General features: G+C 44.4%; 4 protein-coding genes across 5 annotated transcripts; 2 read left to right on the top strand and 2 right to left on the bottom strand.

Annotated features, from left to right (window-relative positions):
- The first annotated feature begins 35,385 nt into the window (after window positions 1–35,385).
- Window positions 35,386–45,693, top strand: COMTD1 (catechol-O-methyltransferase domain containing 1). The gene is made up of 7 exons (XM_075257981.1): window positions 35,386–35,500; window positions 42,037–42,164; window positions 42,478–42,577; window positions 43,621–43,739; window positions 44,070–44,124; window positions 45,222–45,358; window positions 45,468–45,693. The coding sequence occupies exons 1-7, from the start codon at window positions 35,419–35,421 to the stop codon at window positions 45,618–45,620; spliced, it is 774 nt and encodes a 257-aa protein (XP_075114082.1). The 5' UTR covers window positions 35,386–35,418; the 3' UTR covers window positions 45,621–45,693.
- Window positions 45,694–49,837: 4,144 nt separating this feature from the next.
- Window positions 49,838–78,250, bottom strand: LOC142183052 (cytoplasmic polyadenylation element-binding protein 1-B-like). 2 transcript variants are annotated; one of them, XM_075257953.1, is made up of 12 exons: window positions 78,236–78,250; window positions 74,007–74,184; window positions 71,006–71,206; window positions 61,225–61,442; window positions 60,654–60,906; window positions 59,143–59,256; window positions 58,728–58,824; window positions 55,833–55,977; window positions 53,784–53,982; window positions 53,597–53,691; window positions 51,253–51,333; window positions 49,838–49,948 (listed from the first exon to the last, which is right to left on the bottom strand). In XM_075257953.1, exons 1-12 carry the CDS (start codon window positions 78,248–78,250, stop codon window positions 49,838–49,840), a joined length of 1,707 nt encoding a protein of 568 aa, XP_075114054.1. The 2 variants fall into 2 exon arrangements, with proteins under 2 accessions (XP_075114054.1, XP_075114055.1); XM_075257954.1 differs by having other exon boundaries at window positions 55,833–55,969; window positions 58,735–58,824.
- Window positions 78,251–83,680: 5,430 nt separating this feature from the next.
- Window positions 83,681–103,920, bottom strand: LOC142219188 (calcium-binding protein 39-like). Its single transcript, XM_075288140.1, has 8 exons — window positions 103,819–103,920; window positions 102,734–102,898; window positions 100,508–100,626; window positions 95,308–95,476; window positions 92,225–92,284; window positions 85,972–86,037; window positions 85,211–85,354; window positions 83,681–83,899 (listed from the first exon to the last, which is right to left on the bottom strand). Exons 1-8 carry the CDS (start codon window positions 103,918–103,920, stop codon window positions 83,681–83,683), a joined length of 1,044 nt encoding a protein of 347 aa, XP_075144241.1.
- Window positions 103,921–116,689: 12,769 nt separating this feature from the next.
- LOC142183086 (cyclin-dependent kinase 4-like) lies at window positions 116,690–140,036 on the top strand. The gene is made up of 7 exons (XM_075257997.1): window positions 116,690–116,922; window positions 123,442–123,577; window positions 127,089–127,256; window positions 131,316–131,425; window positions 132,188–132,238; window positions 137,066–137,198; window positions 139,851–140,036. The coding sequence occupies exons 1-7, from the start codon at window positions 116,705–116,707 to the stop codon at window positions 139,989–139,991; spliced, it is 957 nt and encodes a 318-aa protein (XP_075114098.1). The 5' UTR covers window positions 116,690–116,704; the 3' UTR covers window positions 139,992–140,036.
- Window positions 140,037–144,179: the final 4,143 nt, after the last annotated feature.

Raw genomic sequence — 144,179 nt, 5'->3', positions numbered from 1 at the left:
TCAGGACATAGTAATACTGTGAGGGCTGCTCTGTATTACTATTCATCCTATTACATCTCTTATCAGTGTCAGGACATAGTAATACTGTGAGGGCTGCTCTGTATTACTATTCATCCTATTACATCTCTTATCAGTGTCAGGTCATAGTAATACTGTGGGGGCCGCTCTGTATTACTATCCATCCTATTACATCTCTTATCAGTGTCAGGACATAGTAATACTGTGATGGCTGCTCTGTATTACTCTTCATCCTATTACATCTCTTATCAGTGTCAGGTCATAGTAATACTGTGAGGGCTGCTCTATTACTATTCATCCTATTACATCTATTATCAGTGTCAGGACATAGTAATACTGTGAGGGCTGCTCTGTATTACTATTCATCCTATTACATCTCTTATCAGTGTCAGGACATAGTAATACTGTGAGGGCCGCTCTGTATTACTATCCATCCTATTACATCTCTTATCAGTGTCAGGACATAGTAATACTGTGAGGGCGGCTCTGTATTACTCTTCATCCTATTACATCTCTTATCAGTGTCAGGACATAGTAATACTGTGAGGGCGGCTCTGTATTACTATTCATCCTATTACATCTCTTATCAGTGTCAGGACATAGTAATACTGTGAGGGCGGCTCTGTATTACTATTCATCCTATTACATCTGTTATCAGTGTCAGGACATAGTAATACTGTGTGAGGGCGGCTCTGTATTACTATTCATCCTATTACATCTCTTATCAGTGTCAGGTCATAGTAATACTGTGAGGGCCGCTCTGTATTACTATCCATCCTATTACATCTCTTATCAGTGTCAGGACATAGTAATACTGTGATGGCTGCTCTGTATTACTCTTCATCCTATTACATCTCTTATCAGTGTCAGGTCATAGTAATACTGTGAGGGCTGCTCTATTACTATTCATCCTATTACATCTATTATCAGTGTCAGGACATAGTAATACTGTGAGGGCTGCTCTGTATTACTATTCATCCTATTACATCTATTATCAGTGTCAGGACATAGTAATACTGTGATGGCTGCTCTGTATTACTCTTCATCCTATTAAATCTATTATCAGTGTCAGGTCATAGTAATACTGTGAGGGCTGCTCTATTACTATTCATCCTATTACATCTATTATCAGTGTCAGGACATAGTAATACTGTGAGGGCCGCTCTGTATTACTATTCATTCTATTACATCTCTTATCAGTGTCAGGACATAGTAATACTGTGAGGGCCGCTCTGTATTACTATTCATTCTATTACATCTCTTATCAGTGTCAGGTCATAGTAATACTGTGAGGGCTGCTCTATTACTATTCATCCTATTACATCTCTTATCAGTGTCAGGACATAGTAATACTGTGAGGGCTGCTCTGTATTACTATTCATCCTATTACATCTCTTATCAGTGTCAGGACATAGTAATACTGTGAGGGCTGCTCTGTATTACTATTCATCCTATTACATCTCTTATCAGTGTCAGGTCATAGTAATACTGTGAGGGCCGCTCTGTATTACTATCCATCCTATTACATCTCTTATCAGTGTCAGGACATAGTAATACTGTGATGGCTGCTCTGTATTACTCTTCATCCTATTACATCTCTTATCAGTGTCAGGTCATAGTAATACTGTGAGGGCTGCTCTATTACTATTCATCCTATTACATCTATTATCAGTGTCAGGACATAGTAATACTGTGAGGGCTGCTCTGTATTACTATTCATCCTATTACATCTCTTATCAGTGTCAGGACATAGTAATACTGTGAGGGCCGCTCTGTATTACTATCCATCCTATTACATCTCTTATCAGTGTCAGGACATAGTAATACTGTGATGGCTGCTCTGTATTACTCTTCTTCCTATTACATCTCTTATCAGTGTCAGGTCATAGTAATACTGTGAGGGCTGCTCTATTGCTATTCATCCTATTACATCTCTTATCAGTGTCAGGTCATAGTAATACTGTGAGGGCCGCTCTGTATTACTATCCATCCTATTACATCTCTTATCAGTGTCAGGACATAGTAATACTGTGATGGCTGCTCTGTATTACTCTTCATCCTGTTACATCTCTTATCAGTGTCAGGTCATAGTAATACTGTGATGGCTGCTCTATTACTATTCATCCTATTACATCTATTATCAGTGTCAGGACATAGTAATACTGTGAGGGCTGCTCTGTATTACTATTCATCCTATTACATCTCTTATCAGTGTCAGGACATAGTAATACTGTGATGGCTGCTCTGTATTACTCTTCATCCTATTAAATCTATTATCAGTGTCAGGTCATAGTAATACTGTGAGGGCTGCTCTATTACTATTCATCCTATTACATCTATTATCAGTGTCAGGACATAGTAATACTGTGAGGGCTGCTCTGTATTACTATTCATCCAATTACATCTCTTATCAGTGTCAGGACATAGTAATACTGTGAGGGCGGCTCTGTATTACTCTTCATCCTATTATATCTCTTATCAGTGTCAGGTCATAGTAATACTGTGAGGGCCGCTCTGTATTACTATTCATCCTATTACATCTCTTATCAGTGTCAGGACATAGTAATACTGTGATGGCTGCTCTGTATTACTCTTCATCCTATTACATCTCTTATCAGTGTCAGGTCATAGTAATACTGTGAGGGCCGCTCTGTATTACTATTCATCCTATTACATCTCTTATCAGTGTCAGGACATAGTAATACTGTGATGGCTGCTCTGTATTACTCTTCATCCTATTACATCTATTATCAATGTCAGGTCATAGTAATACTGTGTGAGGGCGGCTCTGTATTACTATTCATCCTATTACATCTCTTATCAGTGTCAGGTCATAGTAATACTGTGATGGCCACTCTGTATTACTCTTCATCCTATTACATCTCTTATCAGTGTCAGGACATAGTAATACTGTGAGGGCGGCTCTGTATTACTCTTCATCCTATTACATCTCTTATCAGTGTCAGGTCATAGTAATACTGTGAGGGCGGCTCTGTATTACTATTCATCCTATTACATCTCTTATCAGTGTCAGGACATAGTAATACTGTGAGGCCTGCTCTGTATTACTCTTCATCCTATTACATCTCTTATCAGTGTCAGGTCATAGTAATACTGTGAGGGCGGCTCTGTATTACTCTTCATCCTATTACATCTCTTATCAGAGTCAGGACATAGTAATACTGTGAGGGCGGCTCTGTATTACTATTCATCCTATTACATCTATTATCAGTGTCAGGTCATAGTAATACTGTGATGGCCGCTCTGTATTACTATTCATCCTATTACATCTCTTATCAGTGTCAGGTGAATACTAAAGGCTCAGAATACCAAGGACTGTTTTTTAAAATGCCGCCCAAAAAATGACCATCTATTGGGCAAGTTTATCCAAAAGCTAAGAGCGCAAAATTGTGTCAAAGAGCTGAGACAAGTGAACAAATTGACTCGCAGCTTGAAAAGAAACGGATGAGACAGGCTAAATGTAAGTGCCCGTTCCCACGGAGTAAACGCACGTTTATTTTGGCAAAATACACATGTAAAAATAAGACATTGACTTTAATGACATTTTACACGTGTATTTTGACGAGTATTTTGACATGTTTTTTTACACGTGTAAAAAAATGTCATTGAAGTCAATGGGAGTCTTATTTTTACATGTGTTTTTTGCCAAAATAAACGCACATTTACGCCGTGTGAACAGGCCCTAAGGCAGCTGAGACATCAGAGCAACGGGAATGTTGTCTTCAGAAGAACTGGATAAGGCAGGCTGAAGCAAAGGAATATGGAAACATCTGAACAAAAGGATGAACGGTCTGAAAATGACCGTATACGACATATGCAATGGGGCTGCCTGGTCTAGTAACCACATACATGTCCGTCGATTCACTCATGGAGAGTGAACAAGCCATAATGTATCCATTGGAGTTCCTGAATTCTTTGGAGCTTCCTAGAATGCCACCGCATACACTCACTTTATAAATAGGAGCCACAATAATTTTGCTTCGGAACCTTGACCAACCAAAAATATGTAACAGAAGGGGCAACACGGTGGCTCAGTGATTAGCATTGCAGCGCTGGAGTCCTGGGTTTGAATCCCCCACCAGGAACAACATCTGCAAGGAGTTTGTATGTTCTCCCCGTGTTTGTGTGTATTTCCTTCCATTCTACAAAGACATACCGATAGGAAAAAAAATGTACATTTTAATGGGCTCTATGGGGCTCACAATCTGCATAAAAAAAAAAAAAAAGTGTAACGGCACAAAATTGTGCATTAAGAATCTCCATGTCCAATGTTATTGATGCCACTATTCCTATGGGAAACTCTAAGGGTACATTTACACAGAGGGAAATGGCGCTGAATTGGGTGTGGAATCCGCGTCAGATTCAGCACTGAAAAAAAAGCCTTCCGTTGACTTTAATGTGTTCCATTTTTCTCCATGTGAATGCACCCTTAGGCTAAGACCCAATGGGTGTGAACGCATCACGGCTCTTCCCGCAGCGCTTTGAACAGAAAGTTCATGAAGTTTTCCTCTGCGGACTTTCTGTTTACAATTATATCTACGGTAAAGCCACCGGCGTCTCCGTAGATATAATTGACATGCTGCGATTTTCAAAACTGCGATGGTTTTGGAAATTGCAGCGTGTCCACGCTGCGATTTTTTCCGCAAGGTGGGCACGGGATTTGCATGAATCCCATCCACTGTGAAAGTACTGTAAAACGCTGCGATTTTTCCCATGGGGGAAAAATTACGGTGTTTCCAGTCCATGGGGCCCCAGCCCTAGGGAGCAAATGTTTTCATTCCACGTATTCCTTTGCTACCAAGCAACATGCCCTTCCCAATCCGACTTGCATTTACTATGACTATAAACAAAGCACAAGGTCAATCACTTAAAGTAACCGGCATTAATTTGGAGAGCCTGTGTTTCTCACATGGACAGTTGTACTTTGCTTGCTCTAGAGTGGGTAACCCCCAAAATCTTTTCATATACAGGTATGCAATTGAAGGTAAAACCAGAACCATTGTGTACCAAACAGCACCACAATAGATGGAGGGGGAAGGGCTGCACTATGTTGTTAAAATTGTTTGTGTAAGGGGCATAAATTTAAATTTTTGATTAAAAAAATAGTTCAAGAAAAAGATGTAATAGTTTATACTACATAATATGTATTGAACATTTAAAATCAATAAAAATGTCAAATTAGTAAAAAAAAAAAAAAAAAATAGTGAAATGCCAAAATAATAAAAATTTAAAGTGGAAAAAAAGATTTACTGTAGCTCTGAGAATGTCAATTTCAGTGTGACACTGAAAATTTTACTTTAGCATAACCAACAATTTAACATATTTTTCGCGAGCGAAGCTGCGGGTAATCTACTAGTTTGCTTATATAAACCCTGGTACCAATTTGCTAATAATTTCTAAAATCTTTGTAGTACCAGGTATTGGAATAGGATTTGTGTACACTATGATACTATATTCTGATCTTTTCACTCCTAGGCCAGTGACAGTAACAAGGGGACATCCTCTACACCTAGACCAGTGACAGTGACAAGGGGACATCCCCTACACCTAGGCCAGTGACAAGGGGACATCCTCTACACCTAGGCTGGTGACAGTGACAAGGGGACATCCTCTACACCTAGGCTGGTGACAGTGACAAGGGGACATCCTCTACACCTAGGCTGGTGACAGTGACAAAGGGACATCTCTACACCTAGGCCGGTGACAGTGACAAGGGGACATCTCTACACCTAGGCCAGTGACAAGGGGACATCCTCTACACCTAGGCTGGTGACAGTGACAAAGGGACATCTCTACACCTAGGCCGGTGACAGTGACAAGGGGACATCTCTACACCTAGGCCAGTGACAAGGGGACATCCTCTACACCTAGGCCAGTGACAGTAACAAGGGGACATCCCCTACACCTAGGCCAGTAACAAGGGGACATCCTCTACACCTAGGCCAGTGACAGTAACAAGGGGACATCCCCTACACCTAGACCAGTGACAGTGACAAGGGGACATCCCCTACACCTAGGTCAGTGACAAGGGGACATCCTCTACACCTAGGCCAGTGACAGTAACAAGGGGACATCCCCTACACCTAGGCCAGTGACAAGGGGACATCCCCTACACCTAGGCCAGTAACAAGGGGACATCCTCTACACCTAGGCCAGTGACAGTAACAAGGGGACATCCCCTACACCTAGACCAGTGACAGTGACAAGGGGACATCCCCTACACCTAGGCCAGTAACAAGGGGACATCCTCTACACCTAGGCCAGTGACAGTAACAAGGGGACATCCCCTACACCTAGACCAGTGACAGTAACAAGGGGACATCCCCTACACCTAGACCAGTGACAGTGACAAGGGGACATCCTCTACACCTAGGCCAGTAACAAGGGGACATCCTCTACACCTAGGCCAGTGACAGTAACAAGGGGACATCCCCTACACCTAGGCCAGTGACAGTAACAAGGGGACATCCCCTACACCTAGACCAGTGACAGTGACAAGGGGACATCCCCTACACCTAGGCCAGTGACAAGGGGACATCCTCTACACCTAGGCCAGTGACAGTGACAAGGGGACATCCTCTACACCTAGGCCAGTGACAGTGACAAGGGGACATCCTCTACACCTAGGCTGGTGACAGTGACAAAGGGACATCTCTACACCTAGGCCCCAGACAGTGACAAGGGGACAACTTCTACGTCTGGAGGAGAGAAAGTGTCATCGGCAACATAGAAGGGGATTCTTCACGGTAAGAACAGCGAGGCTCTGGAACTCTCTGCCCCAGGAAGTGGTGATGGCGGATTCCTAGAGCAAGTTCAAAGAGGGCCTGGATGACTTTCTCAAAGAGAATATTACGGGTTATCGACTCTAGATTTTAAGGACACGTTGATCCAGAGTTTTTATACTGACAGCCAGATTGGAGCCGAGTAGGAATTTTTCCCCTGAAATGGGGTAATTGGCATGAGCCTCATGGGGTTTGGATTTTTGCCTTCCTCTGGATCAACACTGTAGGGAATTGTAGGGTTATAGGTTGGACCTGATGGACTGATGTCTTCATCCAACCTCATCTACTATGTAACAATGCATCTTCTTCCAGCCCCCAATGGATAATTTCAACTGCCTAAATTTTCTCCATATTTATGAGGTCAATTGTAAATCATTTTTATATAAGAAAAGACAAGGCAGAAACTTTGCATGGAATATTTATGGAAAAAGCTACTTGTAATGTGTTTGTATGAATTCTGAGCACACAAAATAGTATACAAGCTACATATGTGATTCATCCATGCATTCAGTATGGTTAGGGTTTTTACGTTTTGTGGTTGCTAACCTCTATTTCTGGGTTTAAAAATTGCCAAGTAAATTCTGAAAATGACGATAGCGAGTGACAGTTAAAGAGATAATTTTGGCAATAACAGCGGAACATCACAAAACATGTCAAGCCTCCGAGTACAACACCCAATATTTTAGAAGTGAAAGTGTAAACTGCATTTCTAAATTACACAAAGTAAAAGTAACAAGGAAGACAAGTTCCCTCCAGCAATGACAGAGTTACAAAGGTACAAGTTCTCAAGGAACCAGCAGATAGTTTTAGCATGCACTAACCCCATTCATAAGATGTTTCCTTTGATCTGTTTATTAAACCCGCCATCCTTTTCTGGTTCATATTTGTCTACAGGGCCTTTGATGTTTTAGTCCAGGAGGGGCAACAAGAAAGAAGAGATTTCCTGAATTTAGTCCCAGAGACGAGTTGTTGAAGAGAGGTGAGAGGGCAAAGAAAGTGTAACAATGTAACATTTCCCGACACCTTCCTTGTGCTTGTTCTTTGGTCCCTGGAGTCTATGGTAATGTGTGCTGCCGAGATCCATACGCTACATTTAATTTCCTCTTTCTACAACTGCCTTAGAATTGGATGTATCAGCGATACAAAGGAGAAGTAAACCAAACTAACATTACACCCCCCATGGGAAAACTCATTATATTGTGCTGACTTTCCTTGCCAGATACAATGCATATGAGACATGGTAGGGAAATTCTACCTTGACAAAAGAAGTGACTGTGTTGTGAATACTGTACGTAATAGTATTTATTAAGATCAATTACAATGGTTTCGTGTGATCATTTATACGCTGTAAAAGTCAATAATCTCATCAGTATTTTCCTTACCAGAGAATATTAGAAGGCAAGTATCCTCTGTTCTCAAATTTAACACTATACACAGCTTCATAAGGCAATATCCAGTAGGAATGATGTCAGTCATAGGGAAGGGAAGCTGTCTAGAAATGTATTTAGGCTAAAGATCCACGTTGAGGAACACAGCTAAAAAACGCAGCAGAAACAAACGCTTCATTGATCCATTGCCATTGAAGACACCCAGGCTTGGCACTCATTTGTATGACAGCCTGTCATTCAATTGCTGGTATTTTGCAATGCATTAATATTGTTCTGCATTGTATTAGTGATTAGCTTCCCTGGAGTTCAAGAACCCTAGGGGGTCTAATAAATAAAGTATAAACAATAAATAATAAAATAAAAATTAATTATTATTCTTATTATTATTATTACGTTTTGGTGGTAATAAAAAAATAAAATAAAAATAAATAAAAAAATAAAAATTGAAAAATCACCTCCATTTCCCTAAAAGTCGAAAATTACATATCACATTAAGTATCCCTGTGTCCAAAAACACCCGGTCTACAAACCTTTAAAAATATTTTTCCTATACATGGCTGATGCATTAGCTACAGGAAGACATCAGCGTCTACAGGGTCCAGCCCCTGGCAAATACCATGACTGCCAGGCTGCAGGAGAGAAGCATCATAAGCGCTTATCGGGAAGGCAGGGACGGTAATAAACCATCCCTGCCTGTTCTAGAGGATGAAGTATGAAGTTGAGGCGCACACAGTTTTTTCAGAGGTCTTCTTGTGTATATATTAACATGCAGTAGAGATTTATGTAACTGAAAAACTATTTGCATATAAAAGTGCATTTCAATAAATTAGAATATCATCAAAAAGTTATCTTTTTTTTAGTAATTGAATTGAAAAAGACATATATATTATACTGAGTCATTACAAACAGAGGGAACTTTTTCAAGTGCTTCTTTCTGTTAAAGGGATCCTATCATTTGAATCCCATTTTTACTTCCTAACATGTAGGAATAGCCTTAAGAAAGGCTATTCTTCTCCTATCTTTAGATGTTTTCTCCGCGTCGCCATTCGGTAGATATTCCGTTTTCTGTATTTATGCAAATGAGTTCTCTCACAGCACTGGGGGCGGTCCCCAGCGCTCGTAAGCAGTCATAAAAAAAATGGCCGTGCTGGCAGAGCCAACTGCGCATGCGTAGAAGATTGAAAGCCAGGTCGGAAGACGACACATAGAGGCCGGTTCCTGAAGAAGATGGAGGTGGCACTGGAGAGTTCTCTCACAGCATTGAGGACACCCCCAGTGCTGTTTGAGCCCTGGGGACTGCCCCTAGTGCTATGAGAGAACTCATTTGCATAGACGGAAAACGGAATATCTACGGAACGGCAGTGCAGAGAAGATATCTAAAGGTAGGAGAAGAATAGCCTTTCTTAAGGCTATTCCTATGTGTTAGAAAAAAAGGAATTCTAATGATAGGATCCCTTTAATGTTGAGGATTATGGCTTACAGCCAGGGAAAACCCAAAAGTCATTATCTCAGAAATTAAATAAGAATATTATATAAGACCAATAGTAAAAAAAATATTTAATACAGAAATGTTGGCCAAATGAAGTATGTTCCGTAAATGCCCTCAATAGTTGGTCTGGGCTCCTTTTGCATGAATAACTGCATCAATGCCAATGTGGCCTGGAGGGATCGGTCTGTGGCCTGCAGAGCTCGAGTTATGAAAGCCCAGGGTGTATGATAGCAGCCTTCAGCTCGTCTGCATTGTTGGGTCTGGGGTCTCTCATCTTCTTCTTGGCAATACCCCATAGATTATCTAAGGGTTAAGGTCAGGCCAGTTTGCTTCGCCAATCAAGCCCAGTGATACTGTGGTTAGTAAACCAGGTCTTGGTACATTTGGCAGTGTGGACAGGGGCTTGTCCTGTTGGAAAATGAAAATTCCATCCCCAAAAAGTTTGTGGGCAGAGGGAAGCCTGAAGTGCTGGAGAGTCTCCTGGTAGACGCTGCACTGACTTTGGTCTTGATAAAACCCAGTGGACCTACACCAGCAGATGACATGGCTCCCAAACCATCAGTGATTGTGGGAACTTCACACCAGACCTCCAGCAGCTTGGATTGTGTACAGTGGCCTCTCTGCTCTTCTCCAGACTCTGAGACTGCAATTTCCAAATGAAATGCAAAACTTACTTTCATCTGAAAACACCTTTGACCACTGAGCAACAGTCCAGAACTTTTTGATGATATTCTAATTTATTAAGATGCAGAAGTATCTCTGTGTGGTTGTTTCTGCAAGCCCCACCGAAATACATGGGACAATGCCAAAAAAATTCTGCAACAAATTTCTACCACATGTGAACTTACTCTTAGATTTTTTTCTTACCTGGCAATGAAGCACACCATTGATAAATTCATTAAAGAAAAACGTGGAAAATTGTTGGCTGAGGTTTGACAAATAACAGGTTAACTCAGAGAATTATTACATTCATGCAGCACATGTGCAGCTGCTTTGTATCACCCTGTGTAACAGAAACCAGAGACGATTCATCTCAGCTATGGACAAATCCGGTGTTCTACTTTATTTCACTATTACATGGACTATGCTCTTAACCTTTTTTAAGCAGGCGCACATAAAGTATGGAGGGCTAAAATATGATGAAATTCTTTATCTATTCGGGTAGATAACACATTTATGTGCATTTTGTATGTTAACGCATTAAGATAGGCTTCATTTAAGCATATATTTTTGTTTTTGCAGCCAACCAATTTGAAAAGCACCTAGAAGTTTCACCACCGGAAGAAGACGCGTGAAGAGGCCATTCCTGGAGGCGGCGCTGGAGAGTTCTCTCACAGCATTGGGGACGCCCCCAGTGCTGTTTGAGCGCTGGGACCCGCCTCTAGTGCTGCAAGAGAACTCATTTGCATACCAATGAAAACGGGGATTTATACTGAATGGCAGTCGGCAGAAGACATCTAAAGGTAGGAGAAGAATAGCCTTTCTTAAGGCTATTCCAACGTTTTAATGGTAGAATCCCTTTAGGGTAGCTTTGACAGTGGCAACTGACCCCTGTGCGTGTTGGCGATGAACACTTGTATGGCAGCCAATAACTCCCCTACTCCACAACATTCCCTGTGCCCTAGGTCCCTTGGTGACAAACAGCGCATTACAAATGTTTGTCATTGTCATTATAGAGAGAGATTAGCGTGTTGTGAGTAGCTTCAGGCTCAAGATGCATCAAATGTGCCACCATGATGAGACTGTAACATATGCATGATTTGAAAAATCCTTAAGTCTGGGCGCCACATGGCAGAAATAACGCGGCAAAAACCACCCTGTAGAGATGAGCGAACAGCGTTCTATCGAGTACATGTCCTATCGAACATCACGCTGTTCGCAATGTTTGATTCGATACGAACACCACTTGGCAAATGCACTTAAAATTTGATTCCCCTCCCACCTTCCCTTGCGCTTTTTCTGCACCAATAACAGCGCAGGGGAGGAGGAAAAGGAACTATAACAACGGAGGCCTTGAAAAAACTAGGAAAAAGCCATTGGCTGCTGAGGACATGTGACCTCAGATTCAAATGAACAGGCGGCATCAGCTCCGATTCATTCTGTGCTTGCACTTAGTTAGAGACAGACATCTGCTGAGGGCTAGTTAGGTTTTAGATTCTGCTAGGCAGGAATAGCAAAGAAGAAGAACCACAACAGTTCTTTTAAGAGCTACACTAAAGGGAGAAGCTGAAACAAGCCACAGCGCATCCCGTGCCTACTCCTCAGGGGCAGCAAGCATTGCACTTCTCCACAGTCCCCGGCTTGCTGGCCACATTAAGTAGGGTGCATCCATCATTTTCGTGCCCACCAGTGTCAAGCACCCCAACATGAATTGTCATGTCTGCGCTCAACCTCTACAATTCCTCCTCATATTCCTCCACCATCTGCGTTGCACAATTCTGATCCTTCTAGGCTGAATTCACCCTGATTTCCCCAAACTCTGCTGGTTAGAGGCTCAATCCACCCTGATTTCTCCAAACTCTGCTGGTTTGAGGCTCCACAACAAAAAACAGTGCAAAAGACTAAGCTAGCCCTAGGCTCAACTCCATTGAAGGTGTAACGTTTAGATCGGTTCTTTCCAAACCAAGGGTGATACTTTTTGGAAAGATCTGATGCATCCCAAAACTAAGTGGGATACACTCAAATTGTCAGCCTATATACCCTATATACGCTTAATTCAGGTTTCACCAGTGTGTACCCACCCAAAACTAAGTGGGAGACACATTATTTGGCAGCCTATTGGCAGGCTTAATCCAGGTGTGGTTTAGAGAAGCCATGATTATTTAATTCTGGGAAGAATATGCAATTGTGTTGAGGCTGGGACTGGGTCACAAACTGGGCTGGTCAACCTCGTCTCCCCGCCTAAAATTCCTGGCAGGGGCTCTGAAACTACACCATCCTCCTCCTCCACCACCGCTGTTAAATCGACCACAACTACAAGCTGAAAACGTTACAGCACTGGCGTGGGTAGACGTCAGCAGGCCGTGCTGAAGCTCAGCCGCTTGGGGGAATGACAACACACTGCCTTTGAGGTGAGAGATGCTCACTAAGCTGGTGCAAGGCTCCACTCAAAGAAAGGGCCTAACAGTCTTCCAGTGCAAGGCTCCACTCAAAGAAAGGGCTTTATACTCTGCTGCTGCAAGGTTCCACTCACAGAAAGGGCCTAACACTCTGCCGGTGCAAGGCTCCACTCAAAGAAAGGTCCTACTACTCTGCTGGTGCAAGGCTCCACTCTCAAAAAGGTCCAAAACTCTGCTGCTGCAAGGCTTCACTCACAAAAGGACCTAATACTCTGCTGGTGCAAGGTTCCACTCAAAGAAAGGTGCAAAACTCTGATTATCCTGGTTGAACTTGTTCAGTAATGAGGCCAGCTCAGCATGAGGATCTTTTACGTTAGGTTGTCCACACACACACACACACACACACACACATTGTGAGTACTGTTGGATTTTCCGTTGCCTATTCCATCCGTGTTTGTCATGGGCAACGTGATTTAAAGGGGTGCTTGGTAATGTTTCTTTAGCTTAAAATGTGTGTTTCTGTCCACACAATTGGTGAAGAAAGAATGTTTCCAACAATTTTTCCACTGTCTGAGAGGTTGTATTGAGTGTGTAAAGTGTGTAGTTGTTAGGGCCCCTTCACACGGCGTATACGCTCACTGCTTTGGAGCGTGTAAACGTTCCGTAGCAGCGGCGTCTAAAAGCAGATCGCATTGTTTTCTATGGGAGCCGGCAGACGCGCGCTCGCCATAGAAATGAATGGGCTGCTTTTTCCATTCATTTCTATGGGGAGCGCACGTATGCCGGCTCCCATAGAAAACAATGGGAACTGCTTTAGACGCCGCTGCTACGGAACGTTTACACGCTCCAAAGCAGTGAGCGTATCCGCCGTGTGAAGGGGCCCTTAGGCTGTGATAGCGGGGTAATACAGGGACTTGGGCGTGTTAGATGCCCCCAGGCATGCTTCCCCTGCTGTCCCAGTTGCATTCCAGAGGTTTTGTCATCATTTGCTGAGGTGTCATAGTGGACTTGGTGACCCTCCTGAGTCGAATAGTGGTTTCCCCCTTAACGTGTATTTTGTCCCCATAGACTATAATGGGGTTCGATATTCGATCGAACAGTCGAGTATTGAGTGGCTACTCGATTCGAATTTCCAACTTCAAACATTTCACTGTTCGCTCATCTGTATCACCCTGTTTTATCGTCCCTGCAAAGTGGATGGGATTGTAGCCAAAAAAGGGACACGACTGGAAAGCCATTCTTCAGAGTAAATCTCTTACTACTCTGCGTGTGTAATTGTGACCATCGAAAGAGAATAGAAAGTAATTTTTTTCATCAGCCACATAAAAATAACCTTTTAATCTTTATGTTACTCCTTAAAGTTTTATAGGTTATAGGCAAAACCCCATTCCCACGAATATGTTCCTACATTTCCTGACTATTGTCTTATTGTGTGATGGAATGAATCATGCATAGGCAAATCTGTAAAGTGTCCAAAATCATTTCCATTTATTCCTCCTCTGCAGACAACAAAACCGTCTCAGACTTTAAAAAGAAAATGCGCCCTTGGTATCTTTATGGCTTACATAACTGATTTCTCTACACGTATTCCGATTTGAGAAAGCGAAATAATCCCTGAAAGCTAATGTAGCAAGTAATCTGATTATTAGAACGTTTTATGGGCAGTCGGATCATTCAGTGCAAGACACAGCTTTCCATGATTTTAAATCCTTAGAAAATGAAGGTAGTTCTTGGTGGAAATTAGAGTCATTATAACCGTCGTATCATTTATGCTTTCTAAGTCAGGTGTATTTATTTAAAGCTTAATAGTTTGTATTCTTCAATCCATTAGTCCTGGGCATGTGAAGCAGGGTCAGCTCCTTCACCATATACAGTATGGGAACAAGTCCTCTATGAGGTCATGTGATCAGCAGACTGGCCTGCCAGGGCTCACAGTGTGGGAAGTCTATTCTCCTATGAGCAACTGGATGTGAATCAGCAAGTCAATCAGCCTATCAGAAAACCTTACAGGGATCGGAAACCTTAGGCCGGTTCAGATGGGGTTTTTGGGTCCGGGATTTGACATGGAGGCCACCTCAGATTCCGGACCAAAAAACGGCTAGCCACGCCTGGATACCGGTGCAGTGCACCGGCATCCAGTCGCGTCATTCCGCTCCGGATTAGACCCAAATGAATGGGCCTAGTCGGGAGGGAGTGTCGCGACGCTGAATGAGCAGTGGAATCCGCCTGAAGAAAGGACATGTTGCTTCTTTTTTCCACGAGCGGGAACAAACCTCTTGTAGAAAAAGGAGATGACCAGCTCCCATTGATTTCATTGGGAGGCGTTTTTTTCAGCCGAATTCTGATGCGGATTCCGCATCAAAATCCAGCCCAAAAAACCCAGTGTGAACCCGGCCTTACAGGGATCAGAAACCTTACAGGGATCAGAAGAGTTTAACTCTCTAGGATTAAAGGGGTATTCCCATATTCCCATAACTCTTGTTCTGCAGCCTGAAGGCTCTGTACTCTCTTCACTTCCTGGATTTCTCGCACATTGGTGGGTGGGGTTTCACTTGCTCTGCTATCTGCTATGATCCACAATATGAAGCTGATGTAGAAGCTGATGTAGCAGATCTGGATTTGAGTCAGCTTGCATTACATACAGAGGTAACGGACTCCCTATCTCAGCCCTTATAAGCCAAATTCAAATAAACTGGCTGATAAGTGGAAAAGCTGAAGATAGACAGCACAGTAATCCCGGAGCTCTCACTTCCCCCTCCCTTATATGAGGTGCTCCGTTGCTTGTCAGCCCCCCCCCCCCCAAAGCAGGCAGCTACGTCACTTGACAAATGAGCAGATAATCCCAAGGGCAAGTGTCAGCAATGAAGTGAATAAATTAAAATAGCGGCCAAACAAAGCAGTTTTGATAAAGCAATGTATTTAGGAAAAGTCTTATATCCACATAACCTAGCAGTATAGATAGGATCCTTGTGATGGGACAACCCCTTTGAAGTAGAACTCCAAAAAAAAAAAAGTGAAAAAAAATATTATGACTTGTTAGAAAGGTACTGTACATGATATAAATAACGAACGTAATCTTCTTAGGGCGTGTTTACACTACCATTATTACACTCTGCTGCTATCATCTATCATAGGGTAAGAGCAATGGACATTTACATTTAGTAGAGTGAAAGGCACAGACTGAGCCCTCTCCACCTCTGTCTGTTCCCATTACATTACATTACAGTAAAAAACAAAAAAAATGTGATGGACACGTCATATTTGTTTACTTTTGTAACGGAAGAAAATGTATTTTATTGTTTGCTTATTGGGACAATAAAAAATACAACAGTAGAAAGGTTCAGTCAAACTTTAACATGGGGATGAAGGCAGATGGACACCAGACAAAGGGTACTCCACCTGCAACTGTGTCAGGACTTGAACCCAGTGTCCCAGGCTGAAGCTCTCCCAACTGAGCTATTCAGCCTCCTGGACAGCTCCTGTGCTGGTCTGAGCCTAGTTCCCAGTACCTCTAGTTTCAGTTCCTGCTCTCTGGTTTGCTCCACTCTGTGCTCTGATTGCACTTCCTATATAAACCCAGCCTTGCACTTCCTGCCTTGTGAGATTATTGTGCTCCCAGCCTGTAATCTAGCTGCTCTTGCCTGCAAACACTGATGCTCATCATGTGCATTGACCATTGGCTTCCTCCTGACTACATTACCAGCCTTGCAAGTAAGTCACCTTCCAAGTAGTAGCAACTTAAGACTCTGTACCAGACCCAGACTGTTACAATCTGTCATTTAATTGCTTTCATCTGTAATGTATGAGACAAATGGAAATAATGGTAGTGTGAACTCACCATTACTAGTACATATATTTGTGTTTTATCCACTTCCTTATGGTCCTCAGCTGTGTCATGTGACCAACCCACTGGCTTTCTGACTGATACATGGTCTTATGTAGTTCTCATATGAATAAGAGAGACCCTGCATCTACTTGTCTTTGAAAAAGTATTACAGGTTTTAGATTTTTGGTATTCAGGAAAAGCCTTCAAGCCTTTTATGAACTTGCACATCCACCATCACCACATTCTATGGCAGTGAGTTCTATGGCTTCAATGCTCTTATAGTACAGAATCTGTCCATGTTACTGGTCTCCTTGTCACTGTCAACAGCCTAAGTGTAACAAGATAATTCGTAAGGTCTGATTTGTGTTCTTGCCTTCATGTATATGTACATGTACTCCAATTCACCATTCTTCTAATTATTTTCTAATATTTCACTGGAGGGATGATGGACAAATCCACTCCTGGTATCCCCTATTCTTCAACAAAGAATTTTGGTAATCCTGATACTTTCCAGTCTTATCGGTTTCTCTTCTTTTGCCCAGTTGAAATAGAAAAATTACTGTAGTACTGCTAATGACCACAAGATGTCAGGAAAACTTTGATTCAGAATGTAAAGTATTCTTATATTTACGGAGTTCTACCTTACATTTCATAAAAATCTGAATAATAGCTTCACACAAACTGTGGTTCTCCATCTTGTCTAGAATAGGATTGGTCATTGGCGCAGAAGTTTAATGACATGTTCGTATAGCTGAGGGGCTGCTTTTCCTGAAGGCTACGCAAACTCATATCTTACCATACTGATATTGCTTCAAAACTTGATTTGTATAGAAATACCTGCTTATTCTTAGTTGGAAAGAATTTATTGTCTTTTATCTGCAAACGCAAAGACAATATATAACAGGCAGGTGAAAGAGATGCAACCTGTGGCATACACAACAGAATAGTTTTGTTTTCTATATTTCTAGATATTTTAGGAACATTATCTGAAATGCAAAGTAATTGACAGACTCAGACCCACCCAACACAATAGACACATGCCCCATATAGAATCACAACAGGACCTCCGAATACAGTAGCAGTCTTATGGATATTATTAACCTTACTATTTGGGTTCTATGTTGATGCTCGTTAGAGGACCACTACTAATAATTGGTTATTATTGACATGTATCAGAATCTGTTTGCAAGCAGCACTTATCTCTCCGCATGATTCGTGCGGAAAACACACGGACCCCATTTTAGTTTATGGGGTCAGTGTGGTTTCTTAGCAAACTACTTTTTAATGCATTCGATATTCTGTTCGGGGGTCCCCAGGCGGACTCCCCAAACAGAATACTGAACGCACATGTGAACCAGGCCTAAGTGCATAGTTTTGTGCATTTTATGTGAACATTTTCCCCTAGAGACATGGTGTACATGCTTTCAAAATCTTGCTAAAAACTAGTTAAAAAATAACTAAAATTTCCATCAGAGATGTGTATACAAAATAGGAAGCCGCATACCAACCATTTAAATGAGTGGTCCTTCTCACTCCATCACACTCAGGACTGACGGACCTGTCACACATGTTGTCCCCAATTTCTTTCCTATGCCTTGTGTGGCAATAACTTGACATGACCTTCTTGCCTTACCTCTCCCCTTTCACATTTGTTTGCATGGTCTACTTAGGTTTTGAAGAGGGCGCCCTGTTCCCCTTGCGGTGTCCCTATAGTTTGTACACCCTTAATAGTCTTCTAAAGGTATCACTACAGGAGCTCAATAACCTGGAAGATGGTGTCAAGATATGACAGCTGTTTGTATAATAAAATGTGTTAAAATTCCTAATAACCCTTTTAGGATCCTGGTAAAATCTCCCATTCAGTCGCTATCCAAGCCGTTGTGTTTCATTCCTTGTGCAGATGGCAGATGTAACTGGTTTATATCGCCCTTCATCCCCATTATTGTTTCTTCCACCTACTGGTTATTTGCAAATGTGTGAAGATCAATCCAGCCATGTCTTCTGTTTATCTCGTATAATCACTGTTACCTTGCAGACTAACGCTGTGGTGATGCAGAGACAAGGCATGAGACTGTCTTCATACATACAAGTAATATTTCATATGAAAAGAAAGGACTTTATACAGGGAAATAGAAGCTGCTTATATAGAAAGGATTCTCTGCAGTCTATGGACAACTGCTGGTATCTGCACAGTATTTTAACATGTCTCATCATATCATGTTCACATGATGCTCGCATGCCATAAAGAGTGTAATGGTGGTTTAGGCAGTGGTGCACATCGTAGAATGACATTGTTATTACCTATAGTCATGCTGTCTCGGTACAGCTGATCTGCAGGGGTCCTTGTGGTGGGCCCTAGACATCCCAGTCTGACACTGCTCCATATAGTACTTATATGGTACTCCATATAGTACTAAAGAAGCCTGTATAGACTTATAGCTCCATACTAAGGGCTATGTACAACCTACGTAATATTTAATACTTTGTTTCCATGCAAATGAAGGATTTGTCACAATTATAATATAGATAGATGCATCTTTATATATATATATATATATATATATATATATATATATATATACAGTATATATATTGAAATGTAGAGAGAAATTTCAAATTCAATAAATTTCTCAAGTTCAAATTGCAAAATTATCCTTTTACTCTACAACACTTACAGAAACCCACTTGGCAGAGTAAACTCCCCTAAAGCCCTTTTCAACTCAATAGCAGAATTATAAAACTCCAAAATTCTCAGCAACGGAGCAGCAGTCCATAATAACAGTCATATCCGGAAACCGTATCAGAAGACCCACAAGGTGCTGCGATTAGATGAACGCCATTTTTACTGCTGATAGACTTTAAGTTTCTGGAAATCCCCTATGACCCGTTCAATAAATCACCTTGTAATGTGAGTGTTAGTGTAGTGAAAGGATACAGGAATGCTCCTTTAACCCCTTCCCGCCTATGGCATTTTTTGAATTTTCGTTTTTTGACTCTAGTTGGGAGAGCTGGCAGCTTGCTGTTATGAGGGAGCTGACTTTTTTGTCATAGGAATGAATTGATTGGCCAGTGTACAGCATTCGGCCAATCAAAGCTGGTTCTGCCAGAGGCTCGTCTGTGAGGAGGCAGAGTCTAAGATCGGACCACAGCAGTCTCCATTGTAGTCTTATTTTAGACTCTGCCTCCTCACAGACGAGCCTCCGGCAGGACCAGCGTTGAATGGCCAAATGCTGTACACTGGCCAATTCACGCTGGTCAATTCATTCCTATGAGAAAAAGTAAGCTCCCTCATAACAGTAAGCTTACAGCTCTCCTGACTAGCAAGGACGAGCCTGCTGCAGAACCAGCATTGATTTGCCGAATGCTTTACACTGTATAGCATTCTGCCAATCAACGCTGGCTCTGAATCGACTATTTACTGCGAATAGCTAGTAGTATTCGATCGAATTCGAATATTTCAAATACCGTAGTATTCTATAGAATACCTACTCGATCGAATACTACTCGCTCATCTCTCTTCTCCAACTCTGTGTAATGTAATATACACTTACAGTGCATATTTGATCTGCATTTACATTAAATTTATAGTCATCATAATAAATAATCTCTCACGGCAAAGGCAAGATCTAGATCTAGTTCATAGTGTCCTGTCCGTCAAACTGTCAAAGCCTGCCCACCAGCATGTTGAAGAATACAGGAAGTGAGAAGAAAGCAGGGAAATTGTGAGAAAGGGAGATATTAAGACCCCTTTAAGAGATCATTTGACCAACATTTACATAACTTACACACTCAACTTTACACTAATGTCTGACACCGTATTATCAGTTTTGTACCAAAAGGACCGAGAAATCTTACTATAAAGTCTTCAGTACATTAAAATCCTGGTGCTGTAATTACATTTTTGGCAAGAAAATGTTAATATCCTAGTTTAATTTTAACGGATTCTATTTTTTTTTCCCTTTAAGCAGAGAAAGAGGAAAAAATATAGGAGAAGACCCGATCCAAGTGTTGATATTGATCTTCCAGCTTATTGCACTTGTGCGATTGTGACTTTTATGACTTTGCAATTATGTTTATCTGAGACATAAATATGCGGTGTGCACACGGTAACGGGAAGCTGATACATTGGGCTTATCTGCTCCACGAGGCTCCTCATTTGTCAACCTGCTTGTGCTAAAAGGATGGACTCATTAATGTATAAATAACACATCTTTTAGTCTAATTATTTTCTTGAAAAATATCTCAGGCATTTTGGTGATAAAATATGTTCCTCTTTTAATTGTTACCTCTCACAGCTGCTACACTGACGACAGGAATAATAAAATGCCATTGGGTTATGGTTTCCTTATTGCTCTAACCTGGCAATACATTGCAGCATCTAGCAGTCATGCATTTCAATTTAAGTGGTCCATTTCTACAAAATCTGACAAATTTTTATGTATCCAGGAAAGATGGCCATCATCTCCTGTGGATAGGTAATCAGTATGAAATCTCCATTTAGGACCAGAAATCCTCTATATGGCGCTGGTCTCCACTTTGCAGGTTTCCATTTCCCTCCCGAGAAACTGGACAGGAGACGGAAACCGGCAGGCAGTTTTCAAACCCATTCATTTGAATGGGTTTGCAAAGTGTGCGCCCATGAGCGTCTTCTGTTCTCTGCGGCGAAACCGGTTTTTTGTTTGTCTGGTTTTTTTTTAACCGGACGTAAAGTCAGACATGCAGGACTTTGTCAGGTTAAAAAACCCTGTTTCGCCGTGGAGACCAGAATGCCAGGGTCCTGTCTCCTATTGACAGAAGACAGAAACCCACAGGGGCCACACAGTGGCTCAGTGGTTAGCACTGCAGCCTTGCAGTGCTGGGGTCCTGGTGTTCAAATCCCGCAAGGAGTTTGTATGTTCTCCCCGTGTTTGCATGGATTTCCATCCCATATTCCAAGAAGATATACTGATAGGGAAAAATGTACATTGTGAGCTCTATGTGGGGCTCACAATCTACATAAATAAAAAATAAAAAAAAAGAAGACGGAAACCCACGAAGCAGAGACCGGGCGCATGTGTGAACCCGCCCTAACACAATTATAGTATAGTTAGTTGTATGTAATGTGTGGGGTTGAGCATAAGTGAATGTGAAACTCCAGTATCAGCAGTAAGCGATTTAATTCTACAGAAACATTGTAGTATGGTAAAGAAACTCAATATTTATTTTTTTTATATGCTACTTCCTAAAATACTAGGATAGACAGTGTGCAATCTCTGGTTAGTATTTGTATTCGCTGCATAGTTGGTGACTAGATTAGACTAGGTCCAGATCTCTTGTCAGCCTCCTGGACAGCTCCTGTGCTGATCTGAGCCTAGTTCCCGGTACATCTAGTTTCATTTCCCACCTCTCTGGTTTGCTTCAACCTGTTCTCTGATTGCACATCCTATATAAACCCAGCCTTGCGAGATTATTGTGCTCTGCTGTAATCTAGCTTCTCTCTCCTGCTCTGCTGCAAACACTGACGCTCATCTTGTGCATTGACCACTGGCTTCCTCCTGACTACATGACCAGCCTTGCAAGTAAGTCACTTTCTAAGTAGTAGCAACTCAAAGACTCCGAACCAGACCCAGGCCGTTACATCTCCATTGGATGCTCCGCCGCAGAACCCACAGAAAATAAATGGATAAAAGTGTCTTGCATGGATGACTTTTCTCTCCAGTGGTTTCACTGCAAAAACAGCAGAAACCTAAAGGACACCTGGTGGACCCCATTATAGTCTATGGGTCTGCAAGGTGACCACAGGTATCCGCTGTTTTATCAGTCCGGCTCTGTTTCATTCAGGTTCTCCCCAAACAACGGAGATCCCAGAGCAAGTGAGAACCTATCCTTATACTGTTAATTCCATACAGTCTTGAAGGTGTCATGGCATCCGTCAAGTTAAATGTACATCATGTGCAAAGCCTTGTCATAAAAAAAGTTCCATCTCCCACCTAGGTCACCAATGATAACGTTCATGTTATCCCTATATTCTAAATAACCATTTGTGTGTTGAATGCAGAAACTCCAAGATTTTGCAGCCCAAAGTCCATGTTTATTCTGTAAACTGAGACCGCAGGAAGTCATCTGTTAAAATGAAGCAATAACAGGCAAGGTATAAAAGGGCAGATTGCTGTCAGATCTGGATGGAAAGTCTCTTTTCTGTCTGTTGTTTTAGTTCCTTTGAAAAGCCAAATCAATTCGTCCGACCCAATTTATCATGAAAACAAAGCTGACATTAATTGGGCTGTGTTATTACAAGAGCAGGTCAGATGTGCTCTACTCTAATAGACTTTACAGATTCTTAGTTTTATAGATATTCCGAGAGGGCTCTAGTGCATTAGAGAAAGTTGAGGTCAACCCTGGAGTCACCCTGAAGAAATAAAAGGAGAAGGATTTATATCACTTGTGCAGAGAATGTGGTAGGGAAACAGGGGCCTTGGGCTTTGATTGTGCCAATAGAATCACAAATTGGAATGCAACAGCTAAAGTGCCAAAGGGCTCTCACCATACACGTCAGAATAATATACGCTGCCCATTTGTTGCTAAAGAATGGGTACAATGGTAAACTATAATATTAAAACCACCTGCCCAGTGTAGTGTAGTTGCCTCTTGTGCCGTCAAAACAAACCTGACGCATCATGGCATGGATTCCACAAGATTTCTGTAAGGGTTCTCTAGAATCTGGTGCATAGACTAAGCCGCGGAACCTATAAATGGTTATTTCCATTGTAGATGGGATTGACTTCTTCAAGGTCCCAACCACTACGGCTCAGCTATGCTGCACCATTTGCATAGCTCCTATTCCGAATTATGGGAACCACACAAGTGTGGGGCAGCATTGCTTGGCTGTTCCTGCAACTTCTGCTCAACAAGAACTCCAGTGTTGGACTGGGATTTCTGACTCCCACCAGTGGAGAGGATTCTTGGGGCTGTTCCTTCTGCTACTGGTGTACAAGCCAACAAAAAAACACTGCTGCAAATTGTACAGCAAGCAAGAAGCACAGATCCTGGAATTGTTAACTTTACTGGTAGCTGTAGTGTCCCAGAAAGGCTGATCTGCAGAGGTTCCAGCTGTCAGACCCCACCAGACGTAAAATAGGTGTATACTAAGACAGGTACCAATACTTACCTCTTGTGTCATGCAGCTTAAAGGCCACAGGCCTAATGTGACCTGCAGCCTACAAGTTGAAGACTGGTAAAGCAGAACCAGTAGCAGAAGTATGTTGGGGTGCCACTTCTGCCTGGTTCTGTCAATCCAGTTGTTAAAGATGCAACCGGATTGTAGAACTGGCTTACGGTAATTCAATTCACCAATTCTCATTCCTGCCCATGTCCTCCTCCACTTTCTTTTTACCTTTCATTCTTCAGGGTGCCTTGTGTTTTGAACATCTCATTCTGACACAATTACATATTGTGCACAGGAGGCTCCAGATGAATTATTATACTATGGGATCTCTACAAACCCCATGTCATAATAGTTGGAGGCCCAGAGGAGGTGACAAAAACCAAAACATTTATACTCTCCTTCCATTACCTCTTCTGGGCCTCTTCACAACATCCAGCTCTGTCTTCCAGCGTCTTGGTGCTCTTCTCTTCTCATGTGCCTGGGGTTGACATGGCCATGCTGAGCATCATGATGCCAAAATATGGAAAAGCAAGATTATTGCTACAAACCTTTACATAGGCCAAAGCCAAATGGCTCACTACAGCTTTGTTATATTACAGAGGGGTTCATAGGGTGGGACCACTCCTAGCCAAACTCAAACAACTGTTGTCTAAGAAAGGTCACATTCTGAACCTGCGAGACTTGGAAAGTGTATTTGAATATACGGATGAACACAAAATTGCCAACATATTCTACAATCCTCTACCTCCACAAGCTTCCTGATGAACTGTCCCTCCTTGAGGTGAATATCATGGAAGAGGAGGTCGATAAACCACCTGACCCTGACGGATTTATCAACAGATATTATAAGATGTTAACACCTGAAATTATACCACATTTGACGTTACTTTTTAACTAGGTCTATAAATCACAAAGCACCATAGCCTGATTCATGAACTCCTGCACATTTCTTATCCCCCAAATCAAACTAAATCAAAGATCCCCCTGCCACCCCTCTCATATCAACCCATCGCACTCTTAAATCATGACCAAGATGTTAGCGATAGCTGCCACAGTCTGAGCAACATATAAATATTGTTTGCCTTCCTTGCAACTAAGTATAGAAGCAAACAAGGGTTTTGACTTGGTCCTATCCTGGTCCTTCGTACCGAGCTGGTGTTGCGAGTGGTCAGGCTTAGAGAATTAATAGAAGGGCGAGCTAAAGCCAGACATAGGAAGAATAAACCCAGAAGAACAACTACATCTGAACAAGTTCTTACAGTATAAGAAATATTATTTCATAATGCCATACAAAACATTTAACAATACAAAAAGAGGGAGTAAGACAATAAGACATCTACAAAATACCATATATCCAACCAATAAGACACAACCCCTCCAGGTATAATGTATCAAAACTGGGGTTGAGCCACTCTTGAGATTTCAGGATTCCCCCCCCCCCCCCCTTCGAACCCGATCCCAATTCTGATCCTAATGTAAGTCAATGGGACTTTTTTAATGATCAAAGATAGGATTTTAAAAATTATCCCGTTCACTACACAGTAAGGGGTCCAAAAATTGAAGCCTCCACGCTGTGTAGTGATTAAAAAATCTGCCGGCTACTTAGTTCCCCCCCACACACACTTATCTGCACAGAACTGCTGCTGCCTCCTCTCCCAATGTGTACACTACCCCCGGAGCTCCAGGCCGGTCTCTCCTCTCTCTTTGCATGCCGGTAGAGTGCTGAGCATGCCCCCGCCTCCCTGGCTAGTGTGGCTGATGCTGGGAGAAGGCTAGGCTTGTTGTGGCTTAGAGTGTGGGTGGGTACATGACAGGGAGTCATGAGTGCATCACTCACGTGTCCACTCCCTGTGCCCACCCACACTCTCCTAAGCCACAAAAAGCCCTGCCTTTTCCTAGCAGTAACACAAGCCTAGGGAGGCGGGGGGGGGGGGGGGGGGCGCACAGCGCTCTGCCAGCATGCAAAGAGAGAGGAGAGACCGGCCCGGAGCTCCGGGGAGCTGCAGCGGTTCTGTGCAGCTAAGTCAGTTGAGTGACTGGGATTGGAATTCCGTTCCTGATCTTTTTAGGCGGAATCGGAACCCAATCGCCATCATGAAATTTACTCGATCGGGATCCGATCTTTTCCGATCCCGATCGCTCAACCCTAACCAAAACAGATTATAGTGAACAAGAAGCAGTACAAAAAGATTGAGTAATAGGGTGTTGAAACTCAAATAAATGTACCCTACATAAGGTATACCAAAAATAAAAGGAATTTAGTATATTTAGGGGTAGAAACAATACCCCAGTATAATAACATACCATCAAGGTACACCAAAACAGTGTGTCTTCCCAGCATTGATCCTGAGGTGCTTCTGCTGGCACCAGTCCACAAAATCCCAGTTTAAGTCTCTGTACTCCCTATCATCAGTGATGAGGTCTACTATTCGAGTCGTCGGAGTACTTCTGTAAGTAACAGCTGGATGAGTTGTACCTAAAGTCAGCAGGATGGGTTGTTCTTTGTCTCATAGAAGCCGCATCCTTGACAATAAAACCGATAGTCATATAGTAATGCAAATGAAACAGCTGTGCCCATGTCATAGTGTAAGCCAGGATAAGGAGCGTGCAGAATGCTACCATTTTTGTGAGGGGTATTAATTAAATAACATTTCTGTATTTATTGCTCCATTACGTTTCAACCCCTCACCCTGGAGGTTGTAAAATGGCATAATCAGATCTATCATTTTGCTACATTGTCCCCCATAATGATGTAACAAAAATTTGACAATAAAGGTGAAGTTAAGGGGCAGGAACTGCATTTAATAGCTGGAAGGAAACAATGCCTATCTTCTCATTTTAAAGGCTCAGTTATTCTCTGGCTTTGAAGCCTTGTCTCACCTGGCACTGACAGTATTGGCACCCTGCATAGATGGTGGTGTTGGAATGCCTAGAGAAGGTGGCAGATGGACAGCAGAGCGATCACAATGCACTTACTAGACACACAATCTTCAGGTGCCCTCTGCAAATACCTTTAAACAGGTAATGAGAGCACAAATGGGAATGAATGGAGCCATTTGCTGGTGCTAATGACATACAAGTTATGCACTATCACCTTTTTAATGAACTGGGATCAGAGACAGGAAATAAATGGCCTATTCTTACCAAATCCTCTGTCCATGACAATAAATGGCGTTTTACAGACAAAGCAGTTTTGCAGCTTTCCCAATATTCTCAGAACTTTTTTTAAATTATTTGGAAAATATCTAGATTTAGAGTATTATATTTTCAACATCATTAGACAGCCAATAATAAAAGATGAACCACAGGTTAGATAAGAGAAAATTATTTGTTCCCTGGACTGGGTCACAGTATACTCGTATAGTAAAAAAAAAATTGCTATGTTCATGGTCTCCACTAATCAAAGGTAAATTCTGTCCACATTGTAACTACTAGGTATCAGAACTGGACTTTATGTATAGAAGTTGCTTGCCCATGTGCCCATGTCCCTTGCCCAAATATTTCCCGGTACTGAAATAATCCAAGGATTTGCAGTGGGGCTGAACTGTTACCACTGGATTGTTAGTAATATGAAGCATGCAGGAAAATAGGTGGTGATAATAAATAGATGATCGCTCATACTGAGGGTAGTGGCCAGCTAATAGATGATGACATACAACTAGACCTTGACTTTCCCTTTACCTATTCCAGCACACTAACCCTAACCTCAGTCACTATCTCTCTTATTATCCCTCAAGATATCTCTATGAAAGTCTAATTTGCAACACTAACCCTAACCCAACAAGAGGGGGTATTAGTGCAGAATCCCAGTGGGCACCACCAAACTTTTTTTGTTTGTTTTTTGTCAATGTCCTACAGATATGTGTTCTTCAGCTTCCCATGTGTTATATTTCCCCTTGTTCTGAAGCTGCCCACTATGGATTGGTAGACCCTTCCTTCAGAGAGGACTGGGTAGTCTGGCCAATCATTGGTTGGAGAAGGCGAGAAGACTGGAGGTCTCCAGAAATATTAATTTGGTCTAGCTGAGTCCTCTGCACAGAGCAGACCACTATAGATCAGTGACCATTGCAGCCCCTGAATGAGATGAGGTTTCCTGGAGCCTCACATCATGGATCCTGCCATACACCAGTATACAGGGATCCTTGGGACTTGCTTATATCAGTCCCTATATACATACTATAAGAGGCATAGTTGAGTACTTAGTGCTCGAGTGGAAATAATAAGGCATTTTGTTGTCTTGTTTCCTCAATAAAGATACACCATTTGCTACAACTGTACAGCTGCCTCCTGAGCCATTCTTCTGCTTACCATCAGGGCCATTCTGACTACCATAATCTGGCTCAGAAGAAGAGTGGACCCTTCTCTAACTGGAAGCACCCCAGGGGAACTACCATCAAGTAAACCGCAGGCTTCAAACCTTTCCCCAATTTGGGAGGTGGGCTGGAGGAGTCAGTTGACTTTCCTTGACCCACCATTGACAACACTGCTACTACTACTCCCATCCTCCAGTACCCTCCGGTGAGTTGTTAACCCCTTCCCGCCGACGGCACTTTTTGACTTCCTGACCAAGCTCGATTTTTCAAAACTGACGTGTCACTTTATGTGGCAGTAACTTTAAAGAAAGCCAGCAGACTGTATGGCATTCAGCCAATCAATGCTGGTAAATGCATTCCTATGCCGAGATGTAGCAGTGCTGGCCATGCGCTCAGCACTGCTACATCGGAGATGAAGCAGAGCTGAGTGTGCGCTGAACGCTGCTGCACACTCAGCTCTGCTGAGATGCAGCAGAGCTGAGTGTGCAGCAGGGTTCACATCTCCGGTGTAGCAGTGCTGGCCATATGCTTAGCTCTACTGCATCTCCGGTGTAGCCAAGCTGAGCGCACGGCCAGCACTGCTACATCTCGGCAAAGGAATGCATTGACCAGTGTTGATTGACTGAATGCCATACAGAGTACAGCATTCGGCCAATCAACACTGGTTCTGCCAGAGGAGGCGGAGTCTAAGATCGGTCCACAACAGTCTCCATTCTGATGTGATCTTAGACTCCGCCTCCTCGCAGACGAGCCTCCGGCAGAACCAGCGTTGATTGGCCGAATGCTGTACTCTGTATGGCATTAGGCCAATCAATGCTGGTCAATGCATTCCTATGGGAAAAAGTCAGCTCGTGCATATCGCAAGCTGACAGGGATCCCGACGTAATACAGTGACTTGGGCATGTTAGATGCCCCTAGACATGCTTCCCCTGCTGTCCCAGTTGCATTCCAGGGTGTTGGCATCATTTCCTGGGGTGTCATAGTGGACTTGGTGACCCTCCTGAGTCGAATAGTGGTTCCCCCTAAACAAGTATTTATTCCCCATAGACTATAATGGGGTTCGATGTTCGATTGAACAGTCGAGTATTGAGCGGCTACTTGAATCGAACTTCGAACATTTCACTGTTCACTCATCTGTAGTCATTACGTGAGGTTACATGAAGTAGTTTGCTTACATTTTTACTATTGAACATTGCCTGTTAACACTACAAGCCTCCGTATACCTGCTGGGTATCTTCAGCCTCACTATAAGAAGTATTGGATAAAGATGCTCAAAATAATAAAGAATAAACCATGTCCTTTAAGGTTGTTAGACAATATAAGGTGCAGCAGTGTGAACGGGTTAAAACTCCCCCAGCTCCATCTGCCACAAACACATTGAGCGGACTCTGCCTATTACCGGGCCGCTCGGTTGCAGTTAGATGTGAATCACCTGCAGAGTGTGCCCAGGTGCTCAGATCGTAATTTGCAGCTGCTCTTATATTTGGAACCTACCTGGACTTGGCGATGTGAGTAACATCCCTGGACCAGGATGGATTTTGGTCTGATGTCAGCACAGCAGATGTGAGCTGGACATGGGGTCTGGCTTGGAGACACCGCAAGGTTAACATGAGCAAATGAGTGTTCAGAGTAGCTGCGCAGGCCAGGAATACAGATAATAAGAGATGGGTGTTGTTAATGAGCTTCTAACCACATTCCCTTTCCAGAATTGTCTCTTTTATAATATCTCCCTCTAATGAAATATCATGTCTATACGGATGGAGGTCAATGAAGGACAATGTGGGTGCAAAGAAGTGGGAATGCTCAGGAGCTGAATGCCTGCGACACACAAGGAGAGCTTTATGTATGGAGCAGAAATAAGATGAGGCATGATTGTTAACCATAAGAGTAATAGAAATGATCTTTTACAGATAATTGTGCTTTTTATATATTATTCAAAGCTGCCAAGCATTCGCTTCCACCGCACAATGATCTGCCTGGTCTCCATTTCCCTCTAATGTCCAGCTGGTAACTACCGGGATTAGATTGGTTAACCAAGGTAATAAAATATCGAGAATGGGAAATTATTAACTTAGTCCAGGTGCTTGAGAAAAAGGATGAACACACAAAAGTGACTGAAGGTATAAACCAGTGATTCTAAACTGGGGTGCTATGGAGACCCCCTAGGGGAGGGGGCATTATTATCTGCCTGGTGGCTACTGCTAAACATTATCACTTGCCTGGGGGCCACTGGGTGATATAATTGCCTGCCTGGGGCACCTGGGGAGCATTACTACTTAACCAGGGGGCAACTGAAGAGTATTATTGTTAGGGAAGTGCAGACAGCAGTTCCCCAGTGCTGTAGATGAACCCTGGAAGAAGCGGCACAAGAGACAGTGAGCCCTGGACTGAAACCCCCCACTGTCCCATCCTGCTTGCCGCGTCCTATTCTATGTAATAGGCGATAACTGGAAAACAGGCCCTTCCTAAATACGTGACACACAGAACACGGACAAGACAAACCACAACAAGGGAGGTCAGCTAGCCATGGGTCAGTAACAGTCGAGCAATGCAGTGTCAAAATCGATATCCAAAAGAGTAGTCAATAGGGAAAGCCAGAGGTCAAGAATCAGAATACAAGAATAAACAGCGAGAGAAAAGCCAGCACGCACTGAGCAATAGCAAGCAAGAATAAATGGGGAGGAAGAACCCGCTCTAGAGTTGATAGGTGGATAGGCTGTCAATCACACGGCAAGACTAGAATTAACCACTTCATGAACAGAGGCAAACAAGGGCAGAAGACGGGTGTGGTGGAAATTCAGTTACAGAACTAGAGCCGTGTTCACACAGTGCAACCAAAAACTAAGCAAGGAACCAAACTGCACACTCCTCCTGCACCGCCGCATGCGAGCAGAGGGTGGTGCAGTGACTCGAACAGGCAGAGATGTTACAATTATTACTTTCCTGGGGGCCACTAGAGAGCATTATTCGGTGTCTGGGGAGTATTATTATGTTCCTGGGGAGAATTATAATGCGTTGTGCCACTGGGAGCCTGGTGATGGTAAAAGGCCATTTCTTTTTGTATGTCCAGGTGGAAGGTATAGAATGGTGTTCCTTTGCGGCTGCATTCACACACTGAAATGTGTTTTTTTTAGTGATGTTTTCTAAGTTTACATGTAATATTTGTTTTGTTTTTTGTTTTTCTGGTTAACAACGTGCTACACTATATTTCCCTATACTTTGTAAATTTGCAGATCAAACAAATTTATATTACAGCTGTAAATTCAAAATTCGCACTAAAAAAACTTTGTGGCAAACCACATGCCACTGAAACTCCATCCACCCACATTGGATTACCGTGAAATTTCAGCATGAAGTAATGGTTTTGCAAAAAACCATTAAAGGGCTCCCCTATAAATACTAGTACTTGTGCACCACTCTGGCAGTTTGGGTCCTAGCATTGTCACGTTTACAACCCTCCATACCATCTTCCAAAGTGCAGATGATGGTGACTGTTACGGGTGCTGCAATGATATCTGATACATCTTTAGCCCCCACAACTGTGGTTAACAAGAATATGGTGAGCAAGCAGCGCAGCGCCCGGCGTGTAAGCAATACTGAGAGTTGTGTGCTTATGGAGAAACAGCTGATCTGCAAGGTTCTAACAGTCTAAGATCAGTGAGGCTCCCTGCTGATCAATCCTTGAAGATACTGTGGAACTAATCCTGTTATGTCTATGCACTGCCAGGGATTTAGTACAGGGAGAGACAAACACATGTGAGTGGGCCATTTACCCAGGTATACCAATATTATCATTATACAGTGACCATATAGCAGTAGGTACTGGCTCTACAGATTTACATGAATATATTGCAGGGAATATAAAGGGTCTCTTAGGAGACATCTCTGACTGTATTCGTCCACATTTCCTGTATCTTCCATCTGGATCGGACTGTTCTGACTACAACTAGTCGTGACGTGATCAGCTATTTTAAGAGGCTGCAATGCCCATGCAAGTGGTGTGACAACTTTTCAGTAGACATCGCTCGTCTGTTTTATAGGGCCTTGTCCAATAGAAGTGAATGTGACAAGTCTGTAATTACATTGCACGGCCACTCTGAAACAAACAGTGAAGGGGTCACAGCCTTGGCACGAATGGGTGATCCCAGGCACCAAATATTAGCAGGTCTTTTATTGATGACCTACCCACTTAACTAATACTCAGTGCAACCTTAAATGAACACTGTCCAAAAGACCCCCAAAGGCCCCTATTTGAGTTACCCAACCTTTTCAAACTCGGAACACCCCCAGTGCTAGAGGAACCTCTTCATTTTCTGCCATGTGAACATATGCAAGTAACAAACTGGTGCAGCAGAATGCATTACTCCGGGGGTCAGAAGCGCTCGCTTTGTTGCTAACTGGTACTGTTATATACTGTTATGATGAAGCTCTGCCCTAAACAGAAAGTCTAGACCTGCCCCTGGATGAAGACGGCTGCTGGATTTCCCTGGAGAGGAAAGGACTGATAATCTGATATTACACGGCAAAGGAAAGTAAAATCATATTCTTGCATCTCTATTTGCAAAAATCAGACGTGATCCGATTACATAGAAGCAGGATGTTTTTATTTTTTTTTTCTGTGCTTGCATTTTATTCTACTTGTACAACAGAGAAGATGGATCTGCAGGACACAAGTCTGAACAGAGCTTTATAGGTGAATAGTTCAGATCTTAGGTTTTTACTACCACAGCCCTGTGGCTCTATGGGCTTACAGAAATGCAATGGCTCAGCGTTTTCTGAGTCTTTACTGCCTTTATAAGCCATGACAGGACTCGTCTGAACAGGTTCTATATTTATTGCAAATACTTTTATATAGGCAGCATGAAAGTGTATGGAAGCATATGACAAAGTGTAAAACAAATACCGTAACCATCTCTCAATGCAGATATGAATTTGTGAAGTCTCGGAATGGTAGTAGTATACTAACCTTGGTCAATCTGGTTCATAATACTTCTAACCTCTAAAGATATTTGTAAGGATTTTCAATATGAGAGCAATAGAAGTAGCACGGTATAAAATAGCTTAAGTTGTGTAAGCCACCTGTCCAACAGCAACATAAACTTTTATGACAATCTTTACACTGGTGACACCCAAATATATATCTCCTCCCATGCCATCACCCTGCACTAGAACAAAACACCAGTGATTGTCTGATGTCTCTAAGATCAAGCCTCACCTTATCTGAACTCCTTGTATTTCTGCCATCTACTAACCCATCGAAACCCAACAACTCAGTTTGTGACCTTACCTTACCCACTAGACAGCACATTCACGTTATCTGGATTATATTTTATCCAAACCTTTCTTTTACCTAAAATATTCAATCATTTGCACGCCCATGTCACCTACACCTCAAAAACTTCTCCATCGTCCTCGGTCTTTTCACCGTGGAAACCTCAAAACCCCTTATTGTTGCTGTCAGTCTCCTCTATACCAGTATAATTCTCTACTTGGTGGTCTTCCATTTGCTACACTCTCCCCTCTACAAACTGTCGTGAAAGCAGATCCTGATCTGTCCACTAGGGTTGAGGGATCGGAAAAGATCGAATTCTGATCGGCGATAGAGTAAATTTCACGATCGCGATCAGAATTCCAATCCCGATCTTTTCCGGCCGGATCGAGGTCAGAGGTTATCTCAAGATCGGCTCAACCCTATTCATGTATATAGTATTAATAGGGTTGAGCGATCAGGATCAGATCCCAATTGGCGATCGAGCAAATTTCACGATCATGGTCAGGATCGGCTGGAAAATTATCAGAAATCGGATTTTTAAATCAATCCTGACATCTCAAGATCAGCTCAACTCTACTGTCCACCCTACTTGTCCTTTTGGTTCTGCCACTAGACTTGCATGTTTTTGTTGTAATAAAGATGGAGGGAATCAGAGGATGGGAGTAGTAGTGGCTGTAGAAATGTCACTTGATACGCCAAACTCTCCCAACACACCTCCCATGCCAGACGCTGACGAGAGGGACCTGCATGCTATCGGATAGTGGTGGTAGTAGTAGTGGATCCCACGGGGCGCTTCCTGTTGGAGAGGTATTCTCCTTTACCCTGTGCCATGTGATGGTGTTCAGGAAGAGCTCTAATGGTGAATGCAGGAATGACCATGAAGACATAAAGCTTCCCGATGGAGCTAGTAGTCTCCCAACTGTTGGGTTCACCCAGGCTTGGGAATGAGGGATGCTCAGACCAAAATGGTAGATAAGTGTCTTGTCACACTGGGATGCCGCACTTTGTTATCTGAACATCCCACTTTCATCTTTGAGACTGTTCTAGAGCAGGACCAGTTCTCTGGACTACTTTACCCTGGACAATCCAAGTATTAGCCGGCATCAACTGTTTCAAACATGAAATATAAGGGGTTGTTCACACTATCGCTGGTGATCATCAAAAGTGCCTGTTATTATCAGTTACAAGATTTTTAGCAACTGGCACTAGAAGAACCGTCACAAATCCGTTAAAATTTCCCTTTATTTTTTTATCAGACAAGATCAGAATGGATATCCAGCCGTAGTGTGAACCCCACACCCCCCACACCCTAAAACAAAAAAGAATAACTACTTAAGTTTTCCTTTCTACTTTAGGCCGTGTAACAATCCCCTTCATCCAAAAGTTTCCCTGCACTAAGTGTAGAGATAGTGGCTGGTGATGGGATCATACAGCCTCAGTTATATGGTCTTATGGGTGGACCATTGTACTAAACAAGCCCTCTGACCTCTTGTCTTACCCCCTATTTCCTCATAGATTGTAGCAGGGCCCTCCTATCCTATTACTTGATAAGTTAATCACTTTATTAGACTGTATTGCCTGATATATCTACACATTTACCCTTTGACGTTTCAGAATATGTGGCACTATGGAAATAAAGCTAGTATTTTCCTCATCATAAATATGACACTATAATATATAATATATACTATAATATGGCTGTATTATTAAATCCTGGCCGCTAGATGGCAGCATAATACCTATTTCTAGGTCTCTCATTAACTGTGTATCCAGTTCCCTAAAGTTCCTCTCCTCTAGTCTATATAATAGAGGCTCAGGGCAGCACTGCCTTACATCAGAAGTCTATTCAGGCAAGTTAAATGCAGACAATCCTATTTATACAGATTTAACAGCACATGGTTTAATAATGCATTCAGTGTATGGAGATGTAATTCTGTACAGCTACCACCAGATGGCAGGCGCACACCATGCCTTGTCAGGTCCTATTGTAATTGCCGGCTTCCTATTAGATAGAAGATCATGTGACCAGAAGCGGAGGATGTGCCGAGTCCCCGGGTGCACGTTGCTGCTGCTGCTGCTGCTGTCCTTTGTACCTGCTGCACCACCATGTCCTTCTCTACAGTCAGCAGGGAAGCAGTGGTCGGCATAGGTGTGCTCGGGGTCACCTTCGCTGCAGGGGTCTACATTGGTGAGTGCCACTAACTGTGTCATATTCAGTATCAATGAGAAATCCTTCATGGAAATGCTGCAGTCATTACATAACTAAAGTGTGAGGGAGAGACAGGACTTGTACGTGTGCCCCAAGTCACAGAATGGCACAAGCAGTAAGGAGGGGAAGGGTAGTCACATAGTAACAATAGCTTGAGGGACCCAAATATTAGGACCAGCCAGGGCACCGCTGATAGTAAGAGCAGCAAGAATACTCCCTATACTATAGTAAGAAGGGGAAGGGTAGTAAGTAACATGGTAACAATAGCTTGATGGGTATGTATCAGGTCACTGGATAGGAAGCCCCATTATATGTCAAGCCCTGATACATTATTTGTAACCACAGCTAAGTATCTCTTCATTTATTAAACACTTATTTTATTATATTCTGGTGTGATTATAGTACATATAAGTAAATAAATAAATAGGATACAAGCAGGCTGCTTCTACTATGGGGAGCCCCGGCTGCTTCTACTATGGGGAGCCCCGGCTGCTTCTACTATGGGGAGCCCCGGCTGCTTCTACTATGGGGAGCCCTGGCTGCTTCTACTATGGGGAGCCCTGGCTGCTTCTACTATGGGGAGCCCCGGCTGCTTCTACTATGGGGAGCCCCGGCTGCTTCTACTATGGGGAGCCCTGGCTGCTTCTACTATGGGGAGCCCTGGCTGCTTCTACTATGGGGAGCCCTGGCTGCTTCTACTATGGGGAGCCCCGGCTGCTTCTACTATGGGGAGCCCTGGCTGCTTCTACTATGGGGAGCCCTGGCTGCTTCTACTATGGGGAGCCCTGGCTGCTTCTACTATGGGGAGCCCTGGCTGCTTCTACTATGGGGAGCCCTGGCTGCTTCTACTATGGGGAGCCCTGGCTGCTTCTACTATGGGGAGCCCTGGCTGCTTCTACTATGGGGAGCCCTGGCTGCTTCTACTATGGGGAGCCCTGGCTGCTTCTACTATGGGGAGCCCTGGCTGCTTCTACTATGGGGAGCCCCGGCTGCTTCTACCATGGGGAGCCCCGGCTGCTTCTACCATGGGGAGCCCCGGCTGCTTCTACTATGGGGAGCCCCGGCTGCTTCTACTATGGGGAGCCCCGGCTGCTTCTACTATGGGGAGCCCTGGCTGCTTCTACTATGGGGAGCCCTGGCTGCTTCTACTATGGGGAGCCCTGGCTGCTTCTACTATGGGGAGCCCTGGCTGCTTCTACTATGGGGAGCCCTGGCTGCTTCTACTATGGGGAGCCCCGGCTGCTTCTACTATACGGAGCCCCGGCTGCTTCTACTATACGGAGCCCCGGCTGCTTCTACTATGCGGAGCCCCGGCTGCTTCTACTATGGGGAGCCCTGGCTGCTTCTACTATGGGGAGCCCTGGCTGCTTCTACTATGGGGAGCCCTGGCTGCTTCTACTATACGGAGCCCCGGCTGCTTCTACTATGCGGAGCCCCGGCTGCTTCTACTATGGGGAGCCCCGGCTGCTTCTACTATGGGGAGCCCCGGCTGCTTCTACTATGCGGAGCCCCGGCCGCTTCTACTATGGGGAGCCCTGGCCGCTTCTACTATGGGGAGCCCTGGCCGCTTCTACTATGGGGAGCCCCGGCTGCTTCTACTATGGGGAGCCCTGGCTGCTTCTACTATGGGGAGCCCTGGCTGCTTCTACTATGGGGAGCCCTGGCTGCTTCTACTATGGGGAGCCCTGGCTGCTTCTACTATGGGGAGCCCTGGCTGCTTCTACTATACGGAGCCCCGGCTGCTTCTACTATGCGGAGCCCCGGCTGCTTCTACTATGGGGAGCCCCGGCTGCTTCTACTATGGGGAGCCCTGGCTGCTTCTACTATGGGGAGCCCTGGCTGCTTCTACTATACGGAGCCCTGGCTGCTTCTACTATACGGAGCCCTGGCTGCTTCTACTATACGGAGCCCCGGCTGCTTCTACTATACGGAGCCCCGGCTGCTTCTACTATGCGGAGCCCCGGCTGCTTCTACTATGGGGAGCCCTGGCTGCTTCTACTATGGGGAGCCCTGGCTGCTTCTACTATGGGGAGCCCTGGCTGCTTCTACTATGGGGAGCCCTGGCTGCTTCTACTATGGGGAGCCCTGGCTGCTTCTACTATGGGGAGCCCTGGCTGCTTCTACTATGGGGAGCCCCGGCTGCTTCTACTATACGGAGCCCCGGCTGCTTCTACTATGCGGAGCCCCGGCTGCTTCTACTATGGGGAGCCCCGGCTGCTTCTACTATGGGGAGCCCTGGCTGCTTCTACTATGGGGAGCCCTGGCTGCTTCTACTATGGGGAACCCTGGCTGCTTCTACTATGGGGAGCCCTGGCTGCTTCTACTATGGGGAGCCCTGGCCGCTTCTACTATGGGGAGCCCTGGCCGCTTCTACTATGGGGAGCCCCGGCCGCTTCTACTATGGGGAGCCCCGGCCGCTTCTACTATGGGGAGCCCCGGCCGCTTCTACTATGGGGAGCCCTGGCCGCTTCTACTATGGGGAGCCCTGGCCGCTTCTACTATGGGGAGCCCTGGCTGCTTCTACTATGGGGAGCCCTGGCTGCTTCTACTATGGGGAGCCCTGGCTGCTTCTACTATGGGGAGCCCTGGCTGCTTCTACTATACGGAGCCCTGGCTGCTTCTACTATACGGAGCCCCGGCTGCTTCTACTATGCGGAGCCCCGGCTGCTTCTACTATGGGGAGCCCCGGCTGCTTCTACTATGGGGAGCCCTGGCTGCTTCTACTATGGGGAGCCCTGGCTGCTTCTACTATGGGGAGCCCTGGCTGCTTCTACTATACGGAGCCCTGGCTGCTTCTACTATACGGAGCCCCGGCTGCTTCTACTATACGGAGCCCCGGCTGCTTCTACTATGCGGAGCCCCGGCTGCTTCTACTATGGGGAGCCCCGGCTGCTTCTACTATGGGGAGCCCTGGCTGCTTCTACTATGGGGAGCCCTGGCTGCTTCTACTATGGGGAGCCCTGGCTGCTTCTACTATGGGGAGCCCTGGCTGCTTCTACTATGGGGAGCCCTGGCTGCTTCTACTATGGGGAGCCCTGGCTGCTTCTACTATGGGGAGCCCCGGCTGCTTCTACTATACGGAGCCCCGGCTGCTTCTACTATGCGGAGCCCCGGCTGCTTCTACTATGGGGAGCCCCGGCTGCTTCTACTATGGGGAGCCCCGGCTGCTTCTACTATGGGGAGCCCTGGCTGCTTCTACTATGGGGAGCCCTGGCTGCTTCTACTATGGGGAGCCCTGGCTGCTTCTACTATGGGGAGCCCTGGCTGCTTCTACTATGGGGAGCCCTGGCTGCTTCTACTATGGGGAGCCCTGGCCGCTTCTACTATGGGGAGCCCTGGCCGCTTCTACTATGGGGAGCCCCGGCCGCTTCTACTATGGGGAGCCCTTTCCGCTTCTACTATGGGGAGCCCTGGCTGCTTCTACTATGGGGAGCCCTGGCTGCTTCTACTATGGGGAGCCCTGGCTGCTTCTACTATGGGGAGCCCTGGCTGCTTCTACTATACGGAGCCCCGGCTGCTTCTACTATGGGGAGCCCTGGCTGCTTCTACTATGGGGAGCCCTGGCTGCTTCTACTATGGGGAGCCCTGGCTGCTTCTACTATGGGGAGCCCTGGCTGCTTCTACTATGGGGAGCCCCGGCCGCTTCTACTATGGGGAGCCCCGGCCGCTTCTACTATGGGGAGCCCCGGCCGCTTCTACTATGGGGAGCCCTTTCCGCTTCTACTATGGGGAGCCCTGGCTGCTTCTACTATGCGGAGCCCCGGCTGCTTCTATTGTCACAATGTCACTTGCTCCTTCAATGAGGTTAAGGCAAATCTATGGAATTCTGCTCCGCTTTTAGTGTAATGAGTTGATGAGAGAAGTGTCCGGCGCCATTCTTTCCATTATATTGCAACACATTTAGTTGCAGCCTGATTGACACTTTTACCATCCAGCACAATTAGTTATGTAACCCAGGGGTGCGGTATAGGTGGTATACAAATAGTAGTCATGTAAGACACCCCAAAGACCCCTCTACCACATGAGACAATAACATTATTGAGGTTTATTCACACAACATGAATGTAATATGTATTAGATACTCCAATATGTGGATTGCTATATAGATCCTAATATTACAGCCATTTATTCCAGGTTTCGTCCAGCAGTTTTCCATACTTCTATCTCTTATAGGAGCGGACGGAGAGGATAAATAATTAACGCCTTTGCGGTTTGATACTTTTATCTGTCACAGACATCTCTCTATCAGAATCCTGTCTTCTGGTCTGTAGCAGAGGGCTACACTGTAGGAGCATGTACAAATGGGGGTTAACCTGGGGAAAATCCCTTAGGCTGGGCCCCAGTGGGGTAAACGTTTTGCAGTCCCAGCAAAGTGGATAGTTATCTAGTGAATCCCATCCACATAGTGCAGAAAAATCCACTCCGTGGAAATGCTGCGACTTCCAAAACAGTTGCGTTTTTGAAACTAGCAGAATGTTATTTATACCTACCGAAAAGCCAGCGTTTTCCCAATAGGAATAATTGAAGCAGAAAGTCTACAGAGGAAAACTCGGACTTTCTGTAAAAAGCGCTGCGAGAAGAACCACAATGCATTTCCACTGCAGCGCTTCTTTGTTGCGGCCTGCTACATAGGGCCTTCGTCTTTAGGACAGGGACATACAAGGCAAGTTTGCAGCAGTATAGCTGTAGCGAAATATCTCGCAGTTAACCCATTGCAATATACAGTAGGAACAAATCCAAATATTGCAGCCCAAAATGTCTTGTGCTGCGGGTCTTGATTCGATTTATTGTTGCAGATGCGGCCATGGTTTTTAATATTTGCACTGCAAAGCTTGAAAGGTGAGTCAGTCCTGAAATCCCAGCTGGAAGTTGTGCTGATGAGCAACTGATTTTGGCTTTTTTTTTTTTTTTTTTTGTCCCTACAGCTGTTCATTGGCTGAAATCCACTGTCTATTCTCTCTTATGGGGAAGTAATAGAGTGAGGTTGCAGGTGGGGAGGCAATATAATACATGTTATATGAGAGATGAGATAATCAACATCGCAGCTACCTGTGTTATTTCTGAAAATATAACCAGCTGGAAACACAGTTGGGATATATGAACTGTAAATTATATGGCATATTACAGAAATATGCTATCATACTTAGATACATTTTATATAGAAGTCTATGGAGAGGGAGGAGAAGGTTGCTGGAAAAGACTCTGACCCCTCATTCACATTGGCATTTGGTAATCCTTTCGGGGAGTCTGCACGGGGACCAGATGCACTGGCAAGCCGGGTGCAGTGAATGCACACAGACCCCATAGACTATACTGGAGTCCGTGTGGTATCCGCACGGAACACGCGGACAGAAAAGTAGATCATGATCTACTTTCATGTCCGCATGTTCTGTACGGGCAGCACAGGGAAAGCACATGGACCCCATTATAGTCTATGAGGTCCGTGTGCTTTCACTGCACTCCGCTTGTACTATAGAATGTACTATTGCCCCCATGTCCGACCTCTCTGTATTACACCTAGAGTTCCCTGTACTCAGTCAGACATAGGCGAATTTCTGCTGGCAATAAGAGGTGGAAAGTACAAAAGAGGATAGTGGATTTCAGCGCAGTATTTCATGGAAAGGAGCCAAAATCCATTAACAAAGTTTATTAGAAAATATTGTAATGACACAAATGTGGGCAGAAAAATCTAAAGTTGTGTGAAAGTACACATATGCTATAATGGAGGAACCAGTGGCGTAACTAGGAATGGCCCCCACAGTCGCCCCTGCACACAGTATTGTACCCAATAGTGGCCCCTGCACACAGTATTATCCCCCGTAGTGGCCCCTGCACACAGTATTGTACCCAATAGTGGCCCCTGCACACAGTATTTACCCCCGTAGTGGCCCCTGCACACAGTATTGTACCCAATAGTGGCCCCTGCACACAGTATTATGCTCCACTGTGGACACCCTTAAACAATTAGTATACTCTGGGGTCTTTTCTGACCCCAGAGTATAATAATCGGAAACCCAGGGGGAGAAAAACATTAAAAAAACACTGTTACTTACCTCTCCATGATCCGGGCAGGCTTCGGCCTAGTCGTCTGACGTCTCATGACTCTGGCCTGCGTCCCGGGTCATGTGACGTCTAACGTCATTGAAGATGGACTACTTCGGAGGCAGACAGTGTAGGAGCCGGGAGATAGGTGAGTAACAGGGTTTTTTATGTTTCTTACCTCTCCCGGGCCGCCGGTCATTATACTCGGGGGGTCCGAAAAGACCCCTGACTATAATGATAGCAGCGGTAGCGGCTGTCACCGGGCCCCTAATGTCCCGGGCCCTGTGGTAGCTGCCTCTGCTGCTACGGCGGTAGTTACGCCACTGGGAGGAACAGGTGAAATTGACAGTGATGAGGTGACTAGGGACATGGTGGAGGTTTAGTGACACGTTCCTTTTAATCATCCATAATACAGGCTGCTGTAAGTCTGCACTAGCGTTCAGTTCTAGTAAACACAAGGTCACATCTTATAGGAAAAAGATACTTCATGTATCGAAGAAAAAAATCCCAGAAGATGTTTGAAGGTACAGATGACCCGCGGAGGACATATCTGGTGCGCTTGTCTCTTAGAGAACATCCGTCGGCAAAGAAATTACGTCAGGTATGAAATATATACTGAAGTCTATGGTGAGGGCAAAGTCATGTCTTCCAGCACAGAGGCCCCCAGACCATTATAGGATGTTATTGAATCACTTTGTGTATTAAAGGGGAAATGGCCAATTAAATGATATAACCAGGTGCCAAGATCTGGTAATGTGACATTCGTCATGTCTGTAACGTACAAGAATATCCAGTGGCAGCTGCTGTGGATCTAAACTGCATAATGGGCCCTTTAAGGGGGCCTTTAATGGTACAACATTTATTGTCCTTATTGATAGTAAAACCTAATGTAAAATAATAATGGCGGTCTCCAGCTTCTTGTAGGGACCACTTCTCAGGATGTCGGCTGTGACGCTGCCCAACTGCTGGCAAATCTGGCAAAGCTTATCAACTCAAAGAACATTTTGGACATGGGTGAGGATTCCTGCGACATTTGTTAGCACAGTCACTGAAAGGAATATTCCAGTTGTAGATCATGGAAAGTTATACAGCTTCCTATAAAATTTCTGTATCAATTCCTCATGTTTTCAAGATCACCGCTTGCTGTCATACAATAGGAACCTGTTTATTACCAGAAGCTAAAAATCTGTTCTTACAGTGACATTACATGTCTATTTACACAGTGCAGTCATATTGCTTTATCATGACCCAGTTTTCTCACAACTTTGCAATAAAATCTCCAAAAAATGCTGTAGATATAAGGAAAGCTGTAGGGAAAAAAACAGGGTACATGAGTAGCAGGAGGAGAGTGTTTAGGAGGAGCGCTGTGCAGTTAAAGCCTCATTATAGTCTATAGGGTCCGTGCGCTATAACTGCACAGTGCTTGCAGTTGCGCTGATAAAAAGTAAGCTCCCTCGTAACAGCAAGCTGACAGCTCTCCCAACTAGCAAAGATGAGCCTACGGCAAATCAACGCTGGTTCTGCAGCAGGCTCGTCTTTGCTAGTCGGGAGAGCTGGCAGCTTGCTGTTACGAGGGAGCTGACTTTTTTGTCATAGGAATGAATTGATTGGCCAGTGTACAGCATTCGGCCAATCAATGCTGGTTCTGCCGGAGGCTCGTCTGTGAGGAGGCGGAGTCTAAGATTGGACCACAATGGAGACTGCTGTGGTCCGATGTTAGACTCCGTCTCCTCACAGCCGAGCCTTCGGCAGAACCAGCGTTGATTGGCCAGTGTACAGCATTCAGCCAATCAATTCATTCCTATGACAAAAACGTCAGCTCCCTCGTAACAGCAAGCTGCCAACTCTCCCGACCATCAAGGACGAGCCTGCTGCAGAACCAGCGTTGATTTGCTGAATGCTATAGCATTCGGCCAATCAACGCTGGTTCTGAATTCGAATATTTACTGCAAATAGCTAGTAGTATTCGATCGAGTACGAATATTTCGAATACCGTAGTATTCGATCGAATACTACTCGCTCATCTCTATTCCTATGATATGTTCTATGTATTACAGGGTGCAGCTATGGCTATAACCCTTTGATCCTCGCCTTGGTATTGCCCTCCGATGGAAAACTAATTGCACATGTGCGAGAGGCGGAGGATGTGAGCCAAGCAAGAGAATACTGGAGAGAGGTATGGCGTGTTGGTTGCCGTATAAAATACCAAAGTTGAAAGCCATATGCGGTTTGACCATTGCATGCTCTGGTTTTGTAAAGTGGACATTTGCTGCGTGTTTATAGGATCAACTATAAAATGTGTTTTACCTGTAAAATCCCCACAACCAGTCACTCCATGGTTATACTCTGGTTTTCTGCATATTTTGATGCAGTGATCTGAATATACTCATATGGTAGATTACACACAGCAACACAATTTCAGACAAATCACAGCAAAACTGCACTATGAATATACCCCTATGGACAAATAACTGTGTCTTTCTTTTTCTCCGAACTTTATTCGCAGGCTGGCGTAGACAAAAGGATTCAGGTGGAAGTGAAGTCTGAAGAGCAAACGCTGGGTAATGAAATGATGCCTTGGTGACCTACTCCTCATGTTCTGTTCAACTGAGACATATACAAGCCCTGCAAATATTGACATCTGGGGCCTAAACAATGTGATATTCTAATCATAGCTCAGATTTTGAATATGGTTTTCCCGTTTATTAGGGCGCAAAAACAATTCCCGCTCACCGTTCTGCATGCATGCAAACAAGACAAAATGGGGGGAATTTATTAGGATCAGATTAATAATTTGTGCAATGACTTCAGAGGCACCGAAATTATTCAGATACAATGGTCCCATGGCACATTTAATGTCCCATGCACCAAAAATGGAATCTACACCAATAAGGAACAGACGTAGATTTCTGGTAAAATCAGATTGCCTGAGATCTCCGCTGGAGCTGGAGTCAGGGCAAAATGACACTGGGACAAGGCCTATATTTGGCCAAAGATGTACCAACGATTCGCCCCTTTTACACCAACTTTGTAGTATAGATGAACAATAAATCAGGATTTCGCCCCACCATAGCAAGCAAACTGTTAAGGCTCCGTTCCCACAGAGTAACGTGCCGTTCATTCTGACACGTAAACACGTGTCAGAGTGAGCGCTGTAAAACAGAATCCCATTCAATGGGTGTCATCTTACGCGCGCTACGCACTGCAATCAATGGGAGGCTTTTTAACCCATTGATTTCAATGTGTAGTGCACATAAGACAGCACCCATTGAAGTCAACGGGATTCTGTTTTACAGTGCTCATTCTGACACGTGTTTACATGTCAGAATGAGCGGCACGTTACTCCGTGGGAACGGAGCCTTACTGATGTGCAGCAGGGTCTTAGTGAAGAATATATCATATACCAATGAGTTTCCAATTGTAGGAATTGCTCACAGCCAGACCCTTCGCCATTTCCTAGAGGCGTCACCTTATGCAGTGAATGACACACGCGCAGAACTTCAGAGCAAATGTGTGGTTCAGGGAAGGGTGTGTGGAGACCCTGCGGAGCATTTTCTGCAGTCGGGAGGTGCTATGTATTTTGGCCATTAACATAAAGGAATCACGGTGTTCGAGCCTTATCTCATGTTGCTTCTGTTGAACTCTCTTTTGTATACAGATGACTTACTATCTGCCGGGGAAGCCGGGACATTTGACCTCATCTTTATCAATATGGCTGGTCAGACGAACTGCAGAAAATGTTATGAGAAATGTCTGCGTCTGTTGAAGAGTAAAGGAGTATTGGCCATAGATGGGGTAAGCACGATCAGTCTGTGTATTATGGCATACCGCTATATTGTCTCATAGAATTGTATAATGGACCTTCTTAGATACATAAAATATTAACCCCGATATTACTTGCCAGGTGCTGTGTAATGGAGCAGTCCTTAGGAAGAACTCCATGACCGATAAGGTGCAGAGCATACAACAGATGAATGAAGCCATTCTAAGGGACGCTCGGATATTCCTCAGTATACTACCTCTGGCAGACGGACTCATGCTCTGTTTTAAGCTTTAAAGTCTTGTGATCCAATAGAGAATGTGTATATTTTACAAATGGCCTCATGGACACTACTATATGATGGGTCTGTAGCTCCATACATAATGTATCAGCAATGTCATACTGTAAACCAAAGCAAACACGTTGTATTATGGAGGTATTACGTCTACAATAGACTATGGTGCCTGATGAAGGCCGGCCGCATGCCCACGAGTCCATAATACCTGCAGAAACTCTCTGCGTGACTGTAAAGAAGTTACTGTACATGTGTGAATGGTGGAAGCCACAATTGTTGAGTATATTTAATTTTCTTTGTGTATTTTACGTGTTCAATGTCAATCATGTGATGTGCTTAACCCCTTGGTGTCCGGCCGCTTTCACACATTCCTAAGGGAGCGGTATCTATCGAATACACTAAGCGGCCGAACACCAAGGTGTTAAGCGCAGTGAATATTTGATGTGCTTAACCCCTTGGTGTCCGGCCACTTACACGCATTTCTATGGGAGCGAGGTATTCGACCGGATACTACTCGCTCATCTTTAGGAAAGTATACAGGATACTATATTTTTTTAATTATTTATTCCAAGGGCACTGTAGGGATGAAAATGCTTTGCATCTATAGATAATCGAACGAGTGACGGACTGGTAGGACATTGCCTTTAAGGGCTTACTGTGTGTTATGTATCTGTTCATTGGTGGACAGACAGCAATAGAATACCCCTGCCAAACCTCTGCCTTGTTTATACAGGGATATTGGAGGGCATTCTCATGAATTGGTCCTCAATCTATTGTAGCAGGAATCTTTGTACATAAGTTATAGTATCAGGTCTTATGTTAACTTCATTTTGGGCTGGTTCATTGTCCTCACGCCATTATGAGAGGTTTTATAATTTTATCATGTTTTCTTTCTTCCCCTTTTTAATCAAAGGAAAGTGTTTTTTGCACAAGAGTTCAGTATCATGAGACGTTCTGTACTGAAAGTCTTACTCGCAGTATATCAAGGTAAATAAATCTAATCCTGTCTGACACTATCTGCCTTGTCATTACTCATGAGTTACTTGCTTTAAAAAAAGATTACACATGAAAGTGTATTCATTAAAGCTGAAAGGCCATGTTGTTCTTTAGTGTGTATGAGTTACATGTATTTTGGGGATAACACTTGTAATATTTTTTTTATTAAGTTACCTTTCTTTGGCTTTTGCAGCTGCTATGTTTTAGACTACACGACCAGCTACAAGATACTATTCAGAAGTAAACTCCTAAGGGGGCATTCACACGATGTAACATGTCAGAATCAGCGCTGCAACATAGAATCGCATTTACTTCAATGGGTTCTGTTTAGCGTGGTGTAACACATTGAAGTGAATGGGATTCTGTTTTGCAGCGCTGATTCTGACATGAGTTATCGAGTCAGAATCAATGCGCGTTACTCTATGTGAATGCCCCCTAACACAGCCTGTTCTCCGGGTTACAAGAATGTGTAGGTGAGGTCCGAGATGGTCGGGGCTGGAGAACGAGCGCTCATTCTATGGGTTTTACTTCTGAACGCCATCCAGTATCTGGCTGTGTAGTGTATAAAGTAGTAGATGCAGAAGCCAAATGAGGCCGACTAAAAGGGGTTGTCCTATTACAGAGACCCACCATTGTGACAATCTACTGCATGACTGGCGCTAGTAGTAAGTAAGTGGAGCGCCAGTCACATTACCACAATGGTGCAGAACCACTTTCAGCTTCTTGTTCTCCCAAGACTGGGGTAGCCAGAAGTCAGATTCCCAGACTACATTTGTGTTATGGTCTCAATACATATCTCAAATAGTATTAAAAATTCAAATCACCCCCCTATCCCTAGAACATATATAAAAATAGTTAAATACTGTGAAACACATACATGTTATGTATCCCCGTGTCCATAGTCGCCCGCTCTACAAATCTACAAAAATATTTTTCCTGTACGTTAAACGCCGTAGCGGGAAAAATAGTCAAAAGTGCCCTATGCATCTCCGTACATGGACGTATAAAAAAAAGTTACGGCTGTCAGAATATGGTGACTTTTAGAAAAAACATTTTTTAACACAGTTTTGGATTTTTTTTTTTAAAGGGTTAAAATGTAAATAAAACAATATAACTTTGGTATCCCCGGAATCGTACTGAAACACAGAAAACACGGGACATGTCATTTTGGCTGCACAGTGAACGCCGTAAAACGGAAGCCCGTAAGAATGTCACAGAAATGCACTTTTTCTTCAAATCCCCCCCATTCTGAATTTTTTTCCAGATTCCCAGTACATTATACAGAATAATTAATGGTAGCATCATGAAGAAAAATTTGTCCCGCAAAGAGTAAGACCTCATATGGCTCTGGGAGCGGAGAAATAAAAAAGTTATGGGGTTTAGAAGGAGGGAAGTCAAAAACGAAAATCAAAAAATGCTATCAGCGGGAAGGGGTTAAATAAAAAAATAGATGAAGTGAAAACCAGACACAATTGCCCTCCTGTTATGTTTATATTTTCCTGGATATAAAAAAAAAATTAAACACATTCGAAAATAAAAACATAAAAATAAAGCCGTGTCCCCGCAAAAAAGATGCAAAAGTTAGTTGAATGAGACATATGAGAAAAATGTTACAGCCCTCAAAACCGCACATACAAAAAAAAAAAAAAACGAAAATGTGTCTGGTTCTGGACCACAAATTGGCCCGATACTGAAGTGGTTAAGGTTCAGTGTAGATCCATTTTCAAGCTTACAACAATATGTATTGTATGAAGGCACCCTAGTACATTCTAGACATGTGAAAGTTTAGATCTGAAAAAACCCAAACAAATCACTGCTTCAACGGGTTTATTATGTGACAAACAAAAAAACAAAAACAGGAAAAAAACAACTAAATCGACAACACATCTGTAGGTTAATGGGGCTCTCTCAGCTAAATGATGCTGTATGAGCCCCACATATACGTGAATAGCCTTTAAAAAGGCCATTCAGGCTCCGCTAATCTTATTTTAAACCCCCCGCCCGTTTTCAAATAAAACTATAAAAACATATATGTAAATTATACCTGAACGTGCACCTTTCTTCTTCCAGTGATGTCCTCCTGTCCTGTCTCTTCTCCGCCTTCATCCTCTTTTCTTCCGGAGTGAATAAAGAGCCAGGACAGGAGGATGTCGCTGGAAGAAGAAAGAAGAGGAAGGCGGGACCGAAGATTACGTCAGATCGTGCACGACCGCCCAGGGTGCACGTTCAGGTATAATTTACATATATGTTTTTATAGTTTTATTTGAAAACGGGCGGGGGGTTTAAATTAAGATTAGCGCTGCCTGAATGGTCTTTTTAAAGGCTATTCACATATATGTGGAGCTCATACAGCATAATTTTGTTGATAGAGCCCCTTAAAGTGCATTTTCTTCTTGTATAACTACAATGAGGTAGAGACTTTACACACCGCTTCACAGAAATGCCCGTTAAGGGCGGCTGTTTCAGCCAAGGCAAATTTGTTGTACAAATACAGTATCTCATTTTATAGATTATTTTCTTCATCTAGCACCTTCCAGAAACAGAACACTTGCAATAATGTTAAGAGCTGCCAGGAAAAAAAAGGACTTAAAAACCATCTTTTTAAGAGTGTAAAATGGAACTGGTAAACATCCCGCACAGGGTATCAAATATGATTTGGTGTAAATTAAGAGCAGATCCTGCCATTGTTGTTCCAGTAAAAATGCCAACTCAAGAGCTCGTCTACATGGTTCAGGGGGGACATTAGAGAAATCAGAAGGCACTTGTATGGCAACGGCAAAGAACTGGGTAACAGCTTCATGAAATGCATCACCCACAGTATTTGCAAGGAATAAAGAAAAAAAAACGACTCGAGGCAAAGGCAATAAACCATCAAACACTGCCCGCACGTTGCTTACATGCAGCAAGTGCTGGAGCTTCGTATAGAACAGCTACTGGAGAACTATGTCCCCAATATCATAGAAGAAAAAGCCCTCAAAACAGACAATATCCCTGGCAAAACGTCACGGTGCACAAGTGGAGAAAACTGTTACAAGGTGCAGCAAACAGTAAGTGCCAAACAAAACAAAGTGACTTCTCTCCCCCCACCATCCGCTGACTACCACAATAATCCGGGAAAGGTATATGAACGCTCCTCGTGCTGTCTGGAGGACCTTGGGGCGCTGTGTCCTTCTTCAGCACATTTACTGCAACTTAATTGATTGATTTGTAACTGGCAGCATATTTAACTGGAGTCTCGGCTCTTTTGGTTACGCATTAGAGGGCAGTGGTGATGAAGAATCTCAATGGAGTGATGCCAGTGCCAGCAGGAACGGCAGAAGTACTTGAAGCAAATCTTTAAGGGGGAAAAAAACAATTTGTTCAGATATTGATCTTTACAACAGCCTAGTTACAGAAAGTTGGACAGTTTGGGTTACAGTTGAGTCCTCAGTGATCAGTATTTCCCCTTAACCCCTTAGAGACACAGCCCAAAAGTGACTTAAGGACCAGGCCTCTTTTTTCAAAACTGACGTGTCACTTTAAATGGTCAGTCCCATCTTGGATCTACACCCCCTTCTAGAAAGGGAGCACTAGTGAGGTGACTGTTGCATCTAGGTGGTGTAAAAATAGGAAGTGTAGTTTAGCTTGGCATCTTGGTTCCAGTCAGCCTCAGACATTTATAGCATATCTGCAGGCTGATGTGCATGTCTGTTAATGTCAGAGGGGATACCTGCTTAAAGAGGACCTCTCACCACCTGGGCCACGTGCAGTTTTATATACCGCTAGAAAGCCATCAGTGCACTGAATTCAGCGCAGTGTCGGCTTTCCCTTTCTGTGCCCTCCGTGAAGAGCTTATCGGTGCCAGTACCGTAGCTCTTCACCATCAGAAGGGCTTTTGTGACAGTCAGGAACGTCCTTCCTCACAGCAGCGCCTATAGCACCGTACTGTGAGAGCGGGGAGGAATGACTCTCCAGTACTCGTCTATGGATGAGTACTATCAGGAGGGGAGGGGGGGCACATTCCTCACCACTCTCAGTACAGCGCTATAGGCGCTACTGTAAGGAAGGGCGTTCCTGACTGACTGTCAAACGCCTTTCTGACGGTACCGATGGCTCTTTACCCGGGACACAGATGGTTAAAGCCGACAGTGTGCTGAATTCAGGGCACTGTCGGCTTTCTAGCGGTATATAAAACCGCATGTGCCCAAAGTGGTGACAGGTCCTCTTTAAACAGGCAACCTGTTCAAGGTTCTGACTGAACTCCACAAGAAGCAGAAGCAAGTGTGGCTGTTTATTGCTTTAGGGCTGGAATCTGTGACTGGCAATGTAACTGCATACAAAGCTTCGTTTTAGTAAAGCGGAGATGAACTTTATAATAAATTTATATGAGAACCGTGATACTTAAGACCACTGAGCCAGTTTCTCTCTAGCGTGCACTTTGATAAAGTCCCACATGCTTAGAACACCAAGAAAGTAGTAAAGATTTATGCAAAAAAAAAAAAAAAAATTATGCAAAGTTAAAATTTTACATTACAAAAACCCATTCCAAAAAGTGGATAGCAGCCATTGTGATGAGTTTCAGGATGACTACAGTAGTGATTGCAAGACCACAGTGTGCTCAATATACAATGTACAAAACTGTTAAGTATTTGGAGCTACCTGGTCTCTGCAGAAGAAAGGACCTGGCTGAGAATTGCAAACCTGGCACACAGAATCTTCAAGGTATGGGTCAATCTGAACCTAAAGACAGAAGTATGAACAAAGTATTTAGATTTCCCACACAACATTGAACCAGAATGATTAAATATTAAAGGGGCTCTATCAGCAAAATTTTGCTGTATGAGCCCCACATATGCGTGAATAGCCTTTAAAAAGACTATTCAGACACCGCTAATCTTATTTTAAACCCCTGTAAAACTGTAAAAACAGTCGTGCATGATCCAACGTCATCTTCGGTCCCGCCTTCCTCTTCTTTCTTCTTTCAGCGACGTCCTCCTGTCCTGGCTCTTCTCCGCCTTCATCTTCTGTTCTTTGGAGTGAAGACGTTCGCGAGCGTATTGCGCATGCTCTGGCGCCATTTTTGTTGTAATTCTAAGTATCCCTTAGAATGATGCGAGCATGCGCAGTACACTCACAAACGTCTTCACTCCGGAAGAACAGAAGATGAAGGCGGAGAAGAGCCAGGAAACGAGGACGTCGCTGGAAGAAAAAAGAAGAAGAAGGCGGGACCGAAGATGACGTTGGATCGTGCACGACAGCGCCCTGTGCATGCAAAGGTATGATTTACATATATGTTTTTAAAGTTTTATTTTAAAATGGGAGCGAGGTTTAAAATAAGATTAGCGGAGCCTGAATGGTCTTTTTAAAGGCTATTCAGGAATATATGGGGCTCACACAGCAAAATGTGTAATACTATAGTATATAATGAATTATACCATGGGCTACAGTCTGCAACCTATGCCGCAGGAGGGGGGTTTGGGGTGGGGTGAAAGGAGCGCGCAGGATGGGGGGCACACAGTAGGGGAGTTCGTGGAGGGGTGGTGTTCTGAATGGTGGGATTTGGGGGTGTCCTGGGAGGGGGGTGGTCACGTGGGGTGGATGGAGGGGGGGCAGGGGGGACAAGAGAAAGACGGGGAGTGGGTGTGCGGGTAGCGAATGGGAAGGCACGGGGGCGCACGGCGGATCCTAACCAACACAAATTGGCTAAATAATAGCGGCTCAGCGCAAATGCCAATCCACAGACGAAGTCGCGGGCAGATGCTAGTAGTGAAATAAATATAACACTTTTACCGACTATGCTTGAGATAGCAAACACATGGTGCATGTGGCAGAGTGTGACCGTCTCACTCTGAGAGATGATGTACAATGGTGACTGAACAGGGAGGAAGTAGAAAAAAATCCAGGCACTACCCATATTGTATAGGGCTAGAGCTGAAAAGGAGGTTACAGTGAATGACCAGTAGATGGTGCTGTTACCATACAATAATTTGCCTATGAGGGCAGAACACCTCTACCCATGTACCCAAATGTGCATGTACATCCTGGGTCACATGCGTAGCTATGGCACCTGCTCTGAAGCAGCAGAGATAATGTTTACTGGTCCATGTCAAGTGTGACCACTGCACCTGAGTACTTGGCCATTCTGTTCCTTTCAGCAACAGTGAAAGCAAAGCTCTACCATGGGGATTGTGGGTGTTGTGGCCATGGCCTGCCATAGCAATGTAACAGTGGCAAGATTAAATTATGGAAGAATTTTACCATAGACTACAATATATTAGTATTGCAATTTATAGTAGGAGTGATCAATAGCACATAAGTTCCAATGCTGGGGGAGAGTTTTTTTTTTTGTTTTTTTTTTATAACGAAATTAAAGTTTAAGCCTTCTTTTCCTAGAAACGGGGAAAAAAATCCACAAAATGGCCACACTAAAGATATTTATCCCATACAGTGAATGCTGTAACAGGGGGAAAAAAGAAGACAGAAAGCTGTCAGACCGGATCCGGCCGTGAGCGCAGGTGAGCGTTTTATGCTCTCCGCCACAAAGCCGTTTTTTTAAAATCAGACATAGAGTACTGCATGTCCGACTTTGTGTCCGGCTAAAAAAAAACGGTTTCGTGGCGGAGAGCATAAAACGCTCACCGGCGCTCACGGCCGGACATCTTTCAAACCCATTCAAATGAATGTGTCTGAAAGAGTCCTGCAGGTTTCCGTCTCCTGCTCAGTTTTGTGCAGGAAGCGGAAACCTGCAGAATGGAGACCGGGCGCAGATGTGAACGAGCCCTTAGTCATGACACTTTCCTTAACCATTAGTGTTAAGGTGTTTTGCCAGTACTAGGCTAACCCCCAGACAAATCTGTGCAGGGACAGTCCATGACCACTCAGAAGTTAGAGAATGGTATAACTGCAATACAAGAGCAAGCACAATTATCAAATCATGACTTCAGAACATTCATGTGTGAACATTAAAAATAATAAAATATATATCTGTAGGGTTTCCATTTACCTTCTTTGTAAACTTAGCAGTTTTAATCTTCACAAATGCAGCATTAACAGCCTTTAGATAACTGCGCCGGTTGTTGAAAGTCACACGGCCAGAACCTGGGTTTTAAATAGGGGAATAAAAAAAAAAAAAAAAAAAGTTGAATGACTTACACCACCTACTAAAAAAGCATAAAGATACAACTACACACCAATTGGGTACTTGTGCTTATCTGTATCAATGCCAGCATACACTACGCCACCAAAGAGATCATTCATTATAGAGGCAAGAGCTTCAGCATTCACCATTCCATGCAAAGCTCCAACAAACACGGTCTTACTGAGATGTAGACGCTGAGACGGACTGCGAACAAAGTTTTTATCTGCCAGCGCCCAGGGAATGACCTGAACCTATAAAATATGTAAAGGAACAGTCATTAAATTAAACCTTGTTACTTTAAATATGACGATTTACACAGTTTGCTAGGTGTGGCATTGTGAGGCTTGAAAAAAAAAAAAAAAAAAAAAAATCACATGTAGTGTGAACAGATTTGCTGCCTAGCCTTGTTTGCATTCTTCTCTCCCATGCACTACCAACTATTTGGACACCCATGCAAACGAAGATACAGTATTTTCGGTTGACATGTACATCACGCCTTCCGCCGTTAAACAGAAAACAGCATTGGCATTAGTCGCATGCAAGATGCCACAAAGTGCAGAGTTGTCAGATTGAGAAAGGGGTAATTGTGGGGTACCACCGAAATGGTTGATCCTTAAGGGACATAGCAAGCAAACTGAATTACCCAAAATAGACAGTGACCTATGTGATTACGAAGTGGAATGTGAACAGTGATTGTCGGAATGTGCACCGAGTCGGCAGACCATTGAAACTGGGAAACAGAGACTGACGAGTGCTGGCCAGTGAAATTCTCTCTCCAGCGCAGTCTCCATCTTCTTCTAGATGCTCCTGTAGTTCAACAGAGTACAGAGCGTACTGCGCATGCTTGAGTAAGCGGCCACAAAAACCTGGCTGCCGGCACATGCATTCGGCTCTGCTTGTGGCCTGATGGCAGAGCCGATTGCGCAGGCGTACAAGTGTGACTCCAGCACCGGAAGACACCGCATGAAGAGGCCGTTCCAGAAGGAGGAGGCGGCGCTGGAGAGTTCTCTCGCAGCATTGGGGACGCCCCCAGTGCTGTTTGAGCGCTGGGGCCCGCCCCCAAGTGCTGCAAGAGAACTCATTTGCATACCAACGAATAACAGAATTTTAACTGAACGGCAGGGTGAAGACATCTAAAGGTAGAAGAATAGCCTTTCTTAAGGCTATTCCGACGTGTCAACAAGAAAAAAAAAGTGTTTAATGGTAGAATCCCTTTAATAGCACAAAGTGCTGCAAAAAAAAAAAAAAACACTTTATAAAATGGTTTCTCTCAGTTATGGTAATTTTATATTGGGTTGTTGGGGGTAGGGCTAGAACCTGTAATAAGGGCAGTTTTTTAAAAAAAATGTTTCACTTTATCTTTCTCCATTTATTCTTTTACATTGTGTCCCCATAGGTCTATAATGACTTTGAGGGGGATGCAGATTTCCCATGTAATGGGCTGATACACATAGCCCCAGCTGCAGTACAGCTTCCTGCCCATGGCTGCCTGAGATTATCTGAAGGACTCAGCAGCTCTAAGACTGACCCTGGCAGATCATGTGACCGCTGGGTCAGAGGGCAGCTGCAACATGGCAGTGCCCATAGCCATGTATATATGGCAGTGCCCATAGCCATGTATATATGGCAGTGCCCATTACTCCGGCTGTAGTTACAGCTGTCTGCAAAGATGTACAGTTACGTTCTTGCAGAACAAAAGGGACTGCCTGAACAGTCTATGGCCGTCTGGAAGAGGTGAAAGTTTCTGGGGGTCTGTAAAAAGCTCCATTACCATTTGTGTACTTTAATGACCTCCTGGCAAAAAAGTTTCGGAGCAATTCTAGTAAAACGATATATAGATGTGACACTGCTATTTTACCACCATGTTTTAATAAAACACTTGTTGGGGGAATATAAACAATTGTCTGGGGCACAGTATGCTACCATACATCAACTTATTGCATGGGAACAGTGGTTGAAAGGGGAGGGGTTGATCTCACCCCTAAACACCCAAATGCTTTGATAGCCATAGACATGGCATCCGTGGGCAGAAGCTGCAGAAATCTGAGTATTTTGACACCTGCAGCTAGTACTGGGTCCCATCTGTGTAAATACAGCCTACCTCCTTGCGGCGCATCCTGCGACCTGGCATCTTGAAATAGCGCTCACTCAGTCCATCCTGGCTTAGTAAGTCCTGAGTGCAGGCTTGAAGTAGCGCTTTTACAGATTTTTTAGATTCAAACACCAAGTACACATAGCCTGCAGGATTAAGAGAACAGCATCTGTAACCTTCATTAAACTAGACAGTTGCCCAGTAATGTAATTCCAGACATTAGATGGAGCGCGCCTCACTTGAAAGACTCAACTTCATGTTAATTAGATTTAAGAATGTTGCCAATTTTCAAGCTTTTCCATGTTTTAGATAATAAACCATAATTGCCTTAGTGGCCAGAGTCAGTATAGTGGGATTTTAATAGGTCACTGTTTTTTGGTAGATTTCTTTGCAGCTGCCACCTCATATCTACATGCCCATCACATGATCTTGGTCAGAATTTTATCTACTAGAAGAGTATGAATGACAGCAGAGATCTAGAAAACCCAAATAAAATTTCTGCATTTTTCCAATACACTGTCTGTATAAATTCCTAAAAGACTTGTCTGAAAGTGGCCAACGCCATTATCACTCTTATCAGTGACCAGCAATTCTTTAGTTTTGTATGCAGTTAAGCATGCTGGCAAAAGGGTTTCGATTTGAGTGGTTTTCCCCCTCGGTGGGGAGTGTCACTATTCTAGAGCTGCATTTTCATTACTGGATGCATGTTCATTCTTTGTCTTGTAAAGCCTGATTTAGGCATGGTTCAATGATGCTCTTAAATATTTTGAAAGTTCTGACAATTTTTATCTACAATATTAAGAGTTCTATTTTAGTGTTCTTATCTTGTTCATGACCAACTCCCTCCATTAAACTGCATAGAGGTGTCCGCCAGTCACGTATAGGACTGCATACTTTTCAGCAACGACTGGATTAAAGTTATATACTCTTGAGAAAACTATCAATGCGCTCAGCTGCTGTTCTAAAACATTCTACATTGCATTTTCAACCATCTGCCATGAGTGCCAGCATTCTGACCTACAGCAAAGTGAGCATCACATTGCATCTAGTCAGTGGCATAACTAGGAATGGTGGGGCCCCGTGGCGAACTTTTGACATGACGCCCCTACCCCCCTTCCCGACTGACGCCGAAGACCTCGACTGACCCCCTCCTACGCATTCCTGCGCGCTCTATTATGCCCCATAGTGGCCCCTCCACACAGTATTATACCCCATAGTGGCCCCTGCACACAGTATTATGTCCCATACTGGCCCCAGTACACAGTATTATGTCCCTTAGTGGCCCCTGCACACAGTGTTATGTCCCTTAGTGGCCCCTGCACCCACTATTATGTCCCTCAGTGGCCCTCCACACACAGTATTATCCCCCATAGCGGCCCCTCCACACAGTATTATCCCCCATAGTGGCCCCTGCACACAGTATTATCCCCCATAGTGGCCCCTGCACACAGTATTGTACCCCATAGTGGCCCCTGCACACAGTATTATCCCCAATAGTGGCCCCTGCACACAGTATTATCCCCCATAGTTGCCCCTGCACACAGTACTATGCCCCATAGTGGCCCCTCCACACAGCATTATCCCCCATAGTGGCCCCTGCACACAGTATTGTACCCCATAGTGGCCCCTGCACACAGTATTATCCCCAATAGTGGCCCCTGCACACAGTATTATCCCCCATAGTTGCCCCTGCACACAGTACTATGCCCCATAGTGGCCCCTCCACACAGCATTATCCCCCATAGTGGCCCCTGCACACAGTATTATGTCCCACTGTGGACAACCATAAACACTTATTATACTCTGGGGTCTTTTCAGACCCCAAAGTATAATAATTGGAGACCCAGGGGGAGAAAAACATAAAAAAATATGTTACTCACCAATCTCCTGGTTCCTACGATGTCGGCCTCCGAAGTAGTCCATCTTCAATGACGTCAGACGTCACATGACCCGGAACAGAGGCCGGGGTCATGAGACGTCAGACGACTAAGCCGAAGCCTGCCCGGATCGTGGAGAGGTAAGTAACAGTGTTTTTTATGTTTCTTACCTCTCCCGGGCCGCTGATCATTATACTCGGGAGGTCCGAAAAGACCCCCCCGAGTATAATGATAGCTGCGGTAGCGGCTGTCACCGGGCCCCTAATGTCCCGGGCCCTGTGGCAGCTGCCTCTGCTGCTATGGCGGTAGTTACACCACTTCATCTAGTCTAAAAAGAATGGTCTTTGAGACCATTTAGATAAAAGTACTTCAAGTTATACTATGCTTTCAAGGAAAATTTTATTTATTTTAATTTTATTTAATTTTTTGTAGTGTCAAGACAGGCTCTGCCTGATAACTCCCACAATAAGGAAACCATGGCATTTCCTTATTGCCTTTGATCCCATCCATTGGTAACCAAGTCACCCCTGACCCCATTAGAGAAAATCTTAAAATTAAAATTTAGATTAGCAAAAATGTTGAGCTTTAAACCATATTTAGATTTGTAGACTAATAGGAATTCCTCGAAGGCCATGATCACAGTAGAAATGGATATCTGCCTTAAAATATCTCCAAATCCCACCATATGAACAGATCTTACAAAGCCCATCAGATGCAAGTGGTTTTCCAGGAAGATCCCATCATTTTTTAAGCCATGTAAAGAAAACCCTTTTATGTACCCAACATCAGTAAACTAGATGAAACGGTAACTCCATTTATAAGTATCTTCAGCACATCTGAAAAGCATCTTATACATAGCCAGGACACAAGTTATACTAACCTGTATCTTGAATGTATTAGTTCTATACATGTCCTATCACCGTGTCACCAGCTAATGGTACCATGTAAAGACATACCCATGTAAAGACATACCACCAGTGCACACGCAGGAAGAGCTAAAATGAAAAAAATTGCTCCTACCATTCTGGTATTACCTTTAGGTGGACAACGGGGATGCTTCCCATCCTTACCAGGCCACTCAACGCTCAGGGCACCAAACACTTGGAACGTGTTTATCAATTTAGCTGCAAAATACATGAAAGTGAGAAATCCACTAAGAAATTCAATACCAAAACACTGATCACTCAAAGGGTGTGGATGAACGATACAGAGAGCAGCTCTGATGGATGTGGCTTATTCAAGTATTACAATCACTTGTATGACTCATCAAAGTTCATGTGATCGCTAATAGTTATGGGCTCCTGAAGCTAAACTTGTAGCACTTACCCGAGCACCAAGCAAGCCAGTCATAAATGTACAAGATCAAATCAAAGCATCAACCATGTTTTCTAGAAATGCCATGACTCATTGAAAAGTGACAAGTGCTGCTATAGTGAACTTACTCTCTGTAATGTCCCGAAGAAAACCACCAACAAACACTTTGCAGGAATAGACTGGATTTTTGCAGTTACGAGGAGGCAGCTGGCCACTCCAAGTGCATGTAGCTTCATTCACAGCTGAAAAAGTAAAAACATTTAATAAAGACCTTTGTACTAGGACATGTTTTTTCCCAAATTCATTGTGTCTTATTGAAGTCATATGTATTCCTTGCTGTCCATAAGAAATTCCTTTACTGACAAGTAGCCAAGTCTTCAAATTCATGTACCATAATGGTCATGTTATAAACTGACCTCTCAGCCCCTCCGCCTTGGTACTATAAATCCTATACGCCTGCTGTCTCATGAAATAGATGCCATGCACCTCTGGAAGTCATTGAACCATAGGTGTATATCAGTGCATGATATACAAAGTGGCTCCCCATCCAGTGAACTATTGCATCACTTAAAACCACAGTATTCTCAATTAAACACTTACATTCTGATTATAGTCACTTTAACCATATGCATTAACTAGTTTTTTTTTAAAAACCTACTCATTTGTCATCTTCCTCCAAACCAGTGGTTCTCAACCTTTCTAATGCCTTGACACCGCAATACAGTTCCTCATGTTGCGGTGACCCCATTCAGTTTGAAACGTGTCCATAACAGCATGCGTTCCAGCTGAATACGGCTGCTGCAGACAGTAGCGTGGCTTCTGAGTGGCTAAAGCCATCGGACATATGTATTTTCTGATGGTTTTAGGTATACCTCCCAACTTTTGAAGATTAAAAAGAGGGAGAAAATATGCGAATTTAGCTCCGGCCATTTTTATGTTGACTCCGCCCGTTCTCATTAATTTTTCATGTGCTCCCACACAGTATAATCCTTCTACAGTCACCCGGACATTATATGTCCCCTCGCCATCTCTCCCCCAGTTTCATATAACCCCTTCATCTGCCCCCAGTTTCATGTTCCCCCATCTCGGCCCCCAGTTTCATGTCCCCCATCTCTTCCCTAGTTTCATGTCCCCCCATCTCTGCCCCCAGTGTCATGCTGTACCCCCCTTCATCTGCCCACAGTTTCATGTCCCCCCATCTCTGCCCCGTTTCATGTCCATCTCTTCCCCAGTTTCATGTCCCCCATCTCTGCCCCCAGTATCATGCTGTACCCCCCCTTCATCTGCCCAGTTTCATGTCCCCCCATCTCTTCCCCCAGTTTCATGTCCCCATCTGTTCCCCAGTTTCATGTTCCCCCATCTCTGCCCAGAGCGTCATGTCCCTCCATCTCTGCCCCCAGTGTCATGCCGTCCCCCCTTTCATCTGCTCCTTCATTATGTTCCACCTAAAACGAAAAAAACCTCTTATACTCACCTTCCAACGCACCCCCGCCGCCTGCTCAGTCTCTACTCATATAGATGTAGCCGCGATGTGACGTCATCACATCGCGGCCACACTGCAGAAGTCGCAGCGCAGCGTTTAAAGCAGGAGCTGGCTGTGACAGCTCCTGCTTTAATCGTTTGTGTGTTTAAATCTTACCTGCAGCCTGTCTGTGCAGACGTGCCTCCCTTTCAATGCTAAATGGGTCATCAGCAGATTCCAGCAAATCCCAAGAAGGCCACACAGAAGTACCAGGCCATCTTTTTGACATTTCCATAGGGGAGGCAGTGGATGCTTCTAGAGCAGCATGATCTGGATCAAGCCTTGAGCCAGTTCCGAGCTTTGGAGGATCCTGGGAAACACCACATCCCAATGGGAGAAAGGGTAGAGGTGGTGAAATACACAGACTAGACTGTAAAAATAAGGTGGGAGTGGGTAAGTGTCTAAGATGAGGTCTGGCAAGAAACACTAAAGTCATGTAGTGACTCTAGAAACTAGATATACTATAAAATGAAAGCAAATTTTAAAGTTAGACGTCTTGGTGGCCTTTTAGAAAGTGCCGCACTTAGGAAGTGACATCGGGTCCACAGACATGTCCAGAAATTCAATTCCTTTCTAAAAGAAAGCAGATATAACCTAACTAGGTGGTTCCACAGAACTTGCCAAATATACAGACTAAAGTTTGAACACCACAAACAATGGCATTTCAGCAAGGAAATCCTGAGCTTACAATCAATTCCGATAGGTGGTTTGATCCAGAGCTGAATCCACTAGTGTCAGAGTCAGAAGGGCTGCTAGAACGGGTGTCCAAAATAGAGCGACTGTCAAACCGAGAGTTGCGCAGCAGTGGGGAAGGGTACTTGTCCATCAAGTCTGAACCAATTGGGTCCAAAGGCAAGAAGCCCAGAGGTGGAGGTTTTCCAAGAGGGTTATTTAGTAGGTTGAAGACTGGGAAGAAATGGAAAAAAAAAGTTATGCAGCATTATCCAGACTGATGTTTTCCCCTAAAGACTATGAACACTTACAATTTCAAAGGTCATTAAATATTTTATTGAAGAAAATCTCCATAATCACGTTTTTTTGACTGTAGATTTTTTTTTTTACTCCATCTGTATATTACAGGAACTGCTATTTTGCCTGAGCTGCTCATCTGCACCATAAACATGTAGTGATATGCTTTACAATATAATCATGGCCATAGGGAACAATATAGTCTTGAGCAGGGGTAGGGAACGTACGGCTCTCCAGCTGTTGCAAAACTACAATTCCCAGCATGCATACTTGCTCTGCTGTTCTTGGAACTCCAATGGAAGTGAATGGAGCATGCTGGGAGTTGTAGTTTCACAGCAGCTGGAGAGCCAAAGGTTCCCTACCCCTGGTCTTGAGCCAACTCATGAGGTCTAAGGGTAGTCTTACACGACCATAGTTTAAGACCGCAAATGGTCCGCAATTGAGGGTTTTCAATTGTGGACACATTGTATTCAATGCGGCCTCTTACACCACCGGATATTTTACCAGATATTTGTGTGGTCTGCAAATTACAGAACATGTCCGTAATTCATGGCACTGCACGGACTCGCCCATAGAACTCTATGGGCGAGTGCGGCAGTTTATGGGCATCTGCGGAGTCTATGTTGAAGATCAGCAAATAGTGTTGCTGATCAGCAACTTGTGGACTGTAAAAGCATTACGGTCGTCTAAGACCAGCCTAAGACATTTGTAGACATGCTGTCCACAGGTCAATCAATTTATCTACAGAGGAAGGTGTTATCTTCTATTGTAATCCCATTTGTGATTAAGTGAAATTACTGCTGCAGAGACATCCCCCATAAATACTTACCAAGCCTTCCTGTGTCTGTGAACAGCTCATCCCCTCTTCCTATCTGCTAGTAGTGGGTGGAATAGGTTTGCTAGGGAGACCTGGAGAAGGCGGTTGCTATATGCGGTATGTTATATGTAAGACTGTGTAGGTATATGACTGTAGGTATATATATGACTGTGTAGGTATATATGTTAGACTGTGTAGGTATATATGTTATATGTAAGACTGTAGGTATAGGACTGTAGGTATATATATGACTGTGTAGATATATATGTAAGACTGTGTGGGTATATGACTGTAGGTATATATATGACTGTGTAGGTATATATGTTATATGTAAGACTGTGTAGGTATATGTATGACTGTGTAGGTATATGACTGTGTAGGTATATATGTTAGACTGTGTAGGTATATGTATGACTGTGTAGGTATATATATGACTGTGTAGGTATATAAATTAAATCAAATAGGCTTTATTGGCATGTCCGAGTAGATATTTAGCATTGCCAAAGCTAGTAAAGTGTGGGGGGGGGGGGTTGATTTGGGGTATAACAGTCCGTGCGGTCTCATCTTCCTCTTGTTTTTGGGGACAACTGAACACGTATTGGGCAGCGATCTCCACAGTGGCCTCTTCTTCTCCCAGTAGGATGTAGAGTTTCCTCTTCTCGTCTGCAGATGTGAAGTCTGGGATATGGGCAGAGTCTTTGGTAGTGGACGGCCCTCACAGCTGAGTATTTGGTGCAGTGTAGCAGGACGTGGGTCTCGACTTCTAGGGCCCCCTGGTCACAGTGCTGGCACAGTCTGTTCTCCCATGGCTTGTACGTCTGCCTGTGTATATGACTGTGTAGGTATATATGGTATATGTATGACTGTCTAGGTATATGTATGACTGTGTAGGTATATATATGACTGCATAGGTATATATGTATGTGTAGGTATATATGCTATATGTATGACTGTAGGTATATAAATCAAATCAAACAGGCTTTATTGGCACGTCCGAGTAGATATTTGGCATTGCCAAAGCTACTAAAGTGTGGGGGGGGGGGGTTGATTTGGGGTATAACAGTCCGTGGAGTTTCATCTTCCTCTTAGTTGGTGACCGCTATATGGGGAGGTGGGGTCGGTGGTTTGGGGTATAACAGTCCGTGGAGTCTCATCTTCCTCTTGTTTTTGGGGACAACTGAACACGTATGGGGCAGCGATCTCCACAGTGGCCTCTTCTTCTCCCAGTAGGATGTAGTTTCCTCTTCTCGTCTGCAGATATGAAGGCTGAGATGTGGGCAGAGTCTTTGGTAGTATGACTGTGTAGGTATATATATATATATATATATGGTATATGTATGACAGTGTAGTTATATATATGACTGTAGGTATATACAACAACAACAAAGATACAAATGAGCTTTATTAGCATTACCAAAGAATAAAACATTTGGTGTTGCCAAAGCAGAAAGAAAGTTGGGGGGGGGGGGTGGAGGGGGATGGGTACGGGGTTTGTGGGTTTGAGTGTCTTTAGGGTCCCCTCGTTCTTGTTTGGGGCATTTGGGTGTCATTGGGGATGGGGTAGACAGGTGATGGGGGGGGGAGGCGGCTTAGGGGGAGTTCAATAGTCCATGGGGGCTGGGGGGTTTGATAGTCCGTGCGTCTCATCTTCTTCTTGTTTGGTGACAACTGGACATGTATGGAGCAGCGATCTCTACAGTGGCCTCTTCTTTTCCCAGTAGGATATAGATTCCTCTTCTCGTCTGCAGATGTGAAGTCTGGGATGTGGGCAGAAAGTCTTTGGTAGTAGACAGCCCTCACAGCTGAGTATTTGGTGCAGTGTAGCAGGAATTGGGCCTTGTCTTCTAGGGCCCCCTGGTCACAGTGCTGGCACAGTCTGTTCTCCCGTGGCTTGTACGTCTGCCTGTGTCGCCCCGTCTCCATCTCCAGGTTGTGGGCGCTCAGTCTGTACCGGCTCAGGTTCTGTCTGTGTTTGGGGTGGGGTATTCTCTCCAGGTAGGTGGCCATGGTGTAGTCTCTTTGCAGTGACTGGTACACAGTGAGTTTCTTGGAGTTATTTATTGCACTTCTCCATTCCTCGATGTACCTCTCTCTGTTTCTCTCAATGACTCCTTTTATTTGAGCCTTGTTCAGGGCATGTTGGGGGTTTTGGCTTGGCAGATGGCTGGTGCTTGGTTGGGGGGTATCGGGTTTGCTCAGGGCTCTGTGGCTCAGCCAGGCTTTGTGGTGTTAAGAGCCAGGACTGCGCCCCTGTATGTGTGTCCAGAATGATAGCGCCCTCTTCTGTATGGTGAGCCAAACGGGGAGTCTGCCTAGCTCTGCCCGGCATCCCATGTTGGAGGTACTGCGGTGGACATGGAGGAGGTACTTGCAGAACTCCAGGTGGAAGGTCTCTGTTGGGCTGGAATCCCACTTTGACTGGTCTGGGTAGGTGGCTGGGCCCCAAACCTCACTGCCATAGAGAAGGATCGGAGCAATGACTATGTCAAATATCTTCCTCCAGACCCTGACCAGTGGTTTGAGGTGGTACAGCAGTCTTCTGATGGCGTAGAAGGTTCTGCAGGCTTTTCCTTTCAGGGTTTCTATTGCTGCTTTGAAGCTTCCTGATTGGCTGAGCTCCAGTCCCAGGTAGGTGTAGCTGTTGGTTTTCTCCAGTGTGGAGCCATTCAGTGTGAATTGTGGGGTGGGGGCTTTATTGTGGCCCTTCTTCTGAAATACCATGACTTTGGTCTTCTTCTGGTTGATGGGTAGAGCCCATGTGGTGCTGAATTTTTCCAGCACTGACAGGCTTTCTTGGAGGTCTTTCTCAGTGGGGGACAGGAGTAGGAGGTCGTCGGCGTATAGCAGGAACTTCACCTCCCGGTCGTTCAGGGCGAGGCCTGGGGTTGGTGAGGCCTCCAGAGCTGTAACCAGTTCATTGATATAGATGTTGAAGAGCGTTGGGCTCAGGCTACAGCCTTGTCTGACCCCTCGGGCCTGTTGGAAGTATGCTGTCCTTTTCCCATTCACCTTCACACTGCACTGGTTTCGGGTGTAGGAGCTCTTGATGACGTCGTACGTTCTTCCTCCTATTCCACTCTCTAGGAGTTGCAGGAGCATGCCTGGGTGCCATACTGAGTCAAATGCCTTCTTAAAGTCCACGAAGCAAGTGAATATCTTGCCTCTTCTTGAGTTGTGGCTATATGGTATATGTATGACTGTGTAGGTATATGACTGTAGGTATATATATGACTGTATAGGTATATATGTTATATGTATGACTGTAGGTATATATATGACTGTAGGTATATATGGTATATGTATGACTGTGTAGGTATATGACTGTAGGTATACATATGACTGTGTAGGTATATATGGTATATGTATAACTGTGTAGGTATATACACTCACCGGCCACTTTATTAGGTACACCATGCTAGTAACGGGTTGGACCCCCTTTTGCCTTCAGAACTGCCTCAATTCTTCGTGGCATAGATTCAACAAGGTGCTGGAAGCATTCCTCAGAGATTTTGGTCCATATTGACATGATGGCATCACACAGTTGCCGCAGATTTGTCGGCTGCACATCCATGATGCGAATCTCCCGTTCCACCACATCCCAAAGATGCTCTATTGGATTGAGATCTGGTGACTGTGGAGGCCATTGGAGTACAGTGAACTCATTGTCATGTTCAAGAAACCAGTCTGAGATGATTCCAGCTTTATGACATGGCATTGCATTATCCTGCTGAAAGTAGCCATCAGATGTTGGGTACATTGTGGTCATAAAGGGATGGACATGGTCAGCAACAATACTCAGGTAGGCTTTGGCGTTGCAACAATGCCCAATTGGTACCAAGGGGCCCAAAGAGTGCCAAGAAAATATTCCCCACACCATGACACCACCACCACCAGCCTGAACCGTTGATACAAGGCAGGATGGATCCATGCTTTCATGTTGTTGACGCCAAATTCTGACCCTACCATCCGAATGTCGCAGCAGAAATCGAGACTCATCAGACCAGGCAACGTTTTTCCAATCTTCAATTGTCCAATTTCGATGAGCTTGTGCAAATTGTAGCCTCAGTTTTCTGTTCTTAGCTGAAAGGAGTGGCACCCGGTGTGGTCTTCTGCTGCTGTAGCCCATCTGCCTCAAAGTTCGACGTACTGTGCATTCAGAGATGCTCTTCTGGCTACCTTGGTTGTAACGGGTGGCTATTTGAGTGACTGTTGCCTTTCTATCAGCTCGAACCAGTCTGGCCATTCTCCTCTGACCTCTGGCATCAACAACGCATTTCCGCCCACAGAACTGCCACTCACTGGATGTTTTTTCTTTTTCGGACCATTCTCTGTAAACCCTAGAGATGGTTGTGCGTGAAAATCCCAGTAGATCAGCAGTTTCTGAAATACTCAGACCAGCCCTTCTGGCACCAACAACCATGCCACGTTCAAAGGCACTCAAATCACCTTTCTTCCCCATACTGATGCTCGGTTTGAACTGCAGGAGATTGTCTTGACCATGTCTACATGCCTAAATGCACTGAGTTGCTGCCATGTGATTGGCTGATTAGAAATTAAGTGTTAACGAGCAGTTGGACAGGTGTACCTAATAAAGTGGCCGGTGAGTGTATGTTATATGTATGACTGTGTAGGTATATATGTGTGTGGTGGTTTTGGAAATTGCTTCATGTCACTTATACCTACAGAAACGCCATTGGTTTCCCTATAGGTATAATGGAAGCAGAAAGTCCGCAGTGGGAACCGCTACTGACTTTCTGTGAAAAACGCTGCAGGAAAAACTATGATGCGATGTCGCTGTGTTTTTTCCAGCAGCACTTTGTTTTGCTGTGGCCGCTACATGAGGCTTTATCCTTATAGTGTGATGCAAAGATGATAAGGATTAGGCCCAACAGCGAGACGCAGCTAAAAAAAACACTGTGGAAAAAAATAGCAGTGAATTAGTTTGGTTTTTTTCCACAGTATTTTTTTTTGGAGCTTTTGTTGCATTTTCCTGCACTTTCTCCCTCTATTAATCATATGTGGAAATGCTTGTGATTGCGCAGCTAGAATAAACCTGCCATGGTCACAGTGCACACATCTTAATTTGCAGCATCTTCCACATTTTTTTTTCCTGCAATGTGAGGATGCAGTAAATTGATTAAATTTCATTCTGTTTGCTGGTTCTGTAAAACACTTTTTTTTTTTTGCAGATTTTGCTGAGGTTTTCTGAGCCAAAGCCAGGAGTCGATTGAGCAGGAGGTATATTCCTATATATTTCCCATTTCTTTTGTAGCCACTCCTGGGTTTGTCTCAAAAAAAAAAAAAAAAAAAAAAAAAAAAAAAAAGCAGCAAAATCTGCAACAAAAAAAAAAAAAATCTGTTTTTCCGCAATGTGGAGTCTCAACGTAAAGCGAACCTTTAATGTCCTCAGAGATAGGTGGTATTGTATACCACTAGAAAGACGATACTGCTCCTATTAACCACTTCCTGACATCCACCCTACTAATACGGCAGATGTTGGGAAGTGGTTAATCGTACTGGAGATGCCGGGTGTCAAACTTTGGCGGCCGCCATAGCTGCCTCTATTCTGCCTGAGGTGGACGATCAAAAGATGACACCCCCTCCCCCTTCAGTATTAAAGGAGGAGAAATATGAAAGCAGAGTCAAATGTTTAGTTAAAGGGGTTTGTCTTGTTATGACACTTACACCTTATCCACAGAAAGGATAAGTGTGACCGCCAGGTTCTCCTAAGGCCATCTTGTGAATTGAGTGCCAATGTGCTTGCGTGACTGGTGCTCCACTCACTTCTATGGGGCCGTGTATTCACCTATCTGATGTTACAGCAGACCCAGAGTAGCAAGTGGAGAGAAGCTGATGATCACAGGATAGCAAAGTAGTCAGTGGGACAATAGATCCATGAACCTGAATTGTGCACAGCCATCATCTACTGTATTCTGTAAATAGGATACGTTTTGCTGTCAACTCCTTTAAACAGCGAAGTTAGGATTGCTTGGGCACAGTTCTAGTGTACCTGCAGTACATGAAGCCTTATGTAAGGCACCACAACATTCTTCTAAATCATGGACTGCCTTAACAGGTTATAGGGGCGTATTATCCTTATAGTGTGATGCAAAGATGATAAGGATTAGGCCCAACAGCAAGACGCAGCTAAAAAAAACACTGTCGAAAAAAATTGCGGTGAATTAGTTTGGATAATCATGCCAAATGATTATCCAATTAGCGCCATACTAACCCGTTTCAAAGGCTGCTAAGATTTCACTGCACTCCATTTTCCTGGAGTATACCAACATGCAGGAAGTCCTCCAAGATACCCATCCACTCACTGTCTAGAGTAGTAATCCCTCCAGCCATTTGCACTTTATATTTCTTTGTTTTCATACTTCCCAGAGACATTAAAATTAGCAACAACTGCAGTTTGGGTAGCTATGGTCCTACAAACAAGCTGCAGTCATTTGTACAGCCAGATTGCAGACTGATGAGTTTGTGATGATGGCTCACATGTTTCTTCTATAGACATATGCTGGCAGAATTCTCATTGCACTTAAGATATTTTTTGTATTGTTATTTTGCAGATTTTATAGACGCCATTTTTCCTTTGACCATTTTCACACTAGTTTCGCTTTCTTTATTTTTTTTTTTTTATTGGGGAAGGGGGACAGTCGCTCCCCATGCAGTCCAGTTCTGCGGCTTGGATATCTGATTTTGCGGGAAGTCCTTGCTGGCTGTGACCTCCTGTGTCACACCTGTTGATTCATGGACTATGGAGACAATGGAACTGCAAGAGTGCGCTTTTATTTTTCTACATCTCTCCTGACAAGTTTTTTAGCCTGGATAACTCCTTTAAGCATGAGTACCTTTAAGCAATGCTAGCACACTGTACTGCATTGTTTCTTCATGCATACATTTACATTCAGGACACTAAAAGCAGGCAATGGTCTTCACACATAGTAGTGGCATACTGTGGACTGTTACAGTAACACTTTAATAGGACTGATTTGACAATGGCTGACTCCAAGTCAATACTAGAAAAACAGCTAACTCAATCATGTGCGGTTACAGGTGGCAAGGGCGCAGTTTGCAGGACAAGTTTACTACACAAATCAGAATAGAAGAAATGCTCAACTTAAAGCAGGATATAGGGCAACTTGATGACTACTAGGGGTCCCAGCAGTTAGGCCCTTCCCCTGAGTCACAAGAACTGGGGTGTTCTTCCCTAGTTTGAATGAAACTTCAGGTCACAAGTACAGATACCTCATTTTAATGGAAATTGCTGGAGATCCATTCCCATTGAAAATGAAGGGACTGAGTGTTCACATCTGTGACGATAATGTTCTTTGATTTCTCCAGTGCGTTCAACACCATTCAGCCAGGGCTACTGAGGGAGAAGCTGAACCTTGGTGGTGTGAACTATCACCTGTCCAACTGGATCCTATACTACCTGACTAACCGCCCTCAGGATGTGAGAGCCTGGGACTGTGTGTCTGACACTGTGATCTGTAGTACGGGGGCACCACAAGGTACAGTTCTTGCCCCATTTCTCTTCACACTGTACACTGCTGACTTTAGGCACAACTCCTCCAGCTGTTACTTACAGAAGTACTCCGATGACTCTGCTATAGTAGGCCTTATCACTGACGGTAACGATAGGGGATACAGAGACTTAAACTGGGACTTTGTTGAATGGTGCCAGCGGAACCAGCTCAGGATTAATGCTGGGAAGACCAAGGAGATGGCGGTGGACTTTAGTAAACGGAGAGGTGCTCCGACCCCGTTGGAGATCCAAGGGACATGCATTGAGATAGTCAGCACCTATAAGTATCTGGGTGTGCTCCTCAATAATAAACTAGACTGAGCTGATCACCTGGGGGCGCTGCACCTAAAAGGTCACAGCAGACTCTACCTGCTCAGAGGCTGAGGGCCTTCGGAGTCCAGGGGCCACTTCTTGGGGCCTTTTTCAACTCTTGCTTCAGCCATCTTTTTCGGTGTGGCCTGCTGGGGGAGCAGTATATCAACCAGGGACAGAAATAGACTTGACAGGCTGATCAGAAGGGCCAGCTCTGTCCTGGGGAGCCCCCTGGACCCAGTGCATGTGGTGGGTGACAGATGGATACTGTCCGTGGTGACCTTCATGCAGGAGAACAAATCCCACCCCATGTATGGGACCTTGATGGGACTTGGCAGCACTGTAAGTGACCGTCTGCTTCACCCCAAGTGTGAGAAGGAGCTATCGCAAGTCCTTCCTTCCAACCGCGATCAGGCTGTATAATCTACATCAGACCAAGCAAAGACACTCCGCACAGAAAACTAATGATTATGGTTATGAAGTCTTCCTTCTTTTCTCTTCTGTTCCTTAGCTGCTATGGACTCCTAGTATATCTTCTCTTCTCAGCTTATGTGTGTCCTGTAATATATTACTGTGTATTATCCTGTATCTGTATTACTGTGCTGCTGTAACATGCTGAAATTTCCCCACTGTGGGACTAATAAAGGATTATCTTATCTTATCTTTGACCTCCTGCCCCATTCAAACTAAGGTGGAGCACTTAAGTTCCAGTAATAGGTATAGATAAAGGTTATTCTGGTAAAATGACACCGTCTAATTCAGTGAGCTATTCACATGATAGAGTAATGGCATCTCTGATTTAGATTGAAACTTATTGGCAATATATAAAAATTGTCTCACCTGAATGAGCAGCTGATGGTGTGTTGGACTGTCCAGAAACCTCTGAGTCCTGAGTGCTCCACAGTCTGTCCCAACCTGTGAGGCCAAGGGATTGCAGTCCAAGGCACAAGTCGTTTGTGTCAGGAAGGCCACAAGGAGACTGATCGTGTGATGTGGGGAAGAGCATCCTGCTTGCTGTAGCTCCCTCTGTATCTGTAAAGTCTGCTTAGGAATAGGAATTAAAGACCATTTATCTGAGGTTATGCTAAATACAAGGAGCTCTCCACCAGCAGCAGGTAGCACCTACTGCTATGCCCCTAAGCCATTGCATTATCACACCCCTCCTCTTTCTACCTCCCTAGCTGTGCTTAGAATTCAAGGAAAGCCATTTTACACACCAATTAAGTCAGGATAGATCTGTTGGATCTCCTCAGCATAGCGTAGGGATACTAGTTTGGCAGAGTGAGAGACTATAGACCAGGATCAGGGGATAATCATACTCATTAGGGAGAGTGTGCACCTACCTGCCCTCTAGGGCAGCCCACTTAACATCATGCATGACTCGTTTAATGAGTCACTCATTCCACACTCATACCAAACTAGTATCCCTACGCTATGCTGAGGAGATCCAACAGATCAAAACAGCGCTGTCCATAGCTGGGAATCTGTTCTTTTTGGAATAGAAATACTAGTTTGGCAATAATCCCCGCATTACAATATTAGGCTTATTAAACGAGTCATGCATGATGTTAGGTGGGCTGCCCCTAGAGGGCAGCAAACAGAGGCACAGTTCTCCTAATTACATCCTGGAGAATAGATTTGCATATTATTCCCATAATCCCCAGCGGAGCAGAAATGGCTTGTAAGTCTCCGTACGCTTGCGTAGGTGCACACTCTCCCTAATGAGTATGATTATCCCCTGATAAAGTAGGGTATGATACAATTGTACATAAGGATACATTTATATACTGGATAAGCTTTATCCAGTATATAAATGTATCCTTATTAGAGATGAGCGAACACTAAAATGTCTGAGGTTCGAAATCCGATTCGAACAGCCGCACACTGTTCGACTGTTTGAACGGATTTCGAACCCCATTATAGTCTATGGGGGGAAATGCTCGTTTCAGGGGTAGGCAAAATTCGATAAAATTATACTTACCAAGTCCACGAGTGACGGTCGGGCTGGATTCTTCTCGAAGTCTTCTCCCGCCGCAGCGCCCCGCGTCTTCTTCCGGCTGGAATTCACTCTGCCTAGGCATTGGGGCCTAGGCAGAGCCGACTGCGCATGCCTAGGCAGAGTGAATTCCAGCTGGAAGACGCCGCGGGGACGCTGCGCGGAGAAGACTTCTAAAGATAAGAGAAGAACCAGCGTTGATTGGCAGAATGTATAGCATTCTGCCAATCAACGCTGGTTCTGCATCGAACCTTAAACTTCGAACAGCTAGTAGTGTTCGATCGAGTACGAGTATTTCGAATACCGTAGTATTCGATCGAACACCAACTCGATCGAACACTACTCGCTCATCTCTAATCCTTATTTATACAAGCTCTGGAGTTTTACCTTAGTGAGAAGCAGCACATTTTCAGCACCCCCTACACTCTGCAGACCCACTTTAACAGTATAACCATACAGAAACCTGAAGCAAAGCAAGCAGCTCTACTTGGCACAAGAAAGGAAAGCCTTATAGTCAAGATTGATAGCAATTAAAGGGGTTGTCCCAAAACAAGGATCCTATCTATACTGCTAGTTTATGTAGATATAAGACTTTTCCTAAATAAATTGCTTTATCAAAACTGCTTTGTTTGGCCGCTATCTTAATTTATTTACTTCATTGTTGACACTGGCCCTTGGGATTATCTGCTCATTTGTCAAGTGACATAGCTGCCTGTTCTCAGGGGGGAGGGAGGGGCTGACAAGCAACGGGAGCTCCTCATATAGGGGAGGTGAGAGCTCCGGGATTACTGTGCTATCTATCTTCAGCTTTTCCACTTATCAGCCGGTTTAATTGAATTTGGCTGATAAGGGCTGAGATAAGGAGTCTGTTACCTCTGTATGTAATGCAAGCTGACTCAATTCCAGTTCTGCTACATCAGTTTCCACATCAGCGTTATACTGTGGATAGCAGAGCAAGTGAAACCCCGCCCAACAATGTGCAAGAAATCCAGGAAGTGAAGAGAGTACAGAGTCTTCAAGCTGCAGAACAAGAGTTATGGGAATACCCCTTTAATTAAATGGGTTATCTAAACCCAAACATTGATGACCTTGTCCTTAGATGTCATCAATATCAGAACAGTGGGAAGGGGGGGCCAGTGTCTAGAGACAGCAGTAAATTGCTCTGTAAACTGTAGTGACCATGCTGAGGTACTGCCTATTCATGTGTATATTTTAAGCCTACATTTATCAGTTCTGTAGTCACTTCTAGTTTGACACTGATTAACTCTGCAACATCATTAAAGGGGTGACCAGGTTCCAAAAATGGAAGTCAGCACCAGAACTTTCACATTTCTGCTCCTTTTGCCATAATCACAATTTCTTGAGTCAAGTTTCATTAATTGAACACCCCTATATTTATGCAAGTTCCATGAAAGGCTGAAGGTTTCTTTTTCTTAAGGAGCATAAAGAAATAAGATAATTGAGTGCTTTGGCTTCCAATTGGGGACCCCCCGCATGGAACCTATATGCATTAAAAGGTGATTACCTGGGAAACCTGTGGACCCCATAGACTATAATGGGGTCCATGTGGTTTCCACATGCAACATCTGGACAGAAAAGTCCTGCAAGCAGCCTTTTTCTTTCTGTATGTTTCATGTAGAAACAGAACGCACATAACTTCCCATTCGAGGGGTCCCTAAACGGACTCTCTGAACAGAAACCCAAATGCATGTGTGAACTGGGCTTGACACCAGTTAATAGATGGGTTCAGGGACACCCACCTAATAATGATACATCCTAAAAATTAGCCATCAACATCTGTTGACAAGTTATTCAAGTTTAGCACAAAGTTTTCAAAAAGTGTACCTTGAAGATGGTCACATTTACCCTTGGCATTGGGAGTAGTGCAGACCCCAGTGAAGTCCAGAGAATTATCCAGCATGGCGTTTATGCTGCAGAATATGTCAGCACTGCTGCATGTAGAGAGCGATGGGGTGTCAGTAGGGCATCCCCAGCAATCCTTATTTCTCCCTAGATCATCCTTCTGTGTTGAAAGAAAAATACAAGTCAGTAATTTTAGTTTTGCATAAACTTCTAATTTCAAAAGGGAGACATTGCTGGCACTCTGGGCACCCCTTATACTAATCAGACTGAACTAGGTCACACACGTTCCCAGGTTAAAAAAAAAAAGCACACTAAGGTTATATTGTGACAGTGTCCATCTGGCAGAGAACTATCAAGAGTTATCAGATGAAAGTGATGCAAGCCCAGCTTTAGTTTGGGGGGGCACCTCTGAAACCCAACAAACCCCATTATAGTCAATGGGATTGGTTTGTCAGTCATTGTTTCAGTCCAATGGACTACCCCCATTTTTTTGGTCCTCTGGCCAGACTAAATGACTTCCCAACACACTAAGGGAGCGTTCACACTACCGTCGGTGTCCGACATGTAGTGTCCGCTCCTAGTGTCCGCTCAAAATCTGTCACGGACACTAGGAGCGGACACTAGATGTGTCCGTGACACCTGTCATTCACTTGAATGGGCATCGGGTGCGTTCTTTTGCACTCCGTGCCCGTCCTTCCCTGTCCGCAAGAGAAGATGTCCGACTTCTCAAGCAGACAGAGGAACCCTGCATGCCGGGTTTTTCTGTCCGCTTGAGAAGTCGGACATCTTCTCTTGCGGACAGGAAAGGACGGGCACGGAGTGCAAAAGAACGCACCCAATGCCCATTCAAGTGAATGACAGGTGTCACGAACACATCTAGTGTCCGCTCCTAGTGTCCGTGACAGATTTTGAGCGGACACTAGGAGCGGACACTACATGTCGGACACCGACGGTAGTGTGAACGCCCCCTTACAAGTTATAGATTGTCCTGTAAAAATAAAACTCACCAAATCACTACAAAATAAATAAAATAGGGCTTTTGGAAGCCTTGGAGTGAAAGCTAAAACTGTAAGAGCTATAGCAGGATGGGGGTTTTCTGGGCTCAGACTTCAGAGGACTTATCCATAGGTTAGGTCTTCCAAATGTGTTCTGCAGGGGCCCAACAGATCAGCCGTTGCTGCAGCAGCCTCTGGGTGGCAGAAGCTGACAGTGGACAGGCAGCACAGCTATTCAATCAGTAGGAGAGGTGATGTAGTTTCCTGGTAGAATCACTGTGCAGTGGATAAGGGCTGTAGAGCTGCTCCATTACTTGACAAGGAGCTGCACTGCCTGTCTACAAGTGGCTTCCAGCACCAAAAAGCTGCTACAACAGCTGATCAGTGCAGGGTCTGGATGGTCAGAACCACACCAGATCACATGCTAAAGACTTATCCTGTCCATAGGATGTCAACTTGAAGAAATAGCCAGTTTGGAGCAGGGAAAAAACTCCACACACATTTCAATATATCAGAAAGCCAGATGTGGTTGATAAGACAACACACCTATGTTCTGCTAGCACCATCAGGACAGAACCAATAACCTCATGTTTTGGGCTGCACAAGATATATTACAAGTGAGGCAGGCTGTAGAGACTCCCTAGTACGGCATAACGTTCCAAAATACCATGGCAATACAACTTCAGACTGGAATCAAAGAGCATGAGTGGGTAGGTATGGCTGTCACCGATCTGGGACCCATGCAGGGTTCATATGTAGTCTAAGCAGTGCCGGATTTACCAATAGGCTAACTAGGCTTCAGCCTAGGGCCTCAAGATCAAGAGGGGCCTACATTCAAATTGTTCGTAAAAATAAAATTACACTAGTGATGGTTTGGCCTACCAACTCCATAGCCCTGCTGTGCAATAACAGAAACCCCCACACTGCAGAGTTATAGTTAGTCATGGGGTATACAGTCATCAGCTAGACAGTCATGTCAGGAGTAGCATCATGCTCTTAGGATTAAGCCAACTCTAGAATATAAAAATAAAAAAGCAGATGGCTAAAATGACCATAAGTGATCACTGGCCAAGAATAGCCCAATAGCACTGTGTTAAAGTTAGAGAAGTTTTACTGCCTGGAGCAGAATATAGCTGAAGAAATTCTCGAGCTGGATTGACTCCTCTACAGCTGGACAATACTGAAAGAGGCTCTATCACTAGGAAAAGTCATTTTTAACTAATCACACCTTTGCATAGGCTTTAGAAAGTGTATTTCACACCTACCTTTTGTATGTAGATTGCCTCAGTGGTGTCTGAATAAGTCCGTTTATATTAATATGCTAATTGGACTGGTGCACGATAGATGGTGCACACCTCTCCTATTGTTTTCTATGGGAGGCTGCTGCTGCTGATGACGACTCAGCTTCCTGTTTGCCTCACACACATAGAAGATAATGGGAGAGAGGAGGCTGCTGGGAACTTCCTGTGCTGGCTGGAGGCTCATTAGCATATGAATAAAAACAGACTTCAGAAACCACTGAAGCAATTTACATACTAAAGGTAGGTGTGGAATAGACTTTCTAAAGCCTATGCAAGTATGTGTTTAGTTAAAAATGACTTTTCCCAGTGATGGAGCCCCTTTAATGGAGACTTTCAATATCAAATGCAAAAATGCTCCCAATGGAAAAACATGGAATCCATTTTGTGCCATGCTACAGGCCCACTACTCAATTACCCTCTTTGTCAGCAAGTTTATTGAGACCAAGATACAAAAAAAGAATGAATGACTGTTTTCTTACTGCATATGAAGAAACAATTTCGGGAGGTGCCAAACCTAGCCTCCTATTGAGACCAAGCTTCATATTTGGGGACTATACATGTGTTTCTGTTGACAGTAGCCAGGACAGGGATAGCCCCGCCCAGCAGTAGCCAGTGCAGAGATAGCCCAGCCCTGCAGTAGCCAGTAAAGGGATAGCCTCACCCAGCAGTAGCCAATGCAGAGATAGCGCCCCCCCCCCAGCAGTAGCCAGTACAGGGATAGCCCCGCCCAGCAGTAGCCAGGTCAGGGATAGCCCCGCCCAGCAGTAGCCAGGTCAGGGATAGCCCCGCCCAACAGTAGCCTGTACAGAGATTGCCCCGCCCAGCAGTAGCCTGTACAGGGATAGCCCCGCCCAGCAGTAGCCTGTACAGGGATAGGCCCGCCCAGCAGTAGCCAGGTCAGGGATAGCCCCGCCCAGCAGTAGCCAGGTCAGGGATAGCCCCGCCCAACAGTAGCCTGTACAGAGATTGCCCCGCCCAGCAGTAGCCTGTACAGGGATAGCCCCGCCCAACAGTAGCCTGTACAGAGATAGCCCCGCCCAGCAGTAGCCTGTACAGGGATAGCCCCGCCCAGCAGTAGCCTGTACAGGGATAGCCCCGCCCAGCAGTAGCCTGTACAGGGATAGCCCCGCCCAGCAGTAGCCTGTACAGAGATAGCCCCGCCCAGCAGTAGCCTGTACAGGGATAGCCCCGCCCAGCAGTAGCCTGTACAGAGATAGCCCCGCCCAGCAGTAGCCTGTACAGGGATAGCCCCGCCCAGCAGTAGCCTGTACAGAGATTGCCCCGCCCAGCAGTAGCCAGGACAGGGATAGCCCCGCCCAGCAGCAGAGGACAGGGATAGCCCCGCCCAGCAGTAGCCAGGACAGGGATAGCCAAGCAGTAATATCTGGTTACAAAAACTAGTCAAGTATGCCGGAGTGTGAATACAGTGCACACGTATCCGGTACCTTGCTTTATCGCCCACTCAGTGACAATGTAGTTTCCTATACCACCACTAGAGGACGCCTGCACTACTACACGTGCTGGAGGCGCAAACAGCTCGCTCAGACTTCCGCGGCCGCCTGCAGTCTCCGCACCCGCCTCCTGCTACTTTCCCGCCAACTTCAGTCATGGGCGTGTCCGGAAGAACCCCAGACCAGACGGGGTAGCAGTGCAAAATTAGGAAGGATAAAACTTGTCCACCCACGTGCACCCAGCCCCAGCTATGCCCAGCGTACTACCACACCATGTTACTGAGGTTGTATGCTGCTACTACTACATACTACACGATGCTGGTCTGCACTGCTGAGCTTCCAATAAGACTTAGTGTATAAAGCAGCAGCATCTTACAAAAAAAAAAAACAAGTTTGTTATGTGACTAACCCGAAAGCGCGTGCGCTGGGCCAGAGCCCGGAGAGAACACTGAGCAGCCCCTTACCAGTGGAAAAGCCATTGCACCGCTATGAGCTCCCCGAGGGTGGAGAGCAGTGTCTCTAGTCTTTCTTCAGTAATACCGGTGCAGCTTGTTATTGCACGCTATACGGTTTCGTTTTGCACCGACTGGTGTCCGGTAACAGGAGCCTCCTATAGCCCGAGCGCTGCACTAATCCCCTGCACCTGTCCACCAGTGCGCTAGGGCCTGCGCCTGCACTCATGTGGGAGGAGCTAGCGATGAAGCGCGCAGCTATGGGCTGGCATGTCGCTGCAGTGTCTGAGCACCCTGCGATCGTGATGTGTATTGTGTCGCCTCCCAATCTATTTCTTAGGCTATGACATCATATTCATTATCATTTATGCCAAGGGCACTGCCACCTGGTCCCTGCTAGTTACCTCCCAACATCCATTGTACTGTTATGGCACATGTCACAAAGGGGTTAACTATATTGGTACATAAGGCCAAATCACATGTGTGTACTGTAACTATTCAGCGCATGCAAATGTGAATAGTATGTACTACAAAGGTCTCACAAACCCTTAGGGCTAGTTCACACGGAGCAAGAGGGGGCAAATTTTGGCGAAGAATTCACCTCAAAATCCACCCCCTCACAATAGAGGTCTATGTAGACCGCTAGCATTCTTTTTTCCTCTAGTGGGTTTTTTTCCACTAGCGGAAAAAATAAGCGATATGACCTGAGGCGGATTCAGCCTCAGGAAATCAATACAAGTCAATAGGAGAAGTTTTTGGCAAAAACGCAGTTTTTTCAAGGTCCATTCACTGTGCTGGAGTAAAAACAAATAGAGATGAGCGAGTCCTGTTCGGATCAGCCGATCCGAACAGCACGCTCGCATAGAAATGAATGGACGTAGCCGGCACATGGGGGGTTAAGCAGCCGGAAGCGGAAGTACCAGGTGCATCCATTCATTTCTATGGAGCGTGCTGTTCGGATCGGCTGATCCGAACAGTACTCGCTCATCTCTAGATATGACCTTTATTCAGGTGGATTCAGCCTCAGGAAATCAATACAAGTCAACAAACAAACAAAACAAACTTACTTCAGTGCCTGAGTGGTAATCAGAAGAACCACTCAGGCAGCCAGGTATTTGGGGGGAATAAGATGATGTTATCTGTGTCTTTGTCCTCTGGGGACAGATCTGTTTCTGGCAAGGCCCTAGTTAATTCTGGGTCTGCAGCAAACTTTATTCAATTTTCGGTTGTGGCATCTTTGGGCATTGAGCTTTTGCCACTTGACACTCCTATTTCTGTTACAAGAGCGGATTTTACTCCACTGGCCAGGGGTAAAGTCCGTTTTAAACCCCCCTTGATCTCTTTGCAAGTGGGATCGACACACACTGAAGTCATAAACCTTTTTGTTATGGAGCATCTGTCTTCTGATATAATTTTGGGGCTCCCCTGGTTGAACCTCCATAACCCTATTTTTGATTGGGGTAAAAGGGAGTTGGTAAAGTAGAGAGGTCAGTGCTCATCCCACTGTATTGCATTCCTTAGATTGTGGCAGTGAGGAGAAGGTCTCAGCGACTAAAAGTTGGGAACGCCCCTCCAGTCTTAAAACCCAGCAGTATCAAAAACACCAGTTGAATAAACATTTGCCTGGTCCTCAAGTGTCTTTTGTTCAAGCAGATGTAAAATACAAGGCAGAGAAAATTCTGAATCCCTCTAGAACTGGTTTATCTAGTGAGGGTCCGGTGGCCCCTCATCAAAGGGGGGGTAATGTAACAACTCTGCCTGTTCGGGTCACTGCGCCACCCTCTGCTCGCATGTGGCGGTGCAGGAGGCGGGTGCAGTTTGGTTCTTTGCTTAACCACTTCAGTACCGGGCCAATTTGTGGTCCAGGACCAGACACATTTTAGGTTTATTATGTATGTGCGGTTTTGAGGTCTGTAAAATTTTTCTCGTATGTCTTAGTCAACTAATTTTTGCGTCTTTTTTCGGGGACACATAGGGCTTTATTTTTATGTTATTTTTATTTTCAAATGTGTTTTAATTTTTTTTATATCCAGGAAAATATAAACAAAATAGGAGGGAAATTGTGTCTGGTTTTCAATTTATAATTTTTTTTTTATTTAATAACACAAAGTGTCACTGAAAAACTTTATAATATAGTTTTTCCTCTCCGTTACGGTAATTTTTATTTTGTATGGTGTCGTCGGGGGTGGGGCTATAACCTTTAATAACGGCGTTTTATTAGCGTATTATTTATTATTATTTTATTTACATTTTTTTAAAACTTTTTTATTATATTTTTATTTTATTTTTTTCCCAGATTGTGTCCCCATAAGGTGATAAGAGACCTTTGGGGACATCTGATCACTTTTTTTTTTTGTACTTGAGGCTGATTTCTCCTATAACTGAGGCTGCTACATTTAATCTCAGTTACAGGAGAAATCCAACCTCTTGCACACTGCTACATGGTATACAGAGCTGATCTGAGTCCTGTAGGACCCAGAAGCTCTGGCAGGACACTGCTCCCGGCAGATCACATGTCTGCCGGGTCAGAGGGCAGCTGATTTATGGCTGCCTCCATAGCTGTGTATACAGCGCTCATTGAGCGCTGTATACACAGCGATCGAGATAGCAGAGCAGGTAATAAACCTTCCCTGTTATCTCTCTGGGAGCTCCGGCTGAAGTTACAGCCGGCTCCTAGTGAAAGCAGCTGAACGATCTTGTGCAGCTGCTGTGTTCTGGCTTGGACGTACAGGTACGTCCTGGCAGAACTAGACAACCACTATCCGGACGTATATAGTCTATGGGCGGTCCGGAAGTGGTTAAAGTTTTTGGTCGCACTGTGTGAACACGGCTCTAGTTCTGTGATTGAATTTCCACCACACCCGTTTTCTGCCCTTGTTTGCCTCTGTTCATGAAGTGGTTAATTCGTGTGTACCTATTAACTTCAGGGGGGGTTCTTCCTCCCTATTTAGTCTTGGCTCTCATTCACACCAGTGCTTGCTATTGCCTTGTGCGTACTTGCTTTTTGCTGTCACTATTTTTGCTTGCATTCTAATCCTTAACCTCTGGCTTTCTCTACTGACTATTCTTTGGACTCCGATTTGGCACTGCATCGCTCATCTGTTAACTGACCCTTGGCTAGCTGGCCTCCCTTTGTTGTTGTCCGTCTTGTCTGTGTTTTGTGTATCACATATACAGGAAGGGACCGTCTTCGTGGTTGCCGCCTATTACGTAGGATAGGGCCTGGCAATAGGAAGGGACAGTTGGGGGCTTCAGCTTAGGGCTCACTGTCTCTTGTGCCCCGCCCCAGGGTTTTCAACAGCTACTGGGGAATTGCTGTCCTAGCAATTCCCTAACAAGAAGCCATTTGTGTAAAAGCAACACCCACAGTAAGAGATTTGCTGCCCAAAGTATAACATAATACTGTCAACTACCTTGAGGTAGAAGATTGTTCTTCAGCTGGGTTCTTGGGTGATTCCTCTTGACCAACGAGAGAAATGAAATTATCAACTACACTTATGGACTGCTGTTAAACTGGTTTATGGAGAGCTTGAGGATCTGAGCAGAGAGAAGAGTTTTGAGAACGCTTGGCAGCCTCTTCTTTTTAATTCCTCCATGATCATCCTTGGCATATTTGAAGCTTGTATCATGTTCTTCTCCCTGTACTCATTTTCTGCCGTCTGGACAGAATGTGACAAATACTTTGAAAAGATGTCCGTGTCTGATTTAATTGAACAGTTATCCGTGATAATAACATCGTGTGATTATGTGAATCTCAGTTTGGATATGAATAAAAATCCTGACACTGCCTGCACGCTGTCTATGATGCTACTAGCCCTGGTGAGTGAATTACAGAATTGATCCCTCTGCCCTCCACATCACCCCTGACCTCCCTACCAGCTGAACTGTATCACTATAGGGTTGTACATCCCGGGGAGGCAGCCGTCCCAGTGCAGAGTGTCAATAGCTTAAACTGCATCCAAATCTCTGACTACTGTTGGCCCTGGACTCTAACCTGCATTTTAGCCCACCAAACTGTTTATTTGAGCACACTTGTGACCTGAGAGGACCCCCAGACCTGCATTGCCCCAGAGCCTCTGAAGAAACCTGAGGCCTACCTCGGCATTTGTTGCCATCGGGCCTACCACCCTGGGACCCACACTAACTACCGGCCAGCAGCTCTCCTGCATTAGCAACTGAACTCTGCTTCAGCCCTGGAGACTTCACAGCAGGCCCTGCAGCTTAAGAAACACACTCTCTGAAGCTGCCTCAGTTGCTCCTCCTGGCACCACCAACGCTACTCTGCCACCAATTGCCAAGGGGGGAGTGTAGAGCCCCTACACAAACACCAGGGGGGCTCCTCACCCTCCTTGTGCCGATCTTTTGATTGTTCCTGGCTATTTGTGGCTCCTTGGATAACACCTCCTGGCAGTGTACCAAATGGGAGTGCTGAGCTCTTACACCAACATCAGGAGGGGCACTGGACCAAAACATCACCCCTGCAATACTGTGATTACCTCACCCTATTACTCAAAACCCTACAACCCCCACAGAGACACCTCTACAGAAGAACTCACTGTTGCTGTAGGTTGCAGTGGGGTGAAGGGAGTGTCAAGTCCCTACTCCACCATCACAGGGGGCTCCTCACCTTCTCCCACATGCTGCATGGTGTGTGTTCTGCTGTGTGCCTCCTCTGCCCCACCAAAGTCACCTGTCAGCTCAGAGCCTGCTATCTCCCCTGCACCTTGGAATCCGTTTTTTGTTTTCCTGGATAAGTCCCCCTGGCGAGATTCACCTGACCTGCAGCTGTTTGACCAGCTTATGTAAGACCCGGTAAAATCGTGAGTGTACCTTCATTACCATCTACAGTCATTTCCCATGGTGACATGACCAGAAGGTGCCCTAACGCCTCTACTGCGCCCACCCGCACCCCAAGCCGTTCTCTCACCCACTCACCATCCATCTCTAGCTACCTCTCCCGTACTGGGATTCTAGCCGTAACATCTGAAGACATGGCACCCCCAACACTGCGCCAGTCGCAAACGCCTCCCTATGATTGTACCCCGGTCATGCCACACCAATGACGTTACATACATCATTCAACTCGCCTTGGCATTGACGCTTGCATGAACTGCATGTAATCGCTAAGGTCACTGGTAATGATGTACGTGATGCCATCGCTGCAGGACCAGCAGAGACTACTGGAGTTCTGAGTGGTGTTTGATTTAATGGGCAAGTAATGGTTAACTTTTCATGTTATACCATTTGGCAATTTTCCGATAATATTGCAGAGTGCACTGGGCAGTCACCGTAATTCCATCACGCTGTTACCTGAAATTTCACATACCCACTGATTATAAAGAATATATATATATTTTTTAAGTTTTAATATAAAACCTTTATACTCATGGCAGCTAGTAAAATAAATAGAAACAAAAACGTAGGCACTGACGATGCCATGACAACTCCGGAAAACGCTTATTCAGATGATCGGTGGTAGGAGCGGCGCGGGAGATGGTCATGGGCGGGGCTTTTCAAGTCTTGGATCTGTTTGATCAAGTAGTTCTTTTCATCTGAGAATTGTTCGTCATCCGTCCTCTCCATTTGGAAGCTGCTCAGGAACTCAATTAACTTGGTCTGTTTTTTTAACAGGATGTCCACAATCGGCTGCGTTTTGTTAGGATTTGCTACAAACACCTAAGACGTAAGAGAAGATGAAGGATTAGTCAGGTGAAGACATGGGGTTCACATGGTAGAATGGAATGGATTGTACTCACTTATAGCGAACACAAGGCACGGATGTACGGTACTAGAGACATGCATAGTAAGATGTGCAACACGGATGGGAGAGCTCAACTCCACCTCCCAGACACTTCCCCTATTCACATTCATATAATGCACTATATATATCCATCACACCTAAAACACGTCCACACTGGCTCGTTCTTTTCACACTTGACATGCTGTATGTATGTGACTACTTGGTACTTATAAATCAGGGGACATGAATTTCTCTGCTTATGAGTTTCCATCACCTGTGACGTACATTGGATGTTGGACACTTGCCTGAAGTGCCTTGTCCGGAGCTCTCCTATAAAACGTTGTTCACATGTTGTCTCTGCTGCCTGACATAACACAGAGCACCGTCATCCACACCAGCGGATGAATACCTTGAATGAAAAGTAGCAAGGTGCAGCACGAATGATCGGCCATCCATGTATCATAAAACGTAGCTTTTAGTTTACATATAAAAACTTCATGTGCGGCATTAGGGGTTACAAGAGCCTACGTGTTTCGGGGTTGTCCTCTTACTCATGGCATATGGATGCATGGTAAGCTGCATTTTTTTCAATTTTATTTTTTTTCTCTCCGTTTCATTAATTTTATTGCTCCATTTCTATGCATGACATATAAACAATTCCTCCACATTTACCCATTTATACTTATCTTTAGTTTTTTGGATTTTTAAAATTTTTAATTTATTATTATTATTATTATTATATATTTTTCTGATATGCTACACTTCAATGCACCATTCTATAATGATGACTCCATATTATGTCTTCTTTTTCCTCTCTCTCCAGCACCACACTTGATGCTTAATGAATCAGTTTCTGTCTCTGTGCAGACGGGAGGGGCTTTGTTTTTACTTGTGTTTCTCTTATTGTAGACTGCAGCTTACCATGCATCCATATGCCATGAGTAAGGGGGCAAACCCGAAACATGTAGGCTCTTATAACCCCTACTGCCTAACCCCTCTTATAACCCCTAAGCTACGTTTTATGATACATGGATGGCTGATTGTTCGTGCTGGACCTTGCTACTTTTCATTCATTTGTTCCTGTCTCTGCCGGGAGAGATCTCCGAGCACCGATCGCATTGCCTCCATTAACCCACGTTATACCAGCAATGGGATCAAGTGAGTGGATTTGTACTTAACTTTTTGTTACCTTTTTACTACGGATTTGGGCTGTTGCATTTATTTTTTATTTGGGATGAATACCTTACCTTAAACACATGGAACGCTTCAAACTGGATATTGGGGCTCTTATCTCTCAGCAGATTCATCATCAGCTTCAGATTTTCTGGCTTGTTGATGTACTTTGTCATGATGGAAAAGTTGTGTTGATCCAGGATCAGCTCCCCCAGCAGCTTCAGAGGGAATGGAAGAAGTAAATTATTAAGTTACACATAAGCAGAGACTAGAGGAAGGGTGTCAGAGCTGGTGTATGGCATAAACGTGTCTATGGGCTTTGAGGACCACCGCCCCCCAACTCCTTCCTTCTCCAACAGTACAAGGCTATGGAAGAGTATTGTCAGGGGAGCCGTTCCTCATGGTCCAGTGATGAGGCCGAGCTGTAAAGCCCACCCTTCTGACAATACAGGGATATTGGTTCAAAAACTGACACCATGGTGCACACCGGTAAAGCTAACTGTGCACTGAATTCACTGAAATTGGCTTTCTAGCTGTATACAATCCTTCTGATGCCAGAAGACATGAAAGGTCTTCTCCTTTCTATCTGTCTTCAGAAAACGAAGTGCTTGCCCCAGGAAAGCTGAGTTCTGCTGCTATGGCGGAGATTTAGGGTTACATGTATTAGATGCAAAGGCTCAGTTCACTGTAGCAACAATTGCTCTTTGTTAGCAAGTCCCTACACAAGGTGTCCTAAATGGGGGAACCTCACTATATGGCCAGATACAGCATACAAAAAACTGCAGTCTCCCTGAGACAATCTCTTTAACCTTACAGCGTTACATGACCCACTTACCTTCAATGACTGTCTTTTAGTTACATAGTTCTCAGAATGTAGAAGCTTTTCATAGTCATTAAATATCTAGGAAGAAACATGGAAGAGAAAGGCTTACGAACTATAAAAGAAGGGATGGATAAATCGCATATAATAGATGGATGTCAGAAATGGTGGCTCCTGTTTCCAGCCAAAGTGTCCCTATAGGACAGTGATGGCGAACCTATGGCACGCAGAGCCCTCTATACCGCCACGCGTGCGGTCGCCCAGATCGCTCATCAACGGGGAATCCAATACAGGATTCCCCTTTGATGAGTGATCGGTGCCTTCAGTTGTATGTGCAAATGCACACACAGCTGAAAGCCGTCAGTGTAGGTTGCGGATCACGCGACCACGGCCTACACTGACTGCAGAGTTTGACCTCTGCCCCGACCCGCAGTGAAAAGGAGGTGGACGCCGGTGGCTCTTCATGGGTGAGTATGAGAGTGTGTGACTGGCTGTGTGTTTTGTATATGATACTGAAGAGCATATAATACTGTAGGGGGCGTATTAAAAAGCATATAATACTGGGGGTCGTACTAAAGAGCTTATAATACTGGGGGGGGGGGTGTATTAAAGAGTATATAATACTGAGGGGATACATACTAAGGGCTCGTTCACATCTGCGCCCGGCACTCCGTACTTCAGGTTTCCGTTTCCTGCATAAAACAGAGCAGGAGACGGAAACCCGCAGGAGTCTTTCTCACCCATTCATTTGAATGGGTGAGAAAGCTGTCCGGCCGTGAGCGGCAGTGAGCGTTTTATGCTCTTTCCGCTGCGAAACCGGGTTTTATAATCCGGACACAGAAGACATGCAGAAGACGGAAACCACAGAACGGACAGCTGAACGCAGGTGTGAACCTAGCGTATGGAGTATATAAGATGGGGAGGATGTGTATTGAGGAGCATATAATACTGTGTGTGGGAGGGAGCGTACTGAGGAGCATATAATACTGGGTGGGCGTATTTATAAGCATATAATACTGTGTGTGGTTACCACTGTAGAGCATATAATCCTGTGGAGGGCTACTATGGAGCGTATAATACTGTGGTGGGTGGGGGGCTACTGTTGAGCATATAACGCTGGGGGGCTACTGTGGAGCATATAACACTGGGGGGGCTACTGTGGAGAATATGATACTGTAGGGGGGGCCACTGCTGAGCATATAATTCTGTCTGGGGTCCCCTCACTATTTATATCACACCGTATCTGTATTATAGCAGACGTGATATTAGTAAAACACACCCTGTGCGATGTAAATAGTGAAAATTGTTCAAAGTACAAAATGCAGAGAGCGTTACATTTCAGTACAGTTGTTTGTATTATTGAAAGCTCTGTAAAGCCCCATTCACATGACTGCAATTTGTGGTCCGTAACTGTCCGCAATTGTGAATCGCACAGTATTAAGTATAAATTGCTGTGTTGGCACTCCGCGAAATTTAGTGGGTTTTGGGTTGCAGTTTGGGCAATCAGTCACTAAAAGGTTGTCTATCACTGCTATAGGAGATATGTGCACAGAGAACCTTCCCTACAAAGACGTGTCCTCTTGTTCCTCACAGTCTAACCTTATACACGGGAGCCGGCTGTATACATGAGCAGACAGATAACCTCATCTCTCCCTGACATTCCTCATGGTGACCGATAGGCTGCTGGGTTACCATCTTATAACTTTCTGTGCCGTTTTGGCTACCGGCCGTACCAACCTATAGCTATAACATGCCGTCCTAATAGAGTGAAGAATATTAAGCTGACAGCTCTGCTTTTAAAAACACGGCAGCTTACTTTCAGTGTCAGTCTTGTTCAAGATCTGTATATGGTATTGCCACTCGGCCCCATTCATGACAATACCACAAATAAGACTGCTACTGTTTCTTGAAGAAAGCCGCCATGTCTGTTTCGATGCAACCTAGTGTATTAATCCTTACATATATATACAGTCCTATGAAAAAGTTTGGGCACCCCTATTAATCTTAATCATTTTTAGTTCTAAATATTTTGGTATTTGTAACAGCCATTTCAGTTTGATATATCTAATAACTGATGGACACAGTAATATTTCAGGATTGAAATGAGGTTTATTGTACTAACAGAAAATGTGCAATATGCATTAAACCAAAATTTGACCGGTGCAAAAGTCTGGGCACCTCAACAGAAAAGTGACATTAATATTTAGTAGATCCTCCTTTTGCAAAGATAACAGCCTCTAGTCGCTTCGTGTAGCTTTTAATCAGTTCCTGGATTAAGGGATTTTGGACCATTCCTCTTTACAAAACAATTCAAGTTCAGTTAAGTTAGATGGTCGCCGAGCATGGACAGCCCGCTTCAAATTATCCCACAGATGTTCAATGATATTCAGGTCTGGGGACTGGGATGGCCATTCCAGAACATTGTAATTGTTCCTCTGCATGAATGCCTGAGTCGATTTGGAGTGGTGTTTTGGATCATTGTCTTGCTGAAATATCCATCCCCGGCGTAACTTCAACTTTGTCACTGATTCTTGAACATTATTCTCAAAAATCTGCTGATATTGAGTGGAATCCATGCGACTCTCAACTTTAACAAGATTCCCAGTGCCGGCATTGGCCACACAGCCACAAAGCATGATGGAACCTCCACCAAATTTTACAGTGGGTAGCAAGTGTTTTTCTTGGAATGCTGTTTTTTTTGGACGCCATGCATAACACCTTTTTGTATGACCAAACAACTCAATCTTTCTTTGATCAGTCCACAGGACCTTCTTCCAAAAGGAAGCTGGCTTGTCCAAATGTGCTTTTGCATACCTCAGGCGACTCTGATTGTGGCGTACTTGCAGAAACGGCTTCTTTCTCATCACTCTCCCATACAGCTTCTCCTTGTGCAAAGTGCGCTGTATAGTTGACCGATGCACAGTGACACCATCTGCAGCAAGATGATGCTGCAGCTCTTTGGAGGTGGTCTGTGGATTGTCCTTGACTGTTCTCACCATTCTTCTTCTCTGCCTTTCTGATATTTTTCTTGGCCTGCCACTTCTGGGCTTAACAAGAACTGTCCCTGTGGTCTTCCATTTCCTTACTATGTTCCTCACAGGGGAAACTGACAGGTTAAATCTCTGAGACAACTTTTTGTATCCTTCCCCTGAACAACTATGTTGAACAATCTTTGTTTTCAGATCATTTGAGAGCGGGCTGTCCATTCTCGGCGACCATCAAACTTAACTGAACTTGAATTGTTTTGTAAAGAGGAATGGTCCAAAATACCTTCATCCAGGATCCAGGAACTGATTAAAAGCTACAGGAAGCGACTAGAGGCTGTTATCTTTGCAAAAGGAGGATCTGCTAAATATTAATGTCACTTTTCTGTTGAGGTGCCCATACTTTTGCACCGGTCAAATTTTGGTTTAATGCATATTGCGCATTTTCTGTTAGTACAATAAACCTCATTTCAATCCTGAAATATTACTGTGTCCATCAGTTATTAGATATATCAAACTGAAATGGCTGTTACAAACACCAAAATATTTAGAACTAAAAATGATTAAGATTAATAGGGGTGCCCAAACTTTTTCATAGGACTGTGTATATATATATATATATATATATACACAGGTATAATATATTATACATAGGGCTGTAGGGATTTTCATTGATCAGCCTATTAGCGGACATTAGCAACTTTATGACGTCCATTTTCTATTCTCCTCTTTGCATAAACTTCAGAATGTTTCTTGCTAAAGCAACAACAGTGAACATTGGAGTGTCCTAACCCTGCCATGTGCAGTTGTAGAAGGCTTCCGTCTGTACAGGTCATTGCAGCAAATGATGGTAGTGATAGGCTGCAATGACATATGATGTCATCGAGTGGATTTGTATAGTATCAGTATTCTTCCCTTTATCATTGTGGGTGATCCAATAACAAGGCAGGACAAGCTTGGTTTACTTAATAATAATAATAATAATAATAAAAAATTTTATTTATATAGCGCCAACATATTCCACAGCACTGTACAATTTGTAGGGTTCAAATACACAGAAAGATACATTACAAGACATTTAATTTCACACAATGGGACTGAGGGCCCTGCTCGCAAGAGCTTACAATCTATGAGGTAGAGGGGGTGACACAAGAGGTAGCAGGGGCGGCATTGCTTATGCAGAGGTCAGGCACTTTTGTAATAGAGGTGACTGTCATTACACAAACATAAAACTTTATGAGCCATCACTAGTGGTGTCCTGTAACATGTGGATGGAGCTTGGACCTATAAAGTTAGCCTGAAATAGCATCATATCATGTGGGAGCAGGGACAGAGGAGGGTTAAATTTTGGGGATTACATATTACATTATAGTGCGGAAAGGTTTACGTTAGAAATAGTGATAGGCCTGTCTGAAAAGATGTGTCTTTAGTTTGTGTTTGAAACTGTAGAAATTGGGAGTTAATCTGATTGTCCGGGGTAGAGCATTCCAGAGAAGTGGTGCAGCTCGGGAGAAGTCTTGTATACGAGCGTGGGAGGTTCTGATAATAGAGGATGTAAGTGTTAGGTCATTGAGTGAACGGAGTGCACGGGTTGGGCGGTAGACAGAGATGAGGGAGGAAATGTAGGGAGGTGCAGCATTATGGAGAGTCTTGTGGATGAGAGTGATAACTTTATATTGTACTCTATAATGAATAGGCAGCCAGTGTAGTGACTGGCACAGACCAGAGGCATCGCTATAGCGTCTAGACTGATAGATGAGCCTGGCCGCTGCATTCAGAATAGATTGTAGAGGAGAGAGTTTAGTGAGGGGAAGACTTATAAGTAAGCAGTTACAGTAGTCAAGGAGAGAATGAATCAGAGAGACAATAAGTGTCTTTAGCGTATCCCTGGTGAGGAAAGGGCGTATTCTGGAGATGTTTTTGAGGTGGAGGTGACATGAACGTGCGAGTGATTCAATATGAGGGGTGAAGGAAAGGTCTGCGCCAAACATGACCCCGAGGCAGCGGGCATGCTGCCTAGGAGTTATAGTAAGGCCTGAGACTACAATGGATATATCAGGGACAGATCTATTAGATGGTGGAAACAGTAGTAGTTCAGTGTTAGAGAGATTTAGTTTCAGATAGAGTGAGGACATGATATTTGAGACAGCAGAGAGACAGTCGCTGGTGTTCTGTATGAGTACAGGGGTGATGTCCCGGGAAGATGTGTATAATTGGGTGTCATCAGCATAAAGATGGTACCTGAAGCCAAATCTGGCGATGATTTGTCCAATGGGGGCTGTGTAGAGAGAAAAGAGCAGGGGGCCGAGGACCAAGCCCTGAGGAACCCCAACAGCAAGGGAAAGAGGGGAAGAAACAGAGCCCGCAAATGATACACTGAAAGTGCGGTCTGAGAGATAAGAGGAGAACCAGAAGAGCGCAGTGTCCATGAGGCCGACTGAGCGGAGCATAGTGAGGAGGAGATAATGGTCAACAGTGTCAAAAGCTGCAGAGTGGTCCAGAGGAATAAGAAGAGAGAAGTCACCATTGGATTTAGCCATTAGGAGATCATTGGAGACTTTTGTGAGAGCCGTTTCAGTAGAGTGCAGAGCGCGGAAACCAGACTGTAAGGGGTCAAGCAGAGAGATAGCGGATTAAACGAGAATAGACCAGGCATTCCAAGAGTTTAGAGATGAAGGGGAGGTTAGAGACGGGTCGATAGTTAGTAGCACAAGACGGGTCCAGGGAGGGATTTTTCAATAGCGGGGTTATAACAGCATGCTTGAAGGAGGATGGGAAGAAGAAGAAGTGCCAGCCTATATACTGGCTATGGAAAAGCAGACACCTTGTGTCATGGAACAACCCGTTAAATTCCATGGAGAACAGAAGACGCCCATGAGCGTCATGTAAATGTAAGATGGTGACTATTTCATTGGTATGAGAATATGCAGCCACTGTTATGGTCCCATCGTGGTCAGGTTAGTATCCAGACTCTCCACTAAATAGCAGATACTAAACCACACGTATTATTAGTTCAAGATCTGAACAACTGCTTGAAGATCAGATAAAGATATGGACTGGGTTAGGGCTTGGACAAAGGGTAGGCAGTGTAGGCATCTGCCTAAAGGATCATGGGGGAAGTGAGGTGGAGGAAATGTGGGAAGAATTAATTATTATTATTATTATTTTTTTTTTTTGTAAAGGCAAGAAGTGACATCTGTTGCTCTTCTGACAGATCAGAGCAACGGACAGTCACAAAGGGTGAATGTTGCCTTATATACTTAGTCAAGTGCTGATGTACTTACTCTATCATAGTTCTGTTCTAGAAATTCAGCTACCGTCAACTTGTGTCTTGTTAGCAAGTCCTGAAATAAAGGAATGAGATAATAAAGACCATTGTAGAGGAAAACATCATCTAATAACTAACATAGAAACAGTGTAAAGGCTGGACATTACTGTTATACACGTTATTGTTAGATTTTCCATCTGTAGTCTTGATCAGGTGTCCATTTAATTGCAGAACAGGAACCCATTACTGCCGAGAAGTCTATGGTGCAGATCAAGTCACAGTGTAGTGGTTTATCAAACATACATAAGTTATACCACTAGGAATATACAGTGCATAGACTTCATCATGTTATTTGCAGTATTTGCAATTGAAAATGATCTAGGAACTTTGAAGTGATTACTTTACATATTCTTTATAACTCCTTTAAAGGGAGTCTGTCAGGAATTTTGTTCCCCTCAGTGCTATATGCAGGATGTGGAGTGCTGTGTTTAATCCTCCTACAGTCACCCGTAAATTATATGTCCCCCCCCATCTCTGCCCCCAGAATCATGTCCACCCCATATCTGTCCCCAGTTTCATGCCCCCCTCTCCATTTCTGCCCCCAGAATCGTGTTCCCCTCATCTCTGCCCCCAGATTGATGCCCCCCCATCTCTGCCCTCAGATTGATGCCTCCCATCTCTGCCCCCAGAATTGTGTCCCCCTCATCTCTGCCCCCAGATTCATGTCCCCCCCATCTCTGCCCCCAGATTAATTTCCCCCCATCTCTGCCCCAGATTCATGTCCCGCCATCTCTGCCCCCAGATTCATGCCGTCCCCCCCCCCCCTTCATCTGCCCCCAGTTTCATGGACCCCATTCATTATGTTCCACCTCAATGTTTAACAAAAAAAAAAACACTTATACTCTCCTTTTCCTCGCTCCCCCCTCCGCAATTTCACTCACAGAGTTGTAAGCGCGATGTGACGTCATCACATTGCGCTTACACAGCCACTAGTTGTAGCGCCGCGGCAAAGCAAGGAGCTGAGACAGCTTCTTGTTTTAGTCACGTATGTATTCAACTCAGATCTGCGTCTTCCGGACGAAGTTCTGAGTTGAAATCGGGACATGCCGACCCGGACCGCTGGACAGGACACAGAAATCGTGAATGTCCCGCGGAAATCGGGACAGTTGGGAGGTATGCTTATAGTCATCTCTCAGAGCAGTCACTTAGAGCACAGAGGATGGGTGCTGTTTATAAAGTGGTTGTACTCCAGGGTGCTGCCAAGCCTGATGTCAACAGAAGAGGGCTCAAAGTACTTTCCTCAGGCTCGGTTCACACCTGAGCTGGCTCTCCGTTCGGGGATTCCATTCCCATCCACACTTTTTGCACTTTTCTCTCCACATTTTTCGCCCTTTTCGGGCGGAAACCTCACGGAACTCATTATAGTCTATGGGGTCCACAGGTTTCCATGGGTAGCTACTTTTTCTTTTTAAGTGGATTAGGTTTCCCGAACGCAGAAGTAGAAGCCTCTTTAAGGATTCAGTGTAGCGGGGCCAACCTTTATGGTCCCGCGAACTGCGGTTTTCACGGCATATGGTTACATCTATACAACGCCGCTTCGTTACACCTCCTGATGAACTGCAAGGCAGGGAAACGCGTTGAGGACACCATTTAGTAGCTACATGACTCAGGGGGAGTTAGTATCGGGGGTGATTCCTGTGGAACGTGGGCGGTATTAGGGACTGACGGAGCTCACTGTATCAAATCCATGGAGAGGGACATCCGACTTACAGATTAACCCCTTGTAGGTTCATGTTAGCTAGGCAGCATACGTGTACAATTTAGTATCTGTAACGCCTTAACAGTTGTGGGCACCAATGCAAGAAACCGAGCCCAAAGGTGCTGAGAATACAGGACTACAGACAGTGTAATTGGCGTCCAGTTTCAACTGAGGAGCACACTCTGTGGCCCACATGGCGCAAATATGTCCCTCTGATCAGAGTTTATCGAAGGGCATCTTTTATAAGGGGGTCATGGGATTGGGTTTTAAATGAATGAATAAAAGTTAATTTTTAGTAAGGATTAGTTTAGTGTATATTTGCAAAGTTTCCGTACACCCTGTGTTATTTATAATTTATTTGTCCATTTATTTCTCTGTTCTTTTATGTCAGATGGAATAATTCAGACCAGTGTGTGGTCCTAACAGTGAACAACAGTGCCTCCTCCATGCATACAAACATAGCGGTCAATCACTGTTAGGAGTACCCACTGTTAGACTGTATTCTCATGGCCTTAGGTTCCCTTTAAGGTGATTGGTATACGTTCATTACCCAAATGAAACATTTAGAGCCTTTAATCTGATGGAAAGTGTTATGTATAGAGATAATAACTCTGCAGTCTGTGAGGGGTATGGTGTAATCCCTGCATATAGTGCCAAAAGGTGTGGTGCCAATGTATTTAATGAATGTCCTCCATACAACATAATGTAAATAGGGCCCGTTACAATACTCCAGCCGGTAATGGGCCCTATTTACTCACTAATCCTGGCATCGGAGCCGGGATCGGTAAGTGACGCCACGGGTCCCACAAACACTATTATTATACTCGGGGTGGGAGGCAAAAAATTCCTTCTGCAACTGTACCTTTGAGGTGTCACTGTTTCCAGGGAAATCTGCCATCAACGAGGTTCCCAATAAAGTGAACAGAAGCAGGGGCATTTCTGCGTCCACTCGATGATTTGGCCACTTTCCTGCGGGGTAATACACCCCAGTTCTCAGGATTGATGGAGGTCTCAGTGATCAGTCCCCCAACAATCAGGATGAATATGCTTCATGGCATAGCCCCTTTAGGTGTAATCAATTTTTATTAAATTTTTCATAAGAAATTACAGTACAGAATACAAGCAATGGTGCAAACACCATGGTAACACTTTGGCATAGCCCCTTTAATACCCTATATGACACATTTCTTTAACATGTATCAGGTCACTATGAGCTGCCCTTGTCTTGTAGGTTGCTGCTTTTCCCCCCTGCCTTGAAACAAAGCAGCAAGGAAAATACACTCGGCCGGGAGATCTACTTTCAACCACATAAACACTGAGCAGAGCATGAAATAATTTACCTTAAATGTCGCAAAGGCATCGGACGCTATGTGGAATGTTGAGATTTCCACATATTTAAAGAAGTCCTCAAACTGCTCAGAGTACAGGATGGTTTTGGCAAGCGGCTCATGACGGACACATTCACGCAGCATTATCCCACAATGCAGAGTCACTTGAGGAGATTCATACCTAGAAGAAAACGATAGGTTGCCTTTATATACAGCAGACACTTTTTGGTTTCTTTTCTATTACATTGCTCTCAGGATATCTACATGTAATAAAACTTACAATATTATACTAACCCAATGTTTCTTTGGCTTGTAATTGTGACACTACTGCCTGGCAACATATAATAATAATAGCCAATGTGCGTATTTTATTGGCTATACATAGACCCTACCATCCACAAGACCTACTCACAGTTGGAGTCTTTGTCAGCTCCCTGCCATCTTGAAATTACACTAAACCTTTACGCTTTTTTCTTTGATAAATTTCCTAACTTTTTTTTTTAACCAAAAATATTTACGCATAGAAAAAAGAAATACACATTTGCTTAAAGGAACACTAAACCTAAAATGAATGCTAAAAGGAGAAAAAACATATCTATCTATCTATCTATCTATAGTATATATATATAGATAATATGCCCAAATCAATGAAAGGTCCTCTTTATAAGTTTAAATATCTAAATACAAAAATTTGCCATTCGACTGTGTCTGAACCAGAATATGCTGCTATACGATACCATAGGAGGAAGACATGTAGGATCCATACAATCTCATTGGACTGTTCCACTGTGTCTGATCTAATGGATTGTACCTTTTCACAAAGCAGAATTTGATATATTCAGGCAATGGCCACAGAAACTGTAAGCTCTACAGTTCTCCACTTAGGAGATGTTGAATTCCAAACAACATTTTTGAGGGCAGGAATTCTACAAACATGTTACGTTGTAGAGTAAAAGATTTGCAATGGATTTGTGAATTATATTATTTAACACCAGTTGCAACTAAAATAAATGTAAGCGATTTCATTGTTGTTTCTTCCACAAAATTGGTGCAATGTCACAGCAGCCACGAACTTTGTGCCAAGGCAGGAGGACGTAGAAGGGAGGTTGCATTAAGATACATAAAATATGGTATATACATAATAAATGTACTCAAACATATACATTGCCGGGGATTCTATATGTAGTTAACACAGTAAAAACTAAAAACACAACACAGAATTGTGCACAATTCACACTCCAAAATAGATGGTGAAGCAGCAACCCCTTAAATGTTATATGAATGTAGGACAAATCCCCTGACTTTGGCAGGTCTGGCTGACTATAATGTGCATGGGACGGGAACCCAATCTAGAAGGTGCAGATTGTTTGTCACTTGAGAACTGAATTTTCGGGAATGGGGGAGGTTTGAGGAACGGGAGGGCAGAATATGGCAGAGTGTAATACTCTTGATCATGTCCATTCTGTCTAACAACATTGTGCTTGGTAAGCTTGACAAGATTTGGAGGCACAGACTGCAGCAGATCGTGGCACGGCAGAGTAGAGATTCTGTGCTGCAGCAGCTGCAGTCTACGCTAGAGATGCGCGAACACTGTTCGGATTAGCCGATCTGAACAGCACGCACCCATAGAAATGAATGGAAGCACCTGTGACGCCGGCCGGCCGCCGGCAAAGTCAGCGTCACAGGTGCTTCCATTCATTTCTATGGGTGTGTGCTGTTCATATCGGCAGATCCGAACAGTGTTCGCTCATCTCTAGTCTACGCCTCCCAAATACTGTCAAGCTGACTGAGCACAATACTAGTCAGCCTTCCCCCTATAGGTCATGAGCGGCAGACAGTCTGTTCTAGTTACATTATTAAGGGTTTCTGCAAAGCAACAGAACTGGCAATTGTCAGTTTACTAGTAGGCTTAGTAGACAGAGTGTAAATTATAGGATATGGAACTTTTATAATAAATAATACACAGACATATAAAATTGAAAGAAAAAAAAATCATTTCCAGTGCCAAATTGATTTTTTTAAATTTTATATGAATATAAGCACTGTGGACTCGCAGCTTCCCGCACTTAGAGGCTGCTGCAACATACTGATGACAGTGGGTAGGTCTTAAGTGCATAAAACTGATTTGTGGGCTGGAAATGTTTAACATAAAAACTTGATTTGAAAAAACAAAAACAAAAAAAAGGTCATTTTCTAGTAGCAAAATTACCTTTAACCCCTTAGAGAAAGCCCAAAAGTGACTTAAGGACCAGGCCTCTTTTTCAAAACTGACATGTGTCACTTTAAATGGCAATAACTTTGAGACACTTTAACTTACACAAGTGATTTTGAGATTGTTTTTTCGTAACACATTATACTTCATGTTAGTGGTAAACACTAATCAATATTTTTGTATTTATTTATAAAAAAAAAAAAAAATGAAATTTGATGGAAATTTGGAAAAAATTGCAATTTTCAAAATGTGAAATTCTCTGCTTTTCAGGCAGATAGCCATATCACCCAAATACATGAATAAATATTATCTCCCATATCTCTGCTTTATATCGGCATCATCTTTTGATTGTCTTTTAATTTATTTTGGACGTCACAAGGCTTACAAGTGTAACAGCGATTTTCCAGATTTCCAAGAAAATTCCCCAAACTAATTTTTCAGGGACCACTTCAGTTCTGAAAGGAATTGTAAAGGCCTATATAATAGAAACCCCCGTAAATCACCCCATTTTCAAAACTACACCCCTCAAATAATGCAAAACAGCATTTGGGATGTTTGTTAATCCTTTAAGCATTTCATAAGAATAAAAATAATATGGAGGTGAAATTTAGACATTTAACTTTTTTTCACTAATACATTCATTTAGACCTAAAATTAACACATTCAAAAAGGTTAAAGGAGAAAATGCATCTGACAGTTTATTGTGCAATTTCTCCCGTGCACAGAAATACCCCATATGTGGGTGTAAACTGATTTTTGGGCAGACGGCAGTGCATGGAAGGGAAGGAGCGTCACTGGGTGTTTGAACAGCAGATTTTACTGGAATAGTTTTAATGCGTCATGCCTCATTTGTAAAGCCCTTAGAATACCAAAACAATAGAAACCCCCCAAAAGTGACCCCATTTTAGAAACTACACCTCTCACAGAATTCATCAAGGGGGATAGTGAGTATTTTGACCCTACAGCCGTTTCACAGATTTTGCTAATATTGGAATGTGTAAATGAAAAATTACTAAAATGTCACTTTATCCCCAAATTTTTCATTTTCACAAGGGGTTAAAGGAGTAAAAGCCCCCCACAGTTTGTTAAACAATTTCTCCTGAATAGGGCAATACCCCATATGTGGCCATAATCTGCTGTGTGGGTACATGGCGGGGCTCAGAATGGAAAGAGCGCCATTTGGCTTTTGGAGGGTGGATTTTGCTGGAATAGTTTTCAGGTGCCATTTTGAATTTGCAGAGCCCCTAGAGTACCAATACCGTGAAAACAGCCTAAAAGTGACCCCATTTTGGAAACTACACCCCTCATAGAATTTATCTAGGTGTAGAGTAAGCATTTTGACCGCACAGATGTTTCAGGAGGTTTCTCTTACCGCCTTAGTTTCTCTTTTTGAGGGCAAGAAGTGTTTTTGTCTTACGTCTCCTCACTCCTGGCTGCTCCGGGCTCCTGTGTCTCTCCTCCGGCTTCTTCCTGGCCGGCTCGGCCAGCGTGCAGCGATGCGCTCCGCGCATGCGCAGATGCCCGGGTTCCGGCTGTGTGGCCGGACGGGATTTCGGCCCCTCCCCTTAGTGGGAGGGTCCCGAGCTACGCTCTGCTGTGCTCTCCGTTCCCCCCCTGGTGGGGGATGTGGCTACGATGATAAAGGATGATTATAAAGAAGTATTATAGGAGGACACATGCATTGGGGACACTGGCATTGATCCAGGTTCCCCATAATAATAATAATAATAATAATATTGATTTATGCAATGTCAGCTAAATTATTTCTGACTGGGGAGGAGTCAAGAGTCCTCCTTCCTCCTTGGCCTATATAAGTCCGGCCATGCCAGTCTTAGGTGCTTGCTCTGCTATTCGGACCAAGCTCCGCTGCTCCTGTGGCGTTTTTGTATTGTAACGTTTAAAGCTCCTATTTGCTATTATCACGGTACTGTTTTAAACCTAGCCAGGCTATGGTCCTCTATTTCTAAAAAATACTTAGTGTGTTTTTTCTTTTTTTGCAGATGTCTTCCTCTCCCCAAGGGGTCATCCAAGTGTAAACATCTTGCTTGTAGAGGTTGCAACATTCCACTCCCTGATGGGTATGAACATAATAGATGCCGCCAGTGTCGAGCCCCCCGCCTGAAGAACCTGCCCTTCGCGATATGGTCGCATGGGTGAAGGAATTGGTTTCTGATTCCATGCTGGAGATGAAAGAGGCCCTTGTCAGTTCTGCAAAGAGACCTCGCAGAGAACCACGGGCTTTAATATGCCCTTTGAAAGAAGGTTCTAATATAATGGAGATTTCTTCAGACAAAGATTCTGATGCTCGTAAAAATTCATTTCCAGTGGAGAAAATGTCCAAACTCCTCAAGTCCATCCACCCAGGCGGGCGCGATGTTGACGAGGGGGAAGCCTCAGATTCCACCTGTAGAAGGTCCAGGACCTTCCAAGTGGATCCAGCCACTTCCTCCAGCAGAGATGTGAAACTTTAGCTATTTTAGGAAGCGGTCCTCGGGCAGCCTCTCTCATAAGCTGTTACTAGATGCATTCCACTTACTTTTAGCAATTAAATAGACTTGACGTGCAAGTGCGCCAATACATATACCTATTAGAATTGCCCTCTGAGGGCTAAGCTAGGGTATTCTGCTAGATATGCATGATAGACCTAGTTATCTAAAAGTCTGGCCAGGCAAGTGATGAAATAACATACATACGTAGTGTCCCTGAGTGACAACCTGTCCACAATAAGGAAATCATGGCTGGATTTCTGACAAGTCCCGGACCATAGAAAGCTCCTGAGTTCATGATCATATCCATTGTCAGCTGATCAAGACAACATATTTAAATATGGTTATGTTTATGAGAAAACCCCTTTAAGATGTTAAATATTCTCTTCAGCGGCTTATACGTTATATACATATACATATGGGTTGTCAGTGTCACCTGGCTTTCCCAGTTAGGGCTATGACCAGCACTTACACAATACTTCTGTTACCTCCTCTATAGTGATGTATAACTCACCCTTTAAGTAGGAGAAAGAGGATATGTTGATGGGCGTTAATATATTCCACTGTGGGCAAGCGTGTGCCAATCTGTCTTCTCAGGATATTGTTGAATATCAGGGATACATCCTTCTTACCCTGTAACATGTATCATTACATATTAGTCATTAAAGGGGTTGTCCCATCACAAGGATCCTATCTATACTGCTAGTTTATGTGGATTTAAGACTTTTCCTAAATGCATTGCTTTATCAAAACTGCTTTGTTTGGCCGCTATCTTAATTTATTCACTTCATTGTTTACACTCAGTTTCTATGGCCCTTGGGATAATCTGATCATTTGTCAAGTGATGTAGCTGCCTGCTCTCAGGGGGGGGAGGGGCTGAGAGCAGCTCTGAGCTGTTTGTGTCTGATAAGTAGCGGAGCTTCTCAGATAGGGGAGGTGAGAGCTCCTGGATTTCTGAGCTCATATCAGTTGGTTTAATTGAATTTGGCTGATAAGAGCTGAGATAGGAAGTCCGTTACCTCTGTATGTAATGCAAACTGACTCAAATCCAGCTCTGCTACATCAGCTTCACACTGTGGTAATTCATGTACAACCAATCCCATGCAAGTGAAACCCCGCCCACCTAAGTGCCGAGAAGAGCAGGAAGTGAAGAGAGCACAACAGCCTGCAGGTTAGTGAACAAGCGTCATGGGAATACCCCTTTAAGTATCACCGATAATAAGAAACCATTGAAAAATCATTTCTCCTGACAAGTCTGTACCAGTTAATACTACAGAATTGTTGTTTTATTCAGAGTACCTTTTATTATAAACCTTCACTGGGCAGTTCCTCTGTTTATTGCTCCTGGAAATGTGTGACTAAATTGGCATGTCCTATTGCTGCCCCTTTTTCACCAATCGCTCATAGACTTAAGTCTAGGAAGGACCCATTAAAATGGTGACCAACTTTTTATGATCTGAGACAAATCACTTTGAAGTTTCATTTCTACTGAATTGACCTCAAAGACCAATAAAGTAAAGCAATACCTTAAAGGGATTCTACCAATAAACGAACATTTTTTCTAATTACCACGTCGGAATAGCCTTAAGAAAGGCTATTCGTCTCTTACCTTTAGACGTGGTCTCCGTGGCGCCGTTCCTTAGAAATACCGGTTTTAACCGGTATGCAAATGAGATCTCTGCAGCAATGAGGCCGGGCCCCAGCGCTCAAACGAGAACTCTTTCCAGCGACGCCTCCATCTTCAGCTGCAACCCCGCCTCTTCTGTCTTCCGTCTCGGTCCAACTTCCGACGCCTGCGCAGTACGCTCCTGTATTGAACTACAAGAACAAGAGCGGCCTCCCAAAAATAGCTGCCGTCTAAAGGTAAGAGAAGAATAGCCTTTCTTAAGGCTATTCCGACGTGGTAATTAGAAAAAATGTTCGTTTAGTGGTAGAATCCCTTTAAAACACAAGAAGAACAAAATTTCTTCTAAACATGGTCAGAGAGTGATAAGCTCCTATAGAAAAAGTTTACTTCACTTGTAAAAAGGTGGTTCTACTGTATGTTGAATTATAGGGTGTACTTATTTTTCCCATTTTGTTCCTGAATGTTGGTTTATTTTTTTGAAAACAAAAAAAACCCCACCATATAATTATTGAATTTTTTTTCAGATAAAAGGACCACACTAGAATGGATTTAATGGGGTTTCTTGTGTTTTTGTTTGTTGTTGACTCCCAACGACTGAATGAAGGGGATATGGCAATCTGAAACATACACCACAACAGGTTCTGCAGCTGTTTTCCATTCACAGGTTTAAAGGGTTTGGTTTTTTGTGACCTTTTCATTGACGACTTATGCTTAGGATAAGTTATCAATTAAAGATTGTTAGGGGTCTGACATGACACCCTGCCCCTGGGCTCATCAGATGTTGGAAAAGGCTGCAGCACTTACCAAGCACAGCGCAGTACATTTGTGCAGCGGCTGTGCTTGGTATCACAGGTCAGCCCATTTGCTTGAATGGGACTGAGCTGTAATAGGCTATGTGACCAATGAACATGATGTCACAAAGCCTGTGATGTGGATGTGCAGCTCAGGGAGCGCCGCTTCTGCTTCATACACCTGATCCACAGACGACCAGGCTGTCAGACCCCCCATGGATCTTTAATTGATGACCTATCCTAAGCATAAGTCAACAATTAAAAAGTCCAAGAAAACCCCTTTAAATACATTATACTTACTATAGCTTAGAGGGACACCTACCTCAAAGTCTATGAGGTGCAGATTGGCTATCAAAGTCTCTAGCAGGCCACTGTTGTACAATTCCTGTGCTAGCTGACCCAAAGTTTCTGTCTGGGGCTCTTTGTCACCCATACCAAACCAAATTTCCTTTGTGGCATGAAGTGATTTAGAAACTTCTTCAGAAACCTGTTAATACAAAAATACAGCAAAAAAATAAAATACATTAATAAAGTATTTTCATGCCTATGTTAATAAATAACTGTATTCCCAATAACATGAGGCAGCTTTATGTAGAGCACTTTGTTGTGCTGTTCCTCTCTTATTCTTATTAGACATTTCTGAATAAATTGACAACAGGGTGTTACCATTGAGCGTGTGTCCATACACAGGCTGACATTGTCCAATCTGTGACTGTGTAGGGACACAACCTCTCACAAAGAGGATGGTAACATCCAGCTACCACTGTATTCATAACAGAGGAGTTCTAAAACAAGATGCTTCAGAGTCATGAAGAATACAAGTACTTACTAAAAAGACACGCCAGGGCTAGAGATTGATCCTCTTAAAAAAAGGAGTTTGCCACCAAAACCCAACCCCACATCTAGATAAGTTAGAGTCACCTGAACCAAACAAACAGAATTTTTCCCCTTGTGAATCGGTGTCTCCATTGCCGAGAAAACACAGATATTGTCAAAGTGCAAATGAGCCATTTGAAGCAATGAGGGTATTGCTGCCAACTTCTTTGCAGCAACTACAACCTTCAAATACTCATTTGCACATTCACTAAAATTGTGATTTCTTGGGAACAGAACCACCAATTTACAAGGTAAAACACCATTTGACTCAGACAACCCTAATCTACCTATCTGAGGAGCTGGGTTCATATGCTGGATTCTGGATGTGTGAAGAAACCAGTGCTTGAGGAAACATTAGCAAGCACGTAGAATCATTAACTCCAACCAGACCTTTAGTAAAATCCCGGATCCCAGCACTGCAAGGCAACATTTCCAACCAATGAGCCAACGCTGCATCCTAACTTAGTATCTAAGAGACAATGGCTGTTATAGCAGAGATGACAATAGGTCCCATGACATGTCACGTCTTACTTTCTCAGTCGTCTTCTCCTGCTTTTCTAATAAGGCCATGTTTTCCTTCAGAGATTTCACAATTTTTGCAGGACTCTTGTGTGATTTGCTGAACAGTGGCATTTTCTTTCATTTTGTATCACTGTATCAGAATCCTTCAAAGGAGAAAGAACATAGGATTAGACCATAATGCTAAAAATGTAGGTGTTTCTTATACAATATAAAATGTATCATTTACAAAGTTATTTGCACAAACCTATTTGTGTTTGGCATCGAAATTATGCAACTATAGATTTGTCAAATTCTATCAAAATGCTAAGGCTAGAATACTGCATCGGTATATTTATATGTGGTGTATACAGATGTAGCCGTGTGATATTGGAGACAAGAACAACCAACGAAAACTCATTGAAAATGTTAATTGATCTTCTGTGGTATCAGGCTGCAGCAGGTTAACCAATTTTAGACATTCAGGTTCACTCTATGTTCCCATCTGCACAATGGACACATGGACCACTAGAACAGCAGACACCGATGCCCGACAGATCCCATTGATAAAATGGCGCCCGTTTTTTGTTTTTTTTTAAAGAAACTTCTGGGAGAAAAAGTCAGACTTGCAACACTTTTTTGTCTGGCGATTTGATGATAAATGCGATGGAGTCTACAAAATGATATTCTGGCAAGCTGTGAACAGAGCCTAACTCTATCTCTCGCCCCTATATAACACTGCCAATTTCTCAGTTCAAGGCCTCGCACATACAACCGGCTATCACTCTGACCAATCAATTTCTATGGCCCCATGGTGTAATGGGGGGCAGGGTCCCTGTGGGGGCCTGCTGCATGCGTTTGTGTGGGATTCCAGGGGTATTGAATTTGTGTGTTGGGTTCCTGGGGTACTGCTTGTGTGTGAGAGGGAGTTCTGGATGTGGTCCCAGGGTGCTGCCACCTGAGGTCCCTGGGTTGCTGTGTGTGAGGTGGTGGCCTCTTGGGTACTTCCACCTGTGGACATGTGGCGGAGGTTCCGGGGTACTGCTTTGTTGTGTTTAGGCCATTTGGGTGCTGCCTTCATGTAAATTGGGGATTCCTGCAGTGCTGCTTGTATGTGGGTGGGGGTTGTTGATGGGCGCTGAGATGCTACCACCTGTGTGTGTTTGGGTATGCTGCCTGTGTGTTGGAGGGGTCCGGCACCTGGGGTGTTGCCACTTATGTGTTGGGGTGCTCCTGCTGTATACTGCCTGCGATGGGGGGCTTCAGTCCCTGGGCGGCTGCCATCTGTAACCTGAAAGGGGCATAGGGGCTGCCGTCTGTATGCTAGGGGAGATCCAGGACCTGGGGGCTGCCTCCTGTGTGAGCTGTATGCATAAATACTCTGCACTGCTCACTCTCCAACCCTGCAGTGATCACTAGCACCAAACTGATGGTCAATGCTGTATAAAGAGGTTACTCACAATGCAGGGACTCCTTCAGAGCAGGGAGAGTCCCTGCACTAGATGGGGGTAAATCTTAAGACATTACTTTTCTGTGTGTCATAACCGAGTGTAAACCCTTGACTGTGACTCCTGCACTTGGGGTTATCACTACAATTAACCCTTTCTAGTGCATGAGTTAGCAATTCTAACAAATGTTAGGGTCACTTTACTGTCCCTGTATAGCAGGTGTAACCCTAAGGAAGATTAGGGCTGCTATACTTTATTTCAGGGGTCAGCAACCTTCGGAACTCCAGCTGCTGTGAAACTACAACTCCCATCATGCTCCATTCACTTCCATGGGAGTTCCAAGAACAGCAGAGCAAGTATACATGCTGGGAGTTGTAGTTTTACAGCTGGTGTGCCGAAGGTTGCCTACCCCTGCTTTACTTGTATAGTAGGCTGTCTGTGTCCATATATTCATTAATACAACGTTCCTCCCGAAGACCACCAAGTGTGCTGGTGAGCTGTATTCACCACTGACTCCCCCAACCTCCTGCAGTCAGTGATTCTGTCTAAGTCAGGGGTCTCAAACTCGCGGGCCGCATGCGGCCCCCCGAACCATTTTGTGCGGCCCGCACAAGCCTAGGGAGGCTGGATCCAAGTTGAATCCGGACGTTTCATCATTTTGCCCACAGGCAGTTTTATATACTGCCGGAAAGCTGACAGTGCGCTGAGTTCAGCACACTGTCGGCTTTCCCGATGTGGGCCCAGTGTGAAGAGCTTACGGTCCGGTACCGTAGCTCTTCTATGGTCAGAAGAGCATCTCTGACACTCAGTCAGAGACGTCCTTCTTTACAGCACAGCCAATCGCGCTGTGCTGTGAGAGCCGGGAGGAACACTGTATATAGAACTGCCTGTGGGCAAAATGGTGGAAGGTCCTCTTTAAACATTGAGGTGGAATGAAGGGGCTCATGACACTGGGGGCAGACGAAGGGAGGGGGGAGAACGGCATGACACTGGGACAGAAATGGAGGGACATGAATCTGGGGGCAGAGATGGGGGGACATGAATCTGGGGGCAGAGATGGGGGGACATGAATCTGGGGGCAGAGATGGGGGGGACATGAATCTGGGGGCAGAGATGGGGGGACATGAATCTGGGGGCAGAGATGGGGGGACATGAATCTGGGGGCAGAGATGGGGGGACATGAATCTGAGGGCAGAGATGGGGGGACATGAATCTGGGGGCAGATGAAGGGTGTATATGTAACTGGGGGAAAGATGGAGGGGGGACATATAGTTTACGGGTGACTGTAGGTGGATTATACAGTGTGGGGGCACATGAAAAATGAATGGGCGGAGTCAACATAAAAGTGGGTGGAGCTAAATTTGCCGCGGTGCGGCCCGCCGACTGGCTGGGATCTTGCTCTGCGGCCCACATGCTGAGTTGAGTTTGAGACCCCTGGTCTAAGGGATTGAATTCCTGATTACCCAAGAAGGGGTTAATCACAAGCTTGACTGGTTAAGGCTAAGGCCTCACGTAGCACCTGTAGCAAAAAAAAAAACGCTGTTGGAAAAACAGCAACGCATTGGGGTTCTTCCTGTGGCGCTTTGTACAGGTTTCCTCTGTGGACTTTCTACTTTAATTAATTTCCATTACCACTTACAACAAAAAAGTGTCGAGAGTTATAATAAACACGTAAGGCTGCGGCGTCACCGCCCTGTTCAGACCACATGGCAAATATATATAACATATGTATATATGTTCAGGAATGTGTTTTTCCTATACTTTTTATTGATAATCAAACATATACAATGTCTCTCTTGGCCAGTTATGGATCCTCCCTATAGACACTCCACTCTAGCTGCTCCTGTCACCAATAGGGTTAAAAGTATTCTATTCTATTCTAATACTATTATACTATATATTCTAATACTCCTCCTCTCCCCCCCCCCCACCATAGAACTTTATATTAGATGTAACTTATCTTGCTAAATGGTAAACAAAGCATTTTTCTTGGATGAAATATATTATCAAGTTTCTTATATTCACTTTGACTGTACATTGGCAAAAAGTTTTGTAATTGGAGGTACGCTTTAAATCTCCCGGCCCTGTATAGATGATGAAATGACTCTGTTACCCTTTCCTAGACTACATGGCAAAGTAGCTGTAAACAATAGGTTTACAGCTACGTTGTCCTTTCCTTTCTTCTGGTCCATTGCAGGTCCAGAAGAATAGCAAGATATCAACTGGCATACAGCAGCAGATTGCAATGGACCCCATTGACTGTAATGGCTTCATTGGGTGTCTGGTTTTCTTTTCCTGAAATGACACTGCAATAGAGACTCCAAACAGAGATGAAGATGTAACTGTAGCCTTATAGGAAATGTCAGACTTGTTTGTGAGCTTCTCTGTGAAAACTGGAATAGTTTGATATACATATAACCACATTTTTGTTGGCACCTGTAAAATACAGCAGTCAGTATCACAAAGGATAGGATTAGATACACAGCAGCAGTATCACACAGGTGATACTTCTTTACACATGTATTGTGCCAAAATGACTCCATGTGAATGGATCCTAACACATCAGGCTGCGGCATCACTGCCTGCTCAGATCATACGGCACTTATAAATTATATGCACATGTATCCTTCCTACTAATACTAACAGATTTGGATGACATTTGGCCCATAGATACTCTGTAACCTCAATGAACATATGGAATACTTTGTATCCCGGTACATGACACGGCCTCACAACTCCTGCTCACTTATGATAACACTGCTCCTGCCGCCACTTCACAATTGGGTCCAGATAGAAATGAAAAATGTGCGAGTAATAAAAAAATGTCGCCGTCCTATCGCTGCGCTGTAATAGAGAGATCGCAGCAGTTTTGTGTTTAAGTCATTAGGGATTTGATCTGGTAATCACAAAAAGTATAGATTTGTTTTTGGACACACGTATGTTATGTTAATCTACTTCTATATGCGACATTATAGGAGTTATATGAGTCCCAGGGCCAAAGGCTGAAAGTGGCCGGAATTCATTCCAAAGCTTACACATACTGGCGGAAAATAATAAGTCCTACATGTCGCCTATAGAAGTAGAATAACGTAACATACATGTGTCCAAAAACAACAATATACATTTTGTGATTACCAGATCCAATCCCTAATTTGAGGCAAACAGGACACAGGTGCAGTGACACTATAGCACCCCATAGACACAGGTGTAGTAACACATAGCACCTCCTATAGACACAGGTGTAGTGACACTATAGCACCCCCCCTATAGACACAGGTGCAGTGACACTATAGCATCCTATAGACACAGGTGTAGTGACACCACAGCACCCCCTATAGACACAGGTGTAGTGACACTATAGCACCCCATAGACACAGGTGTAGTGACACCACAGCACCCCATAGACACAGGTGTAGTGACACTATAGCATCCTATAGACACAGGTGTAGTGACACTATAGCACCCCCTATAGACACCAGTAACACTATAGGTGAATAAACCGCCATTACCTTGTCAGGCCGCACTACATGTCCCAGGAACTTCCGCACATCACGTGACAGACGCCGCTGGGCCACACGGATAGGCTGAAGGCTTTTCGCGCCGAGTAGTAGCGGTGACGTCACAGAGGAGGCTCCGCCCAGCGCGCTGAATTTTCGCCATTAGCGGCCGCACCTGAGGTGAGAATGGGGGATGGGATTACCGCATACGTTTTGGTAGAGTCTAAATCCAGGTGAGGTAAAGGCCCTGGTCCCTCTGCACACCTGGATACAGCTTGTTCTATATAGAGCCGGCTACATCCTAGTGAGCAGAGGGACCAGGTCCTTTACCCCACTAGGATTTAGCCTGTTTTATATAAGAAAGCTAAATCCTGTTTGGGTAAAGGACATGTAATATGTACAGAAATCTAATGTGTTTATTTATTTTTTATTTAAATATAAAAAATGGTTTTTCTTCATTTATTTATATTTTTGGATAGCGCCAAAGTATTCTAACACATTTTTCAAGTTCTTGGTCCATGTTATTGATGGATTATCTGATCAATTTCTATTCCATGGGGTTTTCATCAGCAGTTTGGAGCTGCAGTGATACTCACGGAAACCGTTTCCATTTTATTAGCCCTATGACGTAAGTCACACGACTTGATCGCAACTCGGCCCCATTCAAATAAATAAGCTGAGCTGTAAAATCAAGCACGTGAACGCTGATCCGCTGTGGACTCCTGACAATCTGTAATTTCCCCCTAGAGATACACAGTTTTCAGTAGAAGGACCAGGTCCCTTAGCCCACTAGAAGTTATCCTGCTCTATATAAGGATGCTAAATCCTAGTGGGCTAACGGACCTGGTCCTTCTACTCAAAACTTTGTATCTCTAAGGGTCAGTTCACATGTGAACCGTTCGCGCGGGTTTTGACACAGAGAGACGCGGCGAGCCGCGTCTCTCTCTGGTCAAAACCCGCCTGCCGCGACCATCACGGTTGCGGCTTTCCCCTCCTATGTAGGCTCAAATGAATGAGCCGACATAGGAGGGTGCTGCCGCTAGGCGGAAGCCGCGGCCCAGCGCGCCACAGCTTCCACCTGAGGATAGGACATGTCGCTTCTTTTCTCCACTAGCAGCAGCCCGGCGGTCTGCATAGACCACCATTATAAAGGGGCGGATTTTGAAGCGAAATCCGCTGTCAAAATCCGCCCCTTTGCCCACGTGTGAACTAGCCCTATGGGGCTGAGGGACCTGGTCCTTCTATCCACTAGCTTTTAGCCTGCTCTATATAAGAATGCTATCATCTACTAAAGGTATCATCTACTGAAGACTTTCAAGTTTTTTTTGTTTTTTTTTTTTTGTTTGTTTTGTTTTTTTTTACATTTCCTACCCACTGGCTAACAGGGTACAAAAACAACATTTTCCTTTAGCTATCTCTAGTTGGCTGAGAGATCTGGTCCCTTAGCCCACGAGGATTTAGCCTGCTCTGTATAAGAATGCTAAATCCTATGGGGGCTAAAGGACCAGGTCCCTCTGCCCGCTTGGATTTAGCCTGCCCTATATAGATAAGATAAATCCTACTACTTCAGTTTGTCTCATTCTTCTTGCTCCGTATCTGCATCTCCTCTCACAATTTGAGCCTATTGGCAGATTTAGATGTCCACATATGGTCTGGACAAAATGGCCGATGTATTGGCTGCATTTCATTGAGTGACTATGGGTCAGATGAGCAGAACTCCCTCTAATATACATCAGTATGACACAGTAAGTTTAGTTTAGATGAGGTGTCAGTCAGGCTAATGTGAATGTCACATGGACGGACATAACATAAGTCTGGTTAGTTGTGTCTCATAGTAATACTTGTCATCTCTCCCAGGAATGTCTGGAGACTGGACAATCTTTTGGATACCCCACAGACATGCCGATCCCCTTATTGTGTTGCCATGTGGAACTGATCCTTAGGGGTAGTTGATTAAAACCTTTTGTAGCTAATTGATAAACCTTGTTCTAGTGCTCAGAAGATGCAGGTCCTTTAACCCCTTCCCGCCGATGGCACTTTTTGACTTCCTGACCAAGCTCGATTTTTCAAAACTGACGTGTCACTTTACGTGGCAATAACTTTGGAATGCTTTAACTTACCAAAGTGATTTGTTTTTTCGTAACACAATGTACTTCATGTTAGTGGTAAATTTTGGTTGATATGTTTTGTTTTTAATTATGAAAAAATAGGAAATTTGGTGGAAATTTTGAAAAATATGCATTTTTTATAAAGTTTGAAATGATGTGCATTACATACAGATAGTCAGACCACCAAAATTATATCATAAATCTCATGTCCCAGATCTCTGCTTTATGTCGGCATCAAACTTTAGTCACCCTTTTATTTTTTACGGAAATTATAAGGTTTACAAGTGAAACAACAATATTCAAAATTTTCAAGAAATTTCCAAAACCCAGTTTTTAACCCCTTCCCGCCGATGGCATTTTTTGATTTTCGTTTTTCGTTTTTGACTCCCCTCCTTCTAAACCCCATAACTTTTTTATTTCTCCGCTCCCAGAGTCATATGAGGTCTTAATTTTTGCGGGACAATTTTTTCTTCATGATGCCACCATTAATTATTCTATATAATGTACTGGGAAGCAGGAAAAAAATTCAGAATGGGGTGGATTTGAAGAAAAAATGCATTTCTGCGACTTTCTTACGGGCTTTGGTTTTACGGCGTTCACTGTGCAGCCAAAATGACATGTCCCCTGTATTCTGTGTTTCGGTACGGTTCCAGGGATACCAAATTTATATGGTTTTATTTACATTTTGACCCCTAAAAAAAATTCCAAAACGGTGTTAAAAAAATTTTTTTCTAAAAGTCGCCATATTCCGACGGCCGTAACTTTTTTATACGTGCGTGTACGGGGATGCATAGGGCGTCTTTTTTTGCGGGGCCGGGTGTACTTTTTAGTTCTACCTTTTTCGGGAAATGTTATTGCTTTGATCACTTTTTATTCAAATTTTTATTAGAATTAAAACAGTGAAAAAATGGCGGTTTGGCACTTTTGACCATTTTTCCCGCTACGGCGTTTACCGAACAGGAAAAATATTTGTATAGATTTGTAGAGCGGGCGATTTCGGACGCGGGGATACCTAACATGTATATGTTTCACAGTTTTTAACTACTTTTATATTTGTTCTAGGGAAAGGGGGGTGATTTGAACTTTTAATACTTTTTTATATTTTTTTATATTTTTTTTTACTTTTTTTTTTATTTTTTTTTTTTGCATTTATTAGACCCCCTAGGGGTGTTGAACCCCAGGGGGTCTGATCACTAATGCAATGCATTACAATGCTAATGAATTGCAATGCATTGCAAAAAAAACATCATCTCTTTTGCAGGCTGTATACACCGCCTGCAAAAGAGAGAATTTGCAGACCGGCTGGGAGCCTTTAACAAGGCTCCCGGCTGTCATGGCAACGGGGGGTCAGCCCTGGAGCATGCTCCAGGAGCCGGCGATCCCTGCCAAAATGGCGGCGCCCATGCGCCGCCGGGAAAATGGCACCTCCGGCGCCTTTGACAGCAGCGCCGGAGGGGTTAATGCCTCCGATCGGTCCGGGGACCGATCGGAGGCATTAGAGCCGGTTGTCTACTGCTTAAAGCAGTAGACACCCGGCGGCTATGACAGCTGCCCAGCTCCCGGGCGGTCGCCATAGTTACAGACCCGACACGCGCCGTACTATTACGGCGCATGTCGGGAAGGGGTTAAGGGACTAATCCAGTTATGAAGGGTTTTTGAAAGACCCTTGTATTAACCCCCCCCCCCATAAATCACCCCATTTTCAAAACTGCACCCCTTAAATAAGCCAAACCAACATATACCTAGTATGTCAACCCTATAAGTGCTTAACAGGAATTAAGACAAAATGGAGGTGAAATTTACACATTTAATTTTATTTTACTAATATTTTCGTTTAGCCCTAAAATTTGCACATTCACAAGGGGTTAAAGTATTAACTACCGCCTATATACAGTGAACAGAGCTGTAGTATTAACCACCACTTATATACAGTGTACAGAGCTGTAGTATTAACCACCGCCTATATACAGTGAACAGAACTGTAGTATTAACAACCGCCTATATACAGTGTACAGAGCTGTAGTATTCTACCCCACCTATATACATTGAACAGAGCTGTAGTATTAACCACCTCCTATATACAGTGTACAGAGCTGTAGTATTAACCACCACCTATATACAGTTAACAGAGCTGTAGTATTAACCACCGCCTATATACAGTCTACAGAGCCTTCTAGGTTCTAGCACTGGAGACTGGCTGGAATCGCTGAGTGCTGGGCCCCATTGATCCAATATTGGTGACCTTATCCGAAGGGGGGGGCATCAGCCCAGAAAACCAGTTTGATGAAAGATTTTATAGACCACAGAGAAAACGAAAATGAAAACAGGACAATGAATATTTTTAGTTAAAAATCGATTTTAATTTCATATTTAGTATCAAAAAGATATTCATTAAAATATAAAGAAAACATTATACATATACAAAATATAGAAAACCCCGTGCAGGGGCATACAAATAAAGATCACATATAAAAACCCATAATGTACAGCATAATTTAGGTTAAAAAATTTGTAAAACCTACAAAAGAAAGACCAAGGAGGAGGGGAAGACCCAAATAAACAAGGAATGGGAATCGGAAGGGGAGAGGTGGGGGAAGGGAAATCTAGACCACATCACGTTAAAAGATTATATAGTATGTACTTACCGGTAATACTTAATAATGGACATCTCATGGGGCCGGGGTAACAGCTAGTGTCAGATCCTGAGGGGCCGCGCCTACACTGCACTGGGATTGGTTGTTACTAGTAATAGGTGGATTCACACCTGCAATATTTCCATTGGGGGTCTCTGTCCCCTATTCCGCTTGAAAAATGTGGAGAGAAAAATTCTACAAGCAGCACTTATCCGCATTATTCGTGCAGAAAATACACAGACCCCATTATAGCCTATGGGGTCCATGTGGTTTCATTGCTCATCGCTTTTTAATGCGTTCAATATTCCGTTCAGAGGGCATCCCCAAGCGGACTCCTCAAATGGAATACCGAACACAGATGTGAACCAGGTCTTAGCTAATGCATCATGGTACATGTAGGCTGACCGACACTATCTCCCTCTCACTACCTCTCCCTCCGTCTCTATAACTATCCCGCCCACTACTAGACCTTCCCAACCTTGCCTCTCTCTTACTTCCAGACTTCCTCCGGCAAGATAGCTCCTCCCTCTTTTCTGACTCTGCCGGAGCACGCAATAGTCCCGCTGCTGCTCTTTGCTCTGCAGTCGGCAATCCACCGCTACAACACAGGCATGGGAGGCTATTGTTGTTTTAATGGCATTTACTCTGTAGCCAAAAATGACATCACCTGTATTATATGTTTGTCACCCGTATTCTATGTTTTGGTACAATTCCGGGGAAAACAAATTTACATGGTTTTATTTACACTTTAACCCCTTAACAAAAACCCAAAACTGTGCCAAATTTTTTTTCTTCTTAAAGTCGCCATATTATGACATCCATAACTTTTTTCTAATTCCGTGTATGGGGGTGCATAAGGCAGGTGTACCCCCTGGGCGCCTGAACCCCAGGGAGTCTGATCCCTAATGTAATGCATTACAAAATATTGGCACTTCTACTGCAGGCTGCATACATGTAGAGGCAGAGTAAGGGCCATTATATAACATGTTGGTCGCTGTGGGGCCATTATATTATTACATGTGGGCACCGAAGGGGGGGGGGGCATTGAGGGGGCCATCAAATAACTTTTACTGAAGGCTCCAAACAAAGCCTTATTTTATAAACCTATATAAGTGTTGCCTATTTGGAGGTGCCCGGTTGAGACATTTGATCACTAGGGGGCACTTTGCTTGGTCTAGAGCACTGGCACCTAATGATCTTGTAGTGGGGTCTTCACACCATTGAGATCTCACATAAACCTAGAAACAAACAAAAACCTAGATAAACATTGTTTTGAGGTTTATTTTTAGTCAAATGTATAAAAAAAAACAGAGGACATTCTGGAATTTGATGTGACAGCAGAGACGCAAGCCCCATGTAAAACAATGAATAACCCCCCCCCCATATGTTAAATGTTCCCTTCAGGAGACTGACCAATTTATCACACATCCTGCACCTCTCCCTCTCTCACCTCACACAGCCTGAATCCCGTGTCCCTTTCTCATACAGAGCTATACCCTTAATGTACCCCTTTTATCATGCAAGCTGCAACCCCAATTCTTCATCTTGGGCAGCCTGCACCCCCATCTCCTCCTTATTTCTCAAGCATCCTGTACATCCCCCTCTATTTCTCACACAAAGTGCTCCCCACGCCCTCTTTTGCTCATACACAGCCTGCAACCCCACTTGCCCCTCGCTGTGTGTAAGTAAGAGGGGTGAATGGTGGTGCAGGCTGTGTGTGATCAAGAGGGTGACATGGGGGTGCAAGTTGTGCATGAGCAAGAAGGTGATGTGGAGGGTGTAGGCTGTGAGCAAAAAGAGGGAATGTGGGGTGTGCAGGCTGTGTGAGCAAGAGGAAGGAATGGGGGTGCAGGCTGTGTGTGATAAAGAGGGTGACATGGTGGTGCTGGTTGTGTGTGAGCAAGAGGGTGATGTGGAGGTTGCAGGCTGTGAGCAAGAAGAGGGAATGTGGGGTGCAAGCTGTGAGTGAGCAAAATGGATACTTGGGTGTACAGGCTGTGTGTGAGCAATAGGTCTACATGGATGTGCAGGCTGTGCATAAGCCAGAAGGGGGAATGGAGGTGCACCCTGTGTGAACAAGAGAATGTGGGTACAGGCTGTACATGAGCAAGAGGTGGAGTTGGGGTGCAGGCTGTGCGCGAGCAAGAGGGGTACATGGGGATATAGACTGTTCATGAGCAAAAGGGTGACGTAGAGGGGCATGGGCTGAGCGTGACCAACAGGGGTACACACACAGCCTGAACCCCCCTATCATGCTCACCTCAGCCTGAACCCCACTATCCTGCTCACACACAGCCTAAACAACCCCATCAGCCTGAACCCCCCTATCATGCTAATACACAGCCTAAACCCCCCCTATCATGCTCACACACAGCCTGAAACCCCCTATCATGCTCACACACAGCTTGAAGTCCCCTATCATGCTCACACACAGCTTGAAGTCCCCTATCATGCTCACACACAGCTTGAAGTCCCCTATCATGCTCACACACAGCCTGAACCCCACAATCATGCACACACACAGCCTGAACCCCCCTATCATGCACACACACAGCCTGAACCCCCCCTACCATGCTCACACACAGCCTGAACCCCACTATTATGCTCACACACAGCCTGAACCCCCCTATCATGTTCACACACAGCCTGAACCCCCCCTACCATGCTCACGCACAGCCTGAACCCCACTATTATGCTCACACACAGCCTGAACCCCACAATTATGCTCACACACAGCCTGAACCCCACAATCATGCTCAAACACAGCCTGAACCCCACTATCATGCTCACGCACAGCTTGAACCCCACAATCATGCTCACACACAGCCTGAACCCCTCTATCATGCTCACATACAGACTGCACCCCCATGTTGGTCACACACAGCCTGAACCCCATTTTGCTCACACACAGCCCGAACCCCCTTTCCCCCATTTTGCTCACACAGTGATCAATACAATACTGTATTGAACAAACAGCTCATCTTACAGTATGTTGTCTTGATTACTTATAGTAATGGAACTAGAATCATTTTAATGATTCAGGAGCCTATACCTATAGGGTTTTATATTCACTGGGTTTTATTTATTTATTTATTTATTTTTACTTATTCAGTAGGTGCCCATTTAGGATCTTCCAGGCCCTAGTATATGGTTATTGTGGTGTTATTCACTAACTGATATTTTTGTCTTATTTCCAGAAGGAGAACTAGACCATAAGTCACATACTCGGGATTATGGCTAAAGAGATTCGCGACCAGTATGAACTTGTCGAAGAAATTGGCGCTGGAGCCTATGGAACTGTGTATAAGGCACGAGACTTGCAAAGCGGAAAGTTTGTGGCCCTTAAAAACTTGCGAGTTCAGACCAACGAGAATGGTCTTCCCCCATCTACGGTCAGGGAGGTGGCGCTGCTGAAACGCCTTGAGCATTTTGACCATCCAAATATTGTAAAGTGAGTAAACGGAGAGGCTGAGCTGTACAGGAAGGCAATGTGTTATCTTAACCTTTTTTTCTGAATAACTGTTTACTTGCAAGGGTGTGCTGAAAGAAAATTATGATAAAGGTTAAAGGGCAATTCTATCCAATATATATATATTAATTTCTATTAAGCATTTATGATGTATCCAAACCCTCTATTGCCCATATGGCAGCTCCACTTCTCCAGATTTAAGACAAGGGGGCCCATGAATGCCATGAATTTCAAGTGTTCTAGTGACTTTTTGTCTATTCACTACTTTAACCCTTAAAGAGGACCTTTCATCCGATTGGGCACAGGCAGTTCCATATACTGCTGGAAAGCCAACAGTGCGCTGAATTCAGCGCACTGTCGGCTTTCCCGATCTGTGCCCCGGGTAAAGCGCTATCGGTCCCGGTACCGTAGCGCTTTACAGTCAGAAGGGCGTTCCTGACAGTCAGCCAGGAACGTCCTTCTCCACAGCAGAGTCTATCGCGCTGTACAGTGTGAGCGGGGAGGCAATTTACATACAAAACTTATGTGTGAAATAGCCCTTCTAATGGCTATGCAAGTATATGATTAGTTAAAAATGACTTTTGTCAATGATAGAGCCCCTTTAAGGGTGAACATGTATTTTTCTAAATCTGTAGAGAAAAAATTTCTTACCTACGACCTAAACCTCTGACCTAGAGAATGCCACAAACCATATGGTATGTTTTACTATAGACATCTATGTAATACCTGACTGTGACGGTGATTTGGGTCTTGTAGATCTTCCTATGACAAGCTGTCCTGGACTGGCTTAGCATCACCGTGTCTGCAGCCCGACACGGGAAGCGAGCGGTGTATTGGGGCGGTCCTGCTGGACGCAGCGCTGCTCCAGCGGCCGCCCCTCACACTCAGGCAGAGAGCAGGTCCTCTCCCTGCCTGCTCTCTGCCTGCGAACGCCGCTCGCTCCGATCGGCCACGCCCTCTTTCCGCTTGACCCGCCCCCTTCTGCTCGGCCACGCCCCTTTCTTGTGACACACACACACCCCCCCCTTAGCCCCCCCCCCCTCCTCGGGGGGGGGGGGCGGCTTTCTGATGCCGCTTCAGGCAGCAGAAAGCCCAGGTTCACCCCTGTAACAGGCAAAAATGCATGTTAAAGATGGATAGAAAAATGTCTTTCCAGAGTTCTCAGAACGGGTCCACAATTGGGATACTTCCTGAGAAACAGAAAATGACAGCTCAGCCAGTATCTGGCTGACTTGGTGACCACCTTAACCAGTAATTTCCAGTGTGTCATGAGGGACCCAGGTAGTGTCGCAGCAGGGGATTGGTTAGGTGAGTATTTTTAACTCTTTCTAAGCATTCTGTATGATAGAAACACTGGGTTTCCCAATAAGGGGAAAGGGCAGATACATGCATGGAAATGATGTCACATGCCTTTTTTGACAAGATCCTGCTGAACACCTCTCTGTCTGTAAACTCATGTAACGTACGGTAGTTTTTTCCAGGTAAACTTCAGAAGTGCTCAGAAATGAAAGCCGATGACCTTCATACACTACATAAATTTGTGGCTTTTTTGCTCACCACCAAGAAAAAGCAGAATTTTCTGCACTGACTCACGCAGTGAGCAGACTAAAGAACACAGGCTCACATAAGCTAAGAAGACTTTCCATGTATATTTGCAATGGGCCATGAAGTGGAAAGACCACAATTAAGCTGGGTTATGCCTGTGTGACTATGTCTTGTTTCCCACATTTGCGGTTGTACAGTATTTGAGGATGCCAGAATGCCATGTCCCTGGCTTCTGATGATCAGCAGCGTAAAGTCTCTATCTGCATAGATTACAGGAGTGCTATATGTAGTCGCAACATCACTATGAACATGGGATTGGGGCAGGGTAGTAAGGCTTTTCTTTAGGATTCTGAAATCTTCGAATTTAAGGTTCTCCTGTATTAAGCATACCTTTCACTCAAGCTATTTTGTGGGCTGTGATACAACGCTCCCAGTAACGTTTACAGCGTAGCCGTAAAACTCTTGCACCATTTATAGGCCTGACGGTTACATTTTTCATAAGTATTTTAGAACATAAAAATGGCACCATGATGGCTGTAAATGGCACAAACTACAGCCTGCAGGAAAGACTCGCTACTTTGTTTCTGAAATGCTTCTGTAGCTTCTATGGCTATATGAAAATTGTGTGTAAGATTCCCTTTATAAATTTGGGAATAGCCCTTGAGGCTGTACAGGAGTATTTCCATCTAGAACATGTATATACTATTATTATCTGCCTGATTCACTTCTTTTGTTTTTTAACCTGCCAAATCCAGGCAGGGAATATATGCACAGGGGGCGATGCCTATATGTTATTCACGCTCTATTCACTGCTATGGAAGTTACGGAAACAACCAAGCACATGAGTGTGGCTGTTTCCATAACCTTCATAAAAGTGAATGTGGAGAGCCGTGTACGCTATCATTCAGCCCCTCTCCAAATGTGACAGCCGTATCACCTGATAGTAGGATGTGGGACTCTTTTGGCATAACTAGCCACATTCTAATATATCATAAAGGAGTTTTCCATTACTTAAATTGAGGATTGCTCATTACTGTCAGATCAGCGGGGATCTGACCCCACCAGCAACCCATCCAATCAGATGTTAGAAGTAATAGCAGACCTTGGATGAGTTCTGCTTCACAGGCCATGTGGCGTCATCTTCATCTGTCACATGGTTTGCAGTTCAGTCCAATTTAAATGAATGGGACTGAACTGCAACTTCAAGCACAACTATTACATACTGTAATGTGCAATGCTGTGCTGGCTATTGGGCCCCCACCGATATGATATTGATGATATTAAAGGGGTTTTCTGGCCCGATATTGATTTTTCATCCTGTTCACTAGTGTTCACTGTTCATTAGTGTATGTGATTTGAGAGAGTCCAAGACCTTCACCCCATACAGATCACTTGTAGAGATCTCCTTAAGGTGTCTGAAGCTGCTGCAGTTTACAGGCAGTGTGTGCAGGCTGCATCTACTGACGGTAATCCTGTTTGTTGTAACCCACTACAGTTAGAAGGACAAGGATGATGTCAATGGATAAAGCAGGGCTGGGGCTTAGCTCGCTGTGATGAGAGCCACTCTCCAATGTCCCTGTCATCTATTCCTGGCACGTGTAAATGGAATAAGCGCAGTGCCCCTTGTAATTCAGGACTCTTATGGTAATGACTGCCTGCAGTACAGTGTGGTCTTTCTGAACTTCTATACAAAGGATAAGCTTTGCACGCAAGCGTGAAGCAACTATTATAGAAGACATTCTTTCTGACTTTCTAAGGGGAAGTAAAATAATGTACTTGTCATTGTTTTTAGCACCAGAATCTGACATGTTCTGTTTTGTGCCCCTCGTCTCTCACATAAAAGGTTCTTGGGGACAGCTGCTCTTTTATTTTTTGACTTCACAATCAGCTGGAAAAGAGAACATTGCATTGTCCACAAGCTATAGGGGAGAAGTGTACAGTAGTACGGTGGCCCCATGGTCAACAGTGCTGGAGTCCTGGATCCAAATCCAACCAAGGACAACATCTATATTGTGTTTATATGTTCTCCTTGTGTCCGCAGGAGTCTCTTGAAGACGCCAAAAACAGTGATCGGTTCATGGAAAATTTGGATTAGGGTCAGGAACCTATGCTAGTAATGACCATCACTGTATGGTTTTGTGGTATATGCTGGTGTTATATAATAATCTCTGGGTCCTCCAGAGTGGTACTGTATCTGCAATGTATTTCTGCTTTAGCCTACAGGGTAGACAGTACAGGGATAAGCTTGTGGGCTCAGTACACTGCTAAATATAGAGGCATGGTGATCTCATAGGGCTTTATTCCTCCTGTTTTAGGGATCAGTGGGGGTATCTGCCTCCAACAACAATAATAACTAATGATTTGACATGTCACCACACTATGCAACATAAGACTACATTCACAAGGTGTCCTGTCTGTCACTGGACAGAAAACTAAACCTCTGATTTGGAGAGAAGAAGGAGGGGACAATAGTCAATGAGGTCCCTCTGGCTCTGCTCTTGCCTGTTTTTGTCAGGGTCCATTATAGTCTATTTTTCGGTTCTTCTGGTCCTTCAGTGGACCAGAGGAAACAACTGCCCGGCACAGACGTGAATGTAGCATCAGGGAATATTTTGTGCTGATCAGTGTTGCTCTACTGTTGAAAGGGTTAACCAAGTAAGCATCCTCTGGTAATATAGCCCAGCTGTATCCTCCTCTGTACCCAGCCATCCTTCTACTGGTCCCAAGGAATTGTTACTGCTTGTACAGATATAAAAAGTAGTCTATGACTATATCTTACGTTTGTAAAAATCTGTTTTACTGATACTTGTTGCCGCTCTTGTTCTGTTTTTTATTGTTTTTGTTTTTTTCACACTTTTATGTATCACTTGCAATGTGCTTTTTCTATGGATTTGAAACAGAAAGGGTTAAACAGACAAAGCACCCAGAGCAGCTGTAACTGTTTACCTTGTGCATTATGTAGGCCTGGTGACCTGTTCTTGGTATCTGTTGTACTTGGGAAGCAGATTCCATAGTTATGATCGTTGGGGGGTTTATCTCCTTAGCACAGCCTTTCCTTTTTCTGCTTATTTCTGCCTTGTTACTGAGCAGAAATGTATTGAATTTCTACATTCTACATCTTTTTTTTAATTTTCATAAAATGTCTATTGCATCCATTATCATCTGGTTTTTGATCTATGCTGCTGTTTACTTGCGTCTCACATTGAGGGTCTTTGTTTGTCCTGGGGTAGGTTGGGTAGGCATTATAGGTAAGGCCTTGGCTATACCACAACCTACGTGTCGTGCACCTGAGTGATGTCCGTACAGTTTGATATCGCTCCTGTTGGTTCATTTGGACCACTTTGTGGCTCAGTAGTTAAAATTAGTAAGTAGCGCTAGAAAAGAAAAATCTGCAGTGTAGCTCTGGCCTACCGTGTCAGTTTCTTTGCCATCACCCGCACAATTGTACATGTGATGTGGAAAGACTCAGATTGCAAAATGGGTAGAAACTGACCAATGCCTAGGAAGTGTCTTGGCCCTTTCGTGTGGTTTAGAATAGGACCATACATGGGCTTCTTATATATGTATGACCAGACTGAAAAAGCTAGAAAAGTGACTATTTTTAATGCACAGAAATCCAGTCCTACAGGTGTTTGCAGCCACGTTCTAAGCAGACATGTCAAGCTTGTCTATTTAGTGAGATATTCCAGATATTCCTGTGGAGAGGTCATTGGTATCTGGGGGTCTGATTGCTGTGGCCCCTTTTTAGTGACTGGCGTTGCATTCGTCCGTCACATGATTCTTCTTAAAGGGGCTCTATCAGCAAAATTATGCTGTATGAGTCCCACATATGTGTGAATAGCCTTTAAAAGGGCTATTCAGGCACCAGTAATTTTATTTTAAACCCCCCAACCGTTTTAAAATAAAACTATAAAACATATATGTAAATCATACCTTAGCGTGCATGCTGGGCAGTCGTGCACGATCCGACATCATCTTCTGGCGCACCTTCCTCTTCTTTTGGTGACGCCCTCCGGTCCCTGCTTCATTGTCATCTTCCGGCAGTTCAAACCCAATTGGATCAAATCTGGCGTGTGCGCACTGCTATAGCTCTGGAGGGAGCGCTACTGCGCACGCGCCGGATTTGTACCAATCGGATTTGAACCGCCGGAAAAAGACGACAATGAAGCCGGGGAGAAGACAGGACCGGAGGGCATCGCCGAAAGAAGAGGTAGGCGTGCCAGAAGATGACGTTGGACCGTGAATCACCGCCTACCGTGCACGCTAAGGTATGATTTACATATATGGTTTTATTTTAAAACGGGGGGGGGGTAGTTTAAAATATCATTAGCGGTACCTGAATAGCCTTTTTAAAGGCTATTCACACATATGTGGGGCTCATACAGCATAATTTTGCTGACAGAGTCCCTTTAAGTCAATAAGACAAGGCGGACTTAACAGGTGCAACCTATTGGCTTTGCCATATAACCCCCTCTACCACCAATCTGTATACAAATCTTAAATGGCCGTCCACTTTCAGTCCTCGCTTATCCGTAAGTAGCAGTGATACAGACTACCGCTCTATGCTCTTATGCAGGTTTCCAGCCACTTTTTGAATGTGAGGCTCTCGAAATCTCAAAGGGGGGGAGTGTATTAAAGCTATAACCAGATGATGTGGGGGCGTCATAAGCTGGGGGCTTAGCAGCCACTGATTGGGAACACCAATGTAGACCAAGAATGGTATCAGTGTTTTTAAAAGAGGAGACCAAATGGCCTCTTTGCAACATTAAAGGGGTATTCCCATCTGCTAGTTATGGGGTATAGCATCACTTCATGATGGTGGGCTCTAACCTTTGAAACATACATATATATATATATATATATATATATATATATATATATATATATATATATAAGCTATAACTTGAAGTATACTTAAAGGAAATAACAATATGGATATTTCATATTTTACTCTAGGTTGATGAATGTTTGCACCTCTGCCCGGACAGAAGGGGAGACAAATGTTACCTTAGTTTTCGAGCATGTGGATCAAGACCTACACACTTATTTGAATAAAGTTCTTCCTCCTGGCCTGCCCATCGATACCATCAAGGTACTTGTATCCGCTCTGATATCCCCAAATATTATAAGTGATTATACATCAGTCAGTGTCATAAATATCATGTTGATGTATGTGTTTGCTTTTCTCAAAGATTACCAAGAACAATGACACCATGGGCTAGATAAAATCTAATATATCACAAATACCTTACTGCTACTACTTTGTTCTACATGACAAACTGATTCCCAGCTATTATTGTATATGCTTCTGTAGCCCTGCAATATTACATTGTGCCCTTTAACTTACGGTAAATGGGTGATAATGTCAAATTTTAAATGGTGAGAGCCTGTATGTACAGCCATTGTATGTATAGGCTTTCTATTCTCCACTCACATGGAGTGATTGGGTTATAAAAAGAAAACCTGGATCCATCAAGTTTACCAGTTCTTACTGTTAAAAACTAGGTTTATGGTGAAGTTGCTCTCTGCCTTTTAGTGCAAAAACTTCATTCTTGACCCCTGCTGACAATTGGACAGATCCCCGTATCGGCCTTTTATATTAATACCAGTATCCCTGTATGGTGTGGCTCCTAAGCAAGTCAGCATAGTGAGTTATGATGGCGGTAGCTCATGAACAGCAGTAGTGATACTGTACTGAATTGAAGGGTGTATGTTTAGTACCGTATCACTAAAACAGTGTTTCACAGACTAAGCCCATTCATGTGAACAGCTTCTTACACATTTATTATAAATCCCTCCACAGAATAGCTATACACGTGTTATGTCTGATATTCATGATTTGATGTAGATTTGGCAATGAAAGTCTATCGGTATACCATCATATATGTCGGGAGATTCTGTGCACTCCATACATAATTCAAGCCTGAAGGTTCCTATAAGCCATCCTTCTCATCAGCATGTGTTTTTCAGTGTAATAGAGAAGGAGAATGGGGGGGGGGTTATGTCGGATTCCCTTGCCAATATTTTGTTTTCAATATTGGGCTGTAACCAGAGCTGTCTGGCGTCAACTTCTTTGTCAATCCCCATTAAAAAACAAAACCACATGCACAACCATGCTTCAGTGTCTGTGCTAAAAGGAAATGCTGATATCTGAATTGTATGGGGTCCTACTGTCCCCCCCTCCCCCCCAAAGCCAGATACAGGCAGGGTGAGAAGAATCTTAAAGTTGGATTTAACATGTTCAGTGGTTTTGTTCTTAGGCAAAAATAAGGGACCATAAAAGGTGTCCGACAACATCTTATTCATAAAACACAGACATGCTTGGTCAAGCTCAGTGTACATGTATATCAAAGCTTGTTCATCCAACAGCTATGTAATGTGTATGGCTAGTCTTTTGCAATATGTCTTGCTTGGGAGAAAAAAAAATGGATCTGTAAAGCAGTCTTAGATTCTTCACCAAAAAAAAAATTAAAATTAAAGGTTTATTGAAGGGAAATGTGGACTAAGTGATCTGGCTGAGGTGTCAATGCTGCTTTTGTCTGTATGACATCCAGAATGCGGCTTTGTGTGCCTGCTCGTATACACAGTATCTAGAAGGCTTGGAGGATGAGCTTTGATTCTTAAATGAGCGTAAGGAAAATGTTTGTTTTTGTACCGTGTTAGCCAGTGGGTAGGTAATATAAAAATAAAAAAACTTAAGAGTCTTCAGTAGTTGATACCTTTTTTAAATGGCTAACTCATAATGGTGACAGATTACAACGTTTCTAAGCTCTCGGCTTCTTCTTCAGGTATATCTAAAAACTATTTCTGAAGGATGCATATTTATGTACAGAGGGGCACATAGGAATAGAGTTATAGGACAGAGGGGGGAAGAAGGTTATTGGTTATACACTCTTGACTTTGGCTCAAAGAACTGCAGCAAAATCTGCAATGTGGAGCCTCACAGAAGACGATTCATGTCCTCTGACATCGGCGGTGTGCTACACTGCTCAAAAAAATAAAGGGAACACTCAAATAACACCTCCTAGATCTGAATGAATGAAATATTCTCATTGAATACTTTGTTCTGTACAAAGTTGAATATGATGACAACAAAATCACACAAAAATCATAAATGGAAATCAAATGGAAAAACACACTACAGGCTGATCCAACTTTGATGTAATGCCCTTAAAACATGTCACAATGAGGCCGAGTAGTGAGTGTGGCCTCCATGTGCCTGTATGACCTCCCTACAATGCCTGGGCATGCTCCTGATGAGGTTGTGGATGGTCTCCTGAGGGATCTCCTCCCAGACCTGGACTAAAGCATCTGCCAACTCCTGGACAGTCTGTGGTGCAACGTGATGGTGGATGGAGTGAGACATGATGCCCCAGATGAGCTCAATCGGATACAGGTCTGGGGAATGGGCGGGCCAGTCCATAGCTTCAATGCCTTCATCTTGCAGGAACTGCTGACACTCCGGCCACATGAGGTCTGGCATTGTCCTGCATTAGGAGGAACCCAGGGCCAACAGCACCAGCATCTCACAAGTGGCCTGAGGATCTCATCTCGGTACCTAATGGCAGTCAGCCTACCTCTGGCGAGCACATGCAAGGGTGTGTGGCCCTCCAAAGAAATGCCACGCCACAACATTACTGACCCACTGCCAAACCGCTCATGCTGAAGGATGTTGCAGGCAGCAGATCGCTCTCCACGGCGTCTCCAGGCTGTCACCTGTGCTCATTCATTCAGATCTAGGATGTGTTATTTGAGTGTTCCCTTTATTTTTTTTGAGCAGTGTGTATCGCTACAAAAATGGAAGTTGGTCCTGGTGCCGTTAGTTAATTCAGCAAATTCTCAGCTCTCTAGTGGTATATAATACCGCTAATCTCAGAGAATATGAAAGGTCTCTTTTTACATTTTATCTATTCTATGCTGCTACTATATATCACAGCCATTGGCGAGTATGTGGAGCCCAGCATGACCTGTTGGCTCTTGTGAGAGAGAAGTTCTAGTATTTGCATTTTCCATAAAATATTCTGAAGCGTCTCTTCAAAGGTGGGTTTACTTGGCTTCTTATGTTAAGCTTAAAAAAAAAGTTTCAAATTTGGCGTGGTTTTTAGGAACCATTTTTCAAAGTCATCCAGGTTTTTTTGTGCTGTTTTTGGAGTTGTTTTTCAGTCTCTTATTCACTTCACTAGGACTTGGATAGGTTTCTTCTGCCTCAAGATAGGGCAGGAGGCTAGCTGACTTCCAGCTGAAATCAATAGGAGAATTTTCATGAATTTTTGGAGTTTTTTTTTTTCTTTTGAGTCAGGAAAGCCTAAAAAAAAGGCTCCATAAGAATCTTTATGACCCATCATAACTGCGCTTTTGTATTCCCCTTCTATAAATATGTGCAGTGCAGTGTGTCTCTCCAGTGTCAAGCACTGTTGTTGCCATATGACTGTATCATATTATTTGTATTATTATTATTATTATTAATAGTGTATTTTTATTATTAGTATCCGCCTCATCATCTAATGTTGTTGTTTTTGTCTCAGATATATAACACATGCCTTCTCCTGGCAGGGCTGATCTAGGGATCTGTTAGTTATGTTGTGTATTGTCTCCCTCCGCAGAACCTGATGAGGCAGTTCCTCTATGGCCTCGAATTCCTTCATTTGAACTGCATTGTGCACCGTGACCTGAAGCCAGAGAATATCCTGGTGACCAGCTGTGGACAGGTTAAACTCGCAGATTTTGGCCTAGCACGGATTTACAGCTTCCATATGGCACTAACCCCTGTGGTAAGTAAAAGCTCCTTCTGCATCATGTGTTTGAGATGGCTGTACACATTGGATAAATATTGGTCAAGTTTACCAACCATCCGTTGCATATGGCGACTGTCTCCTGTCTGCCTTCCTGGAGAAATGGGGGTGCGGGTGGAGGGGAAGGTTATATGGGGCACACTGCAACATACCCAATCCTTGCTGGTTAAATACTGGTTGTTTCTAATGGTTTCCCTTACCATCTATGCAGATTTATACCAGGTGTAAGAAGAAGACATTTCATTTTCTAAGACAATAGGATGTAGCCACATAATGCCCTTAGACTGAAGCCATGCGGTGCAATCATTTCTGCAGCTCCCATTGCTTTCTTCTGTGTCTCATGACAAAGGCGCCTTTCAACCTTATAAAGCGACACTCCCACTTTAACAATGATCTTAATCTGATCTTGCTCATGCGATCTCACTAATATAGTTTCTCTACCCATGTTTTGTACTTGTTGCCTTCTCTAGTTCCTGTTTCTACAAAACACTGCAGGGCTAATTCTAAAAATGGACCTTGTAGGACTTTAAGTAACGTAACTAAAGGTCCTGGAAGGTCCCTGTAAAGCTGTGTCAACTGCTGCTGACAATGCTTGGGGTTTGGTGACCTGACTGTGCCGGGGGGGGGGGGGGGGGGGGGCTGAGTTTGTGAGCAGGGAGGTATTTTTTTTGTCAAGGGAAATTACTGGAGTGTCCCTTTAACCCCTTAAGGTCACAGCCTAAAAGTACTTTAAAGGGGTTGTCCCACGTCGCATACTCACCAGTCTTCGTTGTGAAAAGTCGTCTGTCTTCCGGCTTTGTTGCGTCATTGGTGGGCGGGGTCACATATGCAAAGCCAAGCGGTGAGATGCTGCTGGCCCTGCATGCGCGCTCATAGACCAGTCTAGCCTTCACAATGCGAATACAGACCCGAAATCCGCCTCTCTCTATTACAGCGGATACCGGGTCTGTATTCGCATTGTGAAGGCTAGACTGGTCTATGAGAGCTCCTCCGCCCCCCGGAATAGCAGCATCGCTCCTGCCGCTGCTGGCTTCATGCAGGGCAGAAGCATAGCGATGTTGCAGGCACCTGTGCCGGCGTCTGTGCATCTGTGCCGGCGTCTAACCCTCCCCGGCATCCTCCTCTCTATTACAGCGGATGCCAGTCTGCATTGGCGGCCCCTTCCCCCCCAAAGGGTAAACTACCCCGCCCTCCAGGCTCGCTCCCGTGCACTTAGCCCCTTCTCCCTCCCCCCCTCAGATGAGCAGATAAGTCAAGGGATGTGTCCCAAAAAAATGAATAAAGTAATATAGTTGCCAAACAAAGCAGTTTTGCTGAAGCATTGTATTTAGGAAAAGTCTTACATTCACATTAACAAACAGTATAGATAGGATCCTTGTGATGGGACAACCCCTTTAAGGACTAGGCCTCGTTTTTCAAAACTGACAGGTCATTTTATATGGCATTTACAGCATTGAGAGGCTGTAACTTACATTTTGAGTTGTTTTTCTCGTGACGAATTGTATTTCATGTTAGAGTTAAACATTGATCACTATTTAATATTTAAAAAAATAGGAAATTTGATAGAAATTTGGAAAAGAAAATAGCAATTTTCAAAATGTGAAATTTTCTGCTTTTCAGACAGTCATACCACCCAAATACATTGATAAATATTATCTACCATATCTCTGCTGTATATCAGCATCATCTTTTACTCGTCCTCTATTTTATTTTGGACATTATAAGGCTTACGGCGGGTTCACATCTGCGCCCCGGTCTCCGCTTTGTAGGTTTCCATCTTCTGCCAACAGTAGTTGGAAACCCAGCAGTCAGTGTCCGCCCGTGAGCGTTTTGTGGTCTCTGCAGCGAAACCATATTTTTTTTTTAACCGGACACAAAGTCCTGCATGTCCAACTGTGTCTGGTAAAAAACAAAAAAAAAAACGGTTTCGCCGCAGAGAGGCAGAAGATGCTCATGGACGGACACTTTGCAAACCCATTCAAATGAATGGGTTTGAAAACTGACTGCTGGTTTCCGTCTCCTATCCAGTTTCTCGGGCAGGAGATGTAGAGGAACGTGTATGCTACTGCGGCTTACCACAACCAGTGACAATGGGACATAGTAGTTCTGTAATGTAGGCCATCTGTTGGAGCAGTAGGTCAAATAATCTTTAAGGACCACTATACCACCCTGAGTTACTAACCTAGGGATGACACCGATGATTTCTGTTTCCCCCAAACCATCATCTTATCACAGTGATTCCGATGTGCTTTAGGTGTTGCTGGGATTTCCTGCTGCGGGTGGAAGGCAGTGTCTGGTCAGAGCGGTGCACATGACTGTAAAGAAATAGCATTTGTATATTACTAACTGTGAGTGATGCTATACAGTGTTGGCCCAAAGTATTGGCACCCCTGCAATTATGTCAGCTAATACTCATTTTCTTCCAGAAAATGATTGCAATCACAAATTCTTTGGTATTATCATCTTCATTTAATTTGTCTTCAATGGAAAACCACAAAAATAATTGTCAAAAAGTCAAATTGGATATAATTCCACAGCAAACATAAAAAAGGGGGTGGACAAAAGTATTGGCACTGTTTGAAAAATCATGTGATGCTTCTCTAATTTGTGTAATTAACAGCACCTGTTACTTACCTGAGGCACCTAACAGGTGGTGGCAATAACTAAATCACACTTGCAGCCAGTTGAAATGGATTAAAGTTGACTCCACCTCTGTCCTGTGTCCTTGTGTGTACCACATTGAGCATGGAGAAGAGAAAGAAGAACAAAGAACTGTCTGAGGACTTGAGAAGCAAAATTGTGAGGAAGCATGAGCAATCTCAAGGCTACAAGTCCATCTCCAAAGACCTGAATGTTCCTGTGTCTACCGTGCGCAGTGTCATCAAGAAGTGTAAAGCCCATGGCACTGTGGCTAACCTCCCTAGATGTGGACGGAAAAGAAAAATTGACGAGAGATTTCAACGCAAGATTGTGCGGATGGTGGATAAAGAACCTCAACTAACATCCAAACAAGTTCAAGCTGCCCTGCAGTCCGAGGGTACAACAGTGTCACCCCGTACTATCCGTCAGTGTCTGAATGAAAAGGGACTGTATGGTAGGAGACCCAGGAAGACCCCACTTCTTACCCAGAGACATAAAAAAGCCAGGCTGGAGTTTGCCAAAACTTACCTGAGAAAGCCAAAAACATTTTGGAAGAATGTTCTCTGGTCAGATGAGACAAAAGTAGAGCTTTATGGGAAAAGGCATCAACATAGAGTTTACAGGGAAAAAAGAGGCCTTCAAAGAAAAGAACACGGTCCCTACAGTCAGACATGGCGGAGGTGCCCTGATGTTTTGGGGTTGCATTGCTGCCTCTGGCACTGGACTGCTTGACCGTGTGCATGGCATTATGAAGTCTGAAGACTACCAACACATTGTGCAGCATAATGTAGGGCCCAGTGTGAGAAAGCTGGGTCTCCCTCAGAGGTCATGGGTCTTCCAGCAGGACAATGACCCAAAACACACTTCAAAAAGCACTAGAAAATGGTGGTGAGAGAAAGCCCTGGAGACTTGTAAAGTGGCAGCAATGAGTCCAGACCTGAATCCCATAGAACACCTGTGGAGAGATCTCTTGATGGCAGTTTGGAGAAGGCCCCCTTCACATCTCAGGGGGGACCTGGAGCAGTTTGCCAAAGAAGAATGGTCTAAAATTCCAGCAGAGCATTGTAAGAAACTCATTGCTGGTTACCGGAAGCGGTTGTGCGCAGTTATTGTGTCTAAAGGTTGTGCTACCAAGTATTAGGCTGAGGGGGCCAATACTTTTGTGTAAAATGATCAATGATTTGACTTTTTTTTCATTCTCTTTTGTGTTTTTTCATTGGAAGCAAAATAAATGAAGATATTAATACTTAATAAAGAGTTTGTGCTTGCAATCATTTTCTGGAAGAAAATGAGTATTATCTGACAGAATTGCAGGGGCGCCAATACTTTTGGCTAACACTGTATGTATTGTGGAGATTCATATAGACTACATGGAATAATGTTATTTCTTGTCTGCAGGTGGTGACTCTGTGGTACCGCGCTCCGGAGGTGCTTCTTCAGTCCTCATATGCTACACCAGTAGACATCTGGAGTGTGGGTTGCATCTTTGCAGAGATGTTCAGGCGGAAGTGAGTACTCTATATAGTGATATGTAGTGGATAAGGAATGGGAAATTATGGCCAGGTTATTGCCCAAACCTGCACCAACTTTGTCCAGATTCCATTGAGAACACATGTGCTGCTTGAAGTACATTTATCTCCACTTGATTCGTGCAGAAAACACATGGACCCCATTATAGTCTATAGGGTCTGTGTGCTTTCATAGCTACCCGCTTTTTAATGCATTTGGTATTCCGTTCGAGGGGGGGATTACCAAGCGGACTACCCGAACATAGATGTGAACCAGGCCTTAGTATTGTTGCAAATTGGGATATAGTAGCCAAGTAGTCAGTAACACTGGCTTTTCTGGGGTTAGGGGCGCAGGGTCCCGGTGTGCTATATTTTTTGCAGTGTTCCCATTCATTCAACACTAAAAAGGCTAATATCTATCGCTGTCTGCACTTATCGGATGATGTGTGTCATTGTTTTGGGTTTTTTTTGTTGTAGATTGTGAGCCCCATATAGGGATCACAATGTACATTTTTATTTATTTTTTTCCTATTTAAGTATGTCTTTGTAGAATGGGAGGAAATCCACGCAAACACGGGGAGAACATACAAACTCCTTGCAGAATAAAGGGCTAGACTTACTGTAATGTAAAGTTGACCCCAATATTTTATATTATTATATTGACTGTTAGCAATGCCTGTATAAATAGCCTATGTAGTATATTACAGAAGAAGTATTAGAGATTGTCTAAGATTTAAAAAAAAAAAAAATTTGTTTTTATAGGCCTCTGTTTTGTGGGAATTCAGAAGTCGACCAACTGTGCAAGATTTTTGAGTAAGTCGTGTAATGCAGAATTGGGGAAACGCAAAGAACAATTGGTGTCGGGTTATCTGTGAATATTGCATGTGCGCTGTAGATGACCCCCTCTTCCATGGTTAAACTGCTTTTGCGCTGGGCTACCTATAAAGAGTTAACTTGCAGGGTGCGAATGAGCTTTAGTTTCTTGTCACAAGAATTTAAAGGGGTTGTCCACTTTCAGACCAATATTGAGAGACAAATGTTATTGTTTGTATAATTAAAAAAAACCAACCCCTATAACTCTTTTCTTGCCGAGGACGTAGCTCTACGTCCTCCCAGGGTGGCACTTCAGTAGCGGAGGCTGTAGCTAATACATCCTCCCTACTAATGCCGATATCTCTGGACTGCCTGAACATATCTTGATGCTTTCAAATTCATTTTAAAGATGAGAATCTCATCTTTAAAATGATACCAAGCACTTGATGATAGAATTTATACTGTTGGAGCAATTCACTGTTGAAAACCTATTTGGCATTGAGATCCAACTGCAGATCTCAATTCGGACTGCATTTCAACAGTGAATCGCTCCAAAATTTTAAGTTCTATCATAAAGTGCTTGGTATAATTCTAAAAACGAGATTCTCCTCTTTAAAATTAATTTTAAATCATCAAGATATCTTAATGCAGCCCAGAGACATAGGGCTTTAAAGTGCACACCCCCCCTCCTGTCTCGGAAGCATTAGTGAAATGTAGCAGAAGGGGAGGGGGGAGGAGCAGCCCTGCAGCGTGCACAGTGATAATGAATGATCATCATTATCTGTGCATTACCTGTATGTGACACCAGGAGGGGTGTCACATTATGTAATACCCTCTAAACATAACCAGGAAGGTTATTGGCGCTGTGACCCAGGCGTTTACCTTTGTCCAAGTCTCTTGTCCATTGAATTTGTCAGGTTTTGGATGGTGATGTGAACTGCCTCCCGCCATCATAGACACTCCTTTTGATGATGCTCCAGAGGTTCTCAATGGGGTTGAGGTCAGGGGAAAATGGGGGCCACACCATAAGTTTGTCCCCTTTTATGCCCATAGCAGCCAGAGGTGCAGATGTGTTATTTGCAACATTAGACGGTGCATTATCATGCATGAAAATGATCTTGCTGCGGAATGCACGATTCTTCTTCTTGAACCAACGAAGGAAGTGCTGTTTGAGAAACTCCACATACATTATGGAGTTCATCTTTACCCCTTCAGGGATCCTAAAGGGGCCGACAATCTCTCTTCGCATGATTCCAGCCCAAAACATTACTCCACCTCCTCCTTGTTGGCGCCGGAGCCGTGTTTGCATGGGTTGTCCATCAACCAGCCGTCCCCCACTCCATCCATCTGAACCATCGAGCATTGCATGGCACTCAACGGTGAACAAAACCATTTTGAAGTCAGTCTTCATGTATTGTTTGGCCCACTGGAGCCGTTTCTGCTTGTGTGCAGTGGATAGAGGAGGTCGACAGGATGGCTTGCACACAGCTACAAACCTGCAGCTTCAAAAACGTGTCTGCTGCTATGAAAAGACATTTTGGCAGCTGCTCTTTTAACCTGACGTAATTGTCTGTTGGAAAGAGTCCTCAATTTTCCCTCATCTGCATGCACACGTGTAATGAATAGAGATGAGCGAACACTGTTCGGAACAGCCGTTCCAAATAGCACGCTCCCATAGAAATGAATGGAAGCGGCCGGCACACGGGGGGGTTAAGCGGGCCGGCCGCTGGCAAAGTCTGCGTGCCAGGTGCTTCCATTCATTTCTATGGGAGTGTGCTGTTCGGATCGGCTGATCTGAACAGTGTTCGCTCATCTCTAACGATGAAGTGTCTTGGCAATGTTGATTGTAGTCATTCCTTGACCTAAATGCTCCACAATTTGTTGCTTCGCAGCAGCTGACACATCCTTTTTCTCTCCCATTTTGGCTGAAAATGTAGGCTGCTTAATAATGTGGGACAGCCTTCTTAAGTAGTCTTGCCTTTTACTGGACACACCTGCCAAACTAATTAGCACAGGCGTCTGCAATTGCTTTCAGTGATATAAAGAGCGCTGACACACATCACCATCGATGAGTTTAACTGACAAACAAAAAAATTCTTAGCTTATCACTCCTAAACACTTTTTGCATAATAATGTGGAACACAGAGTGTGTGTGTGTGTGTGTGTGTATATATATATATATATATATATATATATATATATATATATATATATATATATATATATGTGTGTGTGTGGTATGTATGAACACCTCACATATTGCAGTTTTTTGGAAAGTACATTTAGTTTGGAGAAAGAGATTGCTTGAGCCTCACTTTAGTGGCAAATTTGAATTTTTGTGCAATTTTTGCTTGGAATTTTCTGTTTGCTGCAAAGTTGCATGAAGGTGGTTGTATATATGATGTGGCTATCGATGACCCATTAAGACATTTGTAATCTTCAGGTTGTCTACTTTCAAAAAAATATATAGGGTTTAGGGGTTCACTTACTTTTCACGGTATGTAATCCCTACATTTTATAGGATGATACTTTTTTAACATTTCCAGCTTCAAAGCAGATTTTTGTTCCTTCCGGTTCTGGTGATTTTCTGAAGACACGTGCATGCGGGTGTAGGCCATAGTGATATGATTGAACTCTGCACATGTTGAACTCTTATTTTTAAGAGGTTTGGTGCGTTTAATTTATTATTTGGTTTCCGCTTTTAGCAACTAATATACATTTATTTGTATTTTTTCATAAAACATTCACTTTAAATCAAAATTGCATGAAGGTGCCTGTTCGCATACAGTACCAAGTGGCATTCTGACAATGCTGCAGGTGTATACTTTAAGAAAATATATAGGTATGGGGGGGTTGGATGCTTTTTTAATGTTGCAATTTAGGTTTGATTTGTCAGTCTCAAAACTGTGAAAATTGCTCTGGCTACTGGAGGTGCAAAATTTCCATAGACCACGTAGAGGTATCCAAGCGCTGTAGGCTATGTTTGTCAGCATTCGCCCCCGGCGCCGTCCCCCTGCGTGCCTCCGCTCCGTTTTCTCCCTTACTTGCTCCTGGGGGCTCCGTATCTACCGCTTGGCCCTGGAGCTCCTGCCCCTTCCCCCTCCCCTGCGCCACAGGACTTTGTTGCGTTGAGACCTCTGGAGGGTTGGGAAGGCGCAAGACCAGTAAGTTGAGTGCGGCGTCGGGGACTTCCGGCGCTGCGGCCTAGGCTACAACCGCAAAGTGGTGGCATCCCGGAACACATTCTGGAAGTCTGCAATGTGCGCATGCTCCTGCAAATACAGTGTAGTTGCTGTGGCTGGCCGGTCAGTGTCGTGGATCCCGATTGCGCTGGTGTTCGGCAAAGATGCTGTGGCGGGGAAGTGTGCAAATATATGTAAATGTTATTTCCTGGGGTTAGGGGCTAGTCCGGAGGTGGCATTAGGGAGTTTGTGGCTTGCTATGCTAAGAAGTGTGTGGGATTGCAGAGCCGCTGCTATGAGTTCTGGTTTTCTGCGCCTTCTGGCAAAAACAATAAGTAGCCTATCTTTCAATCCTGCCTATGAACTAAGTGTGGAAAATTTCACGGAAATCGGTTGAGCGGTTTTTGTGTGATTGAGGAACAAACATCCAAACTCACAAAATTTCACCTACCGTATTTTTCGGACTATAAGACGCACTTTTTTCCCCCAAAATTTGGGGGGAAAAGAAGGGTGCGTCTTATAGGCCGAATGTGGCGCCTGGCATCCGCTGTAATAGAGAGGCGGAAGCCGGCAAGTGATAGACGCCATTACAGGTGCCGGGGCCTGCGACATCGCTGCGCTCCTCTGCCCTACATGAAGCCAGCAGCGGGAGCTGGCTTCATGCAGGGCAGGGCAGCGATGTCTCAGGCCCCGGCGTCTATCTCTCACTGGCATCCGCCTCTCTAGTACAGCGGATGCCGGGTCAGTATCAGCGGCCCCTTCTCCCCCGAACCTGTGCCTCCCCCGTACCTGTAAAGATGCAGGCCGGCTCCTGCGCGGCGATATCGCAGGAGCCGACCTGTTCGGGTGACAGCCGGGAGCCTAATGAGGCTCCCCGGCCTGTCACTGCTATATTAGTATTGCGGCTGGTCTCTATGACCAGCCGTAATACTAATACACAGAATGTCCCATATTGCCGTCTATGGGACTTGCAATCAAGCGACCGCAGGTTCAAGCCCCGGGGGGGGAATAAAATAGTAAAAAAAAAAAAAAAAAAAAGCTTTAAAAATATATAATAAAAATATGAAATAAATAAAAGTTCTAAATCACCTCCTGTCCCTAGAATATATATATATATATATAAGTAGAAGATCATATGTCATAAACCACCGGTTTTTTTTCAATAAAAGGTGATCTAAGCAATAGACATTCCCCAAAATGGTAAACTAAAAAGTACTTCTGGCCCCGCAAAAAAAAAAACACTCTATGCGTCCCCGTACAGCTGCAGGGTCACCTGTCAATGTGGCCTTGCAGCTGTTGCAAAACTACAACTCCCATATATTAAATATTTTACCAGTTTTTGCTTCAAAATTTTTTTTCCCTATTTTCCTCCTCTAAAACCTGTGCGTCTTATAGTCCGAAAAATACAGTATATAATATTTGTAGGATATGTATATTAAATAAAAAAATATAAAGATGATAGGGACACTTTTCCTGACCATCTTAGGTGGATATTGGGCCACCTTATAGGACCTTCTGGTTCTAGCAGTGTTGATTCAGGGTTTCAGAATTACTGATGTGTATAACGTTCTGGGGCCATGTAAATACTGACAACTAAAAGGGGGCCCTTCCTTTACTATCTTCTCCGATTGTTCCTCTTCTATAGTATGATCGGACTCCCCTCTGAAGAAGAATGGCCAGATGTCACTTTACCACGATCCGCCTTCTCCCCAAGGAGTCAGCAGCCTGTAGAGAAATTTGTTCCTGAAATTGATGCGACAGGGGCTCAGCTTCTGCTGGTAAGTATTCTGCTGGATGTATTATCTGATAGACTTTTCCATCTGGGGAATGCTGTATTGCCTTTAATGGTAAAGGGGAATTTTACATGAAAGACATTTGCCATATCCAGGGAATTTGCCATAAATGTCTTTATAGATGGAGGTCCTAGCTCTGAGACATGCACCTATTTCTGAAATGAACCCCCTCTGTGTCTGGCCTTTTAGAATGCTGAGAAGGCTGTCCTTAATGGTCAGGCTTACAAAAACAACGCAGCTATAGAAAGTTCTATCTAAGGCAGGCATGTCAAACTCAGGGTACCCTGAGGGCCATATGAGTAACAAGAGGTTGTTGCGAGGGCCGCACACAGCAGCTAATGGCTTGGGCCTAGGGGACTGATCACTAATACCATCGCAAAAATCCGGCATTTCTATTGCAGGCTACATAGAGTAGCCTACAATAGAAAGTACAGAATGACAGGCTGGAGCCTCACAAGGCTCCCGGCTGCCATAAAAATGCACGCAGACCCCGAATCTTGCTCCGGGTGCCTGCGATTGCCGGTAAAATGGCACCTCAGTTAAAGCTGGCAGACACCATTATTGTGTTGGAGTGCTGGGGAAGGGGGGGGGGGGTGGCTTCTGGATGTCTGGCCCTCCCTGTTTTTTCCCACCCACTTGCAATTCTTGCGCTTGGGGGTTAATAGGAGCACCCCCAAGTGAAAGAATTACAAGGTGGGTGGGAAAACAGTCCTCAAGCCCAAGGAAGGGCCAGACAGACATCAAAAAGCCCCCCTCCCCCAGCACCCCAACCCTTCCCCAGCACTCCAAACCCCCCCCCCCCCCCCATCATCATAAATCTAGTACTTATCCCCTATCCGTAGGATAGGGGTTAAATACTTGAAAAATCACAATTGCTTCTGCTTTTCAGCCTGCTCAACGGTCTTGTGAGAGCCTGATTACGTGGCCACGTCACCCGGCGTGTGGGGAGGAGGGGGCGGAGTGGAGGGAGGAGGGGGCAGAGCAGGCAGGGAGACCTGCTCTCTACGAAGGGTGAGGGGCGGCCGCTGGAGCAGCGCTGCATCCAGCAGGGCCGCCCCAATCCACCGCTCACTTTCCTTGTACATCTGCGGCCCGCACAAAAGTCTCAAACTTTGTCTCTAAAGTGTAGAGACAAAGTTTGAGACTTTTGTGCGGGCCGCAGATATGCCTGTAAAGGGCCGCATGTTTGACATGCCTTATCTAAGTAATATCCATATAGATAAGTCCCAGAGGAAATTGAAAACAAAAGACCCCTGACACCTAAAACATAACATGCATATGGTTGAATGGGGGTCATTAGTCCATGTTACATGATAGGTCCTCTTTAGGCCCCCCCCCATCTTGGATTATCTGCATGTAATGCTATCAACAGAGAGGGTCAGCCGAGTACTTCTAGGGACCCTATTGATGTGGCTTTAGATGCAGAGTTCTCAGTTACTCTATTATGCTGCGACACATTTGTAGTCACACTGATCAGCTCCCCTTGAGTGTCTTTGAAAAGTAGGGTTGGGCAGTTCCCAAGGTGTTTTAATCTATATTATTAAAAGTTATGTTTTAGGGATTAGTGTTTTTTTGTTTTCAATTTGATCTAATATTTTCCACACCAACATATTTTTGGTTTATCATAATATATATCTAATATATATTATATACTAGCATCTGCCCGTGCCTTCGTCTGCAGGTTGGCGGTGGCGCTAAACCGCTTATATGTAACCAATCGCTGTCACTTCTGATTCTCGGTGCTCACATGTGCCTACTGCTGTGCGCCCCCATAGCCCCTGGCTTGGCACTGCGGTCTCTCTGTCTACCGCCTGCGTGCGGCTCTCGTCATCTCAGGCCCTTCAGCTGCTCCCCGGTTGGCTGGTGCGACTGTGTGGGCAGAGCTATTGTTCAGCCTGCAGGCAGAAGAAGATGGCGCCTCTGAAATCTCTGGAGCGTCCTGAGGAAGCTGATGTGGTGTCGGCCCGCAAGAACTTCATCGGCTGTGCCGGAGGGCGTCCCGAGGAAGCGGACGTGGTGTTGGCCCGTGAGAACTTCATCGGCTGTGCGGGCAGTGTGCTCCCGCCGGGGGCCTGAACTCTTTCGCCTCTGCCAGGTATCAAACGGCTGCTGGCAGTTGCGGGCTCTGTAGGCTGCCACACAGTCGGGGATCTAGCAAGCATGCAGCCACTGAATGTAGTCGCTCACAGTATAGCATGGAGAGCTTTGGTAAGTAGATCGGCAGATTCTGGTCTGCAACCTGTACCGCAGGAGGAGAGCAAAGGAGCATGCAGGATCGGGGGGGGGGGGGGGGGCACATGGCAGGGGAGTTTGTGGAGGGGTGGTGTTCTGAGCGTCGGGATTTGGGGGTTTCCTGGGGAGGGGGGGCGCGTGGGGTGGATGGAGGGGGACAGCCGGTGGGTGCCGTGGGAGGGGATTGAGGGGACAAGAGACAGACGGGTGAGCGAGGGGGAGAAGTGGCATAGGCATGGGGGAGGAAGGGGGCGGGTAGCGCAAGGGAAGGCGCGGGGTCGCACGACGGATCCTAACCAACACAAATTGGCTAAATAATGGCGGCTCAGCGCAAACGCCAACCCTCAGACGAAGTCGCAGGCAGATGCTAGTATTAAATACTGACAAGGGTTCCTTTGCTTCCAGGAAATGTTGACGTTTAACCCCTTAAGGCGCATATCTTCATCCCAGGCTCTACAACACGCCTTCTTCTCAGAGGACCTCGAGGCCTGCGCCACGTCAGAACCATTCCCACATGCAGGAGCCACAGCAGATGAAGTGAAATAAATTTTTTGGGGACGCCGGACACCTCTGCTGTTTTTTTTTTTTTTTTGTTTTAGATTCTCAATAGAAAATGATTGGGTTTTATTATGACACTAAGCAAGCCTTGTTTTATACAATACTAGCTTTTACCCGCGACTTCGTCCGCGGAACCCTGACTCCCTGCGGGACCCACCTGAAGCGGTGCGCAGGCTTGTTTCCTTTGTGTCTGCAGCGGGCCCTTCCTACACCTGTGGGTCCATGGACCCTCGGGGCCCACCCCGCGCCCCGCTGGAACAGTTTACCTTCTCTCCCTCCTGGTGCCCCCCACCCCCCTTTCTCCCTGCCCCCTTCCCCCCCTAACCCCATTCCCCCTTCTCCCGTGTTACTTACTCCATGCCCCCTTTTTCCACCTATCCCGTGCCCCCCCACCCTGCGGCCCGCAGTAACTCTTTACCTCCTCTCCCTGCTGGCGCCCGCAACCCCCCTTTTGTCCCTACCCGCTTCCCCATGTGGTCACTTCTTCCTCCTACCCCATGTCCCCTTCCCCGTCTTACCTACCCCGTGCCCCCTTTTCCCCCCACCAGACTCTGCCGATCGTGTGTCCCCTTTCCCCCTACCAACCTGTGGCCCCAGCCTCACCACAGCCTGGGCTTCCCGTGCACCGATGTTCCGACTTGTAGTGTCCAGAGACGGCAGACGCTGCGGGACAGCTGGCCGAACCGGTGTTCCAGAGCGTGGCGCAGGCGACCCCCTGTCCGGCCGTGGCAGAGTATGCAGTCCTGTGGTGAGGCCACACAGGTGGGGCAGCGTATGGACTTGTCGCTGGCCCAGAGTAGAGGCCCTTGTGCAGGACGCTCCGGACCTCTCAGAGACGCCATGTTGGTGTGGACGGCGGCCGGACGATAACTCCACCCACTGGAGTGAATTGCGGTGGTGTACGGGAATTCCATGTAGCCTATCGTTCAATCCTGGACCCAAGGTGTGTATGTGCGCATTTTCAGACAAATCCATTCGCCTGTGTAGGTGTGATTTAGGAACAAACATCCAAACACACTTACTTTTTATAATATTAGTAGGATATCTGCAAAAACACAGTGCGGAGCTGGTGATGACTGACATTGTTCAGTGCAGAGACTGGCAGTGTCACAGTGGATGACTGCTGCAAAGACGTGAACTTTCTATTTATCACTTTGGGTTTTTCTTTACATCATAAGCCGTTTCATGGCACCGTTGCCTTATGTTCTCCAGCTCTGTAAGTTAGGCCATGACGATGTGTCTGGTTTTGAGCTAATCAAAAGACCCTGTATCGTGTTGTTATAAAGGTGTGGTTCACAACTTGGACAGATCAAAAATATTTTGTGAACAGATAAAAACGGGGGTAATTTATTCAGGGTACGTAACCCTCTGAAAAATAAATTATTGATAAAAATGCTTGTGAGTGTTGTTATTTACAATAAGCTGTATAGCAGGGTAGTGGTAATGTCCACTAAAATCAATATTCCAAGACCACTAATTACCCTGCCTCGCCTGTCCGCAACTAGACAAAAACACAGGTAAGTATAAAGACTCAGAGGAAGATTGGCATGAATAGTGAACCACTATCAATGAAATAAACAAAACAGGTCACTATGCAAAGTCCTGCATTCTCTACGCATTTTTTGGGCAGAAACCAGACAGACCCTTTATAGTCTATGAGATCCTTGGGTTTCTGTGGTTAACCGCCTTTTACGCAAATTTCGTTTTCGGCTCCCCAAGTGGACTCAAAGAATGAAAACCCGAACACAGGTGTGAACCTAGCGTGAGACACTTTGTGTTTATACAAATGCTATCATTAGGAACAGAAGGGGTGATAAACATAGGGTTAGTGCAGCATGACATTGTAGCAGAGTTCCAAGCTTCTATTGAGCTATCTGGTGTGGTATCAGAGGGTGTTAGCCTACCACTATAGTGACGATTCTATCAGATTGCAGCCAAGGGGGTGTGGTGAAGGGAAAAAAAAAATTATAAAAGTTAAATTTTTTTTTTCTCAAAATGTTTTTTTTCTTTTTTTCCTTCACCGCACCCCCTCGGCTGCAATGGTGTTTTCTTAGCCTTAGCCCCCTGCAGACGACTGTATGAATGGTCAGTTTGCGATCCGTGTTTTCCCCAGATAGCACACTCATTTCTAGAAGTCTGTACACGGTCCTGTGTCCATGGCAATCTTTGGTGATGTTACGGGAGTTGCAGCCAAATTTGCCATGTAACCTTAGCCCTCATTCACACAACTGTGAAAAACAGATAAAGTGGTCTCTTTTTTTCCTTGGATGTTCTGCATCCGTTTGACGTCTGCTTTCACATATGAAAGTGACACAAGTCTATACATGGATCCATGAATAGGACTTGTTTTATTTTTTGACTATCATAAAAACGTACAAGTGAATATAAACAATATCCAAAAAGAAAAAAAGACATGGCCCGCACATCCCAATCTAATACATAGATCTTACACTTCTCAGCAAATTCTACAATACTGAACATGAAGTTCTTAGAATACATTGTGAGAGAGTGAAGGGTGTGGTCTGGGAAGACAGGTACATTCCAGCCAGGCACCTAAAGGGTGTATGGTAAAGATTCACACCAGGGAGGTCCGCTGACTAATCAGGCCCTAATAACAGTCTGAGTGTGAAGACTAGCAGGGTGGCACCATGTCCTGACCGGACCTCCAAAGCAGGTACTGTGCCACCTGTTGTTGTTTCCAAGGTGGGAGACTGGTAGCCAGTCTCCTGTATAGTCAGGGAAAAGTGTTCCTATGTTTAAGTCAGTTCTAAGCCGAGAAGGTGTTTGTTTTTGTTATTTGTGCCTTTGCAAAGGCAGTGTATGCACTACAAGTGAATAAAGCCTGAACTTGTGTGCAACCCAGTGTCTGTGCCCCTGTTTCCTGCACTGCTACAAGCATCTACCTGAGCGAATCCCCACAACATATTGATCTAGGTGTATAAGCCCACTAGCCACTTCACCGTGACCTCTTTATAGTGGGTCCCTACTCCACTAGGTGTGACACTTAACAGCGACCGCCACCATCTCAATACAGCACCCACCGGGAGAGCAGCCCAGTAACACCCCTGCCACCAGGCTAAGCCCCCAGTCTCTGGGCCACATCGCCCCATAGGCACCACACAGCACCGCACCATGTGAACAGATCACAAATATATTCATCTTTCCATATGGATGTAGATGGCTTCCTTAATTTAAAAAAACGCCTGGGCCAAAAGGGAGGAGTGCTGGTGCCAAGGCTAAACAACAAAAACGGAGGGGACACAAATTGTATGTAAACCAAACTATATCCAAAAAGAAAAAAAGACATGGCCTGCACATCCCAATCTTATACATTCATCTTAGTATACGTACTGATCAAGGTGTATAAGCCCACTAGCTATTTCTTGGCGACCTCTGCTGGTAGGGGTGTTACTGGGCTGCTGGGTCACTCCCCCTGTGGGTGGCATGTTGCGGCGGTCGCTGTGCAGCGCCGCACCGAGTAGAGTAGGGACTATAAAGAGGTCCCCATGAAGTGGCTAGTAGGCTTATACAGCTTGATCAATATGTATACTACAAACCCAATGTTCAGTATTGTAGAATTTGCTGAGAAACACAAGATCAATGTATAAGATTGGGATGTGCGGGCCATGTCTTATATTTTCTTTTTGGATATTGGACATGTGAATGTCCCCAATTTAATCAATGTATTAGGCTGCAGAAAATGCTGCATGTTATTCTTAACAGAAATGCTGTTTTCCCCATAGACTGATATATGTTAGGGGAAGAAGGAACAGGGAAGGGGAGAATGCAGAACCTAGCAGAAGATCAGTGAAAAATACTAATGTTTTTGAGATTGTGTTTTGTGCTGCATATTTTTTGGCAGTGTGTTTTATTTGTTTTTCCACTATATGTGGCTTTAGCCTAAATTCAGGCAACCGTGCTGGAAAACAGCTGTAAAAAATGGACAGGGGCAACCGTTTTCACGGATATCTAATACATTTGAGAGCATTGAGGGATTCAGACAAAAATAGGATATGACCTATTTTTTGATGGTGTGTTAATGCGGAACATCAAACAATCAGCCATGTGAATAGCCTCCACTAGTATCTGCCCACGACTTCGTCCGCGGGTTTGGCAGTGGCACTGAGCTGCGGAAAGGCAGCCGTTCTCCCTTGCTCCCCCTGCCTCACATGGTCG

The sequence above is a fragment of the Leptodactylus fuscus genome, chromosome 10 (assembly GCF_031893055.1).
Source record: "Leptodactylus fuscus isolate aLepFus1 chromosome 10, aLepFus1.hap2, whole genome shotgun sequence".
Lineage (NCBI taxonomy): Eukaryota > Metazoa > Chordata > Amphibia > Anura > Leptodactylidae > Leptodactylus > Leptodactylus fuscus.
The sequence above is the reverse complement of the archived record's forward strand: the minus strand, read 5'-3'. Positions and strand labels throughout refer to the sequence as shown.

What these genes read in the sequence shown, in the direction of transcription:
- LOC142183086 (XM_075257997.1), top strand. Translation starts at nt 116,705, where the DNA reads ATGGCTAAAGAGATTCGCGACCAGTATGAACTTGTCGAAGAAATTGGC. An exon ending in GACCATCCAAATATTGTAAA is followed by an intron (nt 116,923 to 123,441) that starts GTGAGTAAACGG and finishes ATTTTACTCTAG; the next exon opens with GTTGATGAATGTTTGCACCT. An exon ending in CAGGGGCTCAGCTTCTGCTG is followed by an intron (nt 137,199 to 139,850) that starts GTAAGTATTCTG and finishes CTTTGCTTCCAG; the next exon opens with GAAATGTTGACGTTTAACCC.
- COMTD1 (XM_075257981.1), top strand. Translation starts at nt 35,419, where the DNA reads ATGTCCTTCTCTACAGTCAGCAGGGAAGCAGTGGTCGGCATAGGTGTG. An exon ending in CGGCAAAGAAATTACGTCAG is followed by an intron (nt 42,165 to 42,477) that starts GTATGAAATATA and finishes GGCGGTCTCCAG; the next exon opens with CTTCTTGTAGGGACCACTTC. An exon ending in GTCTGAAGAGCAAACGCTGG is followed by an intron (nt 44,125 to 45,221) that starts GTAATGAAATGA and finishes TTTTGTATACAG; the next exon opens with ATGACTTACTATCTGCCGGG.
- LOC142219188 (XM_075288140.1), bottom strand. Translation starts at nt 103,920, where the DNA reads ATGCCACTGTTCAGCAAATCACACAAGAGTCCTGCAAAAATTGTGAAA. An exon ending in CTAAAAGACAGTCATTGAAG is followed by an intron (nt 85,355 to 85,971) that starts GTAAGTGGGTCA and finishes TTCCCTCTGAAG; the next exon opens with CTGCTGGGGGAGCTGATCCT. An exon ending in AAGCGTTCCATGTGTTTAAG is followed by an intron (nt 83,900 to 85,210) that starts GTAAGGTATTCA and finishes CTTACGTCTTAG; the next exon opens with GTGTTTGTAGCAAATCCTAA.
- LOC142183052 (XM_075257953.1), bottom strand. An exon ending in TCTGCACAGACAGGCTGCAG is followed by an intron (nt 59,257 to 60,653) that starts GTAAGATTTAAA and finishes TTACTTTTTCAG; the next exon opens with CTGTGAATGAAGCTACATGC. An exon ending in GCAGGATGCGCCGCAAGGAG is followed by an intron (nt 53,983 to 55,832) that starts GTAGGCTGTATT and finishes CATATTTTATAG; the next exon opens with GTTCAGGTCATTCCCTGGGC.